Here is a 144,179-nt window from a genome sequence, read left to right on the forward strand (position 1 = left end):
TTCAAAGTAACACCCATCCCATTAAAAAATGGGCCAAAGACTTAAAGAGAGTCTTCTCTGAAGAAGAAACAAAAATGGCCTATAGACACATGAAGAAATGCTCAACATCTCTGGTCATAAAAGAATTGCATATCAAAAGAACTCTAAGATTCCACCGCACTCCAGTTAGAATGGCCAGGATCAGGAAAACGAATGACAACAGATGCTGGAGGGGATGTGGCCAGAGGGGATCACTACTACACTGTTGGTGGGAGTGCAAACTCGTTCAACCACTATGGAAAGCAGTGTGGCAGTGCCTCAAAAGGCTAAACATAGAACTCCCCTATGACCCAGCAATTCCACTACTTGGCATTTACCCAACAATCCAGAAACAAGGGCATACTAAGCCCACTAGCACAACAATGTTCATTGCAGCTCTATTCACCATAGCAAAGATATGGAACCAACCCAGATGTCCCTCAGTTGATGAGTGGATCAACAAGTTGTGGTATTTGTACACAATGGAATTCTATGCTGCTGTCAGAAAGAATGACATCACCCCATTTGTTAGGATATGGAAAGACTTAGAACAAATCATATTAAGTGAAGTAAGCCAGACTCAAAGGAACTTAGGCTCAGTGGTTTCCCTCATTCGTCATAATCAGTAGAAACCTTGGGCTCTACTAGCAGAGATTTGCAATAGAGCAAAAGGCCATATATAAGGCCATATAATGTGAAGCTAATTGAAAGGACCTCCAGGATATTGAAACAAAAGCCATATAATGAATGATTGTTGTCCTTAATGTACTATGTTGTCTCTCATCTCCTTTGCTATCCCTTGGTTATCCCATATTGGTATAATATCTCACTTTGTTATCTGATATATTGAATTTATTTGTATTTGGATATTTGAAATTTGATAGGGAAGGGGGGAAAACCAAGGCGGGTGGGGGGTGTGGGGTGGAGAGAAATGGGTACCAAGACATGTGAAAGGGTATCAATGTATGTGAATTAATGCACCTTCTACCTGGCAAATATCATGTAACCCTTTTACTAATTACAATAAAAAATGAAAAAAAAAGAAAGTTGTAGTGTGTGGGGAGGAAGATGGGGTCAAATACATTTCTTCTTAGAAATTTACCTCATCTGGTTGCCCTGGATTTTCCTGGCCTTCTTCTTAAAGGCCTGTTATACTGGATTTGTGGCTTGGCAAAGATCTAGCATGTACATCTTCGAGTAAGACATCCACAACTTCAATGCCTGAGACTCGATTTTCCTGATCTTTGGCAACAGCACAGCAACATCTTTCTTCCTCCTGAGCCACAGGCCAAGTGAGCTGGCTTGAGCTGGTTGTTAGTTACAGTGGCTTGGTTACCAGGGTTCCATATTCTGTTCCATTGTGAGGGAGGCAGGGTCACCTTTCAGGGCCCAATGACCAAAGATCCTTGCTCACAGAAGACCTCACCAAAGACATACTGGAAGCTGAATCTCTCCTCCAATCTCACAATATACATGTGGATGTAGTAAACAGCACACCTTATTTGTCCATTCCCAATGTCTTCCACTAGGCCCAACAACCAGTCTGGTCTCAGGCTCAAGGAGACTTTCTTAGGTAAGATCCAAACTTACGGGTCAATATTGCCCTCATCCTTTACAAAACATTTGCTTCACAGTGCCTTCTCTGCCTGCATTTTCCCCCTTGTTGAATTTATTTTTTGTTTTTGCTAGTCTTGGGAGTTGACCTCAGAGTGTGAACATTGATCTTGGGCTTTCTTTAGGCTTTAGCTGTCCCACCGAACCACAGCACCACTTGCAGCGTTCTCTATGTATGTGGTAATGAGGAATCAAACCTGAGTCTTTTTGCGTGGTAGCCAAGGACTCTACCACTAGGTCAAATACACAGGGCATCTTGCACATATTTTTGACATCAATCTACTAGGATATTATAAGGTTTCTGTATCCTAATAAATTTTTTCCTGATGATTAGCTTTGCTGTCATGTGTAAAAAATGCAAGAGGGAAAAACACAGAAGAATTAGTGAAATTTAAAAAAAAGCATTACACACATAGATAAGTGTTCATTCTTTGTAGGAGAAAGGATATTTTGATATGATGATGATGACTTTATAATTACTATGTCAGGGTTGAGAGTTTGGCATAGTGGTAGAGTGCTTGCCTAGCATCCATGAAGATCTGGGTTTGATTGCTCAGTATCACATACATAGAAAACCTAGATGTGGCACTGTGGCTCAAGTGGCAGAGGGCTAGACTTGAGAAAACCCTAGGACAGTACTCAGGCCCTGAATTCAAGCCCAAGACTGGCAGAAAGATAAAAGAAAATGAAAATGCTTTTTACGAGCTGATTCACTCACAGCATTTGCTTCTGAAATCTTTGCTTCTGCATCTTGTGAAATACCCCTTTCCCTCAACGTAGACAAGAAAAACAGATCCATCCCATGGTCCACTGTGCAGCCCCTGGTTGGACTAAGAACTAGTCGTGCAGCAACCCATAAGTTTTATTCTAATACTTTCCAAACTTTGTACTAAAATATGCTACTTACTTACCAACTTAGGTCTGTTATCCTTATGCTATACCTTTTCTTCATTACTACAATATTCTTACACTCCTACGTTAATTCTCTTGTACCTCCCTGACCTCTGTCATTCTTTTTTTCTATCTCTGGACCTCTGCTCATCTTTCAACCCTTATACTGCACGGATCTACACTTGATGGCTGTTGAGCAATATTGTATATGTAGGTGGTTAATTATTCTCTAGGCTCAGAAGGACTTAAAGACAATAGAGATTGGATTGAGCGGCTTATTGTTTTGGGTATAAATCGCTTATCAGTGGTTGTATTAGACTGGTCTGTAAGTGCACATAAAGAAAGAGTGATAATACCAATCAAAACTTGTGAACATCTAGTGTCTGCCAGCTACAGAGGTCTATGTTGGTTATATCTGAAAAACTATAATCGTGTTTAGTATTAATCTTGCTCCCATTTTCAAATGGGCAGAACAAGAAACTCAAGAAAAATGTCAAATCAAGAAACAACATCCCCCACCCAATGTAAACAGACAATGGAACAGTCACTGGCAAACCTAGAGGAGAGTCTTCCAAGTGCTACACAAATGCAATTGATAAACATCATTAATGAAAAATGTGAAAATATAAAGAAAGAGATAATGGAGGAAGCCATAGCTGAACAAGAGGAAAGCACAAACAAGGTGATAAGTGAAAAAGAAGAAGCCATAAAGGAGGCCATAACAAAGGTTTTTCAAAGAAAGATGGATGAATTCATAGAATCCACAAATAAAAACGTGACCAAACTCCAGCAAATGTCCAAAGAAAATAAAGCTACTGAGCTAACCACTCAAAAGGAAATCCAGGAGATAAAGAAATCCATACATGATCTAAAACAAGAGATGCAAGGCATCAAAAGTGAGCAATTAGAAGCAAGGGCGATGAAAAATAAAGTAGAGAGCTTTGATAGCAGGTTAGACAATGCAGAGGAGAGAATTTCCGGGGCTGAAGATAATTTAGTTATTATAGAGAAAGAACAGAAAATGAATCAATCCAAATCGAGGAAAATTGAGAGAGCGCTTCAGGAGGTCCAAGATACAATTAGGAATCCTAATTTAAGGCTAGTTGGTATTGAGGAGGGCGTGGAGAAAGAGGTCAATGGTATTGGAAATATACTTCAGGGAATCATCTCAGAGAATTTCCCAAATATCCAGAAGGGCAGGCCCATCCAGAACGAGAAGCTTTCAGAACCCCAAACAGACCTGACCAGAAAAGAACATCCCACCGCCACATTGTGATCCGAACTGGATGAATAGAAATGAAAGGAAAGATCCTAAAGGCAGCAGGGAGAAGGGATCAGTAACCTATAAAGGAAAACCAATCAGAATAACCCCAGATTTCTCAGCAGAGACCATGCAAGGACGAAGTGACTGGAAGCATATATGTCATGCCCTTAAATCAAATAACTACCAACCAAGAATATTATAGCCAGCTAAGTTCTCATTCATAACTGAGGGAACAATAAAAACATTCCATTCCAGGGAAAAGCTGCAACAATATGTCGAAACAAAACCAACACTACAGAGAATTCTCAAAGATGCTCTATACATAGAAAACCAAAATAAATGCAATAGAGGGAAAGAAATGGCACCTAAACAGCATACCATCTAAGGATCACAAGAACTGTCAAGACACAGGCCCTACTAAAAGCTTTTAAAAATGGTAGGAACTAATAAATATCTCTCAATCCTAACTCTCAATATCAATGGACTTAACTCTCCAATTAAACGGCATAGGCTGTCTAGTTGGATCAAAGAGCAAGGGCCATCGTTCTGCTGTCTTCAAGAGACACATCTTACCCAAAACAATCATCTTTTGAAAGTGAGAGGTTGGAATAAACTCTATCAAGCTAACTGCCCCCATAAACAGGCTGGAGTTGCCATCCTCATATCAGATACATTAAACTTCAAACTAAAATTAGTAAGAAAAGACAAAGAAAGTTACTACATACTACTAAAGGGATCTTTCCTCCAGGAAGACGTAACAATCCTAAATATTTACACACCCAATCCCGGAGCTCCAAACTTCATCAAGCAAACTTTACTTACACTGAAACCATACATAGATCGAAATACAGTGATTGTTGGTGAGTTTAACACACCACTCTCACCTATGGACAGATCAACAAGGCAAAAACTCAACAGAGAAACCTTAGAACTGAACAACTATATAGACCAACTAGATCTAACAGACATCTGCAGAATATTCCACACAGTAACCACACAATATACGTTTTTCTCAGCAGCACATGGAACATTTTCCAAAATAGACCACATCTTAGGCCATAAAAGAAACCTGGACAGATTCAGAAACACTGAAATTATTCCATCCACACTCAGACCACAAAGGCATCAAATTGGAACTGAACACACATCTCTACCAACGAAAACCCTGTAACTCATGGAGACTGAACAACACATTGTTCAATCAAAAACAATGGGTAATCGAAGAGATCAGAACAGATATCCAACTGTTTATGAAATTTAACAATAAGGAGCACACAAATATCAACTCCTTAGGACACAACAAAGGCAGTACTCAGAGGAAAATTTATAGCGCTGAGTGCCTAGAAAAGCAAGTTGGAAAAATGGCAAACCAACTAGTTAATGTCTCACTTTACCCTCCTGGAAAAAGAGCAACAAACCAACCCTAAACCCATTAGGAGAAAGCAAATTATTAAAATCAAAGCAGAATTAAATGATTTGGAATAAAGAAAACCTATAGAAAGAATCAACAAAACAAGGAGTTGGTTCTTTGAAAGAATTAACAAAATTGACAAGCCCTTAGGAAATCTTACCAAAAAAATAAGAGAGCATATCGAAATAAACAAAATCGCAGATGACAATGATAATATCACGACAGAAATTACCAAGATCCAGAATATCATGAGGGAATACTTCTCAAACCTTTACGCCAACAAATTTGAGAACCTAGAAGAAATGGATGAATTCCTAGACAATATTAACATACCCACACTGAACCAAGAATAGCTAACCCAACTCAACAGGCCTATTTCAAGCTCTGAAATAGAAATGGAAATTAGACAACTTCCACTTAAAAAGAGCCCAGGGCCAGATGGATTCACAGCTGAATTCTATAAGGTCTTCAAAGCAGAGCTCACACCAATACTCCTCAAGCTCTTCAACGAAATTGAAAATGAAAGTTCTTTACCAAACTCATTCTGTGAAGCCAGTATATCCCTCATCCCCAAACCAGACAGAGATTCATCAAAGAAAGAGAACTATAGACCCATTTCTTTGATGAACATCGATGCAAAACTTCTCAACAAAATACTGGCCAACCGTCTACAACAACTCATCAAAAAATCATACACTATGATCAAACTGGATTCATCACAGGGAGGCAAAGCTGGTTCAACATACACAAATCAATTCATATAATTCAACACATCAACAGGAGCAAGGACAAAAATCACACGATTGTCTCAATAGATGCGGAAAAGGCATTTGACAAGATCCAAAACCCCTTTATGTTAAAAGATGTGGAGAAACTAGGACTCCATGGAACATTTCTCAATGTAATGAAGGCTGTGTATGAGAAACCCACTGCTAGTATTATACTTAATGGTGAAAATCTAAAGCCATTCCCTCTAAAATCAGGAACGAGACAAGGATGCCCACTCTCTCCACTCCTTTCTAACATAGTACTAAATTTCCTAGGCAGTGCAATAAGGCAAGAAGCAAGCATAAAGGGGATCCAAGTAGGGAAAGAGGAAATAAAACTATCCCTCTTTGCAGATGACATGATTCTGCATTTAAAGAATCCTATAGACTCTACTCCCAAGCTCCTTGAGCTGATTCAAAGCTTTGGAAGGGTAGCAGGCCATAAAATCAACCCTCACAAATCAACTGCCTTCATTTACGCCAATAGTGAGAGGAACGAGGCAATAATCATGAAAGAAACTCCTTTCACAATAGCCTCAAAGAAAATAAAGTACCTAGGAATTAGCTTAACTAAGAATGTAAAGGACCGTTTAGATGAAAACTTTAAAACCCTAAAAAAGGAAATTAAAGCAGAACTAAGGAAATGGAAAAACCTCCCATGCTCCTGGATTGGAAGAATCAACATTGTGAAAATGACAATCTTGCCAAGGGCTATCTACAAATTCAATGCAATACCCATCAACATCCCAATGTCATTCTTCAAAGAAATAGAAGAGGCAATTCAAAATTTCATATGGAATAATAAAAGACCCCGTATAGCAAAAACACTTCTTAGCAGAAAGAACAGCGCTAGAGGAATTTCAATTCCAAACTTTAGACTCTATTACAGAGCTATAATTCTCAAAACAGCTTGGTACTGGCACAAGAACAAGCCTGAAGTCCAATGGAATAGAACTGCGGTCCCAGATTTTAAACCACAGACCTATGGCCATCTAATCTTTGACAAGGGAGCCAAAAAAATAGAATGGAAGAAAGATAGCCTCTTCAACATGTTGTGGTGGCAGAACTGGTTAAGCACCAGCAGAAAACTAAAGTTGGATCCTTCTTTATCACCTTGCACTAGAATTAACTCCCAATGGATCAAAGACCTGGAGGTAAAACTGACACACTGAAAAGTTTACAGGAAGGAATAGGAGATACACTAGGCCTCCTTGGCACAGGTTGAAACTTGCTTAATAAAGACCAACAATCACAACAAATCAGAGAAGGCTGGATAAGTGGGACTGCATTAAACTGCAGAGCTTTTGTATGGCAACGGATATAGCTAGTAAACTAATCAGGAAGCCTACAGAGTGGGCTTCACCAACCAAACAACGGACAAAGGCCTCATATCTAAAATATGTCAACAACTCTAATAATTGAATTACTCCAAAACTAACCTCCAAAGAAACACCCATCCCATTAAAAAATGGGCCAAAGACTTAAAGAGGGTCTTCTCTGAAGAAGAAACAAAAATGGCCTATAGACACATGAAGAAATGCTCAACATCTCTGGTCATAAAAGAATTGCATATCAAAAGAACTCTAAGATTCCACCTCACTCCAGTTAGAATGGCCAGGATCAGGAAAACGAATGACAACAGATGCTGGAGGGGATGTGGCCAGAAGGGATCACTACTACACTGTTGGTGGGAGATCAAACTCGTTCAACCACTATGGAAAGCAGTGTGGCAGTGCCTCAAAAGGCTAAACATAGAACTCCCCTAAGACCCAGCAATTCCACTACTTGGCATTTACCCAACAATCCAGAAACAAGGGCATACTAAGCCCACTAGCACAACAATGTTCATTGCAGCGCTATTCACCATAGCAAAGATATGGAACCAACCCAGATGTCCCTCAGTTGATGAGTGGATCAACAAGTTGTGGTATTTGTACACAATGGAATTCTATGCTGCTTTCAGAAAGAATGACATCACCCCATTTGTTAGGATATGGAAAGACTTAGAACAAATCATATTAAGTGAAGTAAGGCAGACTCAAAGGAACTTAGGCTCAGTGGTTTCCCTCATTCATCATAATCAGTAGAAACCTTGGGCTCTACTAGCAGAGATTTGCAATAGAGCAAAAGGCCATATATAAGGCCATATAATGTGAAGCTAATTGAAAGGACCTCCAGGATATTGAAACAAAAGCCATATAATGAATGATTGTTGTCCTTAATGTACTATGTTGTCTCTCATCTCCTTTGCTGTCCCTTGGTTATCCCATATTGGTATAGTATCTCACTTTGTTATCGGATATATTGAATTTATTTGTATTTGGATATTTGAAATTTGATAGGGAATGGGGGAAAACCAAGAAGGGTGGGGGGTGTGGGGTTGGAGGGAAATGGGTACCAAGACATGAGAAAGAGTATCAATGTATGTGAATTAATGCACCATCTACCTGGCAAATATCATGTAACCCTTTTACTAATTACAATAAAAAAATGAAAAAAAAAGAAAGTTGTAGTGTGTGGGGAGGATGATGGGGTCAAATACATTTCTTCTTAGAAATTTACCTCATCTGGTTGCCCTGGATTTTCCTGGCCTTCTTCTTAGAGAAAGGCCTGTTATACTGGATTTGTGGCTTGGCAAAGATCTAGCATGTACATCTTCGAGTAAGACGTCCACAACTTCCATGCCTGAGACTCGAGTTTCCTGACCTTTGGCAACAGCACAGCAACATCTTTCTTCCTCCTGAGCCACAGGCCAAGTGAGCTGGCTTGAGCTGGTTGTTAGTTACAGTGGCTTGGTTACCAGGGTTCCATATTCTGTTCCATTGTGAGGGAGGCAGGGTCACCTTTCAGGGCCCAATGACCAAAGATCCTTGCTCACAGAAGACCTCACCAAAGACATACTGGAGGCTGAATCTCTCCTCCAATCTCACAATATACATGTGGATGTAGTAAACAGCACACCTTATTTGTCTATTCCCAATATCTTCCACTAGGCCCAACTAGCAGTCTGGTCTCAGGCTCAAGGAGCCTTTCTAAGGTAAGATCAAAACTTAAGGGTCAATATTGCCCTCATCCTTTACAAAACATTTGCTTCACAGTGCCTACTCTGCCTGCATTTTGCCCCTTGTCGAATTGTTTTTTTTGTTTTTGCTAGTCTTGGGAATTGACCTCAGAGTGTGAAGATTGTTCTTCGGCTTTCTTTAGGCTTTAGCTGTCCCACCGAGCCACAGCACCACTTGCAGCGTTTTCTATGTATGTGGTAATGAGGAATCAAACCTGAGTCTTTTTGCGTGGTAGCCAAGGACTCTACCACTAGGTCAAACACACAGGGCATCTTGCACATATTTTTGACGTCAATCTACTAGGATATTATTAGGTTTCTGTATCCTAATCAATTTTTTCCTGATGATTAGCTTTGCTGTCATGTGTAAAAAATGCAAGAAGGAAAAACACAGAACAATTAGTGAAATTTAAAAAAAAGCATTACACACATAGATAAGTGTTCATTCTTTGTAGGAGAAAGGTTATTTTGATATGATGATGATGACTTTATAATTACTATGTCAGGGTTGAGAGTTTGGCATAGTGGTAGAGTGCTTGCCTAGCATCCATGAAGATCTGGGTTTGATTGCTCAGTATCACATAGATAGAAAATCTAGACGTGGCACTGTGATTCAAGTGGCAGAGGGCTAGACTTGAGAAAACCCGAGGACAGTGCTCAGGCCCTGAATTCCAGCGCCAAGACTGGCAAAAAGATAATAGAAAATAAAAATGCTTTTTAAGAGCTAATTCACTCACAGCATTGGCTTCTGAAATCTTTGCTTCTGCATCTTGTGAAATACCCCTTAACCTCAACGTAGACAAGAAAAACAGATCCATCCTATGGTCCACTGTGAGGCCACTGGTTGGGCTAAGAGCTAGTCGTGCAGCAACACATAAGTTTTATTCTAATATTTTCCAAACTTTGTACTCAAATATGCTACCTACTTACCAACTTAGGTCAGTTATCCTTATGCTATACCTTTTCTTCATTACTACAATATATTTACACTCCTAAGTTAATCCTCTTGTGCCTCCCCTGACCTCTCTCATTTTTTTTTTCTATCTCTGGACGTCTGCTCGTCTTTCAACCCTTATACTGCACGGATCTACACTTGATGGCTGTTGAACAATATTGTATATGTAGGTGGTTAATTATTCTCTAGGCTCAGAGGGACTTAAAGACAATAGAGATTGGATTGAGAGGCCTATTGTTTTGGGTATAAATCGCTTATCAGTGGTTGTATTAGACTGGTCTGTAAGTGCACAAAAAGAAAGAGTGATAATACCAATCAAAACTGGTGAACATCTAGTGTCTGCCAGCTACAGAGGTCTAGGTTGGTTATATCTGAAAAACTATAATCGTATTTAGTAGTAATCTTGCTGCCATTTTCAAATGAGCAGAACAAGAAACTCAAGAAAAATGTCAAACCAAGAAACAACATACCCCACCCAATGTAAACAGACAATGGAACAGTCACTGCAAACCTAGAGGAGAGTCTTCCAAGTGCTACACAAATGCAATTGATAAACATCATTAATGAAAAATGTGAAAATATAAAGAAAGAGATAATGGAGGAAGCCATGGCTTAACAAGAGGAAAGCACAAACAAGGTGATAAGTGAAAAACAAGAAGCAATAAAGGAGGCCATAACAAAGGTTTTTCAAAGAAAGATGGATGAATTCATAGAATCCACAAATAAAAACGTGACCAAACTCAAGCAAATGTCCAAAGAAAATAAAGCTACTGAGCTAACCACTCAAAAGGAAATCAAGGAGATAAAGAAATCCATACATGATCTAAAACAAGAGATGCAAGGCATCAAAAGTGAGCAATTAGAAGCAAGGGCGATGAAAAATAAAGTAGATAGCTTTGATAGCAGGTTAGACAATGCAGAGGAGAGAATTTCCGGGGCTGAAGATAATTTAGTTATTATAGAGAAAGAACAGAAAATGAATCAATCCAAATCGAGGAAAATTGAGAGAGCGCTTCAGGAGGTCCAAGATACAATTAGGAATCCTAATTTAAGGCTAGTTGGTATTGAGGAGGGCGTGGAGAAAGAGGTCAATGGTATTGGAAATATACTTCAGGGAATCATCTCAGAGAATTTCCCAAATATCCAGAAGGGCAGGCCCATCCAGAACGAGAAGCTTTCAGAACCCCAAACAGACCTGACCAGAAAAGAACATCCCACCGCCACATTGTGATCCGAACTGGATGAATAGAAATGAAAGGAAAGATCCTAAAGGCAGCAGGGAGAAGGGATCAGTAACCTATAAAGGAAAACCAATCAGAATAACCCCAGATTTCTCAGCAGAGACCATGCAAGGACGAAGTGACTGGAAGCATATATGTCATGCCCTTAAATCAAATAACTACCAACCAAGAATATTATAGCCAGCTAAGTTCTCATTCATAACTGAGGGAACAATAAAAACATTCCATTCCAGGGAAAAGCTGCAACAATATGTCGAAACAAAACCAACACTACAGAGAATTCTCAAAGATGCTCTATACATAGAAAACCAAAATAAATGCAATAGAGGGAAAGAAATGGCACCTAAACAGCATACCATCTAAGGATCACAAGAACTGTCAAGACACAGGCCCTACTAAAAGCTTTTAAAAATGGTAGGAACTAATAAATATCTCTCAATCCTAACTCTCAATATCAATGGACTTAACTCTCCAATTAAACGGCATAGGCTGTCTAGTTGGATCAAAGAGCAAGGGCCATCGTTCTGCTGTCTTCAAGAGACACATCTTACCCAAAACAATCATCTTTTGAAAGTGAGAGGTTGGAATAAACTCTATCAAGCTAACTGCCCCCATAAACAGGCTGGAGTTGCCATCCTCATATCAGATACATTAAACTTCAAACTAAAATTAGTAAGAAAAGACAAAGAAAGTTACTACATACTACTAAAGGGATCTTTCCTCCAGGAAGACGTAACAATCCTAAATATTTACACACCCAATCCCGGAGCTCCAAACTTCATCAAGCAAACTTTACTTACACTGAAACCATACATAGATCGAAATACAGTGATTGTTGGTGAGTTTAACACACCACTCTCACCTATGGACAGATCAACAAGGCAAAAACTCAACAGAGAAACCTTAGAACTGAACAACTATATAGACCAACTAGATCTAACAGACATCTGCAGAATATTCCACACAGTAACCACACAATATACGTTTTTCTCAGCAGCACATGGAACATTTTCCAAAATAGACCACATCTTAGGCCATAAAAGAAACCTGGACAGATTCAGAAACACTGAAATTATTCCATCCACACTCAGACCACAAAGGCATCAAATTGGAACTGAACACACATCTCTACCAACGAAAACCCTGTAACTCATGGAGACTGAACAACACATTGTTCAATCAAAAACAATGGGTAATCGAAGAGATCAGAACAGATATCCAACTGTTTATGAAATTTAACAATAAGGAGCACACAAATATCAACTCCTTAGGACACAACAAAGGCAGTACTCAGAGGAAAATTTATAGCGCTGAGTGCCTAGAAAAGCAAGTTGGAAAAATGGCAAACCAACTAGTTAATGTCTCACTTTACCCTCCTGGAAAAAGAGCAACAAACCAACCCTAAACCCATTAGGAGAAAGCAAATTATTAAAATCAAAGCAGAATTAAATGATTTGGAATAAAGAAAACCTATAGAAAGAATCAACAAAACAAGGAGTTGGTTCTTTGAAAGAATTAACAAAATTGACAAGCCCTTAGGAAATCTTACCAAAAAAATAAGAGAGCATATCGAAATAAACAAAATCGCAGATGACAATGATAATATCACGACAGAAATTACCAAGATCCAGAATATCATGAGGGAATACTTCTCAAACCTTTACGCCAACAAATTTGAGAACCTAGAAGAAATGGATGAATTCCTAGACAATATTAACATACCCACACTGAACCAAGAATAGCTAACCCAACTCAACAGGCCTATTTCAAGCTCTGAAATAGAAATGGAAATTAGACAACTTCCACTTAAAAAGAGCCCAGGGCCAGATGGATTCACAGCTGAATTCTATAAGGTCTTCAAAGCAGAGCTCACACCAATACTCCTCAAGCTCTTCAACGAAATTGAAAATGAAAGTTCTTTACCAAACTCATTCTGTGAAGCCAGTATATCCCTCATCCCCAAACCAGACAGAGATTCATCAAAGAAAGAGAACTATAGACCCATTTCTTTGATGAACATCGATGCAAAACTTCTCAACAAAATACTGGCCAACCGTCTACAACAACTCATCAAAAAATCATACACTATGATCAAACTGGATTCATCACAGGGAGGCAAAGCTGGTTCAACATACACAAATCAATTCATATAATTCAACACATCAACAGGAGCAAGGACAAAAATCACACGATTGTCTCAATAGATGCGGAAAAGGCATTTGACAAGATCCAAAACCCCTTTATGTTAAAAGATGTGGAGAAACTAGGACTCCATGGAACATTTCTCAATGTAATGAAGGCTGTGTATGAGAAACCCACTGCTAGTATTATACTTAATGGTGAAAATCTAAAGCCATTCCCTCTAAAATCAGGAACGAGACAAGGATGCCCACTCTCTCCACTCCTTTCTAACATAGTACTAAATTTCCTAGGCAGTGCAATAAGGCAAGAAGCAAGCATAAAGGGGATCCAAGTAGGGAAAGAGGAAATAAAACTATCCCTCTTTGCAGATGACATGATTCTGCATTTAAAGAATCCTATAGACTCTACTCCCAAGCTCCTTGAGCTGATTCAAAGCTTTGGAAGGGTAGCAGGCCATAAAATCAACCCTCACAAATCAACTGCCTTCATTTACGCCAATAGTGAGAGGAACGAGGCAATAATCATGAAAGAAACTCCTTTCACAATAGCCTCAAAGAAAATAAAGTACCTAGGAATTAGCTTAACTAAGAATGTAAAGGACCGTTTAGATGAAAACTTTAAAACCCTAAAAAAGGAAATTAAAGCAGAACTAAGGAAATGGAAAAACCTCCCATGCTCCTGGATTGGAAGAATCAACATTGTGAAAATGACAATCTTGCCAAGGGCTATCTACAAATTCAATGCAATACCCATCAACATCCCAATGTCATTCTTCAAAGAAATAGAAGAGGCAATTCAAAATTTCATATGGAATAATAAAAGACCCCGTATAGCAAAAACACTTCTTAGCAGAAAGAACAGCGCTAGAGGAATTTCAATTCCAAACTTTAGACTCTATTACAGAGCTATAATTCTCAAAACAGCTTGGTACTGGCACAAGAACAAGCCTGAAGTCCAATGGAATAGAACTGCGGTCCCAGATTTTAAACCACAGACCTATGGCCATCTAATCTTTGACAAGGGAGCCAAAAAAATAGAATGGAAGAAAGATAGCCTCTTCAACATGTTGTGGTGGCAGAACTGGTTAAGCACCAGCAGAAAACTAAAGTTGGATCCTTCTTTATCACCTTGCACTAGAATTAACTCCCAATGGATCAAAGACCTGGAGGTAAAACTGACACACTGAAAAGTTTACAGGAAGGAATAGGAGATACACTAGGCCTCCTTGGCACAGGTTGAAACTTGCTTAATAAAGACCAACAATCACAACAAATCAGAGAAGGCTGGATAAGTGGGACTGCATTAAACTGCAGAGCTTTTGTATGGCAACGGATATAGCTAGTAAACTAATCAGGAAGCCTACAGAGTGGGCTTCACCAACCAAACAACGGACAAAGGCCTCATATCTAAAATATGTCAACAACTCTAATAATTGAATTACTCCAAAACTAACCTCCAAAGAAACACCCATCCCATTAAAAAATGGGCCAAAGACTTAAAGAGGGTCTTCTCTGAAGAAGAAACAAAAATGGCCTATAGACACATGAAGAAATGCTCAACATCTCTGGTCATAAAAGAATTGCATATCAAAAGAACTCTAAGATTCCACCTCACTCCAGTTAGAATGGCCAGGATCAGGAAAACGAATGACAACAGATGCTGGAGGGGATGTGGCCAGAAGGGATCACTACTACACTGTTGGTGGGAGATCAAACTCGTTCAACCACTATGGAAAGCAGTGTGGCAGTGCCTCAAAAGGCTAAACATAGAACTCCCCTAAGACCCAGCAATTCCACTACTTGGCATTTACCCAACAATCCAGAAACAAGGGCATACTAAGCCCACTAGCACAACAATGTTCATTGCAGCGCTATTCACCATAGCAAAGATATGGAACCAACCCAGATGTCCCTCAGTTGATGAGTGGATCAACAAGTTGTGGTATTTGTACACAATGGAATTCTATGCTGCTTTCAGAAAGAATGACATCACCCCATTTGTTAGGATATGGAAAGACTTAGAACAAATCATATTAAGTGAAGTAAGGCAGACTCAAAGGAACTTAGGCTCAGTGGTTTCCCTCATTCATCATAATCAGTAGAAACCTTGGGCTCTACTAGCAGAGATTTGCAATAGAGCAAAAGGCCATATATAAGGCCATATAATGTGAAGCTAATTGAAAGGACCTCCAGGATATTGAAACAAAAGCCATATAATGAATGATTGTTGTCCTTAATGTACTATGTTGTCTCTCATCTCCTTTGCTGTCCCTTGGTTATCCCATATTGGTATAGTATCTCACTTTGTTATCGGATATATTGAATTTATTTGTATTTGGATATTTGAAATTTGATAGGGAATGGGGGAAAACCAAGAAGGGTGGGGGGTGTGGGGTTGGAGGGAAATGGGTACCAAGACATGAGAAAGAGTATCAATGTATGTGAATTAATGCACCATCTACCTGGCAAATATCATGTAACCCTTTTACTAATTACAATAAAAAAATGAAAAAAAAAGAAAGTTGTAGTGTGTGGGGAGGATGATGGGGTCAAATACATTTCTTCTTAGAAATTTACCTCATCTGGTTGCCCTGGATTTTCCTGGCCTTCTTCTTAGAGAAAGGCCTGTTATACTGGATTTGTGGCTTGGCAAAGATCTAGCATGTACATCTTCGAGTAAGACGTCCACAACTTCCATGCCTGAGACTCGAGTTTCCTGACCTTTGGCAACAGCACAGCAACATCTTTCTTCCTCCTGAGCCACAGGCCAAGTGAGCTGGCTTGAGCTGGTTGTTAGTTACAGTGGCTTGGTTACCAGGGTTCCATATTCTGTTCCATTGTGAGGGAGGCAGGGTCACCTTTCAGGGCCCAATGACCAAAGATCCTTGCTCACAGAAGACCTCACCAAAGACATACTGGAGGCTGAATCTCTCCTCCAATCTCACAATATACATGTGGATGTAGTAAACAGCACACCTTATTTGTCTATTCCCAATATCTTCCACTAGGCCCAACTAGCAGTCTGGTCTCAGGCTCAAGGAGCCTTTCTAAGGTAAGATCAAAACTTAAGGGTCAATATTGCCCTCATCCTTTACAAAACATTTGCTTCACAGTGCCTACTCTGCCTGCATTTTGCCCCTTGTCGAATTGTTTTTTTTGTTTTTGCTAGTCTTGGGAATTGACCTCAGAGTGTGAAGATTGTTCTTCGGCTTTCTTTAGGCTTTAGCTGTCCCACCGAGCCACAGCACCACTTGCAGCGTTTTCTATGTATGTGGTAATGAGGAATCAAACCTGAGTCTTTTTGCGTGGTAGCCAAGGACTCTACCACTAGGTCAAACACACAGGGCATCTTGCACATATTTTTGACGTCAATCTACTAGGATATTATTAGGTTTCTGTATCCTAATCAATTTTTTCCTGATGATTAGCTTTGCTGTCATGTGTAAAAAATGCAAGAAGGAAAAACACAGAACAATTAGTGAAATTTAAAAAAAAGCATTACACACATAGATAAGTGTTCATTCTTTGTAGGAGAAAGGTTATTTTGATATGATGATGATGACTTTATAATTACTATGTCAGGGTTGAGAGTTTGGCATAGTGGTAGAGTGCTTGCCTAGCATCCATGAAGATCTGGGTTTGATTGCTCAGTATCACATAGATAGAAAATCTAGACGTGGCACTGTGATTCAAGTGGCAGAGGGCTAGACTTGAGAAAACCCGAGGACAGTGCTCAGGCCCTGAATTCCAGCGCCAAGACTGGCAAAAAGATAATAGAAAATAAAAATGCTTTTTAAGAGCTAATTCACTCACAGCATTGGCTTCTGAAATCTTTGCTTCTGCATCTTGTGAAATACCCCTTAACCTCAACGTAGACAAGAAAAACAGATCCATCCTATGGTCCACTGTGAGGCCACTGGTTGGGCTAAGAGCTAGTCGTGCAGCAACACATAAGTTTTATTCTAATATTTTCCAAACTTTGTACTCAAATATGCTACCTACTTACCAACTTAGGTCAGTTATCCTTATGCTATACCTTTTCTTCATTACTACAATATATTTACACTCCTAAGTTAATCCTCTTGTGCCTCCCCTGACCTCTCTCATTTTTTTTTTCTATCTCTGGACGTCTGCTCGTCTTTCAACCCTTATACTGCACGGATCTACACTTGATGGCTGTTGAACAATATTGTATATGTAGGTGGTTAATTATTCTCTAGGCTCAGAGGGACTTAAAGACAATAGAGATTGGATTGAGAGGCCTATTGTTTTGGGTATAAATCGCTTATCAGTGGTTGTATTAGACTGGTCTGTAAGTGCACAAAAAGAAAGAGTGATAATACCAATCAAAACTGGTGAACATCTAGTGTCTGCCAGCTACAGAGGTCTAGGTTGGTTATATCTGAAAAACTATAATCGTATTTAGTAGTAATCTTGCTGCCATTTTCAAATGAGCAGAACAAGAAACTCAAGAAAAATGTCAAACCAAGAAACAACATACCCCACCCAATGTAAACAGACAATGGAACAGTCACTGCAAACCTAGAGGAGAGTCTTCCAAGTGCTACACAAATGCAATTGATAAACATCATTAATGAAAAATGTGAAAATATAAAGAAAGAGATAATGGAGGAAGCCATGGCTTAACAAGAGGAAAGCACAAACAAGGTGATAAGTGAAAAACAAGAAGCAATAAAGGAGGCCATAACAAAGGTTTTTCAAAGAAAGATGGATGAATTCATAGAATCCACAAATAAAAACGTGACCAAACTCAAGCAAATGTCCAAAGAAAATAAAGCTACTGAGCTAACCACTCAAAAGGAAATCAAGGAGATAAAGAAATCCATACATGATCTAAAACAAGAGATGCAAGGCATCAAAAGTGAGCAATTAGAAGCAAGGGCGATGAAAAATAAAGTAGATAGCTTTGATAGCAGGTTAGACAATGCAGAGGAGAGAATTTCCGGGGCTGAAGATAATTTAGTTATTATAGAGAAAGAACAGAAAATGAGTCAATCCAAATCGAGGAAAATTGAGAGAGCGCTTCAGGAGGTCCAAGATACAATTAGGAATCCTAATTTAAGGCTAGTTGGTATTGAGGAGGGCGTGGAGAAAGAGGTCAATGGTATTGGAAATATACCAACCAAAAATATTGTAGCCAGCTAAGCTCTCATTCATAACTGAGGGAACAATAAAAACATTCCATTCCAGGCAAAAGCTGCAGCAATCTGTCGAAACAAAACCAACACTACAGAGATTTCTCAAAGATACTCTATACATAGAAAACCAAAATAAAGGCAACATAGGGAAAGAAATGGCACCTAAACAGCATACCATCTAAGGATCACAAGAACTGTCAAGACACAGGCCCTACTAAATGCTTTTAAAAATGGTAGGAACTAATAAATATCTCTCAATCCTAACTCTCAATAACAATGGACTTAAGTCTCCAATTAAACGGCTTACGCTGTCTAGTTGGATCAAAAAGCAAGAGCCATCGTTCTGCTGTCTTCAAGAGACACATCTTACCCAAAAACAATCATCCTTTGAAAGTGAGAGGTTGGAATAAAGTCTATCAAGCTAACTGCCCCCATAAACAGGCTGGAGTTGCCATCCTCATATCAGATACAATAGACTTCAAACTAAAATTAGTAAGAAAAGACAAAGAAGGTGACTACATACTACTAAAGGGATCTTTCCTCCAGGAAGACATAACGATCCTAAATATTTACACACCCTTTTGAAGGTTCTCAAAAGATTGAAGATTCTGGCAGTGTAAGTTAGATTCCAGCATTGATATTAAATAATGCAATGAGTAGGGATTTATATTTGAAATATCACTGTTGACAAAATCTAACACACATTTGCTTAGTATTTGCTTTTGATTTCCCAAGAAGTTCAGTACAAGCTAACATGTGTGGCATATATCTACTGGGAGAAATGATTCAGAATATGTGACTCATTTGAACAGGAGTCAGTGAAAAGATACAGAAGCAGGATACCCATATTGTGATAATTTGTATCTTTTGCATATTTTGTGTTTGTTATTAATTCCATTTGTAGTGTACTTTTCTAGGTAAAAACTTTTAAAATGTTTCCAAACAATCCAAATTTTTCCATATTATTTTTTGTTTTTTGTTTTTTTGGTGGGTCATAGATCTTGAACTCAGCCTGGGCACTATCCCTGAGCTCTTCAGCTCCAGGCTACCACCTTACCCTGGAGCCAAGCCCCACTTCCCATTTTCTAAAGGTAAATTGGAGATAAGAGTCTCACGTCTTTTTGTGCCAGGATGGCTTTAAACCTTGATCCTCAGATCTCAGCCTCCTGAGTAGTTAGGATTATAGAAGTGAGCCACCACCCCATCATGCTCAGCTTTCTGTTTTGTTTTAAACAAGCCCTTTGGCTGGAACTCGGTCTGAGCACTGTCCTTCAGCTTTTCTCCAGCCTAGTGATCTAATTGAGCCACAGCACTACTTCTGGTTTTTTCTGTGTATGTGGTACTGCGGAATTGAACCTTCGTCTTCGTACAAGCACTCTACAACTATGCCAAACTCCCAGCCCCTCCACATTAGTTTTTATGATAGATCTTTCCATGCATCTAGGATGGCTAGAAATCCTTCTTGAGTTTCCCAAGATCGGGGAGTATAGGTGTGTCCCATCCTGTGTGGCTACATAACCATTGTTTAGGGTACAGTTCTCTCTTCATTCTACCCATCTAGAGCAATTTTCATCTTCCATGTATAATCATTAAACATTCAGCTCCTGTTCCTCTCTACTCCATTCTCTGGAACCATCGTGCTTTTTGGCTCTAAGGGTTTGTTGATCCTTGGAAGCTCTGGAAGGGAAAACATACCCTAGCTCTTCCTTTATGACTGCTGTATTTTTAGTTTACTGTAATCAAGATTCATCTATAAAATATAGTAAAATGTTCTTCCTTTTCAATGCATTGTTTTGCATATTTCTATCTTTTGATTATTATTAATAGTTTTGAATGGATTCTCCACATATTTGTTCTAGTCTCTGCTTTCTCTTCCGTTAGGTACAAATCTAGAAATAGAAGTGTTGGACCATATTTGTATGTAATTCTATATTTAGTACTTTTTTAGCACTCTCCACACAATTTTTGATTGTTTTATATTCCTTGCAGAACTATTCCAAAGTTCTACTTCTTCTCACTACCTTCCCAGTAATAGTTAGACTTTGAAAGTTGTTTTTTTGTATGCGTGTGTGTATGTGTGTGTGTGTGTGTGTGTTTGTGTGTGTGTGTGTGTGGATCTTTTTGTTAAAACTATATTTATATTAACATATTTAAAGTAATGATTTCATTGTAATTTTAATTTTTCTCATGACTGTTAATATTGAACTTCTTTCTACATTTTGAACTACTATTTCTATATATTCTTTTTAGAAAATCCTCTCCCATGTCCAATTTTTTCCCTTTTTTTGTGGGGTAGTGGGGAAAGTCATGGGGCTTGGACCTTGGGCCGTGAGCTCTTTAGTTTAAGGCTATTGTCCTACCCTGAGTATTGCCCCTCAGTTCTTCTGCTCACAGCTCCCTACCCCTCTTCCCATTATATACAGAACAAAGGTCATCCTCAGTCTTTTTGAAAAAGTAAAACATACAGTAAATTTGTAGTATAAAACAGCAAGAAATAAATTTCTTGCCAGGTGCAGTGACTTCTACCTGTAATCCTAGCTACTCAGATATCAGGCTGATATCTAAAGATTTGGTTCAAAGCCAGCCTGGGCATTAGAAAGTCTATGAGACTCTCATCTACAGTTAACCACTAGAATATGGGAAATGGCACTGTGGCTTCATAGGTAGGGTGATAGCCTTGAGTTGAAGAGCTCAGGAACAGTGCCCAGGCCCAGAGTTCAAACCTTACAAATTCCCCAGCCAAAAAAAAGAAAAAAAAGCTTCTTCCCAAAGTGACTATTATGCCAGACATAGAACATTAACATTCTGGGTGTGCTTCACAGTATTATTACTTGATACCCTAAGATTTTGCAATATTCTCACAGTACCAGCATATGTCATCATATAATGTAGTTCCTCTTCAATGGAATAATTCCATTTATAACCTAAATCTACTCTCCTGACTTATTTTTGTCGATACCACAATTGCTCTACCATGATATGCCACAAGCCATTAAACATTTTATGGTGGGTAATTGGAAAGGAGTCTCATGGAATTTTGTGCCAGGCTGGCTTTGAACCATGGTCCTCAGATCTCAGTCTCCTGAGTAGCTAGGATGACAGGCGTGAGCCACCAACACCTGGCTTGCCTTTTTATTTTTTTGTGGGTCTTGGGACTTGAACTCTGGGCCTAGGCACCATCCCTAAGCTTTTCAGGACAATATTTCATGTAAGTCTAAACATTTAAGTAAAGGAATAAAATTCCAACAAAAAAGAATAAAATTCCAGACATGGTGTGTTTATAACTCAGTGCTAATTACTTGATGAAAATGTGCCATTCCAGAAGCTGGTGTCATTTGATGATGTAGCTGTGGATTTCAGCTGGGAGGAGTGGCAGCATCTGGACAATGCTCAGAGGACCCTGTACAGAGATGTAATGCTGGAGACCTACAGCAACCTGTTGTCCTTAGGTGAGCAAAAGTCAAATTCACTTGCAAGGCCAAGTGCCTTGTTATTTTGCAGATACGTGAATGTTTATCAAACTTTCAATACTATTTAAATGAAAGATTCCAGGCCCTGAGAATTATCATTACTTTCTAAAGAAAACCTAAGGTAATTTTGTACTCATTCTTCAGGATACCTTCAGGATACTTTGATAACAGTTCTAAATTATGTTTCCTCTAATGGAGACGACATTCCAAACTTACACAGTAATTGTAAGTGGATAAACAATCCAGAATAGAATATATATCATTATTGGAAATAGGATCTACAAATCACTAAACAGTGAGTTTATAATGGAAACCTGGCACTAGGTGCAATGTTTCATGCCTGTAATCTTAAAATATTCAGGAGGAAGAAAGCTAAGAATTCTAATTTGCAGCCAGCAATGGCATAAAAATTGCCATGAAACTCTATAACTCCAAGTAACCCCTCAAAACTGTTAGTGGAGTGTCAAGAGTTTGACTTTGTGGTTGAGTGCTTGCCTAGCATGCATGAAGACCTATGCATGTAAGTGGAGCTGGGACTCAAATTGGTATTTTTCTAGCCTTGAGCAAGACAGCTAAGTTGATGCCATACAAAATGAATCCAGAGCTGGGTAAAAGTCAACCATGGAGCCAGTGAGAAATGAGAAAAAAGATTTAATAGATAACTTGTGAGTAGGATGTCTGCGAACTTAAAGCAATGATGACACAGCATAAGCAGTAATTCTCTACTGTTTCTAATTTACAGTGCCCTGTGTTCCCAAACCTGTATTAATTGACAAGCTAGAGCACTGTGCAGAACTCTGGATAGGAAATTCCTCTGACAAGAATATCACAGGTGAGTGAATGCATCTTCATATTGATGTTGGAGCCTGAGCCCCATTGGCAAGTTCATGTTGTGATGTACTGAGCAATAATATTCTTAGTTACCCTAAATCCTGTGTGCAACCTATGGAATTCTTTGTGAATGAATCAAGAATCATTTTCTTTTCCCAATCCTATGCTTGGTCTCAGGGCCTGAGCATGGTCCTTGGGTTTTCTCAAGGCTAGATCTCTATTTCTTGAGTCATAGCACCACTTCTCGCTTTCTCTTTGTATGTAGTACCAAGGAACTGAACCAGGTCTTTGTGCATGCTAGCCCAAACCCCCGGCACCAAGAATCATAGGGTGATATAATGAATTCTATGTGGCAGTAGAGTTAAAGTTAGATTTCTCTGTAGAAATCACTGTGAAACAAAATAAAATGAGAAAGCCATGATCTCGCGGCTCATGCCTGTAATCCTAGCTACTTAGGAGGCTGAGATCTGAGGATCAAGGTTCAAAGACTGACCTATCACAAAAACACCTTAGACTCTTCTCTCCAATGAACCAATAGAAAATGAGAAGTGGGGTTGAGGCTAAAGACATAAGGCAGTAGCCTTGAGCTGAAGACCTCAGGAAGAACAGCCAGGTCTAGAATTCAAGTCCCATGACTACAAAACAAGAAAAAAGGAAGAAAGAAAGAAAGAAAGAAAGAAAGAAAGAAAGAAAGAAAGAAAGAAAGGAAGAAGAAAGAGGGAAGGAAGGAAAGGAAGAAAGAAAGAAAGAAAGAAAGAAAGAAAGAAAGAAAGAAAGAAAGAAAGAAAGAATGGTAATTCATTTCTTTAAAACTAAGACTATAAATGATTGAGCAAACAAGGAATAAGTCAGGGCATTATTCTCTGATAAGGATAATATCTTTTTGCTGGTAGGAAGAGACTGGTATTCAGAACTAGACCTTTCCACCAGAAATTGAGCCTAGTGGTAGAGTGCTTGCCTAGCATGCACAAAGACACAGGTTTGATTCCTTATTACCACATACATAGAAAAAGCCAGAAGTAATGACTTCATTGGTAGGGTTCTAGTCTTGAGAAAACCCAAGGACAGTAGTTAGGTCCTACGTTCAAACCCAGGAATGGAAGGAAAAAAAAACAACAAAGTTTCAATCAACATAAGAAAATTAACTAGACAATGAGCTGGAGATTTTCTGGTCTTCCATGGTTCTGAGGGACAGGAGTGTTAGAAAAGGAATTTTTATAAGACTTCAAATGGAAAGAAACAAATTTCAAAATTCCCACAAATACCTAAATGGAGACTTTAGTGAGAAGTTGTAACTAAAGGGATATAGGTGTAAGTCCTTACTCTCAAGAATCGTTCTTGCTTGGATCAAAGGCAAACAGACATATAAACCAAACTTGTGGCCGCTGAATCTAGAAAAAATTCGTGTTCCTCACTTAATGGTTAATAAGCAAACAGCATTGAAACTGGGTAAGGTAATCCTATCTGCTACTCAGGACCTGAGCCTCTTATCTGTAGTTAACTCTAGAAAACAGGAAGTGGGGCTGTAGCTCAAGGATAGGGGTTATAGTCTTCTGCTGAAGTGTTCAGGGACAGGGCCGAGGCCTAAGAACTACAAAAAAAAAAGAAAAGAAAAGAAAAGAAAGTTTTAAAAAGATGCAAAACAGCACAATATTTAGATTATTTCTCAAAAATTAAAGAAAGGCAGCTATTCCTCAATGTATAAACAAAACAGTATGTGAAAAAAAAAAAACACCTGCAGGTATATTATAGGTAGTAGTCAGTTTAAAACTGTAGCAATACATAGTTGGGTAATTTCAATAAATATTTCCTGTGATATAAAAAGAGAATAAAACACAGAAAAACATTATTGGTCATTGTAAAATATCATTTTCTTAATATGTTAGGGAGAAAAGTATATATTTCTCACAAATCAATTTCCACTTTTATATTTTAAAATATCTAACACTTAGGATGGGAAAGTAAAATCATTACCTTTACAGTAAGGAATATTTGTATCTCATGTATGTTTGTATCATTTTTTCTATGACTCATTTTAGATGTCCAGGTAATGGAAAATGTGTTCAAGACCTGCCAGGAAAGTCCACATGAATGTCTTTGTGAAGTAGCAGTTGCAAGTAGCATCGAAGTGGAGGAAAACGTGAGATTAGCAACAACTTTAAATTTGAGCTCTACACATAATCCAGAGCTGATTAGTAATAACGGTAACAACTTAGGGGTGAGGACTGAGGAGTTCATTAAGTGTCAGAACATGCTTCTGTCTCCTAAGCCTGATGAGATGCATGCTGCATATAGATCTCGTATGTCTCCTGTTCTTAAAAAATCCATCGGATATTCAGAGCATTTTATTCATGATTGTGACAGTCCAAAAGATCTGCAGTATCATAATTCTGTTCTCCCTGCCCAAGAAATTCTTCAGGGAGGGAGGAAAACTGCGAAATGTACTGTGTGATGAAAAATATTGTACTTAACACCGACCATAACTACACATCCGAAAATGCACACAGGAGAGACTCCTCATACATGAAGTGAATCTGTGAAATCTTTCAGTAATGAAGTACTCCTTACAATACCTCAGAGCAAATATCCTGAGATATGTGATGCATACATCAAGTGTGAAAATTAATTTCTGAGAAGTCAGACCTGACGCTCCAACCTCGATCTTCAAGAGAAGACAAACCTTATGAATATGAGGAATGTAATAAAATTTCTGCCCAGAATTCAGCTCTCAGCACACATAAGAGATCTCACACAGAAGAGAAATCTTATGAATGGGATAAATGTGGGAAGACTTTTAGACTGAAATCATACCTCACTTTGCACCAGAGAAGACACACAGAAGAGAAACCTTATGAATGTAACAAATGTGAAAAGTCTTTCACCCAGAAGATACACCTTCGAGTTCATCAAATAACACACACAGGAGAGAAATCTTATAAGTGTAATGAACGTGGAAAGTCTTTTCAAGGGAAGGGAAAACTTCGTGTTCATCAGAGAATACACACAGGAGTGAAACCTTATGAATGTAACCAATGTGTAAAGTGTTTCAGACAGAAATCTTCCCTCAAATTGCATCAAAGAACACACACAGGAGAGAAACCTTATGTGTGCAACAAATGTGGAAAGACCTTCAAGTGGAAGTCATATCTTGATGGGCATAATAGAACACACACAAAGAGAAAACTTATGCATGTAGTGAATGCAGAAAGTCTTTCAAATGGAAGGTAAAACTCCATGTTCATCAGAGAATATACTCAGGAGAAACACCTTATGAGTGTAACATATGTGGAAAGTCCTTCACACAGAAGCCAAACCTCAACATGCATAAGACAATTCAAACAGGAGAAAAACCTTATGAATGTAACCGATGTGGAATGTCTTTCAAATGGAAGACTTCCTTCAAATAGCATCAGAGAACACACACAGGAGAGAAACTGTACGAGTGCATCAAATGTGGTAAGACCTTCAGATGGAAGTCACATTACAGGGGGCATAACAGAATTCACACATATTAGAAACCTTAGGAATATAACCAAAGTTGAAAGTCTTTCGTGCAGTATTCACCCTTCAGGAAGCGTAAGAGAGTTCACACATATGAGAAGCCTTAGCAATGTAATAAATAGGAAAGACTTTTTAGTCTGTGGAAGTAAACTCAGCTTGTGTCACAGAACCAACACAAGATCAAACCCTTAATGAATGTAGCAAATGTTCAGTCTTTTCCCCAGAAGGCACAAGTCAAGATTTATCACTAAACACCCACAGGATAGAATCCTATGAATAAAATGAAAGGGAAATTTTTTTGAAGAACTCATAGTTGAGTTTGCATGATACCACACAGACACAGGATAAAAATCGTATGAATATAAGAATATGAAAAAATCCATCATGAACGCATGACTAAGTATAAAATGCACCTAGGAGAGAAAAACCTTATGAATATTACAAATGTGGAAAGTGTTTGACCTGGAAGGCATACTTCCGTGTTCATCACAAACCTGATTCCCATAGAAGAAAAGAAAACTAATGAATAGAACAAATGTGCAATGACTTTTAATCAGAAGTCAGTCTGACTGAACATACACACACAATAGAGAAATTCTGAGTAATGAAAAACATTTAGCTATATAGAGAATCTCTGTATATGGGAGCATTAGGGTAAGTCTTCTAAACAAAGTCAACCTTCAGCAAGCATTAAGAGCACTCACAGAAGAAATAATAGCATGTAGGAAAACCTTTGTCAGAAACCTCTAAAAGCTGACTGTGTGGCTTAGTGGTAGAGTGCTAACCTATCAAGGATGAAGGCCTGGGTTAGATTCCTCAATACTACGTGAAAACAGCAAGCCAGAAGCAGCACTGTGGTTCAAATGGTAGAGTGCTAACCTTGAGCAAAAGTAGCTCAGGGCCTGAGTTCAAGCCTAAGGATTGGAGAGAGAGAGAGAGAGAGAGAGAGAGAGAGAGAGAGAGAGAGAGAGAGAGAGAGAGAGAGAGAGAGAGAGAGAGAGAGAGAAAAGAGACAGAAAGAGAGAGAAACAGGAACTTCTAAATTTTACAGAGATAGAGAAGGAGAGAGAGAAGGAGACAGAAACTAATTTCTAAACTTTACAGTCTTTCTATTTCCTTACAAATTCGTCCATGTCATTCTTTCTGACAGAAGCACAGAATTCCATTGTGTAAAAATGCCATATTTGATCTACTCATCAACTGACGGGCATCTGGGTTGGTTCCATACCTTTGCTATAGTAAATAGTGCTGTGATAAATGGTATTGTTCTAGTGAATTTAGTATGTCCTATCTGGACGATTGGCAAGTAGTGAAATTGCTGGTCACAGGGGAGCTCTATGTTTAGTCTCTTTGGGATACTGCCATAGTGCTTTCCATAGTGGTTGAACGAGTTTGCAATCCCACCAGCAGTGTAGTAGTGATCGCTCCTGGCCACATCCCCTCCAGCATACGTTATTAGATTTCTGGATCTTGGCCATTCTAACTGGAGTGAGGAGGAAAAGGGAAAGAGGAACTGAAACTTTCTCTCCTTACAGATCACATGATTCTGTATTTAAAGAACCCTATAGACTCTACTCCGAAGCTGCTTGAGCTGATATAAAACTTTGCTAAGGTAGCAGGGTATAAAATTAACCCTCAATGTCAACTGCCTTCCTATATGCCAACAAATGAGAGGAATGAGGCAAGAATCAGGATAGCAACTCATTTTGCTATCAAAGAAAATAAAATACCTAGGAATTAACTTAGAATGTAAAACACCTTTTTGATGGAACTATAAACCCTGGAGAAGGAAATTAACGCAGAACTGAGGAAATGCAAAAACCTATGCTCCTGCTTTGGAAGAAGTAATATTGTAAAAATGGCAATCTTGATAAGGACTATCTACAAATTCAGTGCAATATTCATCAATATGCCAATGTCATTCTTTAAAGAAACAGAAGAGGAAATCCAAAATTTCACTTGGAATAATAAAAGACCCCTTATAGTCTGTCTTCTTGCATGATACGTAATGTTTAATCTCACCTTCTCCACCAAAATCTCACCTTTCTCATTGAGACATAGGTGGCCCTGTTTACTAGCAGCAAAGGCTCAAACGCGCAGTTTCAGGTGTCACCACTGCCTCTGTTACTGGGTAGATCCAACTCTGTCATCGATTCTGAGGTCTGCTCTGGGAGTCTTGGTCACAAGTTGTTCTGTGGCATCTGCTGCCAGCCTGTGCCTATTTGCTTCCTTTTCCTCCAGCAGCCTACAACAGGGAATGAATTTCAGGCGCTGATGCTCTCCTTCATATGCAGGGCAGGATGAGCCCAACCCTCCCTCAACTTCTTCTTCCAATTTTTGAGAAAAAATGTGCTGGCAGAAGTCCTCAGGTGTGGGGCAAGGATGATCCACACTTTTAATCCAAGCTGGTCAGGAGGCTGAGATCTGAGTATGGAAGTTCCAAGTCACCTAGAACAGGAAAGTCTGATAGATTCTTACTACCAAAAATAAAAACAGCTGGGAATGGAGTTTGGGCTCAAGTGGTAAAGGGCTAATCTTGAGTACAAATGCTTAGTGCCCAGGCCCTGAGTTCAGGCTCCAGCACTGCCAACAACCTCACTTTAGTGAGATTTTAGCTTTATCCATGTAGGCACATCTCACTGGAATCTTTGCTGGTAGAGATAGTCTTCATAATTTTGTCTCAAGGTAAAGGTCCTCCTGGGGTAGTACACAAAAGGTGTCATGGAGAGAGGAGCCCCACTTGCTCCAGTTTTGAAGATGGCATAGGTCAAGCCAGCATGGAGTTGGCACATCAGTCTTTTTCCCAGCACCACCTACCAGTGAATGTCAAATGACATTTATTGTTGTTGGATTGTGTGATTGAAGTGCCCCATTAAGGGCAGTGTTAGCACATCCAAACATGGATACCATAGATGAAAACTTTAAAACCCTAAAAAAGGAAATTAAAGCAGAACTAAGGAAATGGAAAAAGCTCCCATGCTTCTGGATTGGAAGAATCAATATAGTGAAAATGACAATCTTGCCAAGGGCTATCTACAAATTCAATGCAATACCCATCAACATCCCAATGTCATTCTTTAAAGAAATCGAAGAGGCAATTCAAAATTTCATATGACCTGATAGCTATGGAACAAATCTCTCCTTAGCTACCACAGTCAGTGGCTGCTCTCCATCTAGGGTTAGGGCACCTGCTCAGCCATCAGGACACCCCATGCCAGGACAGAGGCCTACAATTCAGATGGCAGCACAGGGGTGAAGAGGATCTCACCGTAGCCCTAGTAACATGGCTGTCCCTGCATGCAGGACAGGATGAGCTGGGGGAAGATATTCTCTGTGTTTTTCCACAGTCTATCCTGGCCTCTTCTTGTGTCTGATTAGACCAAGAGAGTACCAGGTTCCCTCTCATAGTCCTGGTTCTTTTTCTTTTACAGTCATGAGGCTTGAACTCAGGTTCTGGGTACTGTCCCTGAGCTCTTTTGCTCAAGGTTGATGCTCTACCATGTGAACCATAGGGCCATTTTCAGCTTTTCCTTTTCATGTGGATCTCTGATATCTCCAGTGCTGTGCCTGCAGGGAGGCACTCACCCCACAGACAGAGCCACCTCTGCCGTGACTGTGACTGCCCACAACCCTCACACCCACTCCTTGCACACCCTTCGACTCCTGTTTTAGCTCCTCTTGGACTGGGTGTCCAGCCTACCCCTTCCTACACTCACAAAGGGTCTACAATTGTCTTCCCAGGGTCCTTTCTTCTGCCAGCCAGAGTACAGACTGTGCACATCTTGACGATCACAGAGCTCAAAGCCAAAGGCTGAGATGCAGAAGGGGGTGACCCAGTAGCTGCACAGGGCCCATGGATCATCCTGTGCATCCCCCAGCCTGTGACTTCCCCCACCCCCTTGGCAGGGAAGCTCCATGCCCACATCCTGATCCCTGGTCCCCTCCAATTCCATTCTCCCTTGGATTTTGCAGGCTGTCTACCATCAGGATCTAAAATTCTATTCATCACTTTATGTCCTTATCACTGATTTGCTACTTTGGCAGGATCTCCCCGTGCCTGGAGAGTGGGCATGTCATGTACTCTATGTGGAGAAGTTGCCCCAGGAGAAGAAATATGCACTTCATGTGAGTGTTGGACAGGGCAGGAGGGCTCCCTAGGATCAGAAGCCACAGGAGGGGTGCAGATGGGGGAATGCTAGGGGCCCCAGGGGACAGTGGGAGTTAGGGCACAGTTGGTTCCTTCTGCAGGGTTGACACCTCTTCACAAACCCAACAGAATGAGGTTCACATTACAGATGTCAGAGACAGTGCAGATTGCCAATGGGCGCAGGGGTCACTGTCACCCGCAGATGCTGGCTGCATGCTGGGATGCACGCAGAGATGTTTTCAAGATCAGATAATGAGGATGTTGCAGGGTGTAACCATTCTTTTCAGATGGCTCTCTACCTCTCTTGAGCTTCATCTCTATCTTTGGCTTTTTCTTGGCAGTTAACTGGAAATGAGGGTTTCATGGACTTTCCTTTCTGGACTGGCTTCAAACAGAAGCTATGCACAGTTTTCAAACCATACCCTACTGAAGAAGGGAAGCTTGATCTGGTGCTTAACTGGGTTGCACTTTGGCTCCGTTTGCTATGCCTCACGGGAGGGGGCTCATCATTTGTAGACTAAGATCTCATGACCTTCAAAGCCAAATGCTACCTGAAACTTCAGGGTCCCAGCCTATGTGTTGTGCCTGGATGAATACATCCTCTGTTATGCTGGGTCATCAACCCATGTTTTAAGCTGGAAGTAGGCAGTGCCACATTTGATAAGAACATCTGCCAGAAATTGTCACCTCATGAAAGCAGATACTAAATTTGTATTCCATTTCCTGTGGTGGAGAAATCCCCCCCAAGTTAGACAGGCTCACATCCACCTGCTGGTCACACTCCTAATGCACCCTTGAGTGTCCTCATGGTATTGGGATCTAAGTTTGTAGGGAATGCTGGTTGAGGCCATGAATTAGCTGGACAAGTGATGACAAACGTGTTGTGGATTAATATGAGAACAATTTAAGAAGCCCTGGAGGAGCATCAACCTGACCCTCTGTGGTGCTATAAATCTGATAGGATGTTCCAGACTGAGAAACAATCACATGGCTTTGTGTTTGGCATCCAGACAAGTGAGTGCATGTCTTAGCTGTCAGCCAATACAGAGGAGGACATGAATAAGTGGGTGGAAAGCAAAAGCATCTGTCAGACTCCTGTCTGGAGGCAGGTGGAGAGAACATAGGAAGGTAGATACCATGGCTGTGGTGGGGCCAAAAAAAGGGTAAAAGAGGCAAAGGAACCAGGTACTGGTAGCTCAAGATTGTCATCCTAGCTACTCAGGAGTTTGAGATCTGAGGATCATAATTCAAAGCCAGCCCAGGACAGAAACTCCATGAGACTCTTATCTGCAATAAACTACTGAATGCAAGAAGCTCAAGCTCAGTGACAGCATCCAGGCCTAGCGTTCCAAACCCAGGACTGGCACAAAAAAGTATCAAAGGACAAGAAGCTGGCCAAAACTTAGAGGGACTCTAACTTGACAAACAATACAATGGTATGTTGCACTCAGAAGACTTGCACAAAATCTAGAAATGCCTATGACCTATCTATGTATGTTTCCTGTTTGTCTAAATACATGTGTTTATGTATTTATATATTAGTATAGAGAGACAGATCAATACATATGACTATACATATATACATAGCCAGACACTTATGGGTGGGTGGTATACCGTGTGAGAGTTTTGTTTGTGTTTTGTGGATGGCTATCTCTGTTTAAGAAAGATAGAAAATATGTAAATATCTTTAAAAAAAACTTGATAAAATATAGAGAGACATAAGCTCTTGAGGGAATCTGAAATGACAAGATTATTCACAGGCATGTTTATCCTTATGGATTCCTCAGCAAGTTTTAATTTTTTTCATTATTTTCTTTCTTTTTTTGAACCAGTGCTAAGGATTTCTCTCAGGGACCAGGTGCTGTCAATTACTAATTTTCTCATGGCTGGTACAAGAGGAACTGATCCACAGTTCCACTTTTGCCTTATTTATTCGTGCTTAACTGAAGATAAAGATTTCTATCAGTGACTTTCTTTCAGGGGCTGGATTCTAACGAGGATCCCCAGACCTCAGCCTTCTCTATAGCTACAATTAACAATATGAGAACCCAGCACTGGGTTCCAATGCACAGGGCAAGAAATTGAGTGAATCTCTCAACTCCAATTAGCTATAATAAGCTAGAAGTGAAAGACCAATACCTTTGAGGAAAAGATGCTGAGGGTTATCACACAGGCCCTATGAGTAAGCCCTAAACCCTGTACACATGTGTGCATGCACACATTGGCAGATACACACACACATGCACACACACAATATCTCAGGCAATATTGTATTTTGAATTAATATCCAAAGATTGGACAACAGGATAGCAAGTAATAAAATCTGTTTTTCTTGTCTACATTGAGGGAAAGGGATAAGTCACAAGATGCAGAAGCGAAGAATTCAGAGGCAAATGCTGTGAGTGAATAACTTGTAAAAAGCACATTTCTTTTCTTTTCTTTTCTTTTGTTTTCTCTGCCATTCCTGGGGCTTGAACTCAGGGCCTGAGCACTGCTCTTGGCTTTTCCCAAGTCTAGCCCTCTGCCACTTGAGCCACATTGCCATATGGATTTTTATATCTGTGTGATATTAAAGACTTAAACCTAGATCTTCATGGATGCTAGGCAAGCACTCTACCACTGGGCCAAACTCTAAACCGTGATAAAGTATTTATAAATAGTCATCATCATATCAAAATATCCTTTCTCCTACAAAGAATGAACACTTATCTATGTCTGTAAGACTTTTTTATGTCACCAATGCTTCTGTAATTTTCCCACTTGCATTTTTACAGATGACAGCACAGATATTCATCAGGGAGAAAAATAGATTAGGATACAGAAACCTAACAACGTCATAGTAGATTGAAGTGAAAAATATGTGCAAGATGGCCTGGGTGTTTCATCTATTTGTAGAGTGCTTGGCTACCACACAAAAAGACTCCGGTTTGATTCTTCAGTACCATATACATAGAAAACGCTGGAAGTGGTGCTGTGGCTTGGTGGGACAGCTATAGCCTAAAGAAAGCCTAAGAACAATGGTCAGGCTCTGAGGTCAAGTCCCAGGACTAGCAAAAAAATGTGCAAGAGGCAAAATGCAAGCTGAGAAGGCACTGTGAAGCAAAATGTCTTGTGAAGGGTAAGGGGAATAGTGACAGTTAAGTTTGGATCTTACCTAAGAAAGGCTCCATGAGCCTGAGACCAGGCTAGCACTTACGCCTAGTTAATGACTGTGATCTTCAGAGCTCAACCTGCTGGGTGGCTAAGATTAGAGGAATGAGCATTTAGTTCTTTATTTAGAGCATTCACTTATTGATTTATTTAGAGCATTTATTTACTTAATTTAAGGTGCGTTTACTTTGGACAGATGCATAGAGGCCTCTCTCAGAAGCTTCTGGAAGTGGGGTGTAAAGCCATCCTGTTCTCGAGTGTCTCTTACCCCCCCTCCCAGCACATAAGTGCACATCTCTGCAGGACAGCCACAGCATTAGAGTCCTGCAAGAAAGGGGCTTTGGTAGAAGGCTCAGGATGGAGAGAGAAGGCTCTCACTTTCCTTGTACAGAATGTGCCCACAGCATCATCTGTTCCATCTATACGATGTGAATGGACTTCTACCCCAGTGATTTCTACGAGTCCAAGAACTGCCACACCCTGACACAACTCAAGCTCTATATGAGGCTCCACATGCCGGCTTTGGACCTGCTCTTCTAAACACATACTTTTTGACCAGCTGGAGGAATGTGCGACCAGTAAGACCAAGAAAAAGTAGAAGTCCTGGTGTGGGTGCCTCAGAGCCTGTGAGTAGGAAGCCCATGTGGTCTAGATATTGGTTGGCCCTTACTTCTACAGAGCTTGGCAAAATGCCCTTTATGGGTGGTGTCAGCCAGGTAATGTCTGTCCTCTGAAAGGACTCGGGAATAAGCACTCATTAGAAAGACCCTACACCTCCTCAGTGTTCAGTCCAAAATCCAGTTCTACAGGTTCCTCCATTAGATCCTCATGGAAGTTGAGTGACACTTCAACTTGCAGAGTCCCTCTGTACCTATTTCCATTCTTAGGTTTGGGTCATCGTGGAAGAGCTTATCCTGAACTCCGGATGAAAAACCCACCAATGGAGCTGGTGACTGATGGAGACAGAGAATCATCACTGCACTCCAGAAAGCATGGGCCTTCTGTAGAAATTACCAAACAGGTTTAGAGTCCTGTGGATATACCTTTTGCTCTGAACCCCATGTGTGACACAGTTGAACCTGCAGATACTATGGAGGAAGAAAAAGAGCAGCCAGATTTCCTTCCGTTTCCTTTCACACTCCACCCAGAGTCAGTCCATCTGAGTCAGAGTAACACTCCACTTATTGTACAAGCTGAAGGGGCACACGCTGGGCTCATGGAAAATGTCCCCATGGGAAGCAGCAAGTGTACTCTCAATACTGGATTCATTGGAGGAAAGTGAATCCATCCTCACAGAATATCCAGACCCATCCATCTCACTAAAAGAGACTCAATCTCCATTCGACAAACCAGAATCCATCCCCCTCTTAACTCAGGAAGGACATTCTGTTTCTCATGAGGAAGGAGACCCTTCTGAGGACTCTGAAGTAGAATTACTGTCTGAAGGCAACTTGGAGGCCAGTCTGGATTTAGAGCTTCCCTGTCCCCTTCCTAAAAAGACATCTCTTTATCTTGCTCTCATGATTCTTGTCAAGTATTCATTGTATTTACTTTGCTAACTATTAAACTCTCATTGTTAATATTATGGTGTGCAGTTCTTCAGTCCTTATTATACTGTGTTTTATTTTCCACTTAGAATGTGAGACCTCAGACACCTGATCCTGGGTGGGCCAAAAAACAGACAGGTCTGGTCCCATAGAAGACAACCTTACTGGATATACAGGGAACTATGAAATGTATGGAATCACCAGGAATCCAGGCCAGGCCTCCATTGAAAGAGAAGTCAGCTACCAAAGCTTAAGGACAGAGCAAATGCCTGGAAATGTGTTTTGTCAATCGGGAGAAGTGCCAGAGTAACTGTAATATTATGTGGGACTCTGTTCTGTGAGTTCAAGTCTGTTTATATATCCATTGTGCTTTGTACAAATATTTAAGAAAATTAAAACTGCACAATAGCATCAAAAATCTACTTTGGCTTTGAATGTGGCCTAGTTGTAGAGTGCTCGCCTAGTATACAAGAAGACCTTGATTCAATTCCTCGGCACTGCATACACAGAAAAAGCAGATGGGGCACTGTGGCTCAGGTGTCAGAGTGCCACCCTTGAACAAATGTGGCCAAGGACAGTTCCTGGTCCCTCAGTTGAAGCCCCAGTACTAGCCAAACAAGAAATCATACCATTTTGCACACATTTGGAAATAAATCTGTTTTATCTAACCCTACTTCTTTTTTGCCAGTCCAGGGTGTGTGCCACCAAGCCAAACTACTGGCCCCCAACCTTACTATTTTGAATCATTTAATTTTTTTACATAATCATATTTCATGCTGTCTGTATTAATACCATAACCAGTATGCTTAGTGTAATAATGTTAAAGGTAAAACATAAGAAATTAATAACTAAAATTCCTTTTTTATTAGTTTTATAGCATTACTACAATTTTATGAGAAAAAATACCTAGAATGTTTATTTTAGAGTTCAAGCAGTCCATTTTGATAAATATATCAACCTACATCATTTATTTGAACACATTTTAAACTATTTTTTTCAGGAATGAAAATACATATATATTTGTTGTAAATGAAATTTATGACTTGGGGGGAAGGGAAAGAGAAAAGGGGGGAGGGGGTAACAGTGTTTACAAGAAATGTACTCATTACATCTGTAACAGCAATCTCTTTGTATATCACCTTGACAACAAATTTTTTGAAAAGTACAATATGTTTTAATGTCTACTTTGGGCAGAATTTTTTTTGCCAGTACTGTGCTTAGACTCAGGACCTTAGAACCATCCTTGTTTTTGTTTTTGTTCATTCTTAAGGCGCAAGGTCTATCACATGTGCCACAGCACCACTTTTATCTTTTTTTATCTATGATGTGCTGAGGAATTGAACTTGGGTCTTCATTCATGCTCGGCAAGAACTCTTCCACTAGGCTTAACTTATGGCCCCACTGGGAAGGAAGTTTTCCATAAAATATGTAGGAAATATGTACACTAAGGACAAGCCATCAAAAATAGAAGAAAAATTATATACTTAGATAACGACATGCCAGTATTATGGCAGATCTCTGTAATTCTAGCTTCAAGAGTGGCCTATTTGGACCGGGAGTTGGCTGGCTGAAGTAAAGTGCTACCCTTGAGCAAGCCCTAGGACAGTGCTCTGGCCATGAGTTGAAGCCATAGGACATGCAAAAAATAATAATTTAATGCCCGTGACTGGTGGCTCACCCTGGTAATCCTAGCTACCCTGGAGGATCGAGGTTCAAAGACGGCCCAGGCATAAAAATCTGTGAGAATCTTATTTCCAAATAATCCAGAAAATTCAAAATGACAATGTGCCTCAAGTAGTAGAGCTCTTGCCTTGAGCTGAAGAGCTTAAGGTAAACATCCAGGCCCAGAGTTCAAGCCCCATGATTGAAAAATGGAAAAAGAAAAAGAAAGCACTTATCTAAGGCTGGAGTGCACACTAGTGGTAGTTTGCTTGCCTAGTATGCACAAAGCCCTGTGTTCAATTACTCTGTACCACTTACACCAAAAAAAAAAAGCTGGAAATAATCTCAGGGTGTTGGGTTCTGAGTATCACAGTTCAAAGCCAGGCCAGACACTAAAGTCCATGAAACTGTTACTTCCACTTAAGCACCAGAAAACCAGAAGTGACACTGTGGCTCAAGGTGTTTAAGGTTGTAGCCTTGAGCTGAAGAGCCCAGGGGCACTTGGGACAGCCCAAGGTTTTATGTTTTGTTTTTTCAGTGTTGTTGCTTCTAAGGTACTGTATGATGTTCTTTCATTTTATTTGCTTTTTACCTGTTTTCTTCTTTTTCCCTTTAGTTTTATTCTCTGTAGTCACTGTGTTGAATTCGGGTACCCTGTGTCTTTTACATAGGTTTATGTGATTTGGGGAATGGAGAGGGTATAATAAAATGGTAAAAAAAAAAATAACAAAGGAAAAAGGGTGAAGAATTGAACAGTGATACTTGGAAGACACTAAACGGAAGTGAACTGAACAATCTGGGGGGACAGGGGGCTGAGGGTAGGAAAACAGAGAAAAATGAAGGAGGGGATAACAATTTTCTTAAGAAATGTGTTCTTTACTTATGTAACCGTATGCCAACTATATATTGACTTAACAAAAAAAATTAACTTAAAAATAATTTAGTCGGGTATGGTGGCTCACACTTGTAAATGTAGCTACTCAAGAGGCTGGGATCCAAGGATAGCAGTTCAAAGTCAGCCTGGGCACTGAAGTCCATGTGACTCTTATCTCCAATTAACCACCAGAAACCCAGAAGTGGCCCTATGGCTCAAGGGATAGGGCAGTCGTCTTGAGCTGAAAAGCTCAGTGACAAGACCCAGGTGCAGAATTGCAGTCCCATGACTTGAATGAGGAATGATACTAGCCAGGCTCTGTGCGCTCACACTTGGAATCCTATCTACACAGAATCAGGTTTGAATCCAGCCCAAACAAATTGCATGATATTCTGATTTACAGTTCATTACCAAAAATCTGGAAGTGGAGCTGTGGATCAAGTGGTAGAACACTAGCCAGAAGCAAAAAAAACATTTAAGGACAGTTCCCAGTCCCAGGGTTCAAGTCCCAGGACTTGCATAAAACAAACAAAATGTGACGCTGAGTCCTCCATCATTTGCTGTTATAGTTCAATATTCTTGATATGCGTCTTAGAAATTAAGTCCCTAGCAAATACTCTCCCCTGAAATTCTGCTTCATAGCTGATTCATAGAATTTCAGCATCATTACTATCACCTTCCAGTTAGCATAACAGTCTACTACTGAAAATTTGAAGAAAATTTTTGAGTAATCGTAATAAATCTGTGTATCATCTGCACACACATCAAATCAGCAGCAGCTATGTTCTACTATTATCTAAATGTATTTAATCGTTTCTTGAGTTAATGAGACTTAAAGAGTAAAACATATGAAATAGTTATGAAACTAACAGTCACCATTCTTCTTCCTAATATTGTAATATATGTTTATAAATGCAAGGACTATTCTGAAATGTGCAGAAGATAGATTCTAATTATAATATTCTCATGAAGTATAGTTTTTAAGAAACATGTTGCTTGCTTTGGGAAAGCAAATGCAAGGAAAAATGATACAGGTAAGTTCCCTATTTATCAGAAGGAAAATACTATTGGGTTTAGATCAACTTCATTCATTCCGTGCTGATGAAACAAATATTTGCAATTCCTGAGGCCAATCACTTCATTGTGATGCACAATCAGCCAGCTTAGATCAATCTTCCAAAAAAGGAAAGGAACAAATGAGAAGCAATTAAGGTATCCAAAATGAACCAGGTGGTGGTGGCAGCTCACACTTGTAATTCTATCTACTCAAGGCCTGAAATCCAAGGGTCTGGATTAAGTCTGTCTGGGATGAAAATATTCCTGTCTGAAACATCATCTCTGCTATCACAGCCCAGCTGATACACTCTGCCCAAAAGGTTCCAAACACCAAAGTCCATCTCCTATGTGAAATACTAGCAAACGTACTCACACATTATTTCCTCTTTGGGAGATAGTTGAAACATGTACCAGAAACATTTCCCTGGCTTCAGAGCGGAAGTGGAAATTTATACTCACTAGATGCCCATCTAGTAAATTACAGTCAATCATCTTTCCTCACATCTTGTTAGTTAAATTGAACAATGAGTGTTTGGATCAGAAGCTATGTGTATGAGCTTACAGGTTGTAAAATACTGTAATCCTAGCTACTCAAGATAAGCTGAGACCTGAGGATTCCAGTTCAAAATCAGCCATGCAATAAATTCCATAAGATTTTAACCTCTAATTAACCAGCAAAAAACAGAGCGTTGAATTGTCCTTAAAATGCCACAGGCCTAAGCTTTGCATAAAAGGCCTAAGTGGTAGCATTCAGGATCCCATTCTCTCCACTCCTTTTTAACATAGGACTAGAATTCCTAGGCAGTGCAATAAGGCAAGAAATCGATGCAAAACTTCTCAACAAAATACTGGCCAACCGTCTACAACAACTCATCAAAAAATTATACACTATGATCAAACTGGATTCATCACAGGGAGGCAAAGCTGGTTCAACATACACAAATCAATTAATATAATTCAACACATCAACATGAGCAAGAGAAAAATCACATGATTGTCTCAATAGATGCGGAAAAGGCATTTGACAAGATCCAAAACCCCATTGTGTTAAAGATGTGGAGAAACTAGGAATCCATGGAACATTTCTCAATGTAATAAAGGCTGTGTATGAGAAACCCACTGCTAGTATTATACTTAATGGTGAAAATCTAAAGCCATTCCCTCTAAAATCAGGAACGAGACAAGGATGCCCACTCTCTCCACTCCTTTTTAACATAGTATTAGAATTCCTAGGCAGTGCAATAAGGCAAGAAGCAAGCATAAAGGGGATCCAAGTAGGGAAAGAGGAAATAAATCTATCCCTCTTTGCAGATGACATCATTCTGTATTTAAATATCCTATAGACTCTACTCCCATGCTCCTTGAGCTGATTCAAAGCTTTGGATGGGTAGCAGGCCATAAAATCAACCCTCACAAATCAACTGCCATCCTTTACGCCAATAGTGAGAGGAACGAGGCAATAATCAGGAAAGACACTCCTTATTCAGTAGCCTGAAAGAAAATAAAGTACCTAGGAATTAGCTTAACTAAGAATGTAAAGGACCGTTTAGATGAAAATTTTAAAACCCTAAAAAAGGAAATTAAAGCAGAAATAAGGAAATGGAAATACCTCCCATGCTCCTGGATTTGAAGAATCAACATTGTGAAAATGACAATCTTGCCAAGGGCTATCTACAAATTCAATGCAATACCCATCAACATCCCAATGTCATTCTTTAAAGAAATAGAAGAGGCAATCCAAAATTTCATATGGAATAATAAAAGACCCCGTAAGCAAAAACACTTCTTAGCAGAAAGAACAGCGGTGGAGGAATTTCAATTCCAAACTTTACACTGTATTACAGAGCTATAATTCTCAAAACAGCTTGGTACTGGCACAAGAACAGGCCTGAAGTCCAATGCAATAGAACTGCGGACCCAGATATTAAACCACAGACCTATGGCCACCTAATCTTTGACAAGGGAGCCAAAAAATAGAATGGAAGAAAGATAGCCTCTTCAACAAGTTGTGCTGGCAGAACTGGTTAAGCACCAGCAGAAAACTAAAGTTGGATCCTTCTTTGTCGCCTTGCACTAGAATTAACTACAAAGGGATCAAAGACCTGGAGGTAAAATTGACACACTGAAAAGTTTACAGGAAGGAATAGGAGATATACTAGGCCTCCTTGGCACAGGTCGAAACTTGCTTAATAAGGACCAAGAATCACAACAAATCAGAGAAAGGCTGGATAAGTGGGACTGCATTAAACTGCAGAGCTTTTGTATGGCAACGGATATAGTTAGTAAACTAATCAGGAATCCTACAGAGTGGGAGAAGATTTTCACCAACCAAACAACGGACAAAGGCCTCACATCTAAAATATATCAACAACTCAAAAAATTGAATCACTCCAAAACTAACCTCCAAAGTAACACCCATCCCATTAAAAAATGGGCCAAAGACTTAAAGAGAGTCTTCTCTGAAGAAGAAACAAAAATGGCCTATAGACACATGAAGAAATGCTCAACATCTCTGGTCATAAAAGAATTGCATATCAAAAGAACTCTAAGATTCCACCTCACTCCAGTTAGAATGGCCAGGATCATGAAAACGAATGACAACAGATGCTGGAGGGGATGTGGCCAGGAGGGATCAATACTACACTGTTGGTGGGAGTGCAAACTCGTTCAACCACTATGGAAAGCAGTGTGGCAGTGCCTCAAAAGGCTAAACATAGAACTCCCCTATGACCCAGCAATTCCACTACTTGGCATTTACCCAACAATCCAGAAACAAGGGCATACTAAACCCACTAGCACAACAATGTTCATTGCAGCGCTATTCACCATAGCAAAGATATGGAACCAACCCAGATGTCCCTCAGTTGATGAGTGGATCAACCCGTTGTGGTATTTGTACACAATGGAATTGTATGCTGCTGTCAGAAAGAATGACATCGCCCCATGTGTTAGGATATGGAAAGACTTAGAACAAATCATATTAAGTGAAGTAAGCCAGACTCAAAGGAACTTAGGCTCAGTGGTTTCCCTCATTCGTCATAATCAGTAGAAACCTTGGGCTCTACTAGCAGAGATTTGCAATATAGCAAAAGGCCATATATGAGGCCATATTATGTGAAGCTAATTGAAAGGACCTCCAGGATATTGAAACAAAAGCCACATAATGAATGATTGTTGTCCTTAATGTACTATGTTGTCTCTCATCTCCTTTGCTGTCCCTTGGTTATCCCATATTGGTATAGTATCTCACTTTGTTATGTGATATATTGAATTTATTTGTATTTGGATATTTGAAATTTCATAGGGAAGGGGGGAAAATCAAGACGGATGGGGGGTGTGGGGTTGGAGGGAAATGGGGACCAAGACCTGTGAAAGGGTATCAATGAATGTGAATTAATGCACCTTCTACCTGGCAAATATCATGTAACCCTTTTACTAATTACAATAAAAAAATGAAAAAAAAGAAAGTTGTAGTGTGTGGGGAGGATGATGGGGTCAAATACATTTCTTCTTAGAAATTTACCTCATCTGGTTGCCCTGGATTTTCCTGGCCTTCTTCTTAGAGAAAGGCCTGTTATACTGGATTTGTGGCTTGGCAAAGATCTAGCATGTACATCTTCGAGTAAGACATCCACAACTTCCATGCCTGAGACTCGAGTTTCCTGACCTTTGACAACAGCACAGCAACAACTTTCTTCCTCCTGAGCCACAGGCCACGTGAGCTGGATTGAGCTGGTTGTTAGTTACAGTGGCTTGGTTACCAGGGTTCCATATTCTGTTCCATTGTGAGGGAGGCAGGGTCACCTTTCAGGGCCCAATGACCAAAGATCCTTGCTCACAGAAGACCTCACCAAAGACATAGTGGAGGCTGAATCTCTCCTACAATCTCACAATATACATATGGATGTAGTAAACAGCACACCTTATTTGTCCATTCCCAATGTCTTCCACTAGGCCCAACTACCAGTCTGGTCTCATGCTCAAGAAGCCTTTCTTAGGTAAGATCCAAACTTAAGGGTCAATATTGCCCACATCCTTTACAAAACATTTGCTTCACAGTGCTTTCTCTGCCTGCATTTTGCCCCTGGTCGAATTTTTATTGTTTTTGCTAGTCTTGGGACTTGACCTCAGAGTGTGAACATTGTTCTTGGGCTTTCTTTATGCTTTAGCTGTCCCAAAGAGCCACAGCACCACTTGCAGCGTTTGCTATGTATGTGGTAATGAGGAATCAAACCTGAGTCTTTTTGCGTGGTAGCCAAGAACTCTACCACTAGGTCAAACACACAGGGCATCTTGCACATATTTTTGACGTCAATCTACTAGGATATTATTAGGTTTCTGTATCCTAATCAATTTTTTCCTGATGATTAGCTTTGCTGTCATGTGTAAAAAATGCAAGACGGAAAAACACAGAAGAATTAGTGAAATTTAAAAAAAAGCATTACACACATACATAAGTGTTCATTCTTTGTAGCAGAAAGGATATTTTGATATGATGATGATGACTTTATAATTACTATGTCAGGGTTGAGAGTTTGGCATAGTAGTAGAGTGCTTGCCTAGCATCCATGAAGATCTGGGTTTGATTGCTCAGTATGACATAGATAGAAAATCTAGATGTGGCACTGTGGCTCAAGTGGCAGAGGGCTAGACTTGAGAAAACTCGATGATAGTGCTCAGGCCCTGAATTCCAGCCCCAAGACTGGCAGAAAGATAAAAGAAAATAAAAATGCTTTTTACGAGCTAATTCACTCACAGCATTTGCTTCTGAAATCTTCGCTTCTGCATCTTGTGAAATACCCCTTTCCCTCAACGTAGAAAAGAAAAACAGATCCATCCCCTGGTCCACTGTGAGGCCACTGGTTGGGTTAAGAGCTAGTAGTGCAGCAACACATAAGTTTTATTCTAATACTTTCCAAACTTTGTACTCAAATATGCTACCTACTTACCAACTTAGTTCACTTATCCTTATGCTATACCTTTTCTTCATGACTACAATATTCTTACACTCCTACGTTAATCCTCTTGTACCTCCCCTGACCTCTCTCATTCTTTTTTTCTATCTCTGGACCTCTGCTCGTCTTTCAACCCTTATACTGCACGGATCTACACTTGATGGCTGTTGAGCACTATTGTATATGTAGGTGGTTAATTATTCTCTAGGCTCAGAGTGACTTAAAGACAATTGAGATTGGATTGGGAGGCTTATTGTTTTGGGTATAAATCACTTATCAGTGGTTGTATTAGACTGGTCTGTAAGTGCACAAAAAGAAAGAGTGATAATACCAATCAAAACTTGTGAACATCTAGTGTCTGCCAGCTACAGAGGTCTAGGTTGCTTATATCTGAAAAACTATAATCGTATTTAGTAGTAATCTTGCTCCCATTTTCAAATGGGCAGAACAAGAAACTCAAGAAAAATGTCAAATCAAGAAACAAAGTCCCCCACCCAATGTAAACAAACAATGGGACAGTCACTTGCACACCTAGAGGAGAGTCTTCCAAGTGCTACACAAATGCAATTGATAAACATCTTTAATGGAAAATGTGAAAATATAAAGAAAGAGATAATGGAGGAAGCCATAGGTGACCAAGAGGAAAGCATAAACAAGGTGATAAGTGAAAAAGAAGAAGCCATAAAGGAGGCCATAATAAATGTTTTTCAAAGAAAGATGGATGAATTCATAGAATCCACAAATAAAAATGTGACCAAACTCCAGCAAATGTCCAAAGAAAATAAAGGTACTGAGCTAACCACTCAAAAGGAAATCAAGGAGATAAAGAAATCCATTCATGATCTAGGACAAGAGATGCAAGGCATCAAAAATGAGCAATTAGAAGCAAGGGAGATGAAAAATAAAGTAGATAGCTTTGATAGCAGGTTAGACAATGCAGAGGAGAGAATTTCCGGGGCTGAAGATAATTTAGTTATTATAGAGAAAGAACAGAAAATGAGTCAATCCAAATCTAGGAAATATGACAGAGCGCTTCACGAGGTCCAAGATACAATTAGGAAGCCTAATTTAAGGCTAGTTGCTATTGAAGAGACCGTGGAGAAAGACGTCAATGTTATTGGAAATATACTTCAGGGAATCATCTCAGAGAATTTCCCAAATATCCAGAAGGGCAGGCCCATCCAGATACAAGAAGCTTTTAGAACCCCAAACAGACCTGACCAGAAAAGAACAACCCACCGCCACATTGTGATCCGAACTGGATCAATAGAAATGAAAGAAAAGATCCTAAAGGCAGCCAGGGAAAAGGGATCAGTAACTTATAAAGGCAAACCAATCAGAATAACCCCAGATTTCTCAGCACAGACCATGCAAGCACGAAGTGACTGGAAGCATATATGTCATGCCCTTAAATCAAATAACTACCAACCAAGAATACTGTAGCCAGCTAAGCTCTCATTCATAACTGAGGGAACAATAAAAACATTCCATTCCAGGGAAAAGCTGCAACAATATGTCGAAGCAAAACCAACACTACAGAGAATTCTCAAAGATGCTCTATACATAGAAAACCAAAATAAATGCAATATAGGGAAAGAAATGGCACCTAAACAGCATACCATCTAAGGACCACAAGAACTGTCAAGACACAGGCCCTAGTAAAAGCTTTTAAAAATGGTAGGAACTAATAAATATCTCTCAATCCTAACTCTCAATATCAATGGACTTAACTCTCCAATTAAACGGCATAGGCTGTCTAGTTGGATCAAAAAGCAAGAGCCATCGTTTTGCTGTCTTCAAGACACACATCTTACCCAAAAACAATCATCTTTTGAAAGTGAGAGGTTGGAATAAACTCTACCAAGCTAACTGGCCCCATAAACAGGCTGGAGTTGCCATCCTCATATCAGATACAATAGACTTCAAACTAAAATTAGTAAGAAAAGACAAAGAAGGTTACTACACACTACTAAAGGGATCTTTCCTCCAGGAAGACATAACGATCCTAAATATTTACACACCCAATCCCGGAGCTCCAAACTTCATCAAGCAAACTTTACTTACACTGAAACCATACATAGATTGAAATACAGTGAATGTTTGGTGAGTTTAACACACCACTCTCACCTATGGAAAGATCCACAAGGCAAAAACTCAACAGAGAAACCTTAGAAGTGAACAACTACATAGACCAACTAGATCTAACAGACATCTGCAGAATATTCCACCCAGTAACAACACAATATACGTTTTTCTCAGCAGCACATGGAACATTTTCCAAAATAGACCACATCTTAGGCCATAAAACAAACCTGGACAGATTCAGAAACACTGAAATTATTCCATGCACAGTCTCAGACCATAAAGGCATCAAATTGGAACTGAACACACATCTCCACCAACGAAAACCCTGTAACTCATGGAGACTGAACCACACATTGTTGAATCAAAAACAATGGGCAATCGAAGAGATCAGAACAGATATCCAACTGTTTATGAAATTTAACAATAAGGAGCACACAAATATCAACTCCTTAGGGACACAACAAAGGCAGTACTCAGAGGAAAATTTATAGTGCTGAGTGCATACAACAGCAAGTTGGAAAAATGGCAAATCACCTAGTTAATGTCTCACCTTAACCTCCTGGGAAAAGTGCAACAAACCAACCCTAAACCCATTAGCAGAAAGAAATTATTAAAATCAAAGCAGAATTAAATGATTTGGGATAAAAAACAACTATAGAAAGAATAAACAAAACAAGGAGTTGGTTCTTTGAAAGAATTAACAAAATTGACAAGCCCTTAGCAAATCTTACCCAAAAAAGAAGAGAGCATATCGAAATAAACAAAATCGCACATGAAAATGGTAATATCATGACAGAAATTACCAAGATCCAGAATATTAACATACCCACACTGAACCAATCAGAGCTAACCCAAATCAACAGCCCTATTTCAAGCTCTGAAATAGAAATGGAAATTAGACAACTTCCACTTAAAAAGAGCCCAGGGCCAGACGGATTCACAGCTGAATTCTATAAGGTCTTCAAAGCAGATCTCATACCAATACTCCTCAAGCTCTTCAACGAAATTGAAAATGAAGGTTCTTTACCAAACTCATTCTGTGAAGCCAGTATATCCCTCATCCCCAAACGAGACAGAGATTCATCAAAGAAAGAGAAATATAGACCCATTTCTTTGATGAACGAGAAGCTTTTAGAACCCCAAACAGACTTGACCAGAAAAAAACATCCCACCGCCACATTCTGATCCGAACTGGATCAATAGAAACGAAAGAAAAGATCCTAAAGGCAGCCAGGGAAAAGGGATCAGTAACCGATAAAGGCAAACCAATCAGAATAACCCCAGATTTCTCAGCACAGACCATGCAAGCACGAAGTGACTGGAAACATATATGTCATGCCCTTAAATCAAACCAAGAATACTGTAGCCAGCTAAGCTCTCATTCATAACTGAGGGAACAATAAAAATATTCCATTCCAGGGAAAAGCTGGAACAATATGTCGAAACAAAACCAACACTACAGAGAATTCTCAAAGATGCTCTATACATAGAAAACCAAAATAAATGCAATATAGGGAAAGAAATGGCACCTAAACAGCATAACATCTAAGGACCACAAGAACTGTCAAGACACAGGCCCTACTAAAAGCTTTTAAAAATGGTAGGAGCTAATAAATATCTCTCAATCCTAACTCTCAATATCAATGGACTTAACTCTCCAATTAAAGGGCATAGGCTGTTTAGTTGGATCAAAAAGCAAGAGCCATCGTTCTGCTGTCTTCAAGAGACACATCTTACCCAAAAACAATCATCTTTTGAAAGTGAGAGGTTGGAATAAACTCTATCAAGCTAACTGCCCCCATAAACAGGCTTTTGTTGCCATCCATCCTCATATCAGATACAATAGACTTCAAACTAAAATTAGTAAGAAAAGACAAAGAAGGTGACTACATACTACTAAAGGGATCTTTCCTCCAGGAAGACATAACCATCCTAAATATTTACACACCCTTTTGAAGATTCTCAAAAGATTGAAGATTCTGCAAGTGTAAGTTAGATTTCGGCATTGATATTAAATAATGCAATGAGTAGGGATTTTATTTGAAATATCACTGTTGACAAAATCTACCACACATTTGCTTAGTATTTGCTTTTGATTTCCCAAGAAGTTCAATACAAGCTAACATTTGTGGCATGTATCGACTGGGGAAATGATTCAGAATATGTGACTCATTTGAACAGAAGTCAGTGAAAAGATACAGAAGCAGGATACCCATATTGTGATAATTTGTATCTTTTGCATATTTTGTGTTTGTTATTCATTCCATTTGTAGTGTACATTTCTAGGTAAAAACTTTTAAAATGTTTCCAAACAATTTGTTATTTCAACAGCAAAAAAAGACATTTATATGCCTGATAAAATTCACAGAATCCAAATTTTTCCACATTATTTTTTGTTTTTTGTTTTTTTTTTTGGTGGGTCATAGATCATGAACTCAGCCTGGGCACTATCCCCGAGCTCTTCAGCTACAGGGTACCACCTTACCCAGGAGCCAAGGCCCACTTCCCATTTTCTAAAGGTAAGTTGGAGATAAGAGTCTCAGGTCTTTTTGTGCCAGGATGGCTTTAAACCTTGATCCTCAGATCTCAGCCTCCTGAGTAGCTAGGATTATAGAAGTGAGCCACCACCACATCATGCTCAGCTTTCTGTTTTTTTTTAAACAAGCCCTTTGGCTGGAACTCTGTCTGACCACTGTCCTTCAGCTTTCATCAAGCCTAGTGATCTTCTACTTGAGCCACAGCACTACTTCTGGTTTTTTCTGTGTATGTGGTACTGCGGAATTGAACCTTCGTCTTCATACAAGCACTCTACAACTATGCCAAACTCCCAGCCCCTCCACATTACTTTTTATGATAGATCTTTCCATGCATCTAGAATGGCTAGAAATCCTTCTTGAGTTTCCCAAGATCAGGGAGTATAGGTGTGTTCCATCCTGTGTGGCTACATAACCATTGTTTAGGGTACAGTTCTCTCTTCATTCTACCCATCTAGAGCAATTTTCATCTTCCATGTATAATCATTAAACATTCAGCTCCTGTTCCTCTCTACTCCATTCTCTGGAACCATCGTGCTTTTTGGCTCTAAGGGTTTGTTGATCCTTGGAAGCTCTGGAAGGGAAAACATACCCTAGCTCTTCCTTTATGACTGCTGTATTTTTAGTTTACTGTAATCAAGATTCATCTGTAAAATATAGTAAAATGTTCTTCCTTTTCAATGCATTGTTTTGCATATTTCTATCTTTTGATTATTATTAATAGTTGTGAATGGATTCTCCACATATTTGTTCTAGTCTCTGCTTTCTCTTCCGTTAGGTACAAATCTAGAAATAGAAGTGTTGGACCATATTTCTATGTAATTCTATATTTAGTACTTTTTTAGCACTCTCCACGCAATTTTTGATTGTTTTATATTCCTTGCAGAACTATTCCAAAGTTCTACTTCTTCTCACTACCTTCCCAGTAATAGTTAGATTTTGAAAGTTGTTTTATTGTATGCATGTCTGTGTGTGTGTTTGTGTGTGTGTATGTGGATCGTTTTGTTTAAAACTATATTTATATTAACATATTTAAAGTAGTGATTTCATTGTAATTTTAATTTTTCTTATGAATGTTAATATTGAACTTCTTTCTACATTTTGAACTACTATTTCTATATATTCTTTTTAGAAAACCCACTCCAATCCCCAATTTTTTTCCCGTTTTTGAGGGGTAGTGGGGAAAGTCATTGGGCTTGGACCTTGGGCCGTGAGCTCTTTAGTTTAAGGCTATTGTCCTACCCTGAGTATTGCCCCTCAGTTCTTCTGCTCACAGCTCCCTACCCCTCTTCCCATTATATACAGAACAAAAGTCATCCTCAGTCTTTTTGAAAAAGTAAAACATACAGTAAATTTGTAGTATAAAAGAGCAAGAAATAAATTTCTTGCCAGGTGCAGTGACTTCTACCTGTAATCCTAGCTACTCAGATATCAGGCTGATATCTAAAGATTTGGTTCAAAGCCAGCCTGGGCATTAGAAAGTCTATGAGAATCTCATCTACAGTTAACCACTAGAATATGGGAAATGGCACTGTGGCTTCATAGGTAGGGTGATAGCCTTGAGTTGAAGAGCTCAGGAACAGTGCCCAGGCCCAGAGTTCAAGCCTTACAAATCCCCCAGCCAAAAAAAAGAAAAAAACTTTCTTCCCCAAGTGACTATTATGCCAGACATAGAACATTAACATTTTGGGTGTACTTCACAGTATTATTACTTGATACCCTAAGATTTTGCAATATTCTCACAGTACCAGCATATGTCATCATATGATGTAGTTCTTTTTCAATGGAATAATTCCATTTATAACCTAAATCTACTCCCCCGACTTATTTTTGTCGATACCACAATTGCTCTACCATGATATGCCACAAGCCATTAAACATTTTATGGTGGGTAATTGGAAAGGAGTCTCATGGAATTTTGTTCCAGGCTGGCTTTGAACCATAGTCCTCAGCTCTCAGTCTCCTGAGTAGCCAGGATGACAGGCGTGAGCCACCAAAACCTGGCTTGCCTTTTTATTTTTTGTGGGTCTTCGGACTTGAACTTTGGGCCTAGGGACCATCCCTAAGCTTTTCAGGTCAATATTTCATGTAAGTCTAATCATTTAAGTAAAGGAATAAAATTCCAACAAAAAAAAGAATAAAATTCCAGACATGGTGTGTTTATAACTCGGTGTTAATTACTTGATGAAAATGTGCCATTCCAGAAGCTGGTGTCATTTGATGATGTAGCTGTGGATTTCAGGTGGGAGGAGTGGCAGCATCTGGACAATGCTCAGAGGACCCTGTACAGAGATGTAATGCTGGAGACCTACAGCAACCTGGTGTCCTTAGGTGAGCAAAAGTCAAATTCACTTGCAAGGCCAAGTGCCTTGTTATTTTGCAGATACGTGAATGTTTATCAAACTTTCAATACTATTTAAATGAAAGATTCCAGGCCCTGAGAAGTATCATTACTTTCTAAAGAAAACCTAAGGAAATTTTGTACTCATTCTTCAGGATACCTTCAGGATACTGTGACAACAGTTCTAAATTATGTTTCCTCTAATGGAGACGACATTCCAAACTTACACAGTAATTGTAAGTGGATAAACAATCCAGAATAGAATATATATCATTATTGGAAATAGGATCTACAAATCACTAAACAGTGAGTTTATAATGGAAACCTGGCACTAGGTGCAATGTTTCATGCCTGTAATCTTAAAATATTCAGGAGGAATAAATCTAAGAATTCTAATTTGAAGCCAGCAAGGGCATAAAAATTGCCATGAAACTCTATAACTCCAAGTAACCCCTCAAAACTGTTAGTGGTGTGTCAAGAGTTTGACTTTGTGGTTGAGTGATTGCCTAGCATGCATGAAGACCTATGCATGTAAGTGGAGCTGGGATTCAAACTGGTATTTTTCTAGCCTTGAGCAAGACAGCTAAGTTGATGCCATACAAAATGAATCCAGAGCTGGGGAAAAGTCAACCATGGAGCCAGTGAGAAATGAGAAAAAAAGATTTAATAGATAACTTGTGAGTAGGATGTCTGCGAACTTAAAGCAATGATGACACAGCATAAGCAATAATTCTCTACTGTTTCTAATTTACAGGGCCCTCTGTTCCCAAACCTGTATTAATTGACAAGCTAGAGCACTGTGCAGAACTCTGGATAGGAAATTCCTCTGACAAGAATATCACAGGTGAGTGAATGCATCTTCATATTGATGTTGGAGCCTGAGCCCCATTGGTAAATTCATGTTGTGATGTACTGAGCAATAATATCCTTAGTTACCCTAAATCCTGTGTGGAACCTATGGAATTCTTTGTGAATGAATCAAGAATCATTTTCTTTTCCCAATCCTATGCTTGGTCTCAGGGCCTGAGCATGGTCCTTGGGTTTTCTCAAGGCTAGCTCTCTACTTCTTGAGTCATAGCACCACTTCTGGCTTTTTCTTTGTATGTAGTACCAAGGAACTGAACCAGGTCTTTGTGCATGCTAGCCCAAACCCCCGGCACCAAGAATCATAGGGTGATATAATGAATTCTATGTGGCAGTAGAGTTAAAGTTAGATTTCTCTGTAGAAATCACTGTGAAACAAAATAAAATGAGAAAGCCATGAGCCCGTGGCTCATGCCTGTAATCCTAGCTACTTAGGAGGCTGAGATCTGAGGATCAAGGTTCAAAGACTGACCTATCACAAAAACACCTTAGACTCTTCTCTCCAATGAACTAATAGAAAATGAGAAGTGGGGTTGAGGCTAAAGACATAGGGCAGTAGCCTTGAGCTGAAGAGCTCAGGAAGAAGAGCCAGCTCTAGAATTCAAGCCCATGACTGCAAAACAAGAAAGAAAGAAAGAAAGAAAGAAAGAAAGAAAGAAAGAAAGAAAGAAAGAAGAAAGAGGGAAGAGGGAAGAAAGAGGGAAGAAAGAGGGACGGAAGGAAAGGAAGAAAGAAAGAGCGAATGAAAGAAAGAAAGAAAGAAAGAAAGAAAGAAAGAAAGAAAGAAAGAAAGAAAGAATGATATTTCATTTCTTTAAAACTAAGACTATAAATGATTGAGCACACAAGGAATAAGTCAGGGCATTATTCTCTGATAAGGATAATATCTTTTTGCTGGTAGGAAGAGACTGGTATTCAGAACCAGACCTTTCCACCAGAAATTGAGCCTAGTGGTAGAGTGCTTGCCTAGCATGCACAAAGACACAGGTTTGAGTCCTTATTACCACATACATAGAAAAAGCCAGAAGTAATGACTTCATTGGTAGGGTTCTAGTCTTGAGAAAACACAAGGAAAGTGGTTAGGTCCTAAGTTCAAAGCCAGGAATGGAAGGAAAAAAAAAACAACAAAGTTTCAACCAACATAAGAAAATTAACTAGACAATGAGCTGGAGATTTTCTGGTCTTCCATGGTTCTGAGGGACAGGAGTGTTAGAAAAGGAATTTTTATAAGACTTCAAATGGAAAGAAACAAATTTCAAAATTCCCACAAATACCTAAATTGAGACTTTAGTGAGAAGTTGTAACTGAAGGGATATAGGTGTAAGTCCTTACTCTCAAGAATCGTTCTTCCTTGGATCAAAGGCAAACAGACATATAAACCAAACTTGTCGCCGCTGAATCTAGAAAAAATTCGTGTTCCTCACTTAATGGTTAATAAGCAAACAGCATTGAAACTGGGTAAGGTAATCTTATCTGCTACTCAGGACCTGAGACTCTTATCTGTAGTTAACTCTAGAAAACAGGAAGTGGGGCTGTAGCTCAAGGATAGGGGTTATAGTCTTCTGCTGAAGTGTTCAGGGACAGGGCCATTGACTATGAACTACCAAAAAAAAGAAAAGAAAAGAAAAGAAAGTTTTAAAAAGATGCAAAACAGCACAATATTTAGATTATTTCTCAAAAATAAAAGAAAGGCAACTATTCCTCAATGTATAAACAAAACAGTATTTGAAAAAAAAAACAGCTGCAGGTACACTATAGGTAGTACTCAGCTTAAAACTGTAGCAATACATAGTTGGGTAATTTCAATAAATATTTCCTGTGATATAAAAAGAGAACTAAAACACAGAAAAACATTATTGGTCATTATAAAGTATCATTTTCTTAATATGTTAGTGAGAAAAGCATATATTTCTCACAAATCAATTTCCACTTTTATATTTTAAAATATCTAACTCTTAGGATGGGAAAGTAAAGTCATTACCTTTATAGTAAGGAATATTTGTATCTCATGTATGTTTGTGTCTTTTTTTTTGACTCATTTTAGATGTCCAGGTAATGGAAAATGTGTTCAAGACCTGCCAGGAAAGTCCACATGAATGTATTTGTGAAGTAGCAGTTGCAAGTAGTATCGAAGTGGAGGAAAACGTGAGATTAGCAACAACTTTAAATTTGAGCTCTACACATAATCCAGAGCTGATTAGTAATAATGGTAACAACTTAGGGGTGAGGACTGAGGAGTTCATTAAGTGTCAGAACATGCTTCTGTCTCCTAAGCCTGATGAGATTCATGCTGCATATAGATCTCCTATGTCTCCTGGTCTTAAAAAATCCATCGGATATTCAGAGCATTTTATTCATGATAGTGACAGTCCAAAAGATCTGCAGTATCATAATTCTGTTCTCCCTGCCCAAGAAATTCTTCAGGGAGGAAAACAACTAAATGTACTGTGTGATGAAAAATATTGTACTTAACACCGACCATCACTACACATCCGAAAATGTACACAGGAGAGACTCCTCATACATGTAGTAAATGTGAGAAATCTTTCAGTAATGAAATACTCCTTACAATACCTCAGAGCAAATATCCTGAGATATGTGATGCGTACATCAAGTGTGAAAATTAATTTCTGAGAAGTCAGACCTGACGCTCCAACCTCGATCTCCAAGAGAAGACAAACATTATGAATATGAGGAACGTAATACAATTTCTGCCCAGAATTCAGCTCTCAGCACACATCAGAGATCTCACTCAGAAGAGAAATCATATGAATGGGATAAATGTGGGAAGACTTTTAGACTGAAATCATACCTCACTTTGCACCAGAGAAGACACACAGAAGAGAAACCTTATGAATGTAACAAATGTGAAAAGTCTTTCACCCAGAAGATACGCCTTCGAGTTCATCAAATAACACACACAGGAGAGAAATCTTATAAGTGTAATGAATGTGGAAAGTCTTTCCAAGGGAAGGGAAAACTTCGTGTTCATCAGAGAATACACACAGGAGTGAAACCTTCTGAATGTAACCAATGTGTAAAGTCTTTCAGACAGAAATCTTCCCTCAAATTGCATCAAAGAACACACACAGGAGAGAAAATTTATGTGTGCAACAAATGTGGAAAGACCTTCAAGTGGAAGTCATATCTTGATGGGCATAATAGAACACACACAGGAGAGAAAACTTATGCATGTAGTGAATGCAGAAAGTCTTCCAAATGGAAGGTAAAACTTCATGTTCATCAGAGAATATACTCAGGAGAAACACCTTATGAGTGTAGCATGTGTGGAAAGTCCTTCACACAGAAGCCAAACCTCAACATGCATAAGACAATTCAAACAGGAGAAAAACCTTATGAATGTAACCGATGTGGAATGTCTTTCAAATGGAAGTCTTCCCTCAAATTGCATCAGAGAACACATAGGAGAGAAACTGTACGAGTGCATCAAATGTGGTAAGACCTTCAGATGGAAGTCACATTACAGGAGGCATAACAGAATTCACACATATTAGAAACCTTAGGAATATAACCATAGTTGAAAGTCTTTCGTGCAGTATTGACCCTTCAGGAAGCAAAGAGAGTTCACACATATGAGAAGCCTTAGCAATGTAATAAATAGGAAAGACTTTTTAGTCTGTGGAAGAAAACTCAGCTTGTGTCACAGAACCAACACAAGATCAAACCCTTAATGAATGTAGCAAATGTTCAGTCTTTTCCCCAGAAGGCACAAGTCAAGATTTATCACTAAACACCCACAGGATAGAATCCTATGAATAAAATGAAAGGGAAATTTTTTTGAAGAACTCATAGTTGAGTTTGCATGATACCACATAGACACAGGATAAAAATCGTATGAATATAAGAATATGAAAAATCCACCATGAACACATGACTAATTATAAAATGCACATAGGAGAGATAAATCTTATGAATATTACAAATGTGGAAAGTGTTTGACCTGGAAGGCATACTTCTGTGTTCATCACAAACCTGATTCCCATAGAAGAAAAGAAAACTAATGAATAGAACAAATGTGCAATGACTTTTAATCAGAAGTCAGTCTTCAGTATATTTCAGAACATACACAATAGAGAAATTCTGAGTAATGAAAATCATTTAGCTATATATATAGAATCTCTGTATATGGGAGCATTAGGGTAAGTCTTCTAAACAAAGTCAACCTTCAGCAAGCATTAAGAGTACTCACAGAAGAAATAATAACATGTAGGAAAACCTTTGTCAGAAACCTCTAAAAGCTGCCTGTGTGGCTTAGTGGTAGAGTGCTAACCTATCAAGGATGAAGGCCTGGGTTAGATTCCTCAATACTACGTGAAAAGAGCAAGCCAGAAGCAGCACTGTGGTTCAAATGGTAGAGTGCTAACCTTGAGCTAAAGTAGCTCAGGCCCTGAGGTCAAGAGAGAGAGGGAGGGAGAGAGAGAGGAGAGAGAGAGAGAGAGAGAGAGAGAGAGAGAGAGAGAGAGAGAGAGAGAGAGAGAGAGAGAGAGAGAGAGAGAGAGAGAGAGACAGGAACTTCTAAATTTTACAGAGATAGAGAAGGAGAGAGAGAAGGAGACAGAAACTAATTTCTAAACTTTACAGTCTTTCTATTTCCTTACAAATTCGTCTATGTCATTCTTTCTGACAGAAGCACAGAATTCCATTGTGTAAAAATACCATATTTGATCTACTCATCAACTGACGGGCATCTGGGTTGGTTCCATATCTTTGCTATAGTAAACAGTGCTGTGATAAATGGTATTGTTCTAGTGAATTTAGTATGTCCTATCTGGACGATTGGCAAGTAGTGAAATTGCTGGATCACAGGGGAGCTCTATGTTTAGTCTTTTTGGGATACTGCTTTCCATAGTGGTTGAACAAGTTTGCAATCCCACCAGCAGTGTAGTAGTGATCCCTCCTGGCCACATCCCCTCCAGCATACGTTATTAGATTTCTGGATCTTGGCCATTCTAACTGCAGTGAGGAGGAAAACGGAAAGAGGAACTGAAAGTTTCTTTCCTTACAGATGACATGATTCTGTATTTAAAGAACCCTATAGACTCTACTCCCAAGCTGCTTGAGCTGATATAAAACTTTGCTAAGGTAGCAGGGTATAAAATTAACCCTCAATGTCAACTGCCTTCCTATATGCCAACAAATGAGAGGAATGAGGCAAGAATCAGGATAGCAGCTCATTTTGCTATCAAAGAAAATAAAATTCCTAGGAATTAACTTAGAATGTAAAACACCTTTTTGATGGAACGATAAACCCTGGAGAAGGAAATTAATGCAGAACTGAGGAAATGCAAAAACCTATGCTCCTGCTTTCGAAGAAGTAATATTGTAAAAATGGCAATCTTGATAAGGACTATCTACAAATTCAGTGCAATATTCATCAATATGCCAATGTCATTCTTTAAAAAAACAGAAGAGGAAATCCAAAATTTCACTTGGAATAATAAAAGACCCCTTATAGTCTGTCTTCTTGCATGATACATAATGTTTAATCTCACCTTCTCCACCAAAATCTCACCTTTCTCATTGAGACATAGGTGGCCCTGTTTACTAGCAGCAAAGGCTCAAACGCGCAGTTTCAGGTGTCACCACTGCCTCTGTTACTGGGTAGATCCAACTCTGTCATCGATTCTGAGGTCTGCTCTGGGAGTCTTGGTCACAAGTTGTTCTGTGGCATCTGCTGCCAGCCTGTGCCTATTTGCTTCCTTTTCCTCCAGCAGCCTACAACAGGGAATGAATTTCAGGCGCTGATGCTCTCCTTCATATGCAGGGCAGGATGAGCCCAACCCTCCCTCATCTTCCTCTTCCAATTTTTGGGAAAAAATGTGCTGGCAGAAGTCCTCAGGTGTGGGGCATGGCTGATCCACACTTTTAATCCAGGCTGGTCAGGAGGCTGAGATCTGAGTATGGAAGTTCCAAGTCACCTAGAACAGGAAAGTCTGATAGATTCTTACTACCAAAAATAAAAACAGCTGGGAATGGAGTTTGGGCTCAAGTGGTAAAGGGCTAGTCTTGAGTACAAATGCTTAGTGCCCAGGCCCTGAGTTCAGGCTCCAGCACTGCCAACAACCTCACTTTAGTGAGATTTTAGCTTTATCCATGTAGGCACATCTCACTGGAATCTTTGCTGGTAGAGATAGTCTTCATAATTTTGTCTCAAGGTAAAGGTCCTCCTGGGGTAGTACACAAAAGGTGTCATGGAGCGAGGAGCCCCACTTGCTCCAGGTTTGAAGATGGCATAGGTCAAGCCAGCATGGAGTTGGAACATCAGTCTTTTTCCTAGCACCACCTACCAGTGAATGTCAAATGACATTGATTGTTGTGGGATTGTGTGATTGAAGTGCCCCATTAAGGGCAGTGTTAGCACATCCAAACTTGGATACCAGGAATGCTGAAATCTCAAAGCTAAGATTTCTGTTGGCTACAGAAATGCTGGTGTGTCTGTTATTCACTAAAAGTTCAGGTGCAAAGATTCTGAAGCTTGATGCCATGTGTTTATTCCATTTAGTAAAATTATTTTAATGCACTGTATAAGTTAAAACATTTGATAAGAGTCAGGGGTAGTGAAAACATTGTTCTTGAATTCAGGTGTCTGGCAGGGTAATGGGGGGGTGTTGGTGGCTGGGACTATGAAGCTGGAGCTGCTATCAAACCATGGATCATGTTCCTCTTTGTCTGGGAGAAATGACTCCAAAGATGAAATTTGAATGGTGAGGAAAAGATGATGATGTACTCAGGAAATTTCCCCTAAACAAATGCTCATGTGGAAGTGGGATGGGGGCTGGGCATATCTGAGGCAGAGCTTAAGGGGGCTTCTCATGGCGTTGAGAACGTTCCTTGCGACTTCAGGCATGCAGCAGGGTGTTTTAGATGGCCATTGTGAGATGGATGGAATAAGACTGGAGACAAGATGAATGCTGGGATCCTGCAATGCTCTTGCATGAGTGGCTGGTGGCTCACCTGAAAGAACTAATTATGTCTAAAAAAGAAATCAGGAATTTGTTTTGATTAGATAATACCTGTAATCCGAGGCATAGTCAGGATCCTGATCTTAGTATTGTGGTTTAAAACCAACCCAGCAAAGAGAAAAATGCATGAGACTCTTACTCCCAGTTTAGAGCAAGAACAAAGATTGAAGTAGAGCTGTGGCTCAAGAGCTAGAGTGCTACCTTGAGCAAAGAAAAGCTAAAAGAAAGCTCCAGGTCTTGAGTTCAAGGCCAGGAATGAAAGAAGGAAGGTAAAAAAAGGGAAGTATGTGAGGAAGGGAAATATATAAATGAAAGAGAGAAGGAACTAGAAATTTAAAACTAGAGAATATTTAAAAGTCATCAGTCCTTCTAAGAAAAGTGTTGGAGTATGTGTTCTATATGTGGTGAACTGGAAGCCCAGCAGTGACTTGTTAACCAAAGAGTCAACATGATGAGCAAAGGATAGAAATCTGCATGAGCCTCTTAGCGGATGGAGTCACAGAAGAGAACCTCAGCTCCCATCCCATAGTTAGAAGTATATAGAGATGGGGAAGTTGGCATCACCTTGATGTCATTGTGTCCATGGAGACTGGAAGCCATGGCTCTGTGAAAGCACAATGTTCTGGTTACTGAGATGAGAGGCTGAGGAGAGCCAAGTCCTGGCCATGAAGAAATCAGGGTGGCAGCAGAGCAACTCTGCTGCAGTGTGTGCCTGCTTGGCTGTTCTTATTCTGTGGTGGATCAGGCAGGAGGGGGTGATAGTAACTGTTTTGTGGTCACAAGCCCTTCACCAAGAGCTTCCTCTGGGATCCTCATAAGCTACAGGGTGGCTGGTGGTGGGATGTGTGTGGGGTGGAAGTGACAGAGGGATGGACGCATGGCAAGGTGGGTGAAGAGATGAGAGCAATGATGAGAGCCCAGTTCATTGGTTTCCAAGGTTAATGGGTGGGAGATAGAGAGGCATGATGGAGGAAAGATGGAGGCAGGGGAAGGTGGTGACAGAGTGAGGCCATCTGTAGTGCCAGCCTGGCCATCATCTGAAGCCCATAGGCAGCTTCCTGATCCCTCACTTTGTCCTGCACCTTCTGGAGGGAATGTCACGTGTACGCAGAGCTAGGGGTGGGGCAATGTTAGTTGCATCTGGAGAACCATTGGCCTCTACCTGGGTGAGGGGTGGTTCTGGCTCCCATGCTGGGTGGCCTGATAGCTATGGAACAGATCTCTCCTTAGCTACCACAGTCAGTGGCTGCTCTCCATCTAGGGTTAGGGCACCTGCTCAGCCATCAGGACACCCCATGCCAGGACAGAGGCCTACAATTCAGATGGCAGCACAGGGGTGAAGATGATCTCACCGTAGCCCTAGTTACATGGCTGTCCCTGCATGCAGGACAGGATGAGCTGGGGAAAGATGTTCTCTGAGTTTTTCCACAGCCTATCCCGGCCTCTTCTTGTGTCTGATTAGACCAAGAGAGTACCAGGTTCCCTCTCATAGTCCTGGTTCTTTTTCTTTTACAGTCATGAGGCTTGAACTCAGGTCCTGGGTACTGTCCCTGAGCTCTTTTGCTCAAGGTTGATGCTCTACCATTTGACCCATAGTGCCATTTCCAGCTTTTCCTTTTCATGTGGATCTCTGATATCTCCAGTGCTGTGCCTGCAGGGAGGCACTCACCCCACAGACAGAGCCACCTCTGCCGTGACTGTGACTGCCCACAACCCTCACACCCACTCCTTGCACACCCTTCGACTCCAGTTTTAGCTCCTGTTGGACTGGGTGTCCAGCCTACCCCTTCCTACACTCACAAAGGGTCTACTATTGTCTTCCCAGGGTCCTTTCTTCTGCCAGCCAGAGTACAGACTGTGTACATCTTGGTGATCACAGAGCTCAAAGCCAAAGGCTGAGATGCAGAAGGGGGTGACCCAGTGGCTGCACAGGGCCCATGGATCATCTTGTGCAACCCCCGGCCTGTGACTTCCCCCACCCCCTTGGCAGGGAAGCTCCATGCCCACATCCTGATCCCTGGTCCCCTCCAATTCCATTCTCCCTTGGATTTTGCAGGCTGTCTACCATCAGGATCTAAAATTCTATTCATCACTTTATGCCCTTATCACTGATTTGCTACTTTGGCAGGATCTCCCCGTGCCTGGAGAGTGGCCATGTCATGTACTCTCTGTGGAGAAGTTGCCCCAGGAGAAGAAATATGCACTTCATGTGAGTGTTGGACAGGGCAGGAGGGCTCCCTAGGATCAGAAGCCACAGGAGGGTTGCAGATGGGGGAATGCTAGGGGCCCCAGGGGACAGAGGGAGTTAGGGCACAGTTGGTTCCTTCTGCAGGGTTGACACCGCTTCACAAACCCAACAGAATGAGGTTCACATTACAGATGTCAGAGACAGTGCAGATTGCCAATGGGCGCAGGGGTCACTGTCACCCCCAGATGCTGGCTGCATGCTGGGATGCACGCAGAGATGGTTTCAAGATCAGATAATGAGGATGTTGCAGGGTGTAACCATTCTTTTCAGATGGCTCTCTACCTCTCTTGAGCTTCATCTCTATCTTTGGCTTTTTCTTGGCAGTTAACTGGAAATGAGAGTTTCATGGACTTTCCTTTCTGGACTGGCTTCAAACAGAAGCTATGCACAGTTTTCAAACCATACCCTACTGAAGAAGGGAAGCTTGATCTGGTGCTTAACTGGGTTGCACTTTGGCTCCGTTTGCTATGCATCACGGGAGGGAGCTCATCATTTGTAGACTAAGATCTCATGACCTTCAAAGCCAAATGCTACCTGAAAGTTCATGGTCCCACCCTATGTGTTGGGCCTGGGTGAATACATTCTCTGTTATTCTGGGTCATCAACCCATGTTTTAAGCTGGAAGTAGGCAGTGCCACATTTGATAAGAACATCTGCCAGAGATTGTCACCTCATGAAAGCCGATTCTAAATTTGTATTCTATTTCCTGTGGTGGAGAAATCCCCTCCAAGTTAGACAGGCTCATATCCACCTCAGGTCACACTCCTAATGCACCCTTGAGTGTCCTCATGGTATTGGGATCTAAGTTGGTAATCCATGAATTAGCTGGACAAGTGATGACAAACGTGTTGTGGATTAATATGAGAACAATTTAAGAAGCCCTGGAGGAGCATCAACCTGACCCTCTGTGGTGCTATAAATCTGATAGGATGTTCCAGACTGAGAAACAATCACATGGCTTTGTGTTTGGCATCCAGACAAGTGAGTGCATGTCTTAGCTGTCAGCCAATACAGAGGAGGACATGAATAAATGGGTGGAAAGCATCTGTCAGACCCGTGTCTGGGGGCAGGTGGAGAGAACATAGGAAGGTAGATACCATGGCTGTGGTGGGGCCAAAAAAAGGGTAAAAGAGGCAAAGGAACCAGGTAGTGGTAGCTCAAGACTGTCATCCTAGCTACTCAGGAGTTTGAGATCTGAGGATCACAATTCAAAGCCAGCCCAGGACAGAAACTCCATGAGACAATTATCTGCAATAAACTACTGAATGCAAGAAGCTCAAGCTCAGTGACAGCATCCAGGCCTAGCGTTCAAAACCCAGGACTGGCAGAAAAAAGTATCAAAGGACAAGAAGCTGGCCAAAAGTTAGAGGGAATCTATCTTGACAAACAATACAATGGTAAGTTGCACTCAGAAGACTTGCACAAAATCTGGAAATGCCTGAGACCTATCTATGTATGTTTCCTGTTTGTCTAAATACATATGTTTATGCATTTATATATTAGTATAGAGAGACAGATCAATACATATGACTATACATATATACATAGCCAGACACTTATGGGTGGGTGGAATACTGTGTGAGAGTTTGTGTTGGTCTTTTGTGGATGGCTATCTCTGTTTAAGAAAGATAGAAAATATGTAAATATCTTTAAAAAAACTTGATAAAATATAAAGAGACATAAGCTCTTGAGGGAATCTTAAATGACCAGATTATTCACAGGCACGTTTATCCTTATGGATTCCTCAGCAAGTTTTATTTTTTTTCATTATTTTGTTTCTTTTTTTGAACCAGTGCTAAGGATTTCTCTCAGGGACCAGGTGCTGCCAATTACTAATTTTCTCATGGCTGGTACAAGAGGAACTGAGCCACAGTTCCACTTTTGCCTTATTTATTCATCCTTAACTGAAGATAAAGATTTCTATCAGTGACTTTCTCTCAGGGGCTGGATTCTAACGAGGATCCCCAGACCTCAGCCTTCTCTATAGCTACAATTAACAATATGAGAACCCAGCACTGGGTTCCAATGCACAGGGCAAGAAATTGAGTGGATCTCTCAACTCCAATTAGCTATAATAAGCTAGAAGTGAAAGACCAATACCTTTGAGGAAAAGATGCTGAGGGTTATCACACAGGCCCTATGAGTAAGCCCTAAACCCTGTACACATGTGTGCATGCACACATTGGCAGATACACACACAAATGCACACACACAATACCTCAGGCAATATTGTATTTTGAATTAATATCCAAAGATTGGACAACAGGATAGCAAGTAATAAAATCTGTTTTTCTTGTCTACATTGAGGGAAAGGGATAAGTCACAAGATGCAGAAGGGAAGAATTCAGAGGCAAATGCTGTGAGTGAATAACTTGTAAAAAGCACATTTCTTTTCTTTTCTTTTCTTTTGTTTTTTTCTGCCATTCCTGGGGCTTGAAGTCAGGGCCTGAGCACTGCTCTTGGCTTTTCCCAAGTCTAGCCCTCTGCCACTTGAGCCACATTGCCATATGGATTTTTATATCTGTGTGATATTAAGGACTCAAACCTAGATCTTCATGGATGCTAGGCAAGCACTCTACCACTGGGCCAAACTCTAAACCCTGATAAAGTAATAATCAATAGTCATCATCATCATATCAAAATATCCTTTCTCCTACAAAGAATGAACACTTATCTATGTCTGTAAGACTTTTTTTATGTCACCAATGCTTCTGTGATTTTCCCACTTGCATTTTTACAGATGACAGCACAGATATTCATCAGGAAGAAAAATAGATTAGGATACAGAAACCTAACAACGTCCTAGTAGATTGAAGTGAAAAATATGTGCAAGCTGGCCTGGGTGTTTCATCTATTTGTAGAGTGCTTGGCTACCACACAAAAAGACTCCGGTTTGATTCTGCAGTACCATATACAAAGAAAACGCTGGAAGTGGTGCTGTGGCTTGGTGGGACAGCTATAGCCTAAAGAAAGCCTAAGAACAATGGTCAGGCTCTGAGGTCAAGTCCCAGGACTAGCAAAATAAAATGTGCAAGAGGCAAAATGCAAGCTGAGAAGGCACTGTGAAGCAAAATGTCTTGTGAAGGGTAAGGGGAATTGTGACAGTTAAGTTTGGATCTTACCTAAGAAAGGCTCCTTGAGCCTGAGACCAGGCTAGCACTTACGCATAGTTAATTACTTGGGATTTGAACAAAAAGGTGTGCTGTTTACTACATCCATATGTGAGGTGGGAAGGGAGTTTCAGCCTCCAGTATGTCTTTGGGGAGTTCTTCTGTGAGCAAGGAGCTTTGGTCATTGGGCCTTGAAAGGTGACCCTACCTCCCTCACAATGAAACAGAATATGGAACCCTGGTAACCAAGCCACTGTATGTGACAACCAGCTCAAGCCAAGTCCCTTGGCCTGTGGCTCAGGAACCAGAAAGATGTTGCTGTGCTGTTGCCAAAGGTCAGGAGGCTCGGATCTCAGGCATGAGAGATATGGATGTCTCACTTTAAGAAGTAGATGCTGTATCAGTGCCAAGCCAAAATTCCAGTATATCAGGCATTTCTCTAGGAAGAAAGCCAGGAAACTCCAGGACAACTCAGATGAGGTATATTGAGAGGAAACCTATTTGAACCCATCATCCTGCCCACACACTACAAGCTTCTTGTGTGCTTTCAAGTGATATACTGAGATTAGAGTGTGTCATTTCCAATCTACTCTATTCCAATTCCTCAGTGTGAACTGTGGTCCCATTCCTACGTTTGAAATATCCACTGTTTTGCCAACATAGTGTGACGGTAAGTCAGCTCAGACTCTGAATGAGCCTTGTAACCTATGGATCCTGGAGGAAGGCCTGTTGGAGATGCTGCTGACAAAGCTGATCCCTGCCTACCAGAAAGGTGATCTCTTTTATGTGGGAAACTTCCTGCACAATTTCAAATAGTGGAGGACAATGTAGTAGTTGCTGGAAATTCTCTTGAAAAAGTGAGTGTTCCCCCACCAAACCCAGGTTTGCTCAACCCTCCTGGCCAAGTCTTGGAATACTTGGCTCCTCTCTGAGCCTGTTTGGTTCACTGGGGTGTTCACAGGGGAGCTAAGCATGATACAAGTGCACAAACTACTTTATTATGACTGGGACACCATGCAATTTCATTTCCCTCACAAGCTACTGGAGTCTCAACAGTGTGCTTACTGAGAAGTTGGATTTCAGGCATGAGTAAGTGGCTCCCAACTGCAGCCCTCACCTAGGTGACATCCTAGGAAATCCCATTTCCCAGTAAGAAATGAGGTGTCAGTACTAATGGCGGAGGCCTGTGAAATACTGGAGTCAGAGGAAAAGCTGGGGGCTGAATCACTTTTGAGCCATCAGGGAGGGATTGTGATAGCTTTGCCTGTTAGAAACATGAAATCATTTACATTTTGGTGTGTGGTCCCGTGCTGCCACTTGAACCTGAACCCAGGTCTAAATGCCATCCCTTTGGTGTTCAAAAATTAGCACTGTACCATTTGAGTCATAGGTCAAGTTCTGGCTTTTTGCTGCCTAATTGAAGACAAGTGCCTTTAGACTTTTACTGACTAGACTGGCTTTCGACTGTGATCTTCAGAGCTCAGCCTGCTGGGTGGCTAAGATTAGAGGAATGAGCATTTAGTTCTTTATTTAGAGCATTCACTTATTGATTTATTTAGAGCTTTTACTTAGTTAATTTAAGGTGCGTTTACTTTGGACAGATGCATAGAGGCCTCTCTCAGAAGCTTCTGGAAGTGGGGTGTAAAAGTTATCCTGTTCTCGAGTGTCTCTTACCCCCCTCCCAGCACATAAGTGCACATCTCTGCAGGACAGCCACAGCATTAGAGTCCTGCAAGAATGGGGCTTTGGCAGAAGGCTCAGGATGGAGAGAGAAGGCTCTCACTTTCCTTGTACCGAATGTGCCCACAGCATCATGTGTTACATCTATACGATGTGAATGGACTTCTACCCCAGTGATTTCTATGAGTTCAAGAACTGCCACACCGTGACACAACTCAAGCTCTATATGAGGCTCCACATGCCGGCTTTGGACCTGCTCTTCTAGACACATACTTTTTGACCAGCTGGAGGAATGTGAGACCAGTAAGACCAAGAAAAAGTAGAAGTCCTGGTGTGGGTGCCTCAGAGCCTGTGAGTAGGAAGCCCATGTGGTCTAGATATTGGTTGGCCCTTACTTCTACAGAGCTTTGCAAAATGCCCTTTATGGGTGGTGTCAGCCAGGTAATGTCTGTCCTCTGAAAGGACTCGGGAATAGCACTCACTAGAAAGACCCTACACCTCCTCAGAGTTCAGTCCAAACTCCAGTTCTACAGGTTCCTCCATTAGATCCTCATGGAAGTTGAGTGGCACTTCAACTTGCAAAGTCCACTCTGTCCACTCTGTACCTATTTCCATTCTTAGGTTTGGGTCATCGTGGAAGAGCTTATCCTGAACTCCGGATGAAAAACCCACCAATGGAGCTGGTGACTGATGGAGACTGAGAATCATCACTGCACTCCAGAAAGCATGGGCCTTCTGTAGAAATTACCAAACAGGTTTAGAGTCCTGTGGATATACCTTTTGCTCTGAACCCCATGTGTGAGACAGTTGAACCTGAAGATACTATGGAGGAAGAAAAAGAGCAGCCAGATTTCCTTCCGTTTCCTTTCACACTCCACCCAGAGTCAGTCCATCTGAGTCAGAGTAACACTCCACTTATTGTGCAAGCTGAAGGGGCACACGCTGGGCTCATGGAAAATGTCCCCATGGGAAGCAGCAAGTGTACTCTCAATACTGGATTCATTGGAGGAAAATGAATCCATCCTCACAGAATATCCAGACCCATCCATCTCACTAAAAGAGACTCAATCTCCATTCGACAAACCAGAATCCATCCCCCTCTTAACTCAGGAAGGACATTCTGTTTCTCATGAGGAAGGAGACCCTTCTGAGGACTCTGAAGTAGAATTACTGTCTGAAGGCAACTTGGAGGCCAGTCTGGATTTAGAGCTTCCCTGTCCCCTTCTTAAAAGACTTCTCTTTATCTTGCTCTCATGATTCTTGTCAATTATTCATTGTATTTACTTTGCTAAACATAAGAAATTAATAACTAAAATTCCTTTTGTATTAGTTTTATAGCATTACTACAATTTTATGAGAAAAATTACCTAGACTGTTTATTTTAGAGTTCAATTAATCCATTTTGATAAATATATCAACCTACATCATTTATTTGAACACATTTTAAACTATTTTTTTCAGGAATGAAAATACATATATATTTGTTGTAAATGAAATTTATGATTTGGGGGGAAGGGAAAGAGAAAAGGGGCGAGGTGGTAACAGTGTTTACAAGAAATGTACTCATTACATATGTAACAGCAATCTCTTTGTATATCACCTTGACAACAAATTTTTTGAAAAGTACAATAAGTTTAAATGTCTACTTTAGGCAGAATTTGTTTTGCCAGTACTGTGCTTAGACTGAGGACCTGAGCACGATCCTTGTTTTTGTTTTTGTTTATTCTTAAGGCGCAAGTTCTATCACATGTGCCACAGCACTACTTTTATTTTTTTTATCTATGTTGTACTGAGGAATTGAACTTGGGTCTTCATTCATGCTCGGCAAGAACTCTTCCACTAGGCTTAACTTATGGCCCCAGTGGGAAGGAAGTTTTCCATAAAATATGTAGGAAATATGTCCACTAAGGACAAGCCATCAAAAATAGAAGAAAAATTATATACTTAGATAACGACATGCCAGTATTATGGCAGATCTCTGTAATTCTAGCTTCAAGAGTGGCCTATTTGGACCGGGAGTTGGCTGGCTGAAGTAAAGTGCTATCCTTGAGCAAGCCCTAGGACAGTGCTCTGGCCATGAGTTGAAGCCATAGGACATGCAAAAATAATAACCTAATGCCCGTGACTGGTGGCTCACCCTGGTAATCCTAGCTATCCTGGAGGATCGAAGTTCAAAGACGGACCAGGCATAAAAATCTGTGAGAATCTTATTTCCAAATAATCCAGAAAATTCAAAATGACAATGTGCCTCAAGTGGTAGAGCTCTTGCCTTGAGCTGAAGAGCTTAAGGTAAACATCCAGGCCCAGAGTTCAAGCCCCATGAGTGAAAAAAAGAAAAAGAAAAAGAAAGCCCTTATCTAAGGCTAAGAGACATCAAACAGTCAGGCACTGATGGCTGAAGCGTGTAATTCTAGCTACTATGGAGGCTGAGATTGGAGGATCTTGGTTCAAAGCCCAAAGTCAGCCTGGACACATATGTTTGTAAGACTTACATCACCAATTAACTACCAGAAACCAAAAGTGGAGCTGTAGAGGAAGAGCGCTAGCCTTGAGCTGAAGTGCTCAGGGACAGTGTCCAGGCCCAAAGTCCAAGCACCAAGACGAATCAATAATAAAAAAAGAAGATAGCTAATAGTAATGATGAATAATTTTGTGCTGGGAGTTTGGCCTAGTGGTAGAGTGCTTGCCTAGCATGCACAAAGACCTGGGTTCAATTCCTCAATACCACATACATAGAAAAATGCTGGAAGTGGTGCTGAGGCTGAAGTGGTAGAGCCCTAGCTTTGAGAAAATATAAGGACAGTGCTCAGTCCCTGAGTTCAAGCCCAGGACTGGCCAAATCAAAAGTAGTAGAGCACTGGCATTGAACTGAAGATCTGAGGAACAGCCCAGGCACAGAGTTCAAGCACCGCAAACAACAACAACAAAATCTATGAAATGGCAGTGGTGGTTTTAAGCTAAGCAAAAATAGAGTAGAAACTGGTAAAATACATATTTGTGTGTAAGCAAAATAGCCAGACTTATGCATTAGAACAGGATAGCAACTTGAAAAAAATTTTGTTTTCCATCTCACTAGGTCCTGTCTCTTAATTTATTCAAGTAAGTAAAATGCTGGGTTTTATAATCATTGCTCTGAATATTAGAAAATCATAATACCTCTCATTAACCAACAAAGACCAGGAACTGGGGCTTTGTTCAAATGGCAGAGTATAAGGCAACAGAAGAAACAATTTAAGTAAGAACTTGAAGTTCTTGTTCCAGAACCTGCATAGTAACAGAGCAGCAGCCTGGTCATTGTACCTCACACCTATAATCTTAGCTACTCATTAGGCTAAGATCTGAGAATCAAAGTTTAAAGCCAGCCAAAGTACCCAGTTAACTTCCAGAAAAACCAGAAGTGGCACTGTGGCTCACAGATTAAAGCACTAGCCTTGAGCTGAAGAGCTCAGGGACAGTGCCCAGGCCCAGAGTTCAAGCCCCACAATTGACAAAAATCAAACAAGCAAACAAAACTCACAAAGAAGCCTGCAGACCACAGTGGTTCTGCTGAGTCTCTTCTCTATGGGGATCAGGAAACATTTCACTTTTTCTGTCTCTTCCCATCTCAACATTCATACTAAAATAAGACTGTGCTGAAAGTTTCAATTTATAAAAATGTTTTTCATGAAGCACCCTGAAATATTCATCGCTTATATCTCAACTGAAGATAGTTGATTTGGGGCTGCATTGGTAGAGTGCTAGCCTTGAGCAGAAAAGGTCAGGGATAGAGCTGAAGCACCCAGTTGAAGACCCAGTGCCAACACACAAAAGAAATTATGCACTTTATACATATTTTCTAATTTCTTAATGAATTTTTCAGTCTGTATAAATATAGGGTACAATCTTAGAGTTGTTTTGATTTGCATTTCTTTTATGACCAGAGATGTTCAGCATTTCTTCATGTGTCTATAGGCCATTTTTGTTTCTTCTTCAGAGAAGACTCTCTTTATGTATTTGGCCCATTTTTTAATAGGATTTTTATTACTTTGGAGGTTAGTTTTGGAGTGATTCAATTTTGCTACTTGTTGATATATTTTAGATATGAGGCCTTTGTCCGTTGTTTGGTTGGTGAAGATCTTCTCCCACTCAGTTGGCTTCCTGATTAGTTTACTAGCTATGTCCATTGCCATACAAAAGCTCTGCAGTTTACTGCAGTCCCACTTATCCAGCCTTTCTCTGATTTGTTGTGATTCTTGGTCCTTATTAAGAAAGTTTTGACCTGTGCCAAGGAGGCCTAGTGTATCTCCTATTCCTTCCTCTAGAGTTTTCAATGTGTCAGCTTTTACCTCCAGGTCTTTGATCCATTTGGAGTTAATTCTAGTGCAAGGTGACAAAGAAGGATCCAGCTTTAGTTTTCTGCAGGTGCTTAACCAGCTCTGCCAGCACAACTTGTTGAAGAGGCTGTCTTTCTTCCATTCTATTTTTTTGGCTCCCTTGTCAAAAATTAGGTGGCCATAGGTCTATGGTTTAATATCTGGGTCCTCAGTTCTATTCCATTGGTCTTCAGGCCTGTTCTTGTGCCAGTACCAAGCTGTTTTGAGAATTATAGCTCTGTAATAGAGTCTAAAGTTTGGAATTGAAATTCCTCCAGCGCTGTTCTTTCTGCTAAGAAGTGTTTTTGCTATACGGGGTCTTTTATTATTCCATAGGAAATTTTGGATTGCCTCAGCTAGAATGGCCAGGATCAGGAAAACGAATGAGAACAGATGCTGGAGGGCATGTGGCCAGGAGGGATCACTATTACACTGATGGTGGGAGTGCAAACTCCTTCAACCACTCTGGAAAGCAGTGTGGCAGTGCCTCAAAAGGCTAAACATAGAACTCCCCTATGACCCAGCAATTCCACTACTTGGCATTTGCCCAACCACCCAGAAGCAAGGACATACTAAACCTACTAGCACAACCATGTTCATTGCAGCACTATTCACCATAGCAAAGATATGGAACAAACCTAGATGTCCCTCAGTTGATGAGTGGATCAACAAGTTGTGGTATTTGTACCCAATGGAATTCCATGCTGCTGTCAGAAAGAATGACATTGCACCATTTGTTAGGAAATAGAAAGACTTAGAAAAAATCATACTAAGTGAAGTAAGCCAGACTCAAAGTATCTTAGGCTCAATGGTTTCCCTCATTCGTCATAATCAGTAGAAACCTTGGGCTCTACTAGCAGAGAGTTGCAATAGAGCAAAATCTTGATACATAAGGACATATAATGTGAAACTAATTGAAAGGACCTCCAGGATAGTGAAACAAAAGCCACATAATGAATGATTGTTGTCCTTAATGTACTATGTTGTCTCTCATCTCCTTTGCTGTCCCTTGGGTATCCCATATTGGTATAGTATCTCACTTTGTTATGTGATATATTGAATTTATTTGTATTTGGATATTTGAAATTTGATAGGGAAGGGGGGAAAATCAAGACGGGTGGGGGGTGTGGGGGGGTGGGTAACGGGTACCAAGACATGTGAAAGGCTATCAATGTATGTGAATTAATGCATCTTCTGTCTGGCAAATATCATGTAACCCTTTTGCTGATTACAATAAAAAATGCAAAAAAAAAAGGAAAGCAGAAAATGGTTCTGTCACTCTAGTGGTATAGCAGAAGCCTTGAGAAAGCCCAAGGATAGTGCTCAGGCTCTGAGTTCAAACCCCAGGACTGGCACACAATAAAAAGGGATGAGTAAATTGAGTAAGTCTAGTGTAAATTTGTTATGTATAATTTTCTCTTAAAATTTCTAAAAGATTTTTATTATTGTCACTGAAAAAGTACCCAGATATTTTGATTGCCTAGAGATGTATATATATGTATATACAATGTACATATATGCATTTGTAAATATTCACACACATGTATACCACAATTTTGTCAATGAAAAATGTATGAAAAGTAAATTAAAATGAATATTTTGTTTTTAGGATTGAATGATTCATCTCATATAAATACATTTTAGTGTTTACAGAAATAAATAAATAAATAAATAAATAAATATAGGGTACATTCCTTGTTACTTAAGTAAGATTGCTATTTGTTTTTTCTTTTTGCCAGTCCTAGGGCTTGGAATCAGGGCCTAGACATTTTCATTGGACTCGCTTTCCCAAGTGAGTGCTCTGCCTCTTGAGACACAGCGCCACTTCTAGCTTTTTTCTGAGTATGCGGTACCGGTGAATAGAACCTAGGTCTTCATGCATTCTAGGTGAGCACTCTACCATTAGGCTACATTCCCAGGCAGTGAGATTCCTCTTACAGTCATTGTATGTTCACAGAGTTTGATCTCACACACTGTAGGGCCCTGGTTGGCTTTGACCTGTGATCCTAAGCCCTGAGCCTCCTAAGTAGCTGAAATTATGTTGTGAGCCAGCATGATGGCTTCCATTCTTTTTTCTACAAAAATATATGTAGTTATCTAAAATATATCTATAGCTGAAAAAAATGAATCTCTCCCAAACAAATCTTCAAAGAAACAACCATCCTATTAAAAGCTGGGCTAAAGACTTAAAAGAGTATTCTCTGAAGAAAAAATTAAAATGGGCTTTAGACACATGAAGAAATGCTCCATATCTCTAGCAATAAGGGAAATGAAAATCAAAACAACTTTGAGATTCCACCTGACTCCAGTCAGAATGGCCATTATCAAAAAATCTAATAAGAGATACTGGTGGGGAAGTGACCAGGGGGGATCACACCTACACTGTTGGTGTGAGTGTAAACTCGTTCAACCACTAGGGAAAGCAGTGTGGTGGTTCCTCAAAAGACTGAACATAGAGCTCCCCTATGATCCAGCAAATCCACTACTTGGCATCTACCCAATTGTCCAGAAAAAAGGACATACTAAAGCCACTAGCACAATGATGCTCATTGCAGCACTATTTACCATAGCAAAGATATGAAACCAACCCAGATGCCACTCAGTAGATGACTGAATCAAGAAGATGTGGTACTTATACACAATGGAATGCTATGCTGCCATCAGAAGGAATGACATCGCCCCATTTGTAAGGAAATGGAAAGACTTGGAAAAATTCATATTAAGTGAAGCAAGCCAGACCCAAAGAAACATAAGCTCAATGGTTTCCCTCAGTTGTAATAATTAGTTCACATCTAGGACTCTCCTAGCAGAGGATTACAATAACTCAAAAACCTAGGTATATAAGGTCATATAGGATGAGACTAAATGAAAGGATCTCTAGGATATGGGAACAAGAGCTATATCTTGTGTCATCGTTGCTCTTAATCTTGTGTGATTTTTGTCCTTAATCTACTATGTTATTTCTCATCTCTTATTTTGCCTTTTGGTTAATGTCAGATTGTTAATGTTTCTGGTTTTTTCCCTGGCATATTGTATATATGTTTATTTGTTTATGTCAAATAGGAAAGGGAAGGGGGAAACAAGATGATTGGGAAGGGGAGGGGAGAGGGAACTGGGGACAAAAACATGTGGAGTGGAATAAATGTGTGAGAAGTAATGCAGTCCACTACCTGTAAATGTAATCGTAACCCCTCTATACATTACCCTGAAAATAAAAAAGAGACTATAAAAATATCTGTAGAAAATGAGGCTGGATGATGGAAACAACCAGATGCCCTACTCCAAAAAATGTGATACACACACACACACACACACACACACACACACACACACACACACACACTGGAATGATACATAGCCAACCGACAAGATAAAATAATGGCATTCTCGGGGAAGTGGATGAAAAAGAAAAAAATCATATTAAGTGAAGTAAGCCAAACTCAAAGGAACATAGGCCGAAGAGTCTCCCTCATTTGTCAAATTCAGTAGAAACCTTGGGCTCTGCTACCAGAGATTTACAATAGAACAAAATCTAGAGACATCGTGACAAATAGTATGACACTAAATGTAAGAACCTCCAAGATGAGAAACAAAACTCATATAATGAGTGATTGTTGTCCTTAATGAACTATGTGATCTCTTATCTCTTTTGCTATCCCTTGGTTATATCATATTGTTACAATATTTCACCTTATTCTCTGATATATTTCATATGTGCCTAATTGGTTATTTGAAATTGGATAGGGAAGGGGGGAAATGAACATGAGTGGGGGCAGGGGAAGGGAAATGGGGACCATATCATTACATGGGGTATCAAATTTTGAGAAGTAATGCACCTTCTATCTGGTGAATATAATGTAACCCTTCTATAAATTACAATAAAAATAAATACATAAAAAGAAGATCTGCACAGAAAAACATAATAATGGCATTTTTGGGGTAGTGGATGAAATTAGAGTGAATCCTGTTGAGTGAGATAAGTCAAGACCAAGGAACAAAAGGTACATGGTATCCTTAATATATGGATATTAGTTTCAAACAGTAGTAGAGCGATGATTGAATAGTTGATACCCAAAGTTCTGGACATAATTTTGGAGATATAAACATAACTACATAGACATAAAAATCTAGGATAGACTATACACTCTATAGACATGTGTTTTATTATAGATTAATCTGTATCTATGACATACAAAGACTCAGCTTAATTTTTACTATATTCTAAAATTTATGTGCCAGTGATTGTATAGCGATTCCCTTCTTGAATACTTGTTGGTTAAACATGACATTTGAAATATGATGTAAAATTCAATGTTAATAAATTTTTTAAAAAAAAGAGGCTAGAGGTAAATACCACTAATGTACTTGCTCTAAGTGGTACAGAAATTTTCTTAATGAATCAAGGAGTTTTATTACATCTTTATGCAATTATTTTAGTTCTGAGTGTTCTACACTCAATGATACTTCTGGAAAGATGATATAGCTGACTGTGTAGATGGTATGAAGACATACTGACCTAAACGTAGAATAAAGCATTGGTAAGTGGCTGTTAGCTGTCCAGATTCTACTGGAATATGTGGAATGAATTTATTAAGCACAATGCAGGCTCTTAGTCAGATCAGGATCAAGATTATGTGGTTCCATGAGATGAATGAGGAAAGATCAGAAAAATCTACTAAGATATCCATATATACTTTTGAAACTAAGGTATCTGGACTCCTTTTTTTTTCTTTCTTGGTGGGGAGGTTGAACTTTGGACCTGGGCAAGGTCTCTTAGTTCTTTTTCCTCAAGGCTAATGCTGTACCAGTTTTAGCCACAACTCCACTTAGTTTTTGGGTGGATAAGTGGAGAGAAGGATCTTACAGTTTTTTTTTGTTTTCATTTTTTTGCTTGCAAAGGCTTTGTATCACCTTCTCCCTGGCTAGTAGAATGACAATTATGACCCTCCAGCGCCTGGCTAGTGATTTTTTGAAAATTGGACTTTCTTCCAAATCACGTAACTGGTTCCTAGCAAAGTTTTGAAGCCTGACTTAAATGTGACAGATTTTTGTCACGTGAAGACACTCTGTGCTGAACGTTAGAAATCTACCAGCTGAGTCACAGTGGCACTTCCAGTTTTTGTTTATGTGGTGCTGAGGAATGGAATCCAGGGTTTCATACATGCTAGGCAAGCTACATTTTCAGCCCAAGGTTTTAGGTTTTGTTTTTTCAGTGTTGTTGCTTTTAAGGTACTGTATGATGTTCTTTCATTTTCTTGCTTTTTACCTCTTTTCTTCTTTTTCCCTTTAGTTTTATTCTCTGTAGTCACTGTGTTGAATTCGGATACCCTGTGTCTTGTACATAGGTTTATGTGATTTGGGGAATGGAGAGGGTATAATAAAATGGTAAAAAAAAAAAAAAAGGAAAAAGGGTGAACCAATTGAACAGTGATAATTGGAAGACACTAAACGGAAATGAACTGAACAATCTGGGTGGAGAGGGGGCTGAGGGTAGAAAACAGAGAAAAATGAGGGAGGGGATAACAATTTTCTTAAGAAATGTGTTCATTACTTATGTAACCGTATGCCAACTATATATTGACTTAACAAACAATTAACTTATAAAATAATTTAGCCGGGTATGGTTTCTCACACTTGTAAATGTAGCTACTCAAGAGGCTGGGATCCAAGGAGAGCAGTTCAAAGTCAGCCTGGGCACTGAAGTCCACGTGACTCTTATCTCCAATTAACCACCAGAAACCCAGAAGTGGCCCTATGGCTCAAGGGATAGGGCAGTAGTCTTGAGCTGAAAAGCTCAGTGACAAGACCCAGGTTCAGTCCCATGATTTGAATGATGAATGATACTAGCCAGGCTCCGTGCGCTCACACTTGGAATCCTATCTACATAGAATCAGGTTTGAATCCAGCCCAAACAAATTGCATGATATTCTGATTTACAGTTCATTACCAAAAGTCTGGAAGTGGACCTGTGGATCATGTGGTAGAACACTAGCCTGAAGCAAAAAAAAAACATTTAAGGACAGTTCCCAGGCCCTGGGTTCAAGTCCCAGGACTTGCATAAAACAAACAAAATGTGACGCTGAGTCCTCCATCATTTGGTGTTATAGTTCAATATTCTTGATATGCGTCTTAGAAATTAAGTCCCTAGAAAATACTCTCCCCTGAAATTCTGCTTCATAGCTGATTCATAGAATTTCAGCATCATTACTATCACCTTCCAGTTAGCATAGCAGTCTACTACTGAAAATTTGAAGAAAACTTTTGAGTAATCCTAATAAATCTGTGTATCATCTGCACACACATCAAATCAGCAGCAGCTATGTTCTACTATTATCTAAATGTATTTAATCCCTTCTTCAGTTAATGAGCCTTAAAGAGTAAAACATATGTAGTAGTTATGAAACTAACAGCCACCATTCTTCTACCTAATATTGTAATATAAGTTTATAAATGCAAGGATTATTCTGAAGTGTGCAGAAGATAGCTTCTTATTATAATATTCTCATGAAGTATAGTATTTAAGAAACACGTTGCTTGCTTTGGAAAAGCAAAGGCAAGGAAAAATGATATAAGTAAGTTCCCTATTTATCAGAAGGAAAATACTATTGGGTTTAGATCAACTTCATTCATTCCGTGCTGATGAAACAAATATTTGCAATTCCTGAGGCCAATCACTTCATTGTGATGCACAATCAGCCAACTTAGCTCAATCTTCCAAAAAAGGAAAGGAACAAATGAGAAGCAATTAAGGTTTCCAAAATGAACCAGGTGTTGGTGGAAGCTCACACTTGTAATTCTATCTACTCAAGGCCTGAAATCCAAGGACGTGAATTAAGTCTGTCTGGGATGAAAATATTCCTGTCTGAAACATCATCTCTGTTATCACAGCCCAGCTGATGCACTCTGCCCAACAGGTTCCAAACACCAAAGTCCATTTCCTATCTGAAATACTAGCAAACGTACTCACACATTTTTTCCTCTTTGGGAGATACTTGAAAGATATACCAGAAACATTTCCCTGGATTCAGAGTGGAAGTGGAAATATATACTCACTAGAAGCCCATCTAGTAAATTACAGTCAATCATCTTTCCTCACATCTTGTTAGTTAAATTGAACAATGAGTGTTTGGATCAGAAGCGATGTGTATGAGCATACAGGTTGTAAAAGTACTGTAATCCTAGCTACTCAAGATAAGCTGAGACCTGAGGATTCCAGTTCAAAATCAGCCATGCAATGAATTCCATAAGATTTTTACCTCTAATTAACCAGCAAAAAACGGAGCGTTGTTTTGTGCTTAAAATGCCACAGACCTAAGATATGCATAAAAGTGCTAAGGGGTAGCATGCAGGATCCCACTCTCTCCACTCCTTTTTAACATAATACTAGAATTCCTAGGCAGTGCAATAAGGCAAGATGCCTACATTTCTCAATGTAATAAAGCCTGTGTATGAGAAACCCACTGCTAGTATTATACTTAATGGTGAAAATCTAAAGCCATTCCCTCTAAAATCAGGAACGAGACAAGGATGCCCATTCTCTCCACTCCTTTCTAACATAGTACTAAATTTCCTAGGCAGTGCAATAAGGCAAGAAGCAAGCATAAAGGGGATCCAAGTAGGGAAAGAGGAAATAAAACTATCCCTCTTTGCAGATGACATGATTCTGTATTTAAAGAATCCTATAGACTCTACTCCCAAGCTCCTTGAGCTGATTCAAAGCTTTGGAAGGGTAGCAGGCCATAAAATCAACCCTCACCAATCAACTGCCTTCCTTTACGCCAACCGTGAGAGGAACGAGGAAATAATCAGGAAAGATACTCCTTTCAAAATAGCCTCAAAGAAAATAAAGTACCTAGGAATTAGCTTAACTAAGAATGTAAAGGACCGTTTAGATGAAAACTTTAAAACCCTAAAAAAGGAAATTAAAGCAGAACTAAGGAAATGGAAAAACCTCCCATGCTCCTGGATTGGAAGAATCAACATTGTGAAAATGAGAATCTTGCCAAGGGCTATCTACAAATTCAATGCAATACCCATCAACATCCCAATGTCATTCTTTAAAGAAATAGAAGAGGCAATTCAAAATTTCATATGGAATAATAAAAGACCCCGTATAGCAAAAACACTTCTTAGCAGAAAGAACAGCGTTGGAGGAATTTCAATTCCATACTTTAGACACTATTACAGAGCTATAATTCTCAAAACAGCTTGGTACTGGCACAAGAACAGGTCTGAGGTCCAATGGAATAGAACTGCGGACCCAGATATTAAACCACAGACCTATGACGACCTAATCTTTGACAAGGGAGCCAAAAAACAGAATGAAAGAAAGATAGCCTCTTCAACAAGTTGTGCTGGCAGAACTGGTTAAGCACATGCAGAAAACTAAAGTTGGATCCTTCTTTGTCACCTTGCACTAGAATTAATTCCAAATGGATCAAAGACCTGGAGGTAAAACTGACACACTGAAAAGTTTACAGGAAGCAATAGGATATACACTAGGCCTCCTTGGCAGAGGTGGAAACTTTCTTAATGAGGACCAAGAATCACAACAAATCAGAGAAAGGCTGGATAAGTGGGACTGCATTAAACTGCAGAGCTTTTGTATGGCAACGGATATAGCTAGTAATCGGGAAGCCTACAGAGTGGAAGAAGATCTTCACCAACCAAACAACGGACAAAGGCCTCATATCTAAAATATCAACAACTCAAAAAATTGAGTCACTCCAAAACTAACCTCCAAAGTAACACCCATCCCATTAAAAAATGGCCAAAGACTTAAAGAGAGTCTTCTCTGGAGAAGAAACAAAAATGGCCTATAGACACATGAAGAAATGCTCAATATCTCTGGTCATAAAAGAATTGCATATCAAAAGAACTCTAAGATTCCACCTCACTCCAGTTAGAATGGCCAGGATCAGGAAAACGAATGACAACAGATGCTGGAGGGGATGTGGCCAGGAGGGATCACTACTACACTGTTGGTGGGAGTGCAAACTCGTTCAACCACTATGGAAAGCAGTGTGGCAGTGCCTCAAAAGGCTAAACATAGAACTCCACTATGACCCAGCAATACCACTACTTGGCATTTACCCAACAATCCAGAAACAAGGGCATACTAAAACCACTAGCACAACAATGTTCATTGCAGCTCTATTCACCATAGGAAAGATATGGAACCAACCCAGATGTCCCTCAGTTGATGAGTGGATCAACAAGTTGTGTTATTTGTACACAATGGAATTCTATGCTGCTGTCAGAAAGAATGACATCACCCCATTTGTTAGGATATGGAAAGACTTAGAACAAATCATATTAAGTGAAGTAATCCAGACTCAAAGGAACTTAGGCTCAGTGGTTTCCCTCATTCGTCATAATCAGTAGAAACCTTGGGCTCTAGTAGCAGAGATTTGCAATAGAGCAAAAGGCCATATATAAGGCCATATAATGTGAAGCTAATTGAAAGGACCTCCAGGATATTGAAACAAAACCCATATAATGAATGATTTTTGTCCTTAATGTACTATGTTGTCTCTCATCTCCTTTGCTGTCCCTTGGTTATCCCATATTGGTATAGTATCTCACTTTGTTATCTGATATATTGAATTTATTTGTATTTGGATATTTGAAATTTGATAGGGAAGGGGGAAAAACCAAGAAGGGTGGGGGGTGTGGGGTTGGAGGGAAATGTGTACCAAGACATGTGAAAGAGTATCTATGTATGTGAATTAATGCACCTTCTCCCTGGCAAATATCATGTAACCCTTTTACTAATTACAATAAAAAAATGAAAAAAAAAGAAAGTTGTAGTGTGTGGGGAGGATGATGGGGTCAAATACATTTCTTCTTAGAAATTTACCTCATCTGGTTGCCCTGGATTTTCCTGGCCTTCTTCTTAGAGAAAGGCCTGTTATACTGGATTTGTGGCTTGGCAAAGATCTAGCATGTACATTTTCGAGTAAGACATCCACAACTTCCATGCCTGAGACTCGACTTTCCTGACCTTTGGCAACAGCACAGCAACATCTTTCTTTTTCCTGAGCCCAGGCCAAGTGAGCTGGCTTGAGCTGGTTGTTAGTTACAGTGTCTTGGTTACCAGGGTTCCATATTCTGTTCCATTGTGAGGGAGGCAGGGTCAAATTTCAGGGCCCAATGACCAAAGATCCTTGCTCACAGAAGACCTCACCAAAGACATACTGGAGGCTGAATCTCTCCTCCAATCTCACAATATACATGTGGATGTAGTAAACAGCAAACCTTATTTGTCCAATCCCAATGTGTTCCACTAGGCCCAACTACCAGTCTGGTCTCAGGCTCAAGGAGCTTTTCTTAGGTAAGATCCAAACTTAAGGGTCAATATTGCCCTCATCCTTTACAAAACATTTGCTTCACAGTGCCTTCTCTGCCTGCATTTTGCCCCTTGTCGAATTTTTTTTTTTGTTTTTGCTAGTCTTGGGACTTGACCTCAGAGTGTGAACATTGTTCTTGGCTTTCTTAAGGCTTTAGCTGTCCCACCGAGCCACAGCACCACTTGCAGCACTTTCTATGTATGTGGTAATGAAGAATCAAACCTGAGTCTTTTTGCATGGTAAGCAAGGACTCTATCACTGGGTCAAACACACAGGGCATCTTGCACATATTTTTGACGTCAATCTACTAGGATATTATAAGGTTTCTGTATCCTAATCTATTTTTTCCTGATGATTAGGTTTGCTGTCATGTGTAAAAAATGCAAGAGGGAAAGACACAGAAGAATTAGTGAAATTTAAAAAAAATCATTACCCACATAGATAAGTGTTCATTCTTTGTAGGAGAAATGATATTTTGATATGACGATGATGACTTTATAATTACTATGTCAGGGTTGAGAGTGGGGCATAGTGGTAGAGTGCTTGCCTAGCATCCATGAAGATCTGGGTTTGATTGCTCAGTATCACATAGATAGAAAATCTAGATGTGGCACTGTGGCTCAAGTGGCAGAGGGCTGGACTTGAGAAAACCGGAGGACAGTGCTCAGGCCCTGAATCCCAGCCCCAAGACTGGCAGAAAAATAAAAGAAAATAAAAGGCTTTTTACGAGCTAATTCACTCACAGAATTTGCTTCTGAAATCTTCGCTTCTGCATCTTGTGAAATACCCCTTTCCCTCAACCTAGACAAGAAAAACAGATCCATCCCATGCTCCACTCTGCGGCCACTGGTTGGGCTAAGAGCTAGTCGTGCAGCAACACATAAGTTTTATTCTAATACTTTCCAAACTTTGTACTCAAATATGCTACCTACTTACCATCTTAGGTCAGTTATCCTTATGCTATACCTTTTCTTCAGGACTACAATATTCTTACACTCCTACGTTAATCCTCTTGTACCGCCCCTGACCTCTCTCATTCTTTTTTTCTATCTCTGAACCTCTGCTCGACTTTCAACCCTTATACTGCACGGATCTACACTTGATGGCTGTTGAGCAATATTGTATATGTAGGTGGTTAATTATTCTCTAGGCTCAGAGGGACTTAAAGACAATAGAGCTTGGATTGAGAGGCTTATTGTTTTGGGTATAAATCGTTTATCGGTGGTTGTATTAGACTGGTCTGTAAGTGCACAAAAAGAAATAGTGATAATGCCAATCAAAACTTGTGAGCATCTAGTGTCTGCCATTTACAGAGGTCTAGGTTGGTTATATCTGAAAAACTATAATCGTATTTAGTAGTAATCTTGCTCCCATTTTCAAATGGGCAGAACAAGAAACTCAAGAAAAATGTCAAATCAAGAAACAACATCCCCCACCCAATGTAAACAGACAATGCAACAGTCACTGGCACACCTAGAGGAGAGTCTTCCAAGTGTTACACAAATGCAATTGATAAACATCATTAATGGAAAATGTGAAAATATAAAGAAAGAGATAATGGGGAAGTCATAGCTGAACAAGAGGGAATAATAAGGTGATAAGGGAAAAGAAGTAGCCATAAAGGAGGCCATAATAAAGGATTTTCAAAGAAAGATGGATGAATTCATAGAATCCACAAATAAAAATGTGACCAAACTCCAGCAAATGTCCAAAGAAAATAAAGCTACCGAGCTAACCACTCAAAAGAAAATCAAGGAGATAAAGAAATCCATACATGATCTAAAACAAGAGATGCAAGGCATCAAAAATGAGCAATTAGAAGCAAGGGAGATGAAAAATAAAGTAGAATGTTTGATAGCAGGTTAGACAATGAAGAGGAGAGAATTTCTGGGGCTGAAGATAATTTAGTTGTTATAGAGAAAGAACAGAAAATGAGTCATACAAATCTAGGAAATATGAGAGAGCGCTTCAGGAGGTCCAAGATGCAATTAGGAAGCCTAATTTAAGGCTAGTTGGTATTGAGGAGGGCGTGGAGAAAGAGGTCAATGGTATTGGAAATATACTTCAGGGAATCATCTCAGAGAATTTCCCAAATATCCAGAAGGGCAGGCCCATCCAGATACGAGAAGCTTTTAGAACCCCAAACAGACCTGACCAGAAAAGAACATCCCACCGCCACATTGTGATCCGAACTGGATCAATAGAAACGAAAGGAAAGATCCTAAAGGCAGCCAGGGAAAAGGGAAACCAATCAGAATAACCCCAGATTTCTCAGCAGAGACCATGCAAGCACGAAGTGACTGGAAGCATATATGTCATGCCCTTAAATCAAACCAAGAATACTGTAGCCAGCTAAGCTCTCATTCATAACTGAGGGAACAATAAATACATTCCATTCCAGGAAAAAGCTGCAACAATATGTCGAAACAAAACCAACACTACAGAGAAATCTCAAAGATGCTCTATACATAGAAAACCAAAATAAATGCAATATAGGGAAAGAAATGGCACCTAAACAGCATACTATCTAAGGACCACAAGAACTGTCAAGACACAGGCCCTACTAAAAGCTTTTAAAAATGTTAGGAAATAATAAATATCTCTCAATCCTAACTCTCAATATCAATGGACGTAACTCTCCAATTAAACGGCATAGGCTGTCTAGTTGGATCAAAAAGCAAGAGTCATCGTTCTGCTGTCTTCAAGAGACACATATTACCCCAAAACAATCATTTTTGAAAGTGAGAGTTTGGAATAAACTCTATCAAGCTAACTGCCCCCATAAACAGGCTGGAGTTGCCATCCTCATATCAGATACAATAGACTTCAAACTAAAATTAGTAAGAAAAGACAAAGAAGGTGACTACATAGTACTAAAGGTATCTTTCCTCCAGGAAGACGTAACGATCCTAAATATTTACACACCCCTTTGATGATTCTCAAAAGATTGAAGATTCTGCCAATGTAAATTAGATTCCGGCATTGATATTAAATAATGCAACGAGTAGGATTTATATTTGAAATATCACTGTTGACAAAATCTAACACACATTTGCTTAGTATTTGCTTTTGATTTAACAAGAAGTTCAGTACAAGCTAACATGTGTGGCATATATCGACTGGGAGAAATGATTCAGAATATGTGACTCAATTGAACAGGAGTCAGTGAAAAGATACAGAAGCAGGATACCCATATTGTGATAATTTGTATCTTTTGCATATTTTGTGTTTGTTATTAATTCCATTTGTAGTGTACATTTCTAGGTAAAAACTTTTAAAATGTTTCCAAACAATTTGTTATTTCAACAGCAAAAAAAGACATTTATATGCCTGATAAAATTCACAGAATCCAAATTTTTCCATATTATTTTTTTTGGTGGGTCATAGATCTTGAACTCAGCCTGGGCACTATCCCTGAGCTCTTTAGCTCCAGGCTACCACCTTACCCTGGAGCCAAGCCCCACTTCCCATTTTCTAAAGGTAAATTGGACATAAGAGTCCCAGGTCTTTTTTGCCAGGATGGCTTTAAACCTTGATCCTCAGATCTCAGCCTCCTGAGTAACTAGGATTATAAAAGTGAGCCACCACCCCATCGTGCTCAGCTTTCTGTTTTTTTTTAAACAAGCCCTTTGGCTGGAACTCAGTCTGAGCACTGTCCTTCAGGTTTCCTCAAGCCTAGCGATCTACTTGAGTCACAGCACTACTTCTGGTTTTTTCTGTGTATGTGTTACTGCAGAATTGAACCTTCGTCTTCGTACAAGCACTGCACAACTATGCCAAACTCCCAGCTCCTCCACATTAGTTTTTATGATAGATCTTTCCATGCATCTAGGATGGTTAGAAATCCTTCTTGAGTTTCCCAAGATCAGGGAGTATAGGTGTGTCCCATCCTGTGTGGCTACATAACCATTGTTTAGGGTACAGTTCTGTCTTCATTCTACACATCTAGAGCAATTTTCATCTTCAATGTATAATCATTAAACATTCAGCTCCTGTTCCTCTCTACTCCATTCTCTGGAACCATCGTGCTTTTTGGCTCTAAGTGTTTGTTGATCCTTGGAAGCTCTGGAAGGGAAAACATACCCTAGCTCTTCCTTTATGACTGCTGTATTTTTAGTTGACTGTAATCAAGATTCATCTGTAAAATATAGTAAAATGTTCTTCCTTTTCAATGCAATGTTTTGCATATTTCTATCTTTTGATTATTATTAATAGTTGTGAATGGATTCTCCACATATTTGTTCTAGTCTCTGCTTTCTCTTCCGTTAGGTACAAATCTAGAAATAGAAGTGTTGGACCATATTTCTATGTAATTCTATATTTAGTACTTTTTTAGTACTCTCCACGCAATTTTTGATTGTTTTATATTCCTTGCAGAACTATTCCAAAGTTCTACTTCTTCTCACTACCTTCCCAGTAATAGTTAGACTTTGAAAGTTGTTTTTTTGTATGCGTGTGTGTGTGTGTTTGTGTGTGTGTATGTGGATCTTTTTGTTTAAAACTATATTTATATTAACATATTTAAAGTAATGATTTCATTGTAATTTTAATTTTTCTCATGACTGTTAATATTGAACTTCTTTCTACATTTTGAACTACTATTTCTATATCTTCTCTTTAGAAAATCCTCACCAATCTCCAATTTTTTTCCCTTTTTTTGTGGGGTAGTGGGGAAAGTCATGGGGCTTGGACCTTGGGCCGTGAGCTCTTTAGTTTAAGGCTATTGTCCTACCCTGAGTATTGCCCCTCAGTTCTTCTGCTCACAGCTCCCTACCCCTCTTCTCATTATATACAGAAAAAAGGTCATCCTCAGTCTTTTTGAAAAAGTAAAACATACAGTAAATTTGTAGTATAAAACATCAAGAAATAAATTTCTTGCCAGGTGCAGTGACTTGTACCTGTAATCCTAGCTACTCAGATATCATGCTGATATCTAAAGATTTGGTTCAAAGCCAGCCTGGGCATTAGAAATTCTATGAGACTCTCATCTACAGTTAACCACTAGAATATGGGAAATGGCACTGTGGCTTCATAGGTAGGGTGATAGCCTTGAGTTGAAGAGCTCAGGAACAGTGCCCAGGCCTAGAGTTGAAGCCTTACAAATCCCCCAGCCAAAAAAAAGAAAAAAAACTTTCTTCCCCAAGTGACTATTATGCCAGACATAGAACACTAACATTCTGGGTGTACTTCACAGTACTATTACTTGATACCCTAAGATTTTGCAATATTCTCACAGTACCAGCATATGTCATCATATAATGTAGTTCCTCTTCAATGGAATAATTCCATTTATAACCTAAATCTACTCCCCCGACTTATTTTTGTCGATACCACAATTGCTCTACCATGATATGCCACAAGCCATTAAACATTTTATGGTGGGTAATTGGAAAGGAGTCTCATGGAATTTTGTGCCAGGCTGGCTTTGAACCATGGTCCTCAGATCTCAGTCTCCTGAGTAGCTAGGATGATAGGAGTGAGCCACCAACACCTGGCTTGCCTTTTTATTTTTTTGTGGGTCTTGGGACTTGCACTCTGGGCCTAGGCACCATCCCTAAGATTTTCAGGTCAATATTTCATGTAAGTCTAAACATTTAAGTAAAGGAATAAAATTCCAACAAAAAAAGAATAAAATTCCAGACATGGTGTGTTTATAACTCAGTGCTAATTACTTGATGAAAATGTGCCATTCCAGAAGCTGGTGTCATTTGATGATGTAGCTGTGGATTTCAGCTGGGAGGAGTGGCAGCATCTGGACAATGCTCAGAGGACCCTGTACAGAGCTGTAATCCTGGAGACCTACATCAACCTGGTGTCCTTAGGTGAGCAAAAGTCAAATTCACTTGCAAGGCCAAGTGCCTTGTTATTTTGCAGATACGTGAATGTTTATCAAACTTTCAATACTATTTAAATGAAAGATTCCAGGCCCCTGAGAAGTGTCATTACTTTCTAAAGAAAATCTAAGGAAATTTTGTACTCATTCTTCAGGATACCTTCAGGATACTTTGACAACAGTTCTAAATTATGTTTCCTCTAATGGAGACGACATTCCAAACTTACACAGTAATTGTAAGTGGATAAACAATCCAGAATAGAATATATATCATTATTGGAAATAGGATCTACAAATCACTAAACAGTGAGTTTATAATGGAAACCTGGCACTAGGTGCAATGTTTCAAGCCTGTAATCTTAAAATATTCAGGAGGAAGAAATCTAAGAATTCTAATTTGAAGCCAGCAATGGCATAAAAATTTCCATGAAGCTCTATAACTCCAAGTAACCCCTCAAAAATGTTAGTGGTGTGTCAAGAGTTTGACTTTGTGGTTGAGTGCTTGCCTAGCATGCATGAAGACCTATGTATGTAAGTGGAGCTGGGACTCAAACTGGTATTTTTCTAGCCTTGAGCAAGACAGCTAAGTTGATGCCATACAAAATGAATCCAGAGCTGGGTAAAAGTCAACCATGGAGCCAGTGAGAAATGAGAAAAAGATTTAATAGATAACTTGTGAGTAGGATGTCTGCGAACTTAAAGCAATGATGACAGCATAAGCAATAATTCTCTACTGTTTCTAATTTACAGGGCCCTGTGTTCCCAAACCTGTATTAATTGACAAGCTAGAGCACTGTGCAGAACTCTGGATAGGAAATTCCTCTGACAAGAATATCACAGGTGAGTGAATGCATCTTCATATTGATGTTGGAGCCTGAGCCCCACTGGTAAGTTTATGCTGTGATGTACTGAGCAATAATATTCTTAGTTACCCTAAATCCTGTGTGGAACCTATGGAATTCTTTGTGAATGAATCAAGAATCATTTTCTTTTCCCAATCCTATGCTTGGTCTCAGGGCCTGAGCATGGTCCTCTGATTTTCTCAATGCTAGATCTCTATTTCTTGAGTCATAGCACCACTTCTGGCTTTTTCTTTGTATGTAGTACCAAGGAACTGAACCAGGTCTTTGTGCATGCTAGCCCAAACCCCCGGCACCAAGAATCATTGGGTGATATAATGAATTCTATGTGGCAGTAGAGTTAAAGTTAGATTTCTCTGTAGAAATCACCGTGAAACAAAATAAAATGAGAAAGCCATGAGCCCGTGGCTCATGCCGGTAATCTTAGCTACTTAGGAGGCTGAGATCTGAGGATCAAGTTTCAAAGACTGACCTATCACAAAAACACCTTAGACTCTTCTCTCCAATGAACCAATAGAAAATGAGAAGTGGGGTTGAGGCTAAAGATATAGGGCAGTAGCCTTGAGCTGAAGAGCTCAGGAAGAACATCCAGGTCTAGAATTCAAGTCCCATGACTGCAAAACAAGAAAGAGAGAAAGAAAGGAAGAAACAAACAAAGAAAGAAACAAAGAAAGAAAGAAGAAAGAGGGAAAGAAGGAAAGGAAGGAAGGAAGAAAGAAAGAAAGAAAGAAAGAAACAAAGAAAGAAAGAAAGAATGATATTGCATTTCTTCAAAACTAAGACTATAAATGATTGAGCAAACAAAGAATAAGTCAGGGCATTATTCTCTGATAAGGATAATATCTTTTTGCTGGTAGGAAGAGACTGGTATTCAGAACCAGACCTTTCCACCAGAAATTGAACCTAGTGGTAGAGTGCTTGCCTAGCATGCACAAAGACACAGGTTTGATTCCTTATTACCACATACATAGAAAAAGCCAGAAGTAATGACTTCATTGGTAGGGTTCTAGTCTTGAGAAAACCCAAGGACAGTGGTTAGGTCCTAAGTTCAAACCCAGGAATGGAAGAAAAAAAAAACAACAAAGTTTCAATCAACATAAGAAAATTAACTAGACAATGAGCTGGAGATTTTCTGGTCTTCCATGGTTCTGAGGGACAGGAGTGTTAGAAAAGGAATTTTTATAAGACTTCAAATGGAAAGAAACAAATTTCAAAATTCCCACAAATACCTAAATTGAGACTTTAGTGAGAAGTTGTAACTGAAGTGATTTAGGTGTAAGTCCTTACTCTCAAGAATCTTTCTTGCTTGGATCAAAGGCAAACAGACATATAAACCAAACTTGTGGCCGCTGAATCTAGAAAAAATTCGTGTTCCTCACTTAATGGTTAATAAGCAAACAGCATTGAAACTGGGTAAGGTAATCCTATCTGCTACTCAGGACCTGAGACTCTTATCTGTAGTTAACTCTAGAAAACAGAAGTGGGGCTGTAGCTCAAGGATAGGGGTTATAGTCTTCTGCTTAAGCGTTCAGGGACAGGGCCAATACCTATGAACTACAAAAAAAAAGAAAAGAAAAGAAAAGAAAGTTTTAAAAAGATGCAAAACAGCACAATATTTAGATTACTTCTCAAAAATAAAAGAAAGGCAGCTATTACTCAATGTATAAACAAAACAGTATTTGAAAAAAAACAGCTGCAGGTATATTATAGGTAGTACTCAGCTTAAAACTGCAGCAATACATAGTTGGGTAATTTCAATAAATATTTCCTGTGATATAAAAAGAGAACTAAAACACAGAAAAACATTTTTGGTCATTGTAAAATATCATTTTCTTAATATGTTAGTGAGAAAAGCATATATTTCTCACAAATCAATTTCCACTTTTATATTTTAAAATATCTACCACTTAGGATGGGAAAGTAAAATCATTACTTTTATAGTAAGGAATATTTGTATCTCATGTATGTTTGTGTCTTTTTTTCTATGACTCATTTTAGATGTCCAGGTAATGGAAAATGTGTTCAAGACCTGCCAGGAAAGTCCACATGAATGTATTTGTGAAGTAGCAGTTGCAAGTAGTATCGAAGTGGGGAAAACGTGAGATTAGCAACAACTTTAAATTTGAGCTCTACACATAATCCAGAGCTGATTAGTAATAATGGTAACAACTTAGGGATGAGGACTGAGGAGTTCATTAAGTGGCAGAACATGCTTCTGTCTCCTAAGCCTGATGAGATGCATGCTGCATATAGATCTCGTATGTCTCCTGTTCTTAAAAAATCCATCGGATATTCAGAGCATTTTATTCATGATTGTGACAGTCCAAAAGATCTGCAGTATCTTAATTCTGTTCTCCCTGCCCAAGAAATTCTTCAGGGAGGGAGGAAAACTGCTAACTGTACTGTGTGATGAAAAATATTGTACTTAACACCGAGCATCACTACACATCCGAAAATGTACACAGGAGAGACTCCTCATACATGTAGTAAATGTGAGAAATCTTTCAGTAATGAAATATGAAAATTAATTTCTGAGAAGTTAGACCTGACTCTCCAACCTCGATCTCCAAGAGAAGACAAACCTTATGAATATGAGGAACGTAATAAAATTTCTGCCCAGAATTCAGCTCTCAGCACACATCAGAGATCTCACACACAAGAGAAATGTTATGAATGGGATAAATGTGGGAAGACTTTTAGACTGAAATCATACCTCACTTTGCACCAGAGAAGACACACAGAAGAGAAACCTTATGAATGTAACAAATGTGAAAAGTCTTTCACCCAGAAGGTACACCTTCGAGTTCATCAAATAACACACACAGGAGAGAAATCTTATAAGTGTAATGAATGTGGAAAGTCATTCCAAGGGAAGGGAAAACTTCGTGTTCATCAGAGAATACACACAGGAGTGAAACCTTATGAATGTAACCAATGTGTAAAGTCTTTCAGACAGAAATCTTCCCTCAAATTGCATCAAAGAACACACACAGGAGAGAAACCTTATGTGGGCAACAAATGTGGAAAGACCTTCAAGTGGAAGTCATATCTTGATGGGCATAATAGAACACACACAGGAGAGAAAACTTATGCATGTAGTGAATGCGGAAAGTCTTTCAAATGGAAGGTAAAACTCCATGTTCATCAGAGAATATACTCAGGAGAAACACCTTATGAGTGTAACATATGTGGAAAGTCCTTCACACAGAAGCCAAACCTCAACATGCATAAGACAATTCAAACAGGAGAAAAACCTTATGAATGTAACCGATGTGGAATGTCTTTCAAATGGAAGTCTTCCCTCAAATTGCATCAGAGAACACACACAGGAGAGAAACTGTACGAGTGCATCAAATGTGGTAAGACTTTCAGATGGAAGTCACATTACAGGAGGCACAAAAGAATTCACACATATTAGGAACCTTAGGAATATAAACAAAGTTGAAAGTCTTTCGTGCAGTACTCACCCTTCAGGAAGCGTAGGAGAGTTCACACATATGAGAAGCCTTAGCAATGTAATAAATAGGAAAGACTTTTTAGTCTGTGGAAGAAAACTCAGCTTGTGTCACAGAACCAACACAAGATCAAACCCTTAATGAATGTAGCAAATGTTCAGTCTTTTCCCCAGAAGGCACAAGTCAAGATTTATCACTAAACACCCACAGGATAGAATCCGATGAATAAAATGAAAGGGAATTTTTTTTGAAGAACTCATAGTTGAGTTTGCATGATACCACACAGACACAGGATAAAACTCGTATGAATATAAGAATATGAAAAATCCATCATGAACGCATGACTAAGTATAAAATGCACATAGGAGAGAAAAACCTTATGAATATTACAAATGTGGAAAGTGTTTGACCTGGAAGGCATACTTCTGTGTTCATCACAAAACTGATTCCAATAGAAGAAAAGACAACTAATGAATAGTACAAATGTGCAATGACTTTTAATCAGAAGTCAGTCTTCAGTATATTTCAGAACATACACAATAGAGAAATTCTGAGTAATGAAAAACATTCAGCTATATATAGAGTCTCTGTATATGGGAGCATTAGGGTAAGTCTTCTAAACAAAGTCAACCTTCAGCAAGCATTAAGAGCACTCACAGAAGAAATAATAGCATGTAGGAAAACCTTTGTCAGAAACCTCTAAAAGCTGACTGTGTGGGTTAATGGTAGAGTGCTAACCTATCAAGGATGAAGGCCTGGGTTAGATTCCTCAATACTACGTGAAAACAGCAAGCCAGAAGCAGCACTGTGGGTCAAATGGTAGAGTGCTAACCTTGAGCAAAAGTAGCTCAGGCCCTGAGTTCAAGCCTAAGGATTGGAGAGAGAGAGAGAGAGAGAGAGAGAGAGAGAGAGAGAGAGAGAGAGAGAGAGAGAGAGAGAGAGAGAGAGAGAGAAAGAAACAAGAACTTCTAAATTTTACAGAGATAGGGAAGGAGGGAGAGAAGGAGACAGAAACTAATTTCTAAACTTTACAGTCTTTCTATTTCCTTACAAATTCGTCTATGTCATTCTTTCTGACAGAAGCACAGAATTCCATTGTGTAAAAATACCATATTTGATCTACTCATCAACTGACGGGCCTCTTGTTTGGTTCCATACCTTTGCTATAGTAAATAGTGCTGTGATAAATGGTATTGTTCTAGTGAATTTAGTATGTCCTATCTGGATGACTGGCAAGTAGTGAAATTGCTGGATCACAGGGGAGCTCTATGTTTAGTCTTTTTGGGATACTGCCATAGTGCTTTCCATAGTGGTTGAAGGAGTTTGCAATCCCACCAACAGTTTAGTAGTGATCCCTCCTGGCCACATCCCCTCCAGCATACGTTATTAGATTTCTGGATCTTGGCCATTCTAACTGGAGTGAGGACGAAAAGGGAAAGAGGAACTGAAACTTTCTCTCCTTACAGATGACATGATTCTGTATTTAACAAACACTATAGACTCTACTCCGAAGCTGCTTGGGCTGATATAAAACTTTGGTAAGGTAGCAGGGTATAAAATTAACCCTCAATGTCAACTGCCTTCCTATATGCCAACAAATGAGAGGAATGAGGCAAGAATCAGGATAGCAACTCATTTTGCTATCAAAGAAAATAAAATACCTAGGAATTAACTTAGAATGTAAAGCACCTTTTTGATGGAACTATAAACCCTGGAGAAGGAAATTAACGCAGAACTGAGGAAATGCAAAAACCTATGCTCCTGCTTTGGAAGAAGTAATATTGTAAAAATGGCAATCTTGATACGGACTATCTACAAAATCAGTGCAATATTCATCAATATCCCAATGTCATTCTTTAAAGAAACAGAAGAGGAAATCCAAAATTTCACTTGGAATAATAAAAGACCCCTTATAGTCTGTCTTCTTGCATGATACATAATGTTTAATCTCACCTTCTCCACCAAAATCTCACCTTTCTCATTGAGACATAGGTGGCCCTGTTTACTAGCAGCAAAGGCTCAAACGCGCAGTTTCAGGTGTCACCACTGCCTCTGTTACTGGGTAGATCCAACTCTGTCATCGATTCTGAGGTCTGCTCTGGGAGTCTTGGTCACAAGTTGTTCTGTGGCATCTGCTGCCAGCCTGTGCCTATTTGCTTCCTTTTCCTCCAGCAGCCTACAACAGGGAATGAAGTTCAGGCGCTGATGCTCTCCTTCATATGCAGGGCAGGATGAGCCCAACCCTCCCTCATCTTTCTCTTCCAATTTTTGGGAAAAAATGTGCTGGCAGAAGTCCTCAGGTGTGGGGCATGGCTGATCCACACTTTTAATCCAGGCTGGTCCGGAGGCTGAGATCTGAGTATGGAAGTTCCAAGTCACCTAGAACAGGAAAGTCTGATAGATTCTTACTACCAAAAATAAAAACAGCTGGGAATGGAGTTTGGGCTCAAGTGGTAAAGGGCTAGTCTTGAGTACAAATGCTTAGTGCCCAGGCCCTGAGTTCAGGCTCCAGCACTGCCAACAACCTCACTTTAGTGAGATTTTAGCTTTATCCATGTAGGCACATCTCACTGGAATCTCTGCAGGTAGAGATAGTCTTCATAATTTTGTCTCAATGTAAAGGTCCTCCTGGGGTAGTACACAAAAGGTGTCATGGAGAGAGGAGCCCCAATTGCTCCAGGTTTGAAGATGGCATAGGTCAATCCAGCATGGAGTTGGCACATCAGTCTTTTCCCTAGCACCACATACCAGTGAATGTCAAATGACATTGATTGTTGTGGGATTGTGTGATTGAAGTGCCCCATTAAGGGCAGTGTTAGCACATCCAAACTTGGATACCAGGAATGCTGAAATCTCAAAGCTAAGATATCTGTTGGCTACAAAAATCCTGGTGTGTCTGTTATTCACTAAAAGTTCAGGTGCAAAGATTCTGAAGCTTGATGCCATGTGTTTATTCCATTTAGTAAAATTATTTTAATGCACTGTATAAGTTAAAACATTTGATAAGAGTCAGGGGTAGTGAAAACATTGTTCTTGAATTCAGGTGTCTGGCAGGGTAATGGGGGGGTGTTGGTGACTGGGACTATGAAGCTGGAGCTGCTATCAAACCATGGATCATGTTCCTCTTTGTCTGGGAGAAATGACTCCAAAGATGAAATTTGAATGGTGAGGAAAAGATGATGATTTACTCAGGAAATTTCTCCTAAACAAATGCTCATGTGGAAGTGGGATGGGGGCTGGGCATATCTGAGGCAGAATATAAGGGGGCTTCTCATGGCGTTGAGAACGTTCCTTGCGACTTCAGGCATGCAGCAGGGTGTTTTAGATGGCCATTGTGAGATGGATGGAATAAGACTGGAGACAAGATGAATGCTGGGATCCTGCAATGCTCTTGCATGAGTGGCTGGTGGCTCACCTGAAAGAACTAATTATGTCTAAAAAAGAAATCAGGAATTTGTTTTGATTAGATAATACCTGTAATCCGAGGCATATTCAGGATCCTGATCTTAATATTGTGGTTTAAAACCAACCCAGCAAAGGGAAAAATGCATGAGACTCTTACTCCCAGTTTAGAGCAAGAACAAAGATTGAAGTAGAGCTGTGGCTCAAGAGCTAGAGTGCTACCTTGAGCAAAGAAAAGCTAAGAAAAAGCTCCAGGTCTTGAGTTCAAGGCCAGGAATGAAAGAAGGAAGGTAAAAAAAGGGAAGTATGTGAGGAAGGGAAATATATAAATGAAAGAGAGAAGGAACTAGAAATTTAAAACTAGAGAATATTTAAAAGTCATCAGTCCTTCTAAGAAAAGTGTTGGAGTATGGGTTCTATATGTGGTGAACTGGAAGCCCAGCAGTGACTTGTTAACCAAAGAGTCAACATGATGAGCAAAGGATAGAAATCTGCATGAGCCTCTTAGCGGATGGAGTCACAGAAGAGAACCTCAGCTCCCATCCCATAGTTAGAAGTATATAGAGATGGGGAAGTTGGCATCACCTTGATGTCATTGTGTCCATGGAGACTGGAAGCCATGGCTCTGTGAAAGCACAATGTTCTGGTTACTGAGCTGAGAGGCTGAGGAGAGCCAAGTCCTGGCCATGAAGAAATCAGGGTGGCAGCAGAGCAACTCTGCTGCAGTGTGTGCCTGCTTGGCTGTTCTTATTCTGTGGTGGATCAGGCCGGAGCGGGTGATAGTAACTGATTTGTGGTCACAAGGCCTTCACCAAGAGCTTCCTCTGGGATCCTCATAAGCTACAGGGTGGCTGGTGGTGGGATGTGTGTGGGGTGGAAGTGACAGAGGGATGGATGCATGGCAAGGTGGGTGAAGAGATGAGAGGAATGATGAGAGCCCAGTTCATTGGTTTCCAAGGTTAATGGGTGGGAGGTAGATAGGCATGATGGAGGAAAGATGGAGGCAGGGGAAGGTGGTGACAGAGTGAGGCCATCTGTAGTGCCAGCCTGGCCATCATATGAAGCCCATAGGCAGCTTCCTGATCCCTCACTTTGTCCTGCTCCTTGTGGAGGGAATGTCACGTGTACCAGAGCTAGGGGTGGGGCAATGTTAGTAGCACCTGGAGAACCATTGGCCTCTACCTGGGTGAGGGGTGGTTCTGGCTCCCATGCTGGGTGGCCTGATAGCTATGGAACAGATCTCTCCTTAGCTACCACAGTCAGTGGCTGCTCTCCATCTAGGGTTAGGGCACCTGCTCAGCCATCAGGACACCCCATGCCAGGACAGAGGCCTACAATTCAGATGGCAGCACAGGGTGAAGATGATCTCACCGTAGCCCTAGTTACATGGCTGTCCCTCCATGCAGGACAGGATGAGCTGGGGGAAGATGTTCTCTGTGTTTTTCCACAGCCTATCCCGGCCTCTTCTTGTGTCTGATTAGACCAAGAGAGTACCAGGTTCCCTCTCATAGTCCTGGTTCTTTTTCTTTTACAGTCATGAGGCTTGAACTCAGGTCCTGGGTACTGTCCCTGAGCTCTTTTGCTCAAGGTTGATGCTCTACCATTTGAACCATAGTGCCATTTCCAGCTTTTCCTTTTCATGTGGATCTCTGATATCTCCAGTGCTGTGCCTGCAGGGAGGCACTCACCCCACAGACAGAGCCACCTCTGCCGTGACTTTTACTGCCCACAATCCTCACACCCACTCCTTGCACACCCCTCGACTCCAGTTTTAGCTCCTCTTGGACTGGGTGTCCAGCCTACCCCTTCCTACACTCACTAAGGGTCTACAATTGTCTTCCCAGGGTCCTTTCTTCTGCCAGCCAGAGTACAGACTGTGCACATCTTGACGATCACAGAGCTCAAAGCCAAAGGCTGAGATGCAGAAGGGGGTGACCCAGTAGCTGCACAGGGCCCATGGATCATCCTGTGCATCCCCCAGCCTGTGACTGCCCCCACCCCCTTGGCAGGGAAGCTCCATGCCCACATCCTGATCCGTGGTCCCCTCCAATTCCATTCTCCCTTGGATTTTGCAGACTGTCTACCATCAGGATCTAAAATTCTATTCATCACTTTATGTCCTTATCACTGATTTGCTACTTTGGCAGGATCTCCTCGTGCCTGGAGAGTGCGCATGTCATGTACTCTCTGTGGAGAAGTTGCCCCAGGAGAAGAAATATGCATTTCGTGTGAACGTTGGACAGAGCAGGAGGGCTCCTGAGGATCAGAAGCCACAGGAGGGGTGCAGATGGGGGAATGCTAGGGGCCCCAGGGGACAGTGGGAGTTAGGGCACAGTTGGTTCCTTCTGCAGGGTTGACACTGCTTCACAAACCCAACAGAATGAGGTTCACATTACAGATGTCAGAGACAGTGCAGATTGCCAATGGGCGCAGGGGTCACTGTCACCCCCAGATGCTGGCTGCATGATGGGATGCACGCGGAGATGTTTTCAAGATCAGATAATGAGGATGTTGCTGGGTGTAACCATTCTTTTCAGATGGCTCTCTACCTCTCTTGAGCTTCATCTCTATCTTTGGCTTTTTCTTGGCAGTTAACTGGACATGAGAGTTTCATGGACTTTCCTTTCTGGACTGGCTTCAAACAGAAGCTATGCACAGTTTTCAAACCATACCCTACTGAAGAAGGGAAGCTTGGTCTGGTGCTTAACTGGGTTGCACTTTGGCTCCGTTTGTTATGCCTCAAGGGAGGAGGCTCATCATTTGTAGATTAAGATCTCATGACCTTCAAAGCCAAATGCTACCTGAAAGTTCAGGGTCCCAGCCTATGTGTTGGGCCTGGGTGAATACATTCTCTGTTATGCTGGGTCATCAACCCATGTTTTAAGCTGGAATTAGGCAGTGCCACATTTGATAAGAATATCTGCCAGAGATTGACACCTAATGAAACAGATTCTAAATTTGTATTCCATTTCCTGTGGTGGAGAAATCCCCTCCAAGTTAGACAGGCTCACATCCACCTGCAGGTCACACTCCTAATGCACCCTTGAGTGTCCTCATGGAATTGGGATCTAAGTTTGTAGGGAATGCTGGTTTAGTCCATGAATTAGCTGGACAAGTGATGACAAACGTGTTGTGGATTAATATGAGAACAATTTAAGAAGCCCTGGAGGAGCATCAACCTGAAACTCTGTGGTGGTATAAATCTGATAGGATGGTCCAGACTGAGAAACAATCACATGGCTTTGTGTTTGGCATCCAGACAAGTGAGTGCATGTCTTAGCTGCCAGCCAATACAGAGGAGGACATGAATAAGTGGGTGGAAAGCATCTGTCAGACCCGTGTCTGGGGGCAGGTGGAGAGAACATAGGAAGGTAGATACCATGGCTGTGGTGGGGCCAAAAAAAGGGTAAAAGAGGCAAAGGAACCAGGTACTGGTAGCTCAAGACTGTCATCCTAGCTACTCAAGAGTTTGAGATCTGAGGATCACAATTCAAAGGCAGCCCAGGACAGAAACTCCATGAGACTCGTATCTGCAATAAACTACTGAATGCAAGAAGCTCAAGCTCAGTGACAGCATCCAGGCCTAGCGTTCAAAACCCAGGACCGGCAGAAAAAAGTATCAAAGGACAAGAAGCTGGCCAAAAGTTAGAGGGAATCTATCTTGACAAACAATACAATGGTAAGTTGCACTCAGAAGACTTACACAAAATCTGGAAATGACTGAGACCTATCTATGTATGTTTCCTGTTTGTCTAAATACATATGTTTATGCATTTATATATTAGTATAGAGAGACAAATCAATACATATGACTATACATATATACATAGGCAGACACTTATGGGTGGGTGGTATACTGTGTGAGAGTTTGTGTTTGTGTTTTGTGGATGGCTATCTCTGTTTAAGAAAGATAGAAAATATGTAAATATCTTTAAAAACACTTGATAAAATATAGAGAGACATAAGCTCTTGAGGGAATCTGAAATGACAAGATTATTCACAGGCACGTTTATCCTTATGGATTCCTCAGCAAGTTTTAATTTTTTTCATTATTTTCTTTCTTTTTTTGAACCAGTGCTAAGGATTTCTCTCAGGGACCAGGTGCTGCCAATTACTAATTTTCTCATGGCTAGTACAAGAGGAACAGAGCCACAGTTCCACTTTTGCCTTATTTATTCGTGTTTAACTGAAGATAAAGATTTCTATCAGTGACTTTCTCTCAGGGGCTGGATTCTAACGAGGATCCCCAGACCTCAGCCTTCTCTATAGCTACAATTAACAATATGAGAACCCAGCACTGGGTTCCAATGCACAGGGCAAGAAATTGAGTGAATCTCTCAACTCCAATTAGCTATAATAAGCTCGAAGTGAAAGACCAATACCTTTGAGGAAAAGATGCTGAGGGTTTTCACACAGGCCCTATGAGTAAGCCCTAAACCCTGTACACATGTGTGCATGCACACATTGGCAGATACACACACACACACACATGCACACACACAATATCTCAGGCAATATTGTATTTTGAATTAATATCCAAAGATTGGACAACAGGATAGGAAGTAATAAAAATCTGTTTTTCTTGTCTACATTGAGGGAAAGGGATAAGTCACAAGATGCAGAAGGGAAGAATTCAGAGGCAAATGCTGTGAGTGAATAACTTGTAAAAAGCACATTTCTTTTATTTTCTTTTCTTTTATTTTTTCTGCCATTCCTGGGGCTTGAACTCAGGGCCTGAGCACTGCTTTGGCTTTTCGCAAGTCTAGCCCTCTACCGCTTGAGCCACATTGCCATATGGATTTTTATATCTGTGTGATATTAAGGACTCAAACCTAGATCTTCATTGATGCTAGGCAAGCACTCTACCACTGGGCCAAACTCTAAACCCTGATAAAGTATTTATAAATAGTCATCATCATATCAAAATATCCTTTCTCCTACAAAGAATGAACACTTATCTATGTCTGTAAGACTTTTTTTATGTCACCAATGCTTCTGTGATTTTCCCACTTGCATTTTTACAGATGACAGCACAGATATTCATCAGGAAGAAAAATAGATTAGGATACAGAAACCTAACAACGTCCTAGCAGATTGAAGTGAAAAATATGTGCAAGATGGCCTAGGTGTTTCATCAATTTGTAGAGTGCTTGGCTACCACACAAAAAGACTCCGGTTTGATTCTGCAGTACCATATACATAGAAAACGCTGGAAGTGGTGCTGTGGCTTGGTGGTACAGCTATAGCCTAAAGAAAGCCTAAGAACAATGGTCAGGCTCTGAGGTCAAGTCCCAGGACTAGCAAAAAAATGTGCAAGAGGCAAAATGCAAGCTGAGAAGGCACTGTGAAGCAAAATGTCTTGTGAAGGGTAAGGGGAATAGTGACAGTTAAGCTTGGATCTTACCTAAGAAAGGCTCCTTGAGCCTGAGACCAGGCAAGCACTTATGCCTAGTTAGTGACCTGGGATTTGAACAAAAAGGTGTGCTGTTTACTACATCCATATGTGAGGTGGGAAGGGAGATTCAGCCTCCAGTATGTCTTTGGGGAGATCTTCTGTAAGCAAGGAGCTTTGGTCATTGGGCCTTGAGAGGTGACCCTACCTCCCTCACAATGGAACAGAATATGGAACACTGGTAACTAAGCCTCTGTATGTGACAACCAGCTCAAGCCAGCTCCCTTGGCCTGTGGCTCAGGAACCAGAAAAATGTTGCTGTGCTGTTGCCAAAGGTCAGGAGGCTCGCATCTCAGGCATGAGAGATATGGATGTCTCACTTGAAGAAGAAGATGCTGGATCAGTGCCAAGCCAAAATTCCAGTATTCAGGCATTTCTCTAGGAAGAAAGCCAGGAAACTCCAGAGCAACTCAGATGAAGTATATTGAGAGGAAACCTATTTGAACCCATCATCCTGCCCACCCACTACAACCTTCTTGTGCTTTCAAGTGACTATACTGAGATTAGAGTGTGTCATTTCCAATCTACTCTATTCCAATTCCTCAGTGTGAACTGTGGTCCCATTCCTACGTTTGAAATATCCACTGTTTTGCCAACATAGTGTGATGGTAAGTCAGCTCAGACTCTGAATGAGCCTTGTAACCTATGGATCCTGGAGGAAGGCCTGTTGGAGATGCTGCTGACAAAGCTGATCCCTGCCTACCAGAAAGGTGATCTCTTTTATGTGGGAAACTTCCTGCACAATTTCAAATAGTGGAGGACAATGTAGTAGTTGCTGGAAATTCTCTTGAAAAAGTGAGTGTTCCCCCTCCAAACCCAGGTTTGCTCAACCCTCCTGGCCAAGTCTTGGAATACTTGGCTCCTCTCTGAGCCTGTTTGGTTCACTGCGGTGTTCACAGGGGAGCTAAGCATGATACAACTGCACAAACTACTTTATTATGACTGGGACACCATGCCATTTCATTTCCCTCACAAGCTACTGGAGTCTCAACAGTGTGCTTACTGAGAAGTTGGATTTCAGGCATGAGTAAGTGGCTCCCAACTGCAGCCCTCACCTAGGTGACATCGTAGGAAATCCCATTTCCCAGTAAGAGATGAGGTGTCAGTACTAATGGCGGAGGCCTGTGAAATACTGGAGTCAGAGGAAAAGCTGGGGGCTGAATCTCTTTTGAGCCATCAGGGAGGGATTGTGATAGCTTTGCCTCTTAGAACCTGAAAGCATTTCATCCTGGTGTGTGGTCCAGTGCTGCCACTTGAACCTGAACCCAGGTCTAAATGCCATCCCTTTGGTGTTCAAAAATTAGCACTGTACCATTCGAGTCATAGGTCAAGTTCTGGCTTTTTGCTGCCTAATTGAAGACAAGTGCCTTTAGACTTTTACTGACTAGACTGGCTTTCCACTGTGATCTTCAGAGCTCAGCCTGCTGGGTGGCTAAGATTAGAGGAATGAGCATTTAGTTCTTTATTTAGAGCATTCACTTATTGATTTATTTAGAGCATTTACTTAGTTAATTTAAGGTGCGTTTACTTTGGACAGATGCATAGAGGCTTCTCTCAGAAGCTTCTGGAAGTGGGGTGTAAAAGTCATCCTGTTCTCGAGTGTCTCTTACCCCCCTCCCAGCACATAAGTGCACATCTCTGCAGGACAGCCACAGCATTAGAGTCCTGCAAGAAAGGGGCTTTGGTAGAAGGCTCAGGATGGAGAGAGAAGGCTCTCACTTTCCTTGTACCGAATGTGCCCACAGCATCATGTGTTCCATCTATACGATGTGAATGGACTTCTACCCCAGTGATTTCCACGAGTTCAAGAACTGCCACACCCTGACACAACTCAAGCTCTATATGAGGCTCCACATGCCGGCTTTGGACCTGCTCTTCTAAACACATACTTTTTGACCAGCTGGAGGAATGTGCGACCAGTAAGACCAAGAAAAAGTAGAAGTCCTGGTGTGGGTGCCTCAGAGCCTGTGAGTAGGAAGCCCATGTGGTCTAGATATTGGTTGGCCCTTACTTCTACAGAGCTTGGCAAAATGCCCTTTATGTGTGGTGTCAGCCAGGTAATGTCTGTCCTCTAAAGGACTCGGGAATAAGCACTCATTAGAAAGACCCTACACCTCCTCAGTGTTCAGTCCAAAATCCAGTTCTACAGGTTCCTCCATTAGATCCTCATGGAAGTTGAGTGACACTTCAACTTGCAGTGTCCACTCTGTCCACTCTGTACCTATTTCCATTCTTAGGTTTTGGTCATCGTGGAAGAGCTTATCCTGAACTCCGGATGAAAAACCCACCAATAGAGCTGGTGACTGATGGAGACAGAGAATCATCACTGCACTCCAGAAAGCATGGGCCTTCTGTAGAAATTACCAAACAGGTTTAGAGTCCTGTGGATATACCTTTTGCTCTGAACCCCATGTGTGACACAGTTGAACCTGCAGATACTATGGAGGAAGAAAAAGAGCAGCCAGATTTCCTTCCGTTTCCTTTCACACTCCACCAAGAGTCAGTCCATCTGAGTCAGAGTAACACTCCACTTATTGTGCAAGCTGAAGGGGCACACGCTGGGCTCATGGAAAATGTCCCCATGGGAAGCAGCAAGTGTACTCTCAATACTGGATTCATTGGAGGAAAATGAATCCATCCTCCCAGAATATCCAGACCCATCCATCTCACTAAAAGAGACTCAATCTCCATTCGACAAACCAGAATCCATCCCCCTCTTAACTCAGGAAGGACATTCTGTTTCTCATGAGGAAGGAGACCCTTCTGAGGACTCTGAAGTAGAATTACTGTCTGAAGGCAACTTAGAGGCCAGTCTGGATTTAGAGCTTCCCTGTCCCCTTCCTAAAAAGACATCTCTTTATCTTGCTCTCATGATTCTTGTCAAGTATTCATTGTATTTACTTTGCTAACTATTAAACTCTCATTGTTAATATTATGGTGTGCAGTTCTTCAGTCCTTATTATACTGTGTTTTATTTTCCACTTATAATGTGAGACCTCAGACACATAGGTCCTGGGTGGGCCAAAAACCAGACAGGTCTGATCCCATAGAAGACAACCTTACTGGATATACAGGGAACTATGAAACGCATGGAATCACCAGGAATCCAGGCCAGGCCTCCATGGAAAAACAAGTCAGCTATCAAAGCTTAAGGACAGAGCAGATGCCTGGAAATGTGTTTTGTCAATCGGGAGAAGTGCCAGAGTAACTGTAATATTATGTGGGACTCTGTTCTGTGAGTTCAAGTCTGTTTATATATCCATTGTGCTTTGTACAAATATTTAAGAAAATTAAAACTCCACAATAGCATGAAATATCTACTTTGGCTTTGAATGTGGCCTAGTTGTAGAGTGCTCGCCTAGTATACAAGAAGACCTTGATTCAATTCCTCGGCACTGCATACACAGAAAAAGCAGATGGGGCACTGTGGCTCAGGTGTCAGAGTGCCACCCTTGAACAAATGTGGCCAAGGACAGTTCCTGGTCCCTCAGTTCAAGCCCCAGCAGTAGCTAAACAAGAAATCATACCATTTTCCACACATTTGGAAATAAATCTGTTTTATCTAACCCTACTTCTTTTTTGCCAGTCCAGGGTGTGTGCCACCAAGCCAAACTACTGGCCCCCAACCTTACTATTTTGAATCATTTAATTTTTTTACATAATCATATTTCATGCTGTCTGTATTAATACCATAAACAGTATGCTTAGTGTAATAATGTTAAAGGTAAAATATAAGAAATTAATAACTAAAATTCCTTTTTTATTAGTTTTATAGGATTACTACCACTTTATGAGAAAAATTACCTCGAATGTTTATTTTAGAGTTCAAGTAATCCATTTTGATAAATATATCAACCTACATCATTTATTTGAACACATTTTAAACTATTTTTTTCAGGAATGAAAATGCATATATATTTGTTGTAAATGAAATTTATGACTTGGGGGGAAGGGAAAGAGAAAAAGGGGGAGGGGATAACAGTGTTTACAAGAAATGTACTCATTACATATGTAACAGCAATCTCTTTGTATATCACCTTGACAAGAAATTTTCTGAAAATTACAATAAGTTTAAATGTCTACTTTGGGCAGAATTTTTTTTGCCAGTACTGGGCTTAGACTCAGGACCTGAGCACGATCCTTGTTTTTGTTTTTGTTTATTCTTAAGGCGCAAGTTCTATCACATGTGCCACAGCACCACTTTTATCTTTTTTTTATCTATGTTGTGCTGAGGAATTGAACTTGGGTCTTCATTCATGCTCAGCAAGAACTCTTCCACTATGCTTAACTTATGGCCCCAGTGGGAAGGAAGTTTTCCATAAAATATGTAGGAAATATGTCCACTAAGGAAAAGCCATCAAAAATAGAAGAAAAATTATATACTTAGATAACGACATGCCAGTATTATGGCAGATCTCTGTAATTCTAGCTTCAAGAGTGGCCTATTTGGACCGGGAGTTGGCTGGCTGAAGTAAAGTGCTATCCTTGAGCAAGCCCTAGGACAGTGCTCTGGCCATGAGTTGAAGCCATAGGACATGCAAAAAATAATAATTTAATGCCCGTGACTGGTGGCTCACCCTGGTAATCCTAGCTACCCTGGAGGATCGAGGTTCAAAGACGGCCCAGGCATAAAAATCTGTGAGAATCTTATTTCCAAATAATGCAGAAAATTCAAAATGACAATGTGCCTCAAGTGGTAGAGCTCTTGCCTTGAGCTGAGAGCTTAAGGTAAACATCCAGGCCTAGAGTTCAAGCCCCATGAGTGAAAAAAAGAAAAAGGAAGAAAGCCCTTATCTAAGGCTGGAGTGCACACTAGTGGTAGTTTGCTTGCCTAGTATGCACAAAGCCCTGTGTTCAATTACTCTGTACCACTTGCACCAAAAAAAAAGCTGGAAATGGTCTCAGAATGTTGGGTTCTGAGGATCACAGTTCAAAGCCAGGGCAGACACTAAAGTCCATGAAACTGTTACTTCCACTTAACCACTAGAAAACCAGAAGTGACACTGAGGCTGAAGGTGTTTAAGGTTGTAGCCTTGAGCTGAAGAGCCCAGGGACACTGCCCAGGTGCACAATTAAAGTCTTACAACCAAGAGAGAGAGAGAGAGAGAGAGAGAGAGAGTGAGAGAGAGAGAGAGGGAGAGAGAGAGAGAGAGAGAGATACAGAGAGACAGAGAGACAGAGAGAGAGACAGAGAGAGAGAGACAGAGAGATAGACAGAGAGACAGAGATAGAGAGAGACAGAGAGACAGAGACAGAGAGAGACAGACAGGCAGACAGACAGAGACAGACAGAGACAGAGAGACAGAGACAGAGACATCAAACTGTCAGGCACTGCTGGCTGAAGCGTGTAATTCTAGCTACTATGGAGGCTGAGATGGAGGATCTTGGTTCAAAGCCCAAAGCCAGCCTGGACACATATGTTTGTGAGACTTACATTACCAATTAACTACCAGAAACCAAAAATGGAGCTGTAGAGGAAGAGTGCTAGCCGTGAGCTGAAGAGCTCAGGGACAGTGTCCAGGCCCAAAGTGCAAGCACCATGACGAATCAATAATAAAAAAGAAGATAGCTAATAGTAATGATGAATAATTTTGTGCTGGGAGTTTGGCCTAGTGGTAGAGTGCTTGCCTAGCATGCACGAAGACCTGGGTTCAATTCCTCAATACCACATACATAGAAAAATGCTGGAAGTGGTGCTGAGGCTGAAGTGGTAGAGCCCTAGCCTTGAGAAAATATAAGGACAGTGCTCAGTCCCTGAGTTCAAGCCCAGGACTGAACAAATCAAAAGTAGTAGAGCACTGGCATTGAACTGAAGATCTGAGGAACAGCCCAGGCACAGAGTTCAAGCACCGCAAACAACAACAACAAAATCTATGAAATGGCAGTGGTGGTTTTAAGCTAAGTAAAAATAGAGTAGAAAGTGGAAAAATACATATTTGTGTGTAAGCAAAATAGCCAGACTTATGCATTAGAACAGGATAGCAACTTGAAAAAAAATTTTGCTTTCCATCTCACTAGGTCCTGTCTCTTAATTTATTCAAGTAAGTAAAATGCTGGGTTTTATAATCATTGCTCTGAATATTAGAAAATCATAATATCTCTCATTAACCAACAAAGACCAGGAACTGGGGCTTCGTTCAAATGGCAGAGTATCAGGCAAGAGAAGAAAAAATTGAAGTCAGAACTTGAAGTTCTTGATCCAGAACCTGCATAGTAACAGAGCAGCAGCCTGGTGATGGTACCTCACACCTATAATCTTAGCTACTCAGGAGGCTAAGATCTGAGAATCAAAGTTTAAAGCCAGCCAAAGTACCCAGTTAACTGCCAGAAAAACCAGAAGTGGCACTGTGGCTCACAGATTAAAGCACTAGCCTTGAGCTGAAGAGCTCAGGGACAGTGCCCAGGCCCAGAGTTCAAGCCCCACAATTGAGAAAAATCAAACAAGCAAACAAAACTCACAAAGAAGTCTGCAGACCACAGTGGTTCTGCTGAGTCTCTTCTCTATGGTGATCAGGAAACATTTCACTTTTTCTGTCTCTTCCCATCTCAATCTTCATACTAAAATAAGACTGTGTTGAAAGTTTCAATTTATAAAAATGTTTTTCATGAAGCACCCTGAAATATTCATCGCTTATATCTCAATTGAAGATAGTTGATTTGGGGCTGCATTGGTAGAGTGCTAGCCTTGAGCAGAAAGGTCAGGGCTAGAGCTGAAGCACTCAGTTGAAGACCCAGTGCCAACACACAAAAGAAATTATGCACTTTATACATATTTTCTAATTTCTTAATGAATTTTTCAGTCTGTATAAATATAGGGTACATTCCTTGTTACTTAAGTAAGATTGCTCTTTTTTTTTCTTTTTGCCAGTTCTAGGGCTTGGACTCAGGGCCTAGACATTTTCATTGAACTCGCTTGCCCAAGGTGAGTGCTCTGCCTCTTGAGACACAGCGCCACTTCTAGCTTTTATTCTGAGTATGCGGTACCGGTGAATAGAACCTAGGTCTTCATGCATTCTAGGTGAGCACTCTACCATTAGGCTACATTCCCAGGCAGTGAGATTCCTGTTACAGTCATTGTATGTTCACAGTATTTGATCTCTCACACTGTAAGGCCCTGGTTGGCTTTGACCTGTGATCCTAAGCCCTGAGCCTCCTAAGTAGCTGAAATTAAGTTGTGAGCCAGCATGATGGCTTCCATTCTTTTTTCTACAAAAATATATGTAGTTATCTAAAATATATCTATAGCTGAAAAAAATGAATCTCTCCCAAACAAATCTTCAAAGAAACAACCATCCTATTAAAAGGTGTGCTAAAGATTTAAAAGAGTATTCTCTGAAGAAAAAATTAAAATGGGCTTTAGACACATGAAGAAATGCTCCACATCTCTAGCAATAAGGGAAATGAAAATCAAAACAACTTTGAGATTCCACCTGACTCCAGTCAGAATGGCCATTATCAAAAAATCTAATAAGAGATACTGGTGGGGAAGAGACCAGGGGGGATCACACCTACACTGTTGGTGTGAGTGTAAACTCGTTCATCCACTAGGGAAAGCAGTGTGGTGGTTCCTAAAAAGACTGAACATAGAGCTCCCCTATGATCCAGCAAATCCACTACTTGGCACCTACCAAATTGTCCAGAAAAAAGGACATACTAAAGCCACTAGCACAATGATGCTCATTGCAGCAATATTTACCATAGCTAAGATATGAAACCAACCCAGATGCCATTCAGTAGATGACTGAATCAAGAAGATGTGGTACTTATACACAATGGAATGCTATGCTGCCATCATATGCTGTCATTCATTCTGAATGACATCGCCCCATTTGTAAGGAAATGGAAAGACTTGGAAAAATTCATATTAAGTGAAGCAAGCCAGACCCAAAGAAACATAACCTCAATGGTTTCCCTCATTTGTAATAATTAGTTCACATCTAGGACTCTCCTAGCAGAGGATTACAATAACTCAAAAACCAAGGTATATAAAGTCATATAGGATGAGACTAAATGAAAGATCTCTAGGATATGGGAACAAGAGCTATATCTTGTGTCATCGTTGCTCTTAATCTTGTGTGATTTTTGTCCTTAATCTACTATGTTATTTCTCATCTCTTAGTTTGCCCTTTGGTTAATGTCAGATTGTTACTGTATCTGATTTTTTCCCTGGCATATTGTATATTTGTTTATTTGTTTATGTCAAATAGGAAAGGGAAGGGGGGAAACAAGATGATTGGGAAGGGGAGGGGATAGGTAACTGGGGACAAAAACATGTGGAGTGGAATAAATGTGTGAGAAGTAATGCAGTCCACTACCTGTAAATGTAATCATAACCCCTCTATACATTATCCTGAAAATAAAAAAGAGACTATAAAAATATCTGTAGAAAATGAGGCTGGATGATGGAAACAACCAGATGCCCTAGTACAAAAAATGTGATACACACACACACACACACACACACACACACACAATGGAATGATACATAGCCAACCGACAAGATAAAATAATGGCATTCTCGGGGAAGTGGATGAAAAGGAAAAAAATCATATTAAGTGAAGTAAGCCAAACTCAAAGGAACATAGGCCCAAGAGTCTCCCTCATTTGTCAAATTCAGTAGAAACCTTGGGCTCTGCTACCAAAGATTTACAATAGAACAAAATCTAGAGACATCGTGACAAATAGTATGACACTAAATGTAAGAACCTCCAAGATGAAGAAACAAAACTCATATAATGAGTGATTGTTGTCCTTAATGAACTATGTGATCTCTTATCTCTTTTGCTATCCCTTGGTTATATCATATTGTTACAATATTTCACCTTGTTTTCTGATATATTTCATATGTGCCTAATTGGTTATTTGAAATTGGATAGGGAAGGGGGGAAATGAAAATGAGTGGGAGTAGGGGAAGGGAAATGGGGACCATATCATTACATGGGGTATCAAAGTTTGAGAAGTAATGCACCTTCTATCTGGTGAATATAATGTAACCCTTCTATAAATTACAATAAAAATAAATACATAAAAAGAAGATCTGCACAGAAAAACATAATAATGGCATTTTTGGGGTAGTGGATGAAATTAGAGTGAATCCTGTTGAGTGAGATAAGTCAAGACCAAGGAACAAAAGGTACATGGTATCCTTAATATATGGATATTAGTTTCAAACAGTAGTAGAGCAATGATTGAATAGTTGATACCCAAAGTTCTGGACATAATTTTGGAGATATAAACATAACTACATAGACATAAAAATCTAGGATAGCCTATACACTCTCTAGACATGTGTTTTATTATAGATTAATCTGTATCTATGACATACAAAGACTCAGCTTAATTTTTACTATATTCTAAAATTTATGTGCCAGTGATTGTATAGCGATTCCCTTCTTGAATACTTGTTGGTTAAACATGACATTTGAAATATGATGTAAAATTCAATGTTAATAAATTTTAAAAAAAAAGAGGGTAGAGTTAAATACCACTAATGTACTTGCTCTAAGTGGTACAGAAATTTTCTTAATGAAACAAGGGGTTTTATTACATCTTTATGCAATTATTTTAGTTCTGAGTGTTCTACACTCAATGATACTTCTGGAAAGATGATATAGCTGACAGTGTAGATGGTATGAAGACATACTGGCCTAAACGTAGAACAAAGCATTGGTAAGTGGCTGTTAGCTGTCCAGATTCTACTGGAATATGTGGAATGAATTTATTTATTTTTTATTTATTTTTTTATTGAAATTAGTAAAAGGGTTTCATGATATTTGCCAGATAGAAGGTGCATTAATTCACATACATTGATACCCTTTCACATGTCTTGGTACCATTTCCCTCCCCCTCCACACCCCCCACCCGTCTTGGTTTTCCCCCCTTCCCTATCAAATTTCTAATATCCAAATACAAATAAATTCAATATATTAGATAACAATGTGAGATACTATACCAATATGAGATAACAAGGGACAGCAAAGGAGATGAGAGACAACATAGTACATTAAGGACAACAATCATTCATTATATAGCATTTGTTTCACTATCCTGGACTTCCTTTTAATTAGCTTCACATTATATGTCCTTATGTATCAAGATCTTGCTCTATTGTAAATCTCTGCTAGTAGAGCCCAAGGTTTCTACTGATTATGACGAATGAGGGAAACCATTGAGCCTAAGTTCCTTTGAGTCTGGCTTACTTCACTTAATATGATTTGTTCTAAGTCTTTCCATTTCCTAACAAATGGGGCGATGTCATTCTTTCTGACAGCAGCATAGAATTCCATTGTGTACAAATACCACAACTTGTTGATCTACTCATCAACTGAGGGACATCTAGGTTGGTTCCATATCTTTGCTATGGTGAATAGTGCTGCAGTGAACATTGATGTGCTAGTGGGTTTAGTATGTCCTTGTTTCTGGATGGTTCGGTAAATGCCAAGTAGTGGAATTACTGGGTCATAGGGGAGTTCTATGTTTAGCCTTTTGAGGCACTGCCACACTGTTTCCATAGCGGTTGGACGAGTTTGCACTGCCACCAACATTGTAGTAGTGATCCCTCCTGGCCACATCCCCTCCAGCATCTGTTGTCATTCGTTTTCCTGATCCTGGCCATTCTAACTGGAGTGAGGTGGAATCTTAGAGTTGTTTTGATTTGGATATCTTTTATGAACAGATATGTTGAGCATTTCTTCATGTGTCTATAGGCCATTTTTGTTTCTTCTTCAGAGAAGACACTCTTTAAGTCTTTGGCCCCTTTTATAATGGGATGGGTGTTACTTTGGAGGTTAGTTTTGGAGTGATTCAATTTTGTGAGTTGTTGATATATTTTAGATATGAGGCCTTTGTCCTTGTTTGGTTGGTGAAGATCTTCTCCCACTCTGTAGGCTTCCTCCTTAGTTTACAAGCTATGTCCTTTGCCATACAAAAGCTCTGCAGTTTAATGCAGTCCCACTTATCCAGCCCTTCTCTGATTTGTTGTGATTCTTGGTCCTTATTAAGAAAGTTTCGACCTGTGCCAAGGAGGCCTAGTGTATCTCCTATTCCTTCCTGTAGAGTTTTCAGTGTGTCACCTTTTACCTCCAGGTCTTTGATCCATTTGGAGTTAAATCTAGTGCAAGGTGACAAAGAAGGATCCAGATTTAGTTTTCTGCAGGTGCTTAACCAGTTCTGCCAGCACAACTTATTGAAGAGGCTGTCTTTCTTCCATTCTATTTTTTGGCTCCCTTGTCAAAGATTAGGTGGCCATAGGTCTGTGGTTTAATATCTGGGTCCTCAGTTCTATTCCATTGGTCTTCAGGCCTGTTCCTGTGCCAGTAACAAGCTGTTTTGAGGATTATAGCTCTGTAATAGAGTCTAAAGTTTGGAATTGAAATTCCTCCAGCGCTGTTCTTTCTGCTAAGAAGTTTTTGCTATACGGGGTCTTTTATTATTCCAAATGAAATTTTGGATTGCCTCTTCTATTTCTTTAAAGAATGACATTGGTATGTTGATGGGTATTGCATTGAATTTGTAGATAGCTCTTGGCAAGATTGTCATTTTCACAATGTTGATTCTTCCAATCCAGGAGCATGGGAGGTTTTTCCATTTCCTTAGTTCTGCTTTAATTTCCTTTTTTAGGGTTTTGAAGTTTTCGTCAAAAAGATCCTTTACATTCTTAGTTAAGCTAATTCCTAGGTACTTTATTTTCTTTGAGGCTATTGTGAAAGGAGTTTCTTTCCTGATTATTGCCTCGTTCTTCTCACTGTTGGCATAAAGGAAGGCAGTTGATTTTTGAGGGTTGATTTTATAACCTGCTACGCTTCCAAAGCTTTGGATCAGCTCAAGGAGCTTGGGAGTAGAGTCTATAGGATTCTTTAAATACAGAATCATGTCATCTGCAAAGAGGGATAGTTTTATTTCCTCTTTCCCTACTTGGATCCCCTTTATGCTTGCTTCTTGCCTTATTGCACTGCCTAGGAATTCTAGTACTATGTTAAAGAGTAGTGGAGAAAGTGGGCATCCTTTTCTCGTTCCTGATTTTAGAGGGAATGGCTTTAGATTTTCACCATTAAGTGTAATACTAGCAGTAGGTTTCTCATACACAGCCTTTATTACATTAAGGAATGTTCCATGGATTCCTAGTTTCTCCAGAGCTTTTAACATTAAGGGGTGTTGGATCTTGTCAAATGCCTTTTCCGCGTCTATTGAGACAATAATGTGATTTTTGTCTTAGCTCCTGTTGATGTGTTGAATTATATTAATTGATTTGCGTATGTTGAACCAGCTTTGCCTCCCTGTGATGAATCCAGTTTGATCATAGTGTATAATTTTTGATGAGTTGTTGTAGACGGTTGGCCAGTATTTTGTAGAGAAGTTTTGCATCGATGTTCATCAAAGATACAGGTCTATAGTTCTCTTTCTTTGATGAATCTCTGTCTGGTTTGGGGATGAGGGATATACTGGCTTCATAGAATGAGTTTGGTAAGGAACCTTCATTTTCAATTTCGTTGAAGATCTTGAGGAGTATTGGTGTGAGCTCTTCTTTGAAGACCTTATAGATTTAAGCTGTGAATCCATCTGGCCCTGGGCTTTTCTTAGGTGGAAGTACTCTAATTGCCATTTCTATTTCAGAGCTTGAAATAGGCCTGTTGAGTTGGCTTAGTTCTTCTTGGTTCAGTGTGGGTATGTTAATATTGTCTAGGAATTCATCCATTTCATCTACGTTTTCAAATTTTTTGGCATAAAGGTTTGAGAAGTATTCCCTCATGATATTCTGGATCTTGGTAATTTCTGTCGTGATATTACCATTTTCATCTGCGATTTTGTTTATTTCGATATGCTCTCTTGTTTTTTTGGTAAGATTTGCTAAGGGCTTGTCAATTTTGTTAATTCTTTCAAAGAACCAACTCCTTGTTTTGTTGATTCTTTCTATAGTTTTTTTGGATTCCAAATAATTTAATTCTGCTTTGATTTTAATTATTTGCTTTCTTCTACTGGGATTAGGGTTGGTTTGTTTCTCTTTTTCCAGAAGCTTAGGTGTGATATTAACTTGTTGGTTTGCAATTTTTCCAACTTGTTGTTGTAGGCACTCAGCGCTATAAATTTTCCTCAGTGTACTGCCTTTGCTGTGTCCCAAAGGAGTTGGTATTTTGTGTGCTCTTTACTGTTAAATTTCATAAACTGTTGGATTTCTGTTCTGATCTCTTCAATGACCCATTGGTGGTTCAACAATGTGTTGTTCAGTCTCCATGAGTTACAGGGTTTTCGTTGGTGGAGGTGTGTGTTCAGTTCAAGTTTGATGCCTTTGTGGTATAAGAGTGTGCATGGAATAATTTCTGTGTTTCTGAATCTGTCCAGGTTTGTTTTATGGCCTAAGATGTGATCTATTTTGGAAAATGTTCCATGTGCTGCTGAGAAAAACGTATATTGTGTTGTTGCTGGTTGGAATATTCTGCAGATGTCTGTTAGATCTATTTGGTCTATATACTTGTTCAGTTCTAAGGTTTCTCTGTTGAGTTTTTGCCTGGTTGATCTGTCCATAGGTGAGTGTGGTGTGTTAAAGTCACCGACAAACACTGTATTTCGATCTATGTATGGTTTCAGTGTAAGTAAAGTTTGCTTGATGAAGTTTGGAGCTCCGGGATTGGGTGTGTAAATATTTAGGATCGTTATGTCTTCCTGGAGGAAAGATCCCTTTAGTAGTATGTAGTAACCTTCTTTGTCTTTTCTTACTAATTTTAGTTTGAAGTCTATTTTATCTGATATGAGGATGGCAACTCCAGCCTGTTTATGGGGGCCGTTAGCTTGATAGAGTTTATTCCAACCTCTCACTTTCAAAAGATGCTTGTTTTTTTCGGTAAGATGTGTCTCTTGAAGACAGCAGAACGATGGCTCTTGCTTTTTGATCCAACTAGACAGCCTATGCCGTTTAATTGGAGAGTTAAGTCCATTGATATTGACAGTTAGGATTGAGAGATATTTATTAGTTCCTACCATTTTTAAAAGCTTTTATTTGGGCCTGTGTCTTGACAGTTCTTGTGGTCCTTAGGTGGTATGCTGTTTAGGTGCCATTTCTTTCCCTATATTGCCTTTATGTTGGTTTTCTATGTATAGAACATCTTGCAGAATTCTCTGTTGTGTTGGTTTTGTTTCGACATATTGTTGCAGTTTTTACAGGGAATGGAATGTTTTTACTCTTCCCTCAGTTATGAATGAGAGCTTAGCTGGGTACAGTATTCTTGGTTCGTAGTTGTTTGACTTAAGGGCATGGCATATATGCTTCCAGTCACTTCTTGCTTGCATGGTCTCTGCTGAGTAATCTGGGGTGATTCTGATTGTTTTTCCTTTATAGGTTACTGAACCCTTTTCCCTGGCTGCCTTTAGGATCCTTTTTTTTGGTTTCTATTGATCCAGTTTGAATTACGATGTGGCGGTGACATGTTCTTTTCTGGTCAGGTCTGTTTGGGGTTCTAAAAGCTTCTTGTATCTGGATGGGTCTGCCCTTCTGGATATTTGGGAAATTCTCTGAGATGATTCCCTGAAGTATATTTCCAATACCATTGACCTCTTTCTCCAGACCCTCCTCAATACCAATTAGCCTTAAATTAGGCTTCCTAATTGTATCTTGGACCTCCTGAAGCGCTCTCTCATTTTTCCTAGATTTGGATTGACTCATTTTCTGTTCTTTCTGTATAATAACTAAATTATCTTCAGCCCCGGAAATTCTCTCCTATGCATTGTCTAACCTGCTATCAAAGCTAACTACTTTATTTTTCATCGCCCTTGCTTCTAATTGCTCATTTTGATGCCTTGCATCTCTTCTTTTAGATCATGTATGGATTTCTTTAGCTCCTTGATTTCCATTTGAGTGGTTAGCTCAGTATCTTTATTTTCTTTGAACATTTACTGGAGTTTGGTCACCTTTTTATTTGTGGATTCTATGAATTCATCCATCTTTCTTTGAACAGCCTTTATTATGGCTTCCTTTATGGCTCCTTCTTTTTCACTTATCACCTTGTTTATGCTTTCCTCTTGTTCAGCTATGGCTCCTCCCTTATCTCTTTCTTTATATTTTCACATTTTTCATTAATGATGTTTATCAATTGCATTTGTACAGCACTTGGAAGACTCTCCTCCAGGCTTGCCAGTGACTGTTCCATTGGCTGTTTACATTGGGTGGGGGAGGTGGGAGGTGTTGTTTCTTGATTTGACATTTTTTTTGAGTTTCTTGTTTTGCCCATTTGAAAATGGGAGCAAGATTAATACTAAACACGATTATAGTTTTTCAGATATAACCAAGCTAGACCTCTGTAGCTGGCAGACTCTAGATGTTCACGAGTTTTGATTGGTGTTATCACTCTTTCTTTTCGTGCAGTTATCGACTAGTCTAATTTTTCACTGATATGCAATTTATATTCAAAACAATAAGCCTCTCAATCCAATCTCTATTGTCTTTAAGTCCCTCTGAGCCTAGAGGATAATTAAACACCTAGATATACAATGTTGCTCAACAGCCATCAAGTGTAGATCCATGCAGTATAAGGGTTGAAAGAGGAGCAGAGGTCCAGAGATAGAAAAATAGAATGAGAGAGGTCAGGGGGTAAGTAGGTAGAGTATTTGGAAAGTATTAGAATAAAACTTATGTGTTGCTGCGCGACTAGCTCTTAGCCCAACCAGTGGCCTCACTCTGGACCATGGGATGGATCTGTGAGCTTCTGTCTGAGCGCGGTTGGTGGACGTTTTCCTGTGATGCTTCCAGGGGCGGCCCCAAGCCAAGAGTCTGGGGATTGAGAGTTTCAGGCTCTCTCAGCAGGACCAGTAGGAGGCCTCTCTGTTCCCAGGGGCGGGGCCCAGCTGGGGGCGTGGGCTCCAAGGGCGGAGCCGCGCCTTTTTGGTTCTCAGAAGGGGAGCTTGGCTGCTGGTTGGCCTTCAGATCCCTGCTGTGTTTCCACTGCTTTGTCAGAGTCTGTGACTGTGGGGGCTTCCTTGGTGGTGTCTTGCTCAGGGTTTCCAGCTGGAGGATGCCCGCTCGAGAATTGAGGGGGGGCAGATGCTGGCTCCTATTTACCCGCAACCCCTACCCACTTTTGTAAGGCAGGGTCTCAAAGCCCTCCACTCTCCAGATCCAGTGGCCTGGGTGAGGAGCCTGGTGGGCGGGTGGGAGCTGGGACATCTCCGCCTCCCCTGGTGGGGTGCTGGGGCTTATGGGTAGCCCGCCTGTCAATCTCCAGTCAATGGCCTGAGGGAGGGGGCTGTTGAGGGGAGGGACAGGATTCTAAATTCCTTGCCCCCATGCTCCCGCCAGTCTTTCTCGGGCGGGGTGTTGGGGTCTGAGTTAAGTTCTATTGCTTGGCACCTGCTCTGCTTTCCCGATGTGTTTGGGGACGCGCTGTATTACTCACGCCTCTGCGGGTGTTCTAAGGTTGTGGGGAGTCTTTCACTCCCCTCTGGTCTCCGCCGCCACCTGTGTTCTGAGTCTGGGTCCCGCTGCTTGCTGTCTGGTTCCACGTCTGGGTTCCGCTGCTTCCGCAGTTCGCTGGCCCGGTTCTGTGCTGCTTTCTTCAGCCGTTGGGCTCCCAGCCTGGCGCCCTCCAGTACCGCCGCTTTTCGTGGATTAGAGCCCATGCCCGCCCCCTCTTTCCCGGCGTGGAGCCGGTGCCAGTTCAAGCCGCTTTTCGCAGCTTGGTCTGCTACCAGCAGCCCCTTATCGCTGCTTTCCGCGGCTTTGGGGAGAGGTGGAGGAGGGGTCCTCGCGTTCCGAATTCTTTGAGAAAGTTGGATGTGAGCTTTATCTGGATTTCTTTTCCAGTTTGAGTCCTTCTCCGTTGCTTTTTGAGTTTGTTGTCGTGGATTTCTTTAGAAAGTTGGCTAGTGGGACTCCCTGGTTCTCTCTTTTTGTCAGAGAAAGCTAAGCAGCGTCACTATTGTCTCTGCGCCATCTTCCTTCCTCCATGGAATGAATTTGTTAAGCACAATGCATGCTCTTAGTCAGATCAGGAACAAGATTATGTGGTTCCATGAGATGAATGAGGAAAGATAAGAAAAATCTACTAAGATATCCAGATATACTTTTGAAACTAAGGTATCTGGACTCCTTTTTTTTTCTTTCTTGGTGGGGAGCTTGAACTTTGGACCTGGGAAGGTCTCTTAGTTCTTTTTCCTCAAGGCTAATGCTGTACCAGTTTTAGCCACAACTCCACTTAGTTTTTGGGTGGATAAGTGAAGAGAAGAATCTTACAGGTTTTTTTTGTTTTCGTTTTTTTGCTTGCAAAGGCATTGAATCACCTTCTCCCTGGCTAATAGAATGACAATTATGACACTCCAGAACTTGGCTAGTGATTTTTTAAAAATTGGACTTTCTTCCAAATCACATAACTGGTTCCTAGCAAAGTTTTGAAGCCTGACTTAAATGTGACAGTTTTTTGTCACTTGGAGACACTCTGTGCTGAACGTTAGAAATCTACCAGCTGGGTCACAGTGACACTTCCAGTTTTTGTTTATGTGGTGCTGAGGAATGGAATCCAGGGTTTCATACATGCTAGGCAAGCTACATTTTCATCCCAACAATCCAGAAACAAGGGCATACTAAACCCACTAGCACAACAATGTTCATTGCAGCACTATTCATCATAGCAAAGATATGGAACCAACCCAGATGTCCCTCAGTTGATGAGTGGATCAACAAGTTGTGGTATTTGTACACAATGGAATTCTATGTTGCTGTCAGAAAGAATGACATCGCCCCATTTGTTAGGAAATGGAAAGCCTTAGAACAAATCATATTAAGTGAAGTAAGCCAGACTCAAAGGAACTTAGGCTCAGTGGTTTCCCTCATTCATCATAATCAGTAGAAACCTTGGGCTCTACTAGCAGAGATTTGCAATAGAGCAAAAGGCCATATATAAGCCCTTATAATGTGAAGCTAATTGAAAGGACCTCCAGGATATTGAAACAAAAGCCACATAATGAATGATTGTTGTCCTTAATGTACTATGTTGTCTCTCATCTCCTTTGCTGTCCCTTGGTTATCCCATATTGGTATAGTATCTCACTTTGTTAGATGATATACTGAATTTATTTGTATTTGGATATTTGAAATTTGATAGGGAAGGTGGGAAAACCAAGACGGGTGGGGGGTGTGGGGTTGGAGGGAAATGGGTACCAAGACATGTGAAAGGGTATCAATGTACGTGAATTAATGCACCTTCTATCTGGCAAATATCATGTAACCCTTTTGCTAATTACAATAAAAAAATAAAAAAAAGAAAGTTGTAGGGTGTGGGGAGGATGATGGGGTCAAATACATTTCTTCTTAGAAATATACCTCATCTGGTTGCCCTGGATTTTCCTGGCCTTCTTCTTAGAGAAAGACCTGTTATACTGGATTTGTGGCTTGGCAATGATCTAGCATGTACATCTTCGAGTAAGACATCCACAACTTCCATGCCTGAGACTCGAGTTTCCTGACCTTTGGCAACAGCTCAGCAACATATTTCTTCCTCCTGAGCCACAGGCCAAGTGAGCTGGCTTGAGTTGGCTGTTAGTTACAGTGGCTTGGTTACCAGGGTTCCATATTCTGTTCCATTGTGAGGGAGGCAGGGTCACCTTTCAGGGCCCAGAGGAGAGAATTTGCGGGGCTGAAGATAATTTAGTTATTATAGAGAAAGAACAGAAAATGAGTCAATCCTAATCTAGGAAATATGAGAGAGCGCTTCAAGAGGGCCAAAATGCAATTAGGAAGCCTAATTTAAGGCTAGTTGGTATTGAGTAGGGCGTGGAGAAAGAGATCAATGGTATTGGAAATATACTTCAGGGAATCATCTCAGAGAATTTCCCAAATATCCAGAAGGGCAGGACCATCCAGATACGAGAAGCTTTTAGAACCCCAAACAGACCTGACCAGAAAAGAACATCCCAACGCCACATTGTGATCCGAACTGGATCAATACAAACGAAAGAAAAGATCGTATAGGCAGCCAGGGAAAAGGGATCAGTAACCTATAAAGGCAAACCAATCAGAATAACCCCAGATTTCTCAGCAGAGACTATGCAAGCACGAAGTGACTGGAAGCATATATGCCATGCCCTTAAATCAAATAACTACCAACCAAGAATACTGTAGACAGCTAAGCTCTCATTCATAACTGAGGGAACAATAAAAACATTCCATTCCAGGGAAAAGCTGCAACAATATGTCGAAACAAAACCAACACTACAGAGAATTCTCAAAGATGCTCCACACATAGAAAACCAAAATAAAGGCAACATAGGGAAAGAAATGGCACCTAAACAGCATACCATCTAAGGACCACAAGAACTGTCAAGACACAGGCCCTACTAAAAGCTTTTAAAAATGGTAGGAACTAATAAAAATCTCTCAATCCTAACTCTCAATATCAATGGACTTAACTCTCCACTTAAATGGCATAGGCTGTCTAGTTGGATCAAAAAGCAAGAGCCATCGTTCTGCTGTCTTCAAGAGACACATCTTGCCCAAAAACAATCATCTTTTGAAAGTGAGAGGTTGGAATAAACTCTATCAAGCTAACTGGCCCCATAAACAGGCTGGAGTTGCCATCGTCATATCAGATACAATAGACTTCAAACTAAAATTAGTAAGAAAAGACAAAGAAGGTGACTACATACTACTAAAGGGATCTTTCCTCCAGGAAGACATAACCATCCTAAATATTTACACACCCTTTTGAAGATTCTCAAAAGATTGAAGATTCTGCCAGTGTAAGTTAGATTCCGGCATTGATATTAAATAATGCAATGAGTAGGGATTTATATTTGAAATATCACTGTTGACAAAATCTAACACACATTTGCTTAGTATTTGCTTTTGATTTCCCAAGAAGTTCACTACAAGCTATTATTAATTCCATTTGTAGTGTACATTTCTAGGTAAAAACTTTTAAAATGTTTCCAAACAATTTGTTATTTCAACAGCCATAAAAGACATTTATATGCCTGCTAAAATTCACAGAATCCAAATTATTCCACATTATTTTTTTCTTTTTGGTTTTTTTTGGTGGGTCATAGATCTTGAACTCAGCCTGTGCACTAACCCTAAGCTCTTCAGCTCCAGGCTACCACCTTACACTGGAGCCAAGCCCCACTTCCCATTTTCTAAAGGTAAATTGGAGATAAGAGTCTCAGGTCTTTTTGTGCCAGGATGGCTTTAAACCTTGATCCTCAGATCTCAGCCTCCTGAGTAGCTAGGATTATAGAAGTGAGCCACCACCCCATCATGCTCAGCTTTCTGTTTTTTTTAAACAAGCCCTTTGGTTGGAACTCGGTCTGAGCACTGTCCTTCAGCTTTCCTCAACCCTAGTGATCTTCTACTTGAGCCACAGCACTACTTCTGGTTTTTTCTGTGTATGTGGTACTGCGGAATTGAACCTTCATCTTCATACAAGCACTCTATAACTATGCCAAACTCCCAGCCCCTCCACATTAGTTTTTATGATAGATCTTTCCATGCATCTAGGATGGCTAGAAATCCTTCTTGAGTTTCCCAAGATCAGGGAGTATAGGTGTGTCCCATCCTGTGTGGCTACATAACCATTGTTTAGGGTACAGTTCTCTCTTCATTCTACCCATCTAGAGCAATTTTCATCTTCCATGTATAATCATTAAACATTCAGCTCCTGTTCCTCTCTTCTCCATTCTCCGCAACCATCGTGCTTTTTGGCTCTAAGGGTTTGTTGATCCTTGGAAGCTCTGGAAGGGAAAACATACCCTAGCTCTTCCTTTATGACTGCTGTATTTTTAGTTTACTGTAATCAAGATTCATCTGTAAAATATAGTAAAATGTTCTTCCTTTTCAATGCATTGTTTTGCATATTTCTATCTTTTGATTATTATTAATAGTTGTGAATGGATTCTCCACATATTTGTTCTAGTCTCTGCTTTCTCTTCCGTTAGGTACAAATCTAGAAATAGAAGTGTTGGACCCTATATCTATGTAATTCTATATTTAGTACTTTTTCAGCACTCTCCACGCAATTTTTTATTGTTTTATATTCCTTGGAGAACTATTCCAAAGTTCTACTTCTTCTCACTACCTTCCCAGTAAGAGTTCGACTTTGAAAGTTGTTTTTTTGTATGTGTGTGTGTGTGTGTGTGTGTTTGTGTGTGTGTATGTGGATCTTTTTGTTTAAAACTATATTTATATTAACATATTTAAAGTAATGATTTCATTGTAATTTTAATTTTTCTCATGACTGTTAATATTGAACTTCTTTCTACATTTTGAACTACTATTTCTATATCTTCTTTTTAGAAAATCCTCTCCAATCTCCAATTTTTTTCCCTTTTTTGTGGGGTAGTGGGGAAAGTCATGGGGCTTGGACCTTGGGCCGTGAGCTCTTTAGTTTAAGGCTATTGTCCTACCCTGAGTATTTCCCCCAGTTCTTCTGCTCACAGCTCCCTACCTCTCTTCCCATTATATACAGAACAAAGGTCATCCTCAGTCTTTTTGAAAGAGTAAGGCATACAGTAAATTTGTAGTATAAAACAGCAAGAAATAAATTTCTTGCCAGGTGCAGTGATTTCTACCTGTAAACCTAGCTACTCAGATATCAGGCTGATATCTAAAGATTTGGTTCAAAGCCAGCCTGGGCATTAGAAAGTCTATGAGACTCTCATCTACAGTTAACCACTAGAATATGGGAAATGGCACTGTGGCTTCATAGGTAGGGTGATAGCCTTGAGTTGAAGAGCTCAGGAACAGTGCCCAGGCCCAGAGTTCAAACCTTACAAATCCCCCAGCCAAAAAAAAAAAAAAAGTTTCTTCCCCAAGTGATTATTATGCCAGACATAGAACATTAACATTCTGGGTGTACTTCACAGTACTATTACTTGATACCCTAAGATTTTGCAATATTCCCACAGTACCATCATATGTCATCATATAATGTAGTTCCTCTTCAAAGGAATAATTCCATTTATAACCTAAATCTACTCCCCCGACTTATTTTTTCGATACCACAATTGCTCTACCATGATATGCCACAAGCCATTAAACATTTTATGGTGGGTAATTGGAAAGGAGTCTCATGGAATTTTGTGCCAGGCTGGCTTTGAACCATGGTCCTCAGATCTCAGTCTCCTGAGTAGCTAGGATGACAGGCGTGAGCCACCAAAACCTGGCTTGCCTTTTTATTTTTTTGTGGGTCTTGGGACTTGAACTCTGGGCCTAGGCACCATCCCTAAGCTTTTCAGGACAATATTTCATGTAAGTCTAAACATTTAAGTAAAGGAATAAAATTCCAACAAAAAAAGAATAAAATTCCAGACATGGTGTGTTTATAACTCAGTGCTAATTACTTGATGAAAATGTGCCATTCAAGAAGCTGGTGTCATTTGATGGTGTAGCTGTGGATTTCAGCTGGGAGGAGTGGCAGCATCTGGACAATGCTCAGAGGACCCTGCACAGAGATGTAATGCTGGAGACCTACAGCAACCTGGTGTCCTTAGGTGAGCAAAAGTCAAATTCACTTGCAAGGCCAAGTGCCTTGTTATTTTGCAGATACGTGAATGTTTATCAAACTTTCAATACTATTTAAATGAAAGATTCCAGGCCCTGAGAAGTATCATTACTTTCTAAAGAAAACCTAAGGTAAGTTTGTACTCAATCTTCAGGATACTTTCAGGATACTTTGACAACTGTTCTAAATTATGTTTCCTCTAATGGAGACGACATTCCAAACTTACACAGTAATTGTAAGTGGATAAACAATCCAGAATAGATTATATATCATTATTGGAAATAGGAACTACAAATCACTAAACAGTGAGTTTATAATGGAAACCTGGCACTAGGTGCAATGTTTCATGCCTGTAATCTTAAAATATTCAGGAGGAAGAAATCTAAGAATTCTAATTTGAAGCCAGCAATGGCATAAAAATTGCCATGAAACTCTATAACTCCAAGTAACCCCTCAAAAGTGTTAGTGGTGTGTCAAGAGTTTGACTTTGTGGTTGAGTGCTTGCCTAGCATGCATGAAGACCTATGCATGTAAGTGGAGCTGGGACTCAAACTGGTATTTTTCTAGCCTTGAGCAAGACAGCTAAGTTTATGCCATACAAAATGAATCCAGAGCTGGGTAAAAGTCAACCATGGAGCCAGTGAGAAATGAGAAAAAAGATTTAATAGATAACTTGTGAGTAGGATGTCTGCGAACTTAAAGCAATGATGACACAGCATAAGCAATAATTCTCTACTGTTTCTAATTTACAGGGCCCTGTGTTCCCAAACCTGTATTAATTGACAAGGTAGAGCACTGTGCAGAACTCTGGATAGGAAATTCCTCTGACAAGAATATCACAGGTGAGTGAATGCATCTTCATATTGATGTTGAAGCCTGAGCCCCGTTGGTAAGTACATGTTGTGATGTACTGAGCAATAATATTCTTAGTTACCCTAAATCCTGTGTGGAACCTATGGAATTCTTTGTGAATGAATCAAGAATCATTTTCTTTTCCGAATACTATGCTTGGTCTCAGGGCCTGAGCATGGTCCTTGGGTTTTCTCAAGACTGGATATCTATTTCTTGAGTCATAGCACCACTTCTGGCTTTTTCTTTGTATGTAGTACCTAGGAACTGAACCAGGTCTTTGTGCATGCTAGCCCAAACCCCTGGCACCAAGAATCATAGGGTGATATAATGAATTCTATGTGGCAGTAGAGTTAAAGTTAGATTTCTCTGTAGAAATCACTGTGAAACAAAATAAAATGAGAAAGCCATGAGCCCGTGGCTCATTCCTGTAATCCTAGCTACTTAGGAGGCTGAGATCTGAGGATTAAGGTTCAAAGACTGACCTATCACAAAACACCTTAGACTCTTCTCTCCAATGAACCAATAGAAAATGAGAAGTGGGGTTGAGGCTAAAGATATAGGGCAGTAGCTTTGAGCTGAAGAGCTCAGGAAGAACAGCCAGGTCTAGAATTCAAGTCCCATAACTGCAAAACAAGAAAGAAGGAAAGAAAGAAAGAAAGAAAGAAAGAAAGAAAGAAAGAAAGAAAGAAAGAAAGAAAGAAAGAAGAAAGAGGGAAGAAAGAGGGAAGGAAGGAAAGGAAGAAAGAAAGAAAGAAAGAAAGAAAGAAAGAAAGAAAGATATTTAATTTCTTTAAAACTAAGACTATAAATGATTGAGCAAACAAGGAATAAGTCAGGGCATTATTCTCTGATAAGGATAATATCTTTTTGCTGGTAGGAAGAGACTGGTATTCAGAACCAGACCTTTCCACCAGAAATTGAGCCTAGTGGTAGAGTGCTTGCCTAGCATGCACAAAGACACAGGTTTGATTCCTTATTACCACATACATAGAAAAAGCCAGAAGTAATGACTTCATTGGTAGGGTTCTAGTCTGGAGAAAACCCAAGGACAGTGGTTAGGTCCTAAGTTCAAACCCAGAAATGGAAGGAAAAAAAACAACAAAGTTTCAATCAACATAAGAAAATTAACTAGACAATGAGCTGGAGATTTTCTGGTCTTCCATGGTTCTGAGGGACAGGAGTGTTAGAAAAGGAATTTTTATAAGACTTCAAATGGAAAGAAACAAATTTCAAAATTCCCACAAATACCTAAATTGAGACTTTAGTGAGAAATTGTAACTGAAGTGATTTAGGTGTAAGTCCTTACTCTCAAGAATCGTTCTTGCTTGGATCAAAGGCAAACAGACATATAAACCAAACTTGTGGCCGCTGAACCTAGAAAAATTCGTGTTCCTCACTTAATGGTTAATAAGCAAACAGCATTGAAAAATGGGTAAGGTAATCCTATCTGCTACTCAGGACCTGAGACTCTTATCTGTATTTAACTCTAGAAAACAGGAAGTGGGGCTGTAGCTCAAGGATAGGGGTTATAGTCTTCTTCTGAATTGTTCAGGGACAGGGCCGAGGCCTATGAACTACAAAAAAAAAAAGAAAAGAAAAGAAAAGAAAGTTTTAAAAAGATGCAAAGCAGCACAATATTTAGATTATTTCTCAAAAATAAAAGAAAGGCAGCTATTCCTCAATGTATAAACAAAACAGTATTTGAAAAAAAAGAGCTGCAGGTATACTATAGGTAGTACTCAGCTTACAACTGTAGCAATGCACATAGGAGAGAAAAACCTTATGAATATTACAAATGTGGAAAGTGTTTGACCTGGAAGGCATACTTCTGTGTTCATCACAAACCTGATTCCCATAGAAGAAAAGAAAACTAATGAATAGAACAAATGCGCAATGACTTTTAATCAGAAGTCAGACTTCAGTAAATTTCAGAACATACACAACAGAGAAATACAGAAATTCTGAGTAAAGAAAAACTTTTAGCTATATATAGAATCTCTGTATATGGGAGCAATAGGGTAAATCTTCTAAACAAAGTCAACCTTCAGCAAGCATTAAGAGCACTCACAGAAGAAATAATAACATGTAGGAAAACCTTTGTGAGAAACCTCTAAAAGCTGACTGTGTGGCTTAGTGGTAAAGTGCTAACCTATCAAGGATGAAGGCCTGGGTTAGATTCCTCAATACTAGGTGAAAAGAGCAAGCCAGAAGCAGCACTGTGGTTCAAATGGTAGAGTGCTAACCTTGAGCAAAAGTAGCTCAGCCCTGAGTTCAAGCCTAAGGATTGGATAGAGAGAGAGAGAGAGAGAGAGAGAGAGAGAGAGAGAGAGAGAGAGAGAGAGAGAGAGAGAGAGAGAGAGACAGAGACAGAGACAGAGAGACAGAGAGACAGAGAGACAGAAAGAGAGAAGAGATAGAGAGAAACAGGAACTTCTAAATTTTTCAGAGATAGAGAAGGAGAGAGAGAAGGAAACAGAAACTAATTTCTAAACTTTACAGTCTTTCTATTTCCTTACAAATTCGTCTATGTCATTCTTTCTGACAGAAGCACAGAATTCCATTGTGTAAAATACCATTTTTGATCTACTCATCAACTGACGGGCATCTGGGTTGGTTCCATACCTTTGCTATAGTAAATAGTGCTGTGATAAATGTTATTGTTCTAGTGAATTTAGTATGTCCTATCTGGACGATTGGCAAGTAGTGAAATTGCTGGATCACAAGGGAGCTCTATGTTTAGTCTTTTTGGGATACTGCCATACTGCTTTCCATAGTGGTTGAACGAGTTTGCAATCCCACCAGCAGTGTAGTAGTGATCCCTCCTGGCCACATCCCCTCCAGCATACGTTATTAGATTTCTGGATCTTGGCCATTCTAACTGGAGTGAGGACGAAAAGGGAAAGAGGAACTGAAACTTTCTCTCCTTACAGATGACATGATTCTGTATTTAAAGAACCCTATAGACTCTACTCCCAAGCTGCTTGAGCTGATATAAAACTTTGGTAAGGTAGCAAGGTATAAAATTAACCCTCAATGTCAACTGCCTTCCTATATGCCAACAAATGAGAGGCAAGAATCAGGATAGCAACTCATTTTGCTATCAAAGAAAATAAAATACCTAGGAATTAACTTAGAATGTAAAGCACATTTTTGATGGAACTATAAATCCTGGAGAAGGAAATTAACGCAGAACTGAGGAAATGCAAAAACCTATGCTCCTGGTTTGGAAGAAGTAATATTGTAAAAATGGCAAGCTTGATAAGGACTATCTACAAATTCAGTGCAATATTCATCAATATCCCAATGTCATTCTTTAAAGAAACAGAAGAGGAAATCCAAAATTTCACTTGGAATAATAAAAGACCCCTTATAGTCTGTCTTCTTGCGTGATACATAATGTTTAATCTCACCTTCTCCACCAAAATCTCACCTTTCTCATTGAGACATAGGTGGCCCTGTTTACTAGCAGCAAAGGCTCAAACGCGCAGTTTCAGGTGTCACCACTGCCTCTGTTACTGGGTAGATCCAACTCTGTCATCGATTCTGAGGTCTGCTCTGGGAGTCTTGGTCACAAGTTGTTCTGTGGCATCTGCTGCCAGCCTGTGCCTATTTGCTTCCTTTTCCTCCAGCAGCCTACAACAGGGAATGAAGTTCAGGCGCTGATGCTCTCCTTCATATGCAGGGCAGTCTGAGCCCAACCCTCCCTCATCTTCCTCTTCCAATTTTTGGGAAAAAATGTGCTGGCAGAAGTCCTCAGGTGTGGGGCATGGCTGATGCACACTTTTAATCCAGGCTGGTCCGGAGGCTGAGATCTGAGTATGGACGTTCCAAGTCACCTAGAACAGGAAAGTCTGATAGATTCTTACTACCAAAAATAAAAACAGCTGGGAATGGAGTTTGGGCTCAAGTGGTAAAGGGCTAGTCTTGAGTACAAATGCTTAGTGCCCAGGCCCTGAGTTCAGGCTCCAGCACTGCCAACAACCTCACTTTAGTGAGATTTTAGCTTTATCCATGTAGGCACATCTCACTGGAATCTTTGCTGGTAGAGATAGTCTTCATAATTTTGTCTCAATGTAAAGGACCTCCTGGGGTAGTACACAAAAGGTGTCATGGAGCGAGGAGCCCCACTTGCTCCAGGTTTGAAGATGGCATAGGTCAAGCCAGCATTGAGTTGGCACATCAGTCTTTTTCCTAGCACCACCTACAAGTGAATGTCAAATGACATTGATTGTTTTGGGATTGTGTGATTGAAGTGCCCCATTAAGGGCAGTGTTAGCACATCCAAACTTGGATACCAGGAATGCTGAAATCTCAAAGATAAGAATTCTATTGGCTACAGAAATGCTGGTGTGTCTGTTATTCACTAAAAGTTCAGGTGCAAAGATTCTGAAGCTTGATGCCCTGTGTTTATTCCATTTAGTAAAATTATTTTAATGCACTGTGTAAGTTAAAACATTTCATAAGAGTCAGGGGTAGTGAAAACATTGTTCTTGAATTCTGGTGTCTGGCAGGGTAATGGGGGGGTGTTGGTGGCTGGGACTATGAAGCTGGAGCTGCTATCAAACCATGGATCATGTTCCTCTTTGTCTGGGAGAAATGACTCCATAGATGAAATTTGAATGGTGAGGAAAAGATGATGATGTACTCAGGAAATTTCTCCTAAACAAATGCTCATGTGGAAGTGGGATGGGGGCTGGGCATATCTGAGGCAGAGCATAAGGGGGCTTCTCATGGCATTGAGAACGTTCCTTGCGACTTCAGGCATGCAGCAGGGTGTTTTAGATGGCCATTGTGAGATGGATGGAATAAGACTGGAGACAAGATGAATGGTGGGATCCTGCAATGCTCTTGCATGGGTGGCTGGTGGCTCACCTGAAAGAACTAATTATGTCTAAAAAAGAAATCAGGAATTTGTTTTGATTAGATAATACCTGTAATCCGAGGCATAGTCAGGATCCTGATCTTAGTATTGTGGTTTAAAACCAACCCAGCAAAGGGAAAAATGCATGAGACTCTTACTCCCAGTTTAGAGCAAGTACAAAGATTGAAGTAGAGCTGTGGCTCAAGAGCTAGAGTGCTACCTTGAGCAAAGAAAAGCTAAGAAAAAGCTCCAGGTCTTGAGTTCAAGGCCAGGAATGAAAGAAGGAAGGTAAAAAAGGGAAGTATGTGAGGAAGGGAAATATATAAATGAAAGAGAGAAGGAACTAGAAATTTAAAACTAGAGAATATTTAAAAGTCATCAGTCCTTCTAAGAAAAGTGTTGGAGTATGTGTTCTCTATGTGGTGAACTGGAAGCCCAGCAGTGACTTGTTAACCAAAGAGTCACCATGATGAGCAAAGGATAGAAATCTGCATGAGCCTCTTAGCGGATGGAGTCACAGAAGAGAACCTCAGCTCCCATCCCATAGTTAGAAGTATATAGAGATGGGGAAGTTGGCATCACCTTGATGTCATTGTGTCCATGGAGACTGGAAGCCATGTCTCTGTGAAAGCACAATGTTCTGGTTACTGAGCTGAGAGGCTGAGGAGAGCCAAGTCCTGGCCATGAAGAAATCAGGGTGGCAACAGAGCAACTCTGCTGCAGTGTGTGCCTGCTTGGCTGTTCTTATTCTGTGGTGGATCAGGCAGGAGGGGGTGATAGTAACTGTTTTATGGTCACAAGGCCTTCACCAAAAGCTTCCTCTGGGATCCTCATAAGCTACAGGGTGGCTGGTGGTGGGATGTGTGTGGGGTGGAAGTGACAGAGGGATGGACGCATGGCAAGGTGGGTGAAGAGATGAGAGGAATGATGAGAGCCCAGTTCATTGGTTTCCAAGGTTAATGGGTGGGAGGTAGAGAGGCATGATGGAGGAAAGATGGAGGCAGGGGAAGGTGGTGACAGAGTGAGGCCATCTGTAGTGCCAGCCTGGCCATCAGCTGAAGCCCATAGGCAGCTTCCTGATCCCTCACTTTGTCCTGCTCCATGTGGAGGGAATGTCACATGTACCCAGAGCTAGGGGTGGGGCAATGTTAGTAGCACCTGGAGAACCATTGGCCTCTACCTGGGTGAGGGGTGGTTATGTCTCCCATGCTGGGTGGCCTGATAGCTGTGGAACAGATCTCACCTTAGCTACCAGTCACTGGCTGCTCTCCATCTAGGGTTAGGGCACCTGCTCAGCCATCAGGACATGCCATGCCAGGACAGAGGCCTACAATTCAGATGGGAGCACAGGGGTGAAGATGATCTCACCGTAGCCCTAGTTACATTGCTGTCCCTGCATGCAGGACAGGATGAGCTGTGGGAAGATGTTCTCTGTGTTTTTCCACAGCCTATCCCGGCCTCTTCTTGTGTCTGATTAGACCAAGAGAATACCAGGTTCCCTCTCATAGTCCTGGTTCTTTTTCTTTTATAGTCATGAGGCTTGAACTCAGGTCCTGGGTACTGTCCCTGAGCTCTTTTGCTCAAGGTTGATGCTCTACCATTTGAACCATAGTGCCATTTCCAGCTTTTCCTTTTCATGTGGATCTCTGATATCTCCAGTGCTGTGCCTGCAGGGAGGCACTCACCCCACAGACAGAGCCACCTCTGCCGTGACTGTGACTGCGCACAACCCTCACACCCACTCCTTGCACACCCCTCGACTCAAGTTTTAGCTCCTCTTGGACTGGGTGTCCAGCCTACCCCTTCCTACACTCACAAAGGGTCTACAATTGTCTTCCCAGGGTCCTTTCTTCTGCCAGCCAGAGTAGAGACTGTGCACATCTTGACGATCACAGAGCTCAAAACCAAAGGCTGAGATGCAGAAGGGGGTGACCCAGTAGCTGCACAGGGCCCATGGATCATCCTGTGCATCCCCCAGCCTGTGACTTCCCCCACTCCCTTTGCAGGGAAGCTCCATGCCCACATCCTGATCCCTGGTCTCCTCCAATTCCATTCTCCCTTGGATTTTGCAGACTGTCTACCATCAGGATCTAAAATTCTATTCATCACTTTATGTCCTTATCACTGATTTGCTACTTTAGCAGGATCTCCCCGTGCCTGGAGAGTGGGCATGTCATATACTCTCTGTGGAGAAGTTGCCCCAGGAGAAGAAATATGCACTTCATGTGAGTGTTGCACAGGGCAGGAGGGCTCCCTAGGATCAGAAGCCACAGGAGGGGTGCAGATGTGGGAATGCTAGGGGCCCCAGGGGACAGTGGGAGTTAGGGCACAGTTGGTTCCTTCTGCAGGGTTGACACCTCTTCACAAACCCAACAGAATGAGGTTCACATTACAGATGTCAGAGACAGTGCAGATTGCCAATGGGCGCAGAGGTCACTGTCGCCCCCAGATGCTGGCTGCATGCTGGGATGCACGCAGAGATGGTTTCAAGATCAGATAATTAGGATGTTGCAGGGTGTAACCATTCTTTTCAGATGGCTCTCTACCTCTCTTGAGCTTCATCTCTATCTTTGGCTTTTTCTTGGCAGTTAACTGGAAATGAGAGTTTCATGGACTTTCCTTTCTCGACTGGCTTCCAACAGAAGCTATGCACAGTTTTCAAACCATACCCTACTGAAGAAGGGAAGCTTGATCTGGTGCTGAACTGGGTTGCACTTTGGCTCCGTTTGCTATGCCTCACGGGAGGGGGCTCATCATTTGTAGACTAAGATCTCATTACCTTCAAAGCCAAATGCTACCTGAAAGTTCAGGGTCCCAGCCTATGTGTTGGGCCTGGGTGAATACATTCTCTGTTATGCTGGGTCATCAACCCATGTTTTAAGCTGGAAGTAGGCAGTGCCACATTTGATAAGAACATCTGCCAGAGATTGACACCTCATGAAAGCAGACTCTAAATTTGTATTCCATTTCCTGTGGTGGAGAAATCCCCTCCAAGTTAGACAGGTTCACATCCACCTGCAGGTCACACTCCTAATGCACCCTTGAGTGTCCTCATGGTATTGGGATCTAAGTTTGTAGGGAATACTGGTTTAGTCCATGAATTAGTTGGACAAGTGATGACAAACGTGTTGTGGATTAATATGAGAACAATTTAAGAAGCCCTGGAGGAGCATCAACCTGAACCTCTGTGGTGCTATAAATCTGATAGGATGTTCCAGACTGAGAAACAATCACATGGCTTTGTGTTTGGCATCCAGACAAGTGAATGCATGTCTTAGCTGTCAGCCAATACAGAGGAGGACATTAATAAGTGGGTGGAAAGGATCTGTCAGACCCCTGTCTGGGGGCAGGTGCAGAGAACATAGGAAGGTAGATACCTTGGCTGTGGTGGGGCCAAAAAAAGGGTAAAAGAGGCAAAGGAACCAGGTACTGGTAGCTCAAGACTGTCTTCCTAGCTACTCAGGAGTTTGAGATCTGAGGATCACAATTCAAAGCCAGCCCAGGACAGAAACTCCATGAGACTCTTATCTGCAATAAACTACTGAATGCAAGAAGCTCAAGCTCAGTGACAGCATCCAGGCCTAGCGTTCAAAACCCAGGACCGGCAGAAAAAAGTATCAAAGGACAAGAAGCTGGCCAAAAGTTAGAGGGACTCTATCTTGACAAACAATACAATGGTAAGTTGCACTCAGAAGACTTGCACAAAATCTGGAAATGCCTGAGACCTATCTATGTATGTTTCCTGTTTGTCTAAATACATATGTTTATGCATTTATATATTAGCATAGAGAGACAGATCAATACATATGACTATACATATATACATAGCCAGACACTTATGGGTGGGTGGTATATTGTGTGAGAGTTTGTGTTTGTGTTTTGTGGATGGCTATCTCTGTTTTAGAAAGATAGAAAATATGTAAATATCTTTATAAAACTTGATAAAATATAAAGAGACATAAGCTCTTGAGGGAATCTGAAATGACAAGATTATTCACAGGCATGTTTATCCTTATGGATTCCTCAGCAAGTTTTAATTTTTTTCATTATTTTCTTTCTTTTTTTGAACCAGTGCTAAGGATTTCTCTCAGGGACCAGGTGCTGCCAATTACTAATTTTCTCATGGCTGGTACAAGAGGAACTGAGCCACAGTTCCACTTTTGCCTTATTTATTCGTGCTTAACTGACGATAAAGATTTCTATCAGTGACTTTCTTTCAGGGGCTGGATTCTAACGAGGATCCCCAGACCTCAGCCTTCTCTATAGCTACAATTAACAATATGAGAACCCAGCACTGGATTCCAATGCACAGGGCAAGAAATTGAGTGAATCTCTCAACTCCAATTAGCTATAATAAGCTAGAAGTGAAAGACCAATACCTTTGAGGAAAAGATGCTGAGGGTTATCACACAGGCCTTATGAGTAAGCCCTAAACCCTGAACACATGTGTGCATGCACACATTGGCAGATACACACACACATGCACACACACAATATCTCAGGCAATATTGTATTTTGAATTAATATCCAAAGATTGGACAACAGGATAGGAAGTAATAAAATCTGTTTTTCTTGTCTACATTGAGGGAAAGGGATAAGTCACAAGATGCAGAAGCGAAGAATTCAGAGGCAAATGCTGTGAGTGAATAACTTGTAAAAAGCACATTTCTTTTCTTTTCTTTTCTTTTGTTTTTTCTGCCATTCCTGGAGCTTGAACTCAGGGCCTGAGCACTACTATTGGCTTTTCCCAAGTCTAGCCCTCTGCCACTTGAGCCACATTGCCATATGGATTTTTATATCTGTGTGATATTAAGGACTCAAACCTAGATCTTCATGGATGCTAGGCAAGCACTCTACCACTGGGCCAAAATCTAAACCATGATAAAGTATTTATAAATAGTCATCATGATCATATGAAAATATCCTTTCTCCTAAAAATAATGAACACTTCTCTATGTCTGTAAGACTTTTTTTATGTCACCAATGCTTCTGTGATTTTCCCAATTGCATTTTTACAGATGACAGCACAGATATTCATCAGGAAGAAAAAATAGATTAGGATCCATAAACCTAACAACGTCCTAGTAGATTGAAGTGAAAAATATGTGCAAGATGGCCTGGGTGTTTCATCTATTTGTAGAGTGCTTGGCTACCACACAAAAAGACTCCAGTTTGATTCTAGAGTACCATATACATAGAAAACGCTGGAAGTGGTGCTGTGGCTTGGTGGGACAGCTATAGCCTAAAGAAAGCCTAAGAACAATGGTCAGGCTCTGAGGTCAAGTCCCAGGACTAGCAAAAAAATGTGCAAGAGGCAAAATGCAAGCTGAGAAGGCACTGTGAAGCAAAATGTCTTGTGAAGGGTAAGGGGAATAGTGACAGATAAGTTTGGATCTTACCTAAGAAAGGCTCCTTGAGCCTGAGACCAGGCTAGCACTTATGCCTAGTTAATGACTTGGGATTTGAACAAAATGGTGTGCTGTTTACTACATCCATATGTGAGGTGGGAAGGGAGATTCAGCCTCCAGTATGTCTTTGGGGAGGTCTTCTGTGAGCAAGGAGCTTTGGCCATTGGGCCTTGAGAGGTGACCCTACCTCCCTCACAATGGAACAGAAAATGGAATCCTGGTAACTAAGCCACTGTATGTGGCAACCAGCTCAAGCCAGCTCCCTTGGCCTGTGGCTCAGGAACCAGAAAGATGTTGCTGTGCTGTTGCCAAAGTTCAGGAGGCTCGCATCTCAGGCATGAGAGATATGGATGTCTCACTTGAAGAAGTAGATGCTGGATCAGTGCCAAGCCAAAATTCCAGTATATCAGGCATTTCTCTAGGAAGAAAGCCAGGAAACTCCAGGGCAACTCAGATGAGGTATATTGAGAGGAAACCTATTTGAACCCATCATCCTGCCCACACACTACAACCTTCTTGTGTGCTTTCAAGTGACTATACTGAGATTAGAGTGTGTCATTTCCAATCTACTCTATTCCAATTCCTCAGTGTGAAGTGTGGTCCCATTCCTACGTTTGAAATATCCACTGTTTTGCCAACATAGTGTGACGGTAAGTCAGCTCAGACTCTGAATGAGCCTTGTAACCTATGGATCCTGGAGGAAGGCCTGTTGGAGATGCTGCTGACAAAGCTGATCCCTGACTACCAGAAAGGTGATCTCTTTTATGTGGGAAACTTCCTGCACAATTTCAAATAGTGGAGGACAATGTAGTAGTTGCTGGAAATTCTCTTGAAAAAGTGAGTGTTCCCCCACCAAACCCAGGTTTGCTCACCCTTCCTGGCCAAGTCTTGGAATACTTGGCTCCTCTCTGAGCCTGTTTGGTTCACTGGGGTGTTCACAGGGGAGCTAAGCATGATACAAGTGCACAAACTACTTTATTATGACTGGGACACCATGCCATTTCATTTCCCTCACAAGCTACTGGAGTCTCAACAGTGTGCTTACTGAGAAGTTGGATTTCAGGCATGAGTAAGTGGCTCCCAACTGCAGCCCTCACCTAGGTGACATCCTAGGAAATCCCATTTCCCAGTAAGAAATGAGGTGTCAGTACTAATGGCGGAGGCCTGTGAAATACTGGAGTCAGAGGAAAAGCTGGGGGCTGAATCACTTTTGAGCCATCAGGGAGGGATTGTGATAGCTTTGCCTGTTAGAACCTGAAAGCATTTACATTTTGGTGTGTGGTCCAGTGCTGCCACTTGAACCTGAACCCAGGTCTAAATGCCATCCCTTTGGTGTTCAAAAATTAGCACTGTACCATTTGAGTCATAGGTCAAGTTCTGGCTTTTTGCTGCCTAACTGAAGACAAGTGCCTTTAGACTTTTACTGACTAGACTGGCTTTCGACTGTGATCTTCAGAGATCAGCCTGCTGGGTGGCTAAGATTAGAGGAATGAGCATTTAGTTCTTTATTTAGAGCATTCACTTATTGATGTATTTAGAGCATTTACTTAGTTAATTTAAGGTGCGTTTACTTTGGACAGATGCATAGAGGCCTCTCTCAGAAGCTTCTGGAAGTGGGGTGTAAAAGTCATCCTTTTCTCGAGTGTCTATTAACCCCTCCGAGCACATAAGTGCACATCCCTGCAGGCCAGCCACAGCATTAGAGTCCTGCAAGAAAGGGGCTTTGGTAGAAGGCTCAGGATGGAGAGAGAAGGCTCTCACTTTCCTTGTACCGAATGTGCCCACAACATCATGTGTTCCATGTGTACGATGTGAATGGACTTCTACCCCAGTGATTTCTACGAGTTCAAGAACTGCCACACCCTGACACAACTCAAGCTCTATATGAGGCTCCACATGCCGGCTTTGGACCTGCTCTTCTAAACACATACTTTTTGACCAGCTGGAGGAATGTGCGACCAGTAAGACCAAGAAAAAGTAGAAGTCCTGGTGTGGGTGCCTCAGAGCCTGTGAGTAGGAAGCCCATGTGGTCTAGATATTGGTTGGCCCTTACTTCTACAGAGCTTGGCAAAATGCCCTTTATGGGTGGTGTCAGCCAGGTAATGTCTGTCCTCTGAAAGGACTCGGGAATAAGCACTCATTAGAAAGACCCTACACCTCCTCAGAGTTCAGTCCAAACTCCAGTTCTACAGGTTCCTCCATTAGATCCTCATGGAAGTTGAGTGACACTTCAACTTGCAGAGTCCACTCTGTCCACTCTGTACCTATTTCCATTCTTAGGTTTGGGTCATCGTGGAAGAGCTTATCCTGAACTCCGGATGAAAAATCCACCAATGGAGCTGGTGACTGATGGAGACAGAGAATCATCACTGCACTCCAGAAAGCATGGGCCTTCTGTAGAAATTACCAAACAGGTTTAGAGTCCTGTGGATATACCTTTTGCTCTGAACCCCATGTGTGACACAGTTGAACCTGCAGATACTATGGAGGAAGAAAAAGAGCAGCCAGATTTCCTTCCGTTTCCTTTCACACTCCACCCAGAGTCAGTCCATCTGAGTCAGAGTAACACTCCACTTATTGTGCAAGCTGAAGGGGCACACGCTGGACTCATGGAAAATGTCCCCATGGGAAGCAGCAAGTGTACTCTCAATACTGGATTCATTGGAGGAAAATGAATCCATCCTCACAGAATATCCAGACCCATCCATCTCACTAAAAGAGACTCAATCTCCATTCGACAAACCAGAATCCATCCCCCTCTTAACTCAGGAAGGACATTCTGTTTCTCATGAGGAAGGAGACCCTTCTGAGGATTATGAAGTAGAATTACTGTCTGAAGGCAACTTGGAGGCCAGTCTGGATTTAGAGCTTCCCTGTCCCCTTCCTAAAAAGACATCTCTTTATCTTGCTCTCATGATTCTTGTCAAGTATTCATTATATTTACTTTGATAACTATTAAACTCTCATTGTTAATATTATGGTGTTCAGTTCTTCAGTCCTTATAATACTGTGTTTTATTTTCCACTTATAATGTGAGACCTCAGATACATAGGTGCTGGGTGGGCCAAAAACCAGACAGGTCTGGTCCCATAGAAGACAACCTTACTGGATATACAGGGAACTATGAAATGCATGGAATCACCAGGAATCCAGGCCAGGCCTCCATGGAAAGACAAGTCAGCTACCAAAGTTTAAGGACAGAGCCTATAAATGTGTTTTGTCAATCGGGAGAAGTGCCAGAGTAACTGTAATATTATGTGGGACTCTGTTCTGTGAGTTCAAGTCTGTTTATATATCCATTGTGCTTTGTACAAATATTTAAGAAAATTAAAACTCCACAATAGCATCAAAAATCTACTTTGGCTTTGAATGTGGCCTAGTTGTAGAGTGCTCGCCTAGTATACAAGAAGATCTTGATTCAATTCCTCGGCACTGCACACACAGAAAAAGCAGATGGGGCACTGTGGCTCAGGTGTCAGAGTGCCACCCTTGAACAAATGTGGCCAAGGACAGTTCCTGGTCCCTCAGTTCAAGCCCCAGGACTAGCCAAACAAGAAATCATACCATTTTCCACACATTTGGAAATAAATTTGTTTTATCTAACCCTACTTCTTTTTTGCCAGTCCAGGGTGTGTGCCATCAAGCCAAACTACTGGCCCCCAACCTTACTATTTTGAACCATTTAATTTTTTTACATAATCATATTTCATGCTGTCTGTATTAATACCATAAACAGCATGCTTAGTTTAATACTGTTAAAGGTAAAACATAAGAAATAAATAACTAAAATTCCTTTTTTATTAGTTTTATAGCATTACTACAATTTTATGAGAAAAATTACCTAGAATGTTTATTTTAGAGTTCAAGTAATCCATTTTGATAAATATATCAACCTACATCATTTATTTGAACCCCTTTTTTAACTATTTTTTTTCAGGAATGAAAATACATATATATTTTTTGTAAATGAAATTTATGACTTGGGGGCAAGGGAAAGAGAAAAGGGGGGAGGGGGTAACAGTGTTTACAAGAAATGTACTCATTGCATATGTAACATCAATCTCTTTGTATATCACCTTGACAACAAATTTTTTGAAAAGTACAATAAGTTTTAATGTCTACTTTGGGCAGAATTTTTTTTTCCAGAGCTTAAGGTAAACATCCAGGCCCAGAGTTCAAGCCCCATGAGTGAAATAAAGATAAAGAAAAAGAAAGCCCTTATCTAAGGCTGGAGTGCACACTAGTGGTAGTTTGCTTTCCTAGTATGCACAAAGCCCTGTGTTCCATTACTCTGTACCACTTACACCAAAAAAAAAGCTGGAAATGATCTTAGAAGGTTGGGTTCTGAGGATCACAGTTCAAAGCCAGGCCAGACACTAAAGTCCATGAAACTGTTACTTCCACTTAAGCACCAGAAAACCAGAAGTGACACTGTGGCTCAAGGTGTTTAAGGTTGTAGCCTGAGCTGAAGAGCCCAGGAACACTGCCCAGGTGCACAATTAAAGTCTTACAACCAAGAGAGAGAGAGAGAGAGAGAGAGAGAGAGAGAGAGAGAGAGAGAGAGAGAGAGAGAGAGAGAGAGAGAGAGAGAGAAAGAGAGAGAGAGACAGAGACAGAGACAGAGAGAAACAGAGAGAGAGAGAGAGAGAGACAGAGAGAGAGAGAGACAGACAGGCAGACAGACGGAGACAGACAGAGACAAAGAGACAGAGACAGAGACATCAAACAGTCAGGCACTGCTGGTCGAAGTGTGTAATTCTAGCTACTATGGAGGCTGAGATTGGAGGATCTTGGTTCAAAGCCCAAAGCCAGCCTGGACACATATGTTTGTGAGACTTACATCACCAATTAACTACCAGAAACCAAAAATGGAGCTGTAGAGGAAGAGCGCTAGCCTTGAGCTGAAGAGCTCAGGGACAGTGCCCAGGCCCAAAGTGCAAGCACCATGACAAATCAATAATAAAAAAAGAAGATAGCTAATAGTAATGATGAATAATTTTGTGCTGGGAGTTTGGCCTAGTGGTAGAGTGCTTGCCTAGCATGCACGAAGACCTGGGTTCAATTCCTCAATACCACATACATAGAAAAATGCTGGAAGTGGTGCTGAGGCTGAAGTGGTAGAGCCCTAGCCTTGAGAAAATATAAAGACAGTGCTCAGTCCCTGAGTTCAAGCCCAGGACTGGCCAAATCAAAAGTAGTAGACCACTGGCATTGAACTGAAGATCTGAGGAACAGCCCAGGCACAGAGATCAAGCACCGCAAACAACAACAACAAAATCTATGAAATGGCAGTGGTGGTTTTAAGCTAAGCAAAAATAGAGTAGAAACTGGTAAAATACATATTTGTGTGTAAGCAAAATAGCCAGACTTATGCATTAGAACAGGATAGCAACTTGAAAAAAAATTTTGTTTTCCATCTCACTAGGTCCTGTCTCTTAATTTATTCAAGTAAGTAAAATGCTGGGTTTTATAATCATTGCTCTGAATATTAGAAAATCATAATATCTCTCATTAACCAACAAAGACCAGGAACTGGGGCTTCGTTCAAATGGCAGAGTATCAGGCAAGAGAAGAAAAATTTGAAGTAAGAACTTGAAGCTCTTGATCCAGAACCTGCATAGTAACAGAGAAGCAGCCTGGTGATGGTACCTCACACCTATAATCTTAGCTACTCAGGAGGCTAAGATCTGAGAATCAAAGTTTAAAGCCAGCCAAAGTACCCAGTTAACTGCCAGAAAAAGCAGAAGTGGCACTGTGGTTCACAGATTAAAGCACTAGCCTTGACCTGAAGAGCTCAGGGACAGTGCCCGGGCCCAGAGTTCAAGCCCCACAATTGACAAAAATCAAACAAGCAAACAAAACTCACAAAGAAGCCTGCAGACCACAGTGGTTCTGCTGAGTCTCTTCTCTATGGGGATCAGGAAACATTTCAATTTTTCTGTCTCTTCCCATCTCAACATTCATACTAAAATAAGACTGTGTTGAAAGTTTCTATTTATAAAAATGCTTTTCATGGAGCACCCTGAAATATTCATCGCTTATATATCAATTGAAGATAGTTGATTTGGGGCTGCATTGATAGAGTGCTAGCCTTGAGCAGAAAAGGTCAGGGATAGAGCTGAAGCACTCAGTTGAAGACAAAATGCCAACACACAAAAGAAATTATGCACTTTATACATATTTTCTAATTTCTTAATGAATTTTTCAGTCTGTATAAATATAGGGTACAATCTTAGAGTTGTTTTGATTTGCATTTCTTTTATGACCAGAGATGTTGAGCATTTCTTCATGTGTCTATAGGCCATTTTTGTTTCTTCTTCAGAGAAGACTCTCTTTAAGTCTTTGCCCCATTTTTAATGGGATGGTTGTTACTTTGGAGGTTAGTTTTGGAGTGATTCAATTTTTTGAGTTGTTGATATATTTTAGATATGAGGCCTTTGTCCGTTGTTTGGTTGGTGAAGATCTTCTCCCACTCTGTAGGCTTCCTGATTAGTTTACTTGCTATGTCCTTTGCCATACAAAACCTCTGCAGTTTAATGCAGTCCCACTTATCCAGCCTTTCTCTGATTTGTTGTGATTCTTGGTCCTTATTAAGAAAGTTTCGACCTGTGCCAAGGAGGCCTAGTGTATCTCCTATTCCTTCCTGTAAACTTTTCAGTGTGTCAGTTTTACCTCCAGATCTTTGATCCATTTGGAGTTAATTCTAGTGCAAGGTGACAAAGAAGGATCCAACTTTAGTTTTCTGCTGGTGCTTAACCAGTTCTGCCAGCACAACTTGTTGAAGAGGCTGTCTTTCTTCCATTCTATTTTTTTGGCTCCCTTGTCAAAGATTAGGTGGCCATAGGTTTAATATCTGGGTCCTCAGTCCTATTCATTGGTCTTCAGGCCTGTTCTTGTGACAGTACCAAGCTGTTTTGAGAATTATAGCTCTGTAATAGAGTCTAAAGTTTGGAATTGAAATTCCTCCATATGAAATTTTGGGTTGCATCAGCTAGAATGGCCAGGATCTGGAAAACGAATGACAACAGATGATGGAGGGGATTAGGCCAGGAGGGAACACTATTACACTGTTGGTGGGAGTGCAAACTCATTTAACCACTGTGGAAAGCAGTGTGGCAGTGCCTCAAAAGGCTAAACATAGAACTCCCCTATGACCCAGCAATTCCACTACTTGGCATTTACCCAACCACCCAGAAACAAGGACATACTAAACCCACTAGCACAACCATGTTCTTTGCAGCTCTATTCACCATAGCAAATATATGGAACCAACCTATATGTCCCTCAGTTGATGAGTGGATCAACAAGTTGTGGTATTTGTACACAATGGAATTCTATGCTGCTGTCAGAAAGAATGGCATCGCCCCATTTGTTAGGATATGGAAAGACTTAGAAAAAATCATATTAAGTGAAGTAAGCCAGACTCAAAGGAACGTAGGCTCAATGGTTTCCCTCATTCGTCATAATCAGTAGAAACCTTGGGCTGTACTAGCAGAGACTTGCAATAGAGCAAAATCTTGATACATAAGGACATATAATGTGAAACTAATTGAAAGGACCTCCAGGATAGTGAAACAAAAGCCATATAATGAATGATTGTTGTCCTTAATGTACTATGTTATCTCTCATCTCCTTTGCTGTCCCTTGGTTATCTCATATTGGTATAGTATCTCACTTTGTTATCTGATATCTTGAATTTATTTGTATTTGGATATTTGAAATTTGATAGGGAAGGGGGGAAAATCAACACGGGTGGGAGGTGTGGGGGGGAGGGAAACGGGTACCAAGACATGTGAAAGGCTATCAATGTATGTGAATTAATGCACCTTCTATCTGGCAAATATCATGTAAGCCTTTTGCTAATTACAATAAAAAATGCTAAAAAAAAGAAAAGCAGAAAATGGTTCTGTCACTCTAGTGGTATAGCACAAGCCTTGAGAAAGCCCAAGGGCAGTGCTCAGGCTCTGAGTTCAAACCCCAGGACTGGCACACAATAAAAAGGGATGAGTAAATGGAGTAAGTCTAGTGTAAATTTGTTATGTATAATTTTCTCTTAAAATTTCTAAAAGATTTTTATTATTGTGACTGAAAAAGTACCCAGATATTTTGATTGCCTAGAGCTGTATATATATGTATATATAATGTACATATATGCATATGTAAATATTCACACACATGTATACCACAATTTTGTCAATGAAAAATGTATGAAAAGTATACTAAAATGAATTTTTTGTTTTTAGGTGGAATGACTCATCTCATATAAATACATTTTAGTGTTTAAACAAAATAAATAAATAAAATATATAGGGTACATTCCTTGTTACTTAAGTAAGATTGCTCTTTTTTTTTCTTTTTGCCAGTCCTAGGGCTTGGACTCAGGGCCTAGACATTTTCATTGGACTCTGTTGCCCAACGTGAGTGCTCTGCCTCTTGAGACACAGCGCCACTTCTAGCTTTTTTCTGAGTATGCGGTACCGGTGAATAGAACCTAGGTCTTCATGCATTCTAGGTGAGCACTCTACCATTAGGCTACATTCCCAGGCAGTGAGATTCCTCTTACAGTCATTGTATGTTCACAGAGTTTGATCTCACACACTGTAGGGCCCTGGTTGGCTTTGACCTGTGATCCTAAGCCCTGAGCCTCCTAAGTAGCTGAAATTAAGTTGTGAGCCAGCATGATGGCTTCCATTCTTTTTTCTACAAAAATATATGTAGTTATCTAAAATATATCTATAGCTGAAAAAAATGAATCTCTCCCAAACAAATCTTCAAAGAAACAACCATCCTATTAAAAGGTGGGCTAAAGACTTAAAAGAGTATTCTCTGAAGAAAAAATTAAAATGGGCTTTAGACACATGAAGAAATGCTCCATATCTATAGCAATAAGGGAAATGAAAATCAAAACAACTTTGAGATTCCACCTGACTCCAGTCAGAATGGCCATTATCAAAAAATCTAATAAGAGATACTTGTGGGGAAGTGACCAGGGGGGATCACACCTACACTGTTGGTGTGAGTGTAAACTCGTTCAACCATTAGGGAATGCAGTGTGGTGGTTCCTCAAAAGACTGAACATAGAGCTCCCCTATGATCCAGCAAATCCACTACTTGGCATCTACCCAATTGTCCAGAAAAAAGGGCATACTAAAGCCACTAGCACAATGATGCTCATTGCAGCAATATTTACCATAGCACAGATATGAAACCAACCCAGATGCCACTCAGTAGATGACTGAATCAAGAAGATGTGGTACTTATACACAATGGAATGCTATGCTGCCATCAGAATGAATGACATCGCCCCATTTGTAAGGAAATGGAAAGACTTGGAAAAATTCATATTAAGTGAAGCAAGCCAGACCCAAAGAAACATAAGCTCAATGGTTTCCCTCAGTTGTAATAATTAGTTCACATCTACGACTCTCCTAGCAGAGGATTACAATAACTCAAAAACCTAGGTATATAAGGTCATATATGATGAGACTAAATGAAAGGATCTCTAGGATATGGGAACAAGAGCTATATCTTGTGTCATCGTTGCTCTTAATCTTGTGTGATTTTTGTCCTTAATCTACTATGTTATTTCTCATCTCTTAGTTTGCCCTTTGGTTAATGTCAGATTGTTACTGTATCTGATTTTTTCCCTGGCATATTGTATATATGTTTATTTGTTTATGTCAAATAGGAAAGGGAAGGGGGGAAACAAGATGATTGGGAAGGGGAGGGGAGAGGGAACTGGGGACAAAAACATGTGGAGTGGAATAAATGTGTGAGAAGTAATGCAGTCCACTACCTGTAAATGTAATTGTAACCCCTCTATACATTACCCTGAAAATAAAAAAGAGACTATAAAAATATCTGTAGAAAATGAGGCTGGATGATGGAAACAACCAGATGCCCTACTACAAAAAATGTGATACACGCACGCACACACACACACACACACACAAACACACACACACACACACACACACAATGGAATGATACATAGCCAACCGACAAGATAAAATAATGGCATTCTCGGGGAAGTGGATGAAAAGGAAAAAAATCATATTAAGTGAAGTAAGCCAAACTCAAAGGAACATAGGCCGAAGAGTCTCCCTCATTTGTCAAATTCAGTGGAAACCTTGGGATCTGCTACCAGAGATTTACAATAGAACAAAATCTAGAGACATCGTGACAAATAGTATGACAGTAAATATAAGGACCTCCAAGATGAAGAAACAAAACTCATATAATGAGTGATTGTTGTCCTTAATGAACTATGTGATCTCTTATCTCTTTTGCTATCCCTTGGTTATATCATATTGTTACAATATTTCACCTTGTTTTCTGATATATTTCATATGTGCCTAATTGGATATTTGAAATTGGATAGGGAAGGGGGGAAATGAACATGAGTGGGGTAGGGAAAGGGAAATGGGGACCATATCATTACATGGGGTATCAAAGTTTGAGAAGTAATGCACCTTCTATCTGGTGAATATAATGTAACATTTTTATAAATTACAATAAAAATAAATACACACAGAAAAAATAATAATGGCATTTTTGGGGTAGTGGTTGAAATTAGAGTGAATCCTGTTGAGTGAGATAAGTCAAGACCAAGGAACAAAAGGCACATGGTATCCTTAATATATGGATATTAGTCTCAAACAGTAGTAGAGCGATGATTGAATAGTTGATACCCAAAGTTCTGGACATAATTTTGGAGATATAAACATAACTACATAGACATAAAAATCTAGGATAGACTATACACTCTCTAGACATGTGTTTTATTATAGATTAATCTGTATCTATGACATACAAAGACTCAGCTTAATTTTTACTATATTCTAAAATTTATATGCCAGTGATTGTATAGCGATGGCCTTCTTGAATACTTGTTGGTTAAATATGACATTTGAAATACGATGTAAAATTCAATGTTAATAAATTTTTTTAAAAAAAGAGGCTAGAAGTAAATACCACTAATGTACTTGCTCTAAGTGGTACAGAAATTTTCTTAATGAATCAAGGAGTTTTATTACATCTTTATGCAATTATTTTAGTTCTGAGTGTTCTACACTCAATGATACTTCTGGAAAGATGATATAGCTGACTGTGTAGATGGTATGAAGACATACTGGCCTAAACGTAGAATAAAGCATTGGTAAGTGGCTGTTAGCTGTCCACATTCTACTGGAATATGTGGAATGAATTTATTAAGCACAATGCAGGCTCTTAGTCAGATCAGGATCAAGATTATGTGGTTCCATGAGATGAATGAGGAAAGATCAGAAAAATCTACTAAGATATCCAGATATACTTTTGA

This window comes from Megascapheus bottae, unplaced genomic scaffold (genome assembly GCF_031878675.1).
Source record: "Megascapheus bottae isolate mThoBot1 unplaced genomic scaffold, mThoBot2.hap1 HAP1_SCAFFOLD_41, whole genome shotgun sequence".
Lineage (NCBI taxonomy): Eukaryota > Metazoa > Chordata > Mammalia > Rodentia > Geomyidae > Megascapheus > Megascapheus bottae.